Source organism: Anoplophora glabripennis, unplaced genomic scaffold (genome assembly GCF_000390285.2).
Source record: "Anoplophora glabripennis isolate ALB-LARVAE unplaced genomic scaffold, Agla_2.0 scaffold270, whole genome shotgun sequence".
Classification (NCBI taxonomy): domain Eukaryota; kingdom Metazoa; phylum Arthropoda; class Insecta; order Coleoptera; family Cerambycidae; genus Anoplophora; species Anoplophora glabripennis.
This window is the reverse complement of record NW_019416411.1, coordinates 245,062-366,873: the sequence shown is the minus strand read 5'-3', so window position 1 is coordinate 366,873 and position 121,812 is coordinate 245,062. Positions and strand designations below refer to the sequence as shown.

The 121,812-nt window shown below is 32.4% G+C and overlaps 2 protein-coding genes across 3 annotated transcripts in view; both read left to right on the top strand.

Moving 5' to 3' along the window:
• The first annotated feature begins 6,448 nt into the window (after positions 1 to 6,448).
• Positions 6,449 to 110,676, top strand: LOC108911219 (LIM domain only protein 3-like). 2 transcript variants are annotated; one of them, XM_018716094.1, is made up of 4 exons: positions 6,449 to 6,775; positions 85,527 to 85,912; positions 107,843 to 107,984; positions 109,228 to 110,676. In XM_018716094.1, the coding sequence occupies exons 2-4, from the start codon at positions 85,551 to 85,553 to the stop codon at positions 109,405 to 109,407; spliced, it is 684 nt and encodes a 227-aa protein (XP_018571610.1). In that variant the 5' UTR covers positions 6,449 to 6,775; positions 85,527 to 85,550; the 3' UTR covers positions 109,408 to 110,676. The 2 variants fall into 2 exon arrangements, with proteins under 2 accessions (XP_018571610.1, XP_018571609.1); XM_018716093.1 differs by lacking the exon at positions 6,449 to 6,775 and adding an exon at positions 37,598 to 37,657.
• Positions 110,677 to 120,986: 10,310 nt separating this feature from the next.
• Positions 120,987 to 121,812, top strand: part of LOC108911212 (vasodilator-stimulated phosphoprotein-like) — a 2,369-nt gene continuing 1,543 nt past the window's right edge. Inside the window, exons 1-2 of the mRNA XM_018716086.1 lie at positions 120,987 to 121,296; positions 121,654 to 121,812. The exon at positions 121,654 to 121,812 is cut by the window's right edge and continues 9 nt beyond it. Of these exons, the coding sequence (XP_018571602.1) occupies positions 121,052 to 121,296; positions 121,654 to 121,812 (404 nt within the window). The 5' untranslated portion in view covers positions 120,987 to 121,051. The remainder of the gene's footprint in view (positions 121,297 to 121,653) is intronic.

Sequence of the window (121,812 nt, the reverse complement as noted above, 5' to 3'; positions counted from 1 at the left end):
ATTCATTAAATTATACATAAATTTGATAAATCATGATGTAACACTACTGGCTTTCGAATATATTTGATGTACTTAGACTGATTGATTTTCTTCTTCAAAAGCTCTATATTATTATGATGTACGAAATCCGATCGCGCAACCACCATCGGAAAATGCTAATGCCGATACCAATTAAAGTTATAAAAAAACTAGATGAACTGGGTTCTATGGTGAATGGGATCAAAGTACAAGGCAATGAAGTTGTGGTTAGGTGGGGTGTTTTGAATTGTAGGGTCATGGGTTTTTTCTTGGTTTGAGTGCATAGGTTTTTAAGATATCCTCAACCACGTTAACCTTTAACCATAATACAGAATGCCTATGATTTACTAGTTATGGGGTTATGAAGTTACGGGGTTATGGGGTTATAGGGTTGTAGGAATTTTTTGGGTTTGAATACTTGGGTTTTTTGATGGAATCCTCAGCTATGTGATGTTTTGCAGTAATACAGATGATTTATTCTCTTGGTTATGGGGTTATGGGGTTATTGGGGTTTGGGTTCATGGACTTATTAAATTGGAATATCATTGGGTTAAATGTTTGTGGGATTTAGCGTTGAAAGCTTGAGTCTTAAGGTTATATGGTTTAATTGGTCGATAGCCGCACGGTTTAAGGCGTCAGTACTTAAATCGATGTGTCGNATATTAGTCAAAATTACTATATGTCTAACAAATGTTCGACAACTTAAAAAGTTAAGATAATTTATATTCCATGTATGTATAGGATGTTTTATATACAATGTCTTATCCTGATAATTTTATTCATTAAATTATACATAAATTTAATAAATCATGATGTAACACTACTGGCTTTCGAATATATTTGATGTACATGTAAAAATCCAGAGGTGATGGGGTTAAATGGACTTTGGATTCGGATTCAGCGGCCCAAAAAACGTATAATAAACATTAATTAATTCTTAGAGTGTAGATGAGACTTACTCAGTACCTAACTTATATCTTATCGTATAATGGTTCTATTCACGAATGATCTTAACAATCTACTAGATATTGTGGAGGTAATTTAATGCTTTACTTCACAGCAGTTGCTTTCTACAATCTACAATATTATTTGTTAACATTTCTAAGAAAAGATCTTTGTTCGAAGAACTAATCATTTTTAAATTATTTACTTTTTTCAATAAGCTTGTTACCAAGCCTATTGAATCTACAATGATTACACTAGTCCTTTATTTTCGACATGGATTAAAGAAACGTACTGTATAATTAAGAAAATCTTGTACGTATGAAAAATTAAAGTTTACACATGTGCCAAAAATGTATTCCAAAAAAAAAGAAGTTTATAATCTACGTTAGAACTGGTTTATCCCAATCTTATATGGCGAAAATTGAATATCACCTAGAAATCTTAGAAAGCTTTTGTTCATTTTAAACTAGCGCGTAATCCACAGTTAGCAGCCCTATAAAGGCTAATAACCCCCGTTCGAAATAAAACTCCAGCAGTCTACAGCAGAGGGATATAATAGAATCAATTGGTTTTATCAGGGCACTTGCAATTTTAAAATAGCCGTTCAATTATTTGACTAAACCTTATTTTCAACTACTATTCCTTACTTTTCGATTTCTCTCCCCCATACTGCCGTTGCACACTACAGTCCTAATGAAATAATGGAAACTATTCGCGCGTGATCGCTTTTTTAAGGGTGGACGGTAACTTTTAATCTGCGATAAGGGCTGAAGCGAACTAGGGGCACAGGAATTATAAGTGAGAGGTTTTTGATTTGAGGAGGTTGATGGATGGCTTCCCGTAGTCTTTTTTGAGCGATTGAATGACGACCAAAAATTGCTCAGAATTCAAAATTCGAAGGACATCATCAAGGAGGCCAAAAAGGACAAAAATTTCCTTTACATTACATACATTCCATACATGACTTTGTGTTTTCAATATGATCCAGAAAGCGCTAGATAAGCCAAAACCCAAAAAGTCTCGTTTGGAGAAGACAGCTTGTCACATTGTGAATAGGTGAGAGGCGGACAGGAAAGAAAAGAAAAGCGTCGCAGGCAAAATTTTTTAAATTTTCAAGGTCAAACGACTAAATGCATCTGGAAATTTTTAGTTACATTTACAATATTATAGAAAAACTGATGGATATTATTATTGGCTTTACGCGCTTCAGACACAAAAAGTTTCTTTCTACCGAGACACTTGTTGCAGGAGTTGTTAAAACTGGGCAAAACAATTTGTATGCTTCCGAAAATACCATTTTAAATTCCTTGTATAATATCTATGGTTTTTTGAACTTCTAAATTACGAAATTGTTCGTCTGTATAAAATATGAAGTCCTTTTTTCAACCTATCTATTTCAAAAACGTTTGGATACATTTGTAATAAACATTCAAACGATTTTTCGGGAAATTTTTGTTTGCATATTCGGGAAATTTTGAGGAATCTATTAAAGCAAAAAAATTTAAATCATGTACATTCCCAAAACGAGTAGGTACTGGGGAAATATACATATTTCGAAAATATTTCTAATATGTCGCAACTTTTCTCCCGTTTACTTGGTAGTCTAGTAACATTTTTGGCATAATTACAATATTTTTTAATTTTTCTTTGTTTCTTAGTTCAGAAATTCCTTAACTGGTGATTTTAATTTGTTTAGAGTAGTAGTTTACGTCATTACGTCTTGAAATAAGTGTTTCAAGAGATAAAACAATATTGTGAGATAGTTTTATTATTAGCTACCTATGTAGGTATTTGATGATATGAAGGGTATAGATGCAAAACTCACATTTATCCACATTTTAAAATTTTTCAGGAAAAGGAATAACTGATTTCTCACTTTTTAAGCGACTTAAGGCTCTGAATTTTTTTTGGTATTGTATTAGAACTAACTTTGAAATGACAGCACAATAATATTTTACTCAAAAAAAAAAAAATGTAAATTAAAGTTTGGATAATGTGAGTTTTGATACAACTTTTTGGATAATGGTAGTTTTGCTCCAAATTATTCTACATAATATTATTTTTTACACCAAAATTCATGAAGTTAAAGGAACTTTTTAAAAGAACAAACTCAACATCAATAAAACTTTGTAATTGTAATATGGTAGTTTATAATCAAAATAAAAAGCTGCACAAACTATTTATATTACTTACAATATAAAAGAAATGATTAAATTGAGACAAAAAGCTTATAAAAGGTATCTAAAACTTAAAACAACAGCATCGAGGTTGTACTATGTAAAGCTGAGAAATTATATTAAATCCGCTATCAAACGGGAAAAAAAAGCTTATGCAGAATTTTGTTTAAAAATACATAAGAAAAATGCAAGAATTCTTTGGAAACATTTTAGAGAATGGGGTCTCAAACAGAGCTGATTCAAATCCTTCTCTTTCTAACTATTTAAACGATTCTGACAGTATAAATGATTATTTTTTAAACGTTGCAGGGCAAGCAGAGATAAAACAAGATCTTATTAATTATTTTAATAGTAACAGATTGTACGAAAATTTACGTTTTAGTTTGAATCAGGTTAATGAATCAGATATTTATGAAAGCTTAAAGAGTATAAAATCGGAAGCTTATGGTGTGGATAATGTTAATATAAAAATGATAATTATAGTGATCCCTTTTTGTATTGATTTAATTAAGTCTATTTTTAATGAATGTATTGAATACGGCAAGTTCCCCGATATATGGAAATCAGCTAATATAATTCCACTTCCAAAGATTTCTGCTCCTACATCATTCAATGACTTGAGACCAATTAGTATTTTACCGGCATTTTCAAAGGTATTTGAACACATAATAGCTAAACAAGTAACTAATTTTCTGAACGCAAATAACATCCTTCCAGATATACAATCAGGATTTCGCTCTAAACATAGTACAACATCGGCATTGTTAAAAGTGGTCGATGATATAACAACAAACCTAGATAAATCGAGATGCACGGTACTACTTTTGTTGGATCAAAGTAAAGCTTTTGACCTAGTAAATTATGATCTTTTATTGAGCAAAATGAAATACATGGGTTTTGATCCTCGGGCTATCGACTGGATTTACTTCATGGACGTATGCAGAGTGAAAATTAATGACCAATATTCTCAATTTCAGACACCTGAGTGGGGTGTACCTCAAGGAAGTATTCTTGGGCCGCTATTGCTTTCAATGTTTACATTTGATTTGCCATTGATTACAAGACATTGTCAGGTGCACTTGTACGCTGATGATGTCCAATTGTATAAATAATTTTCTGCGTCTCAAAGTAATGAAGCTTTGTCTCTTTTCAATGAAGACACTACAAATTTTTATAATTGGTGCAGTGATAATGGTTTACGTGTGAATCCAATTAAGACAGTCGCTATGTGTATGGGAAATGAACGTCAGAGGGATAAAATATGTACTGATAACAATATTTTGGTGAATGGGGTTATTATCAACTGGGTGAAGTCAGCCAAAAATCTTGGTATTATAATCGATAATGATTTAAAATTTAACGAACATGTAAATCGATTATTCTCAAAATGTTTTTATAAATTAAAATCAATATATTATTTAAAAAACATACTTGATGAACAAACTAAATTAAAGATTATTAAGGCAATAATTTATCCTAATATATTTTATTGTAGTCAAGTTTATTACCATTTTTTACCATAGTATAATAATGGTGTCAATTTAAGAACTAACTTATACATTACCTATTCCTCAACATTCTACATCTAAATTTACAGGTTCATTTCCATATTTGGCACCGACATGTTTAAATAAGGTACTGAATTTTCTTGATTTGACACCGGGACTTTTTATAGAAAAAACTTTACTTTTAGGTAATCAACTGTATTGAATTGTACTAAATTATATAGGGGATAAATGTTATATTTCAATATTTATTCAACTGTCTGATGTTTGTTTGTTTGTTATTTTGTTGTTACATATGCTATTTGTTTTTGTTTTTTGGTTAGAGTGGAAGATTGGCTTACGCCAAAACTCTTACCTTTTGTGCAAACTACTTTTTTTTTGCTTTATCTTGCACAACAAATATTATTATTATTATAATACGGTTTTATTATCAGTGATTAAGTGAAATATTTTTATAATGAATCTAAAATTGCAAAGTACAAAACATGTTGACAGTAAAAAGTTCTAATATCCGATATTTAAATATGAAACTTCAGAACTAAACTTATCTTACATATAATTAGAAACTCATAGAAAAACACGGAATCAACCATCTAGGAAAGCAAAACAATACGAGAAGCAAAATTCACATTCTCTTTAGGCAGTCGGCCATATTGGTTTATCGCTTTAAGCTTTTTCATTGGTGGATATATGGATAATATTAATTTTGACAACTTCAGATCGTAGGAAAATGTGACTTTTGAAACAATTCACAGATTTCACAATTTAAAAATAAATACGAAAATGTGAGTTTGTACAACTTCTAAATTTTAAAATGGTGTAGTTCAACACAATGATCAAGAAAGCGCCACTAACTCTAATTCGAAACATTATGGATAATGTGAGTTTTGCATCTATATCTCTCATATAAGTATCTATTAAATTACGTTAAATAATTTAGTCTTACTTTGGACGATCGGCAAAATAACCGACAAAATTTTACACATGGTGAAATACAATTGTTGCCGTTGCCGGCAAGTTTGATGGTCGGCTGCCGATCGGTAAAATACCGCCCGTCTGCAAGAGCCGTCAGTTCTCTCGTAAATCACGTTATTTTAACCGCCTCGCGTGGAGGGGGAACTGTAGCATATCGTAGGCAAGTGTGACGCGCCTACAAGCAAACAATTTCTGGCCTCACTGTGGTGGGGACTAGTGGGAAGATATTCAATATTCAAATAATTATTTTATACCTATATTTATGTTAATAGTAGAATAGCAGGTATTAAAATATACGGTATGAGAGCCAAATTTTTAGTTGCTTCATACGACGAGCCGCCACTGTGGAGAAGTCAAAAGTGAAGACAATGTTGATTTGCTTTTACGATTGCAAGGACATTGTCCACAAAGAGTTTGTTCCACCGGACCAAGCCGTTTATTAATCCACAATAAATCGGTTTTCCAAAAAAAACTATTTGTAGTCCTTATTTTTAAAAAGTCCTGTTTACTTTGGAACGCACCGTGTATCTTCGTGTCATTAGAAAAATTCTTGAGGTAGATTCAAGGCTGAAAACATTTCAGGAAATTTTTGTGGCCCAAGAGCTCCTCCACCTCGCTGTAAATTGTAAATCAAAACCTATTTTCATATTACCCAAATATTTGACGTGACGTATCTGACAGTAACCACCTCTTCTATTATCCGGTGTTTCCCCCACCCCCTAGGCCGTCCGGAGCATTGGCGTGCGCGGACGTCACGCCGAAAGCTCGCCGCCAAAGCTCCGCGTCAGTTCGAGCGTCGGCGGATAAAGCTCGGTTCTGGCACTGTGCTTCTTCGGCTGCTGCTGCGTTCACTCACACACACACATTGCGAGTCGACAGTTTGCCGGGGTAGGCCGCGTTGCTGAGTACGAATTCTGCCGTGCACTCAACATCGCCACTCGCTTCCATGACGTTTAGCGCACTTATTTGTTGAGCTAGGTTGTCGTCTGATAAGCTATTGAGGCCGATAGTGGGACCGATCTTTTTGTTTGTTTTGTTTTCTCGGCTGTGCTTTGGATTTTTTCTTTTTGTGAATTTTTGGTGGTTTGAATTTTTATTTTGGGGGCTGAGAAGTTTCTTGGGGCGAGATAATCGAAAGGCTTCAAAATTAAAGCGGTAAGTGTTATTTTATTACTCAAGCGTTAATTATAAACACTGTTGTGCGTAGGTTAAACGTAAAAACTGCATACTGCTGTTTAATTAGATACGGTTTATAAAAATGCTGTTGCGAGGTGTTTATTTTGTTCTGCCGAGAATAAAATAAGTAATGTTATCTGTTTTATATGATTAGTAATTGAGTAGTAATTAGGTGTATCTAATAAAAAGTATGTTGCCTATTATAAGTAACTTTAAAATACCATTACTATTACTAGCATAATATTATCTCCTTGATAAGAAAAACAAACGAGTCATAGCAAAAAGTGAACGGGCCTGATGGATTTTCTTTCTTTGGGACTGCTAAAGCACCTATTTATTCCCTTGTGCTACTCGTATTTGCTCCATCTGTTTGACGTTTGGTTAGTATCAAAACATAACACGTGTTTATAAATGTTTCCCAAGTTTCAGAGTAAGTGTTTATTATGTTTTTGCTGATATAATGCATTGCATATATTGCATACCTGTTTCATATGGTTACTTATAAATTTGAAATATGCATGGTTTACAATTAATTGAGAAGGAATGACTGTTAAATTTCCAAATCGCGATTATTTCTACAGCACAGCATGTTCACTAAGTAAGTTGAAATAAAATTGCACCTTAAATAACTTAAGAATAATCAATTTGAATTTGTCCCTTCAAAAAATGAAATATTGAACCAGTCAATATTTTGTTCAGCGTTAGCTATTTTTAAACTTTGTTGATTGTAACTTTATTTATTACATGTACATACAGTGTGTTATATTTAATGCAACCTATACAGGTACCCAATATATCTATTTAAATGTTTGATCATAATGTTACAAATTATATATTAATTCCGTTTATTCTATACCTTTTCCCTATGTTTATGTTTTTCACATTCTATCTCAGGCTAGTCACTTCTATTTCAAAATTTCAAATTGGTCACATATACTTGGTGTGGTTCACTAAGAACCAAGTCAAAACTCCTCTATTTTTTCTGACTCACGATTTAAGTCACTTTTTTGCATGTAGTAACTTTCTCGATGTACCTGTTCGATTAATTATTATGATCAAGTTGGCAATCTATGGCTTGCTGCGATTTTTGGAACTTTAGGGATTTTTTTTAACCAAATTTAAAAGCTCAAGGCTCAAATTTCAACAAATTATATTGTAAAATATATGTTTTATAGGTTTTTCAGTTTAAAAATCCAGTAGGCATTGAAAATGCTTGAAGACGAAAACTTTAAAAATATGTAGATTCTGCTTTTGGGCCTAAAATTACGAAAATTTTGTCCTGTAAAAATTATAAATATGATTTATATACAGACTACTATTTATCAATTATAATCAGCAGGGTCAGCAATTGCTAATTCTTTATTTTCAGGCATTTCGAAAGTTTTTAACTAAACCGAAACTCCGTAAATTTAAAATCTGCATAAATAAATCGATGACATTTGATATTGGGATATTGTCACACTTACTAAGGACGTAGCCAGACTTTTAATAAAATATTCTCCAATATGGCATTCTCAAAAATCTCTTCCAAAAATTTTGTGGTAGGCCATGGATTGCCAACTGGTTCATCGTAATTTGACAAGTACATCTAGAGGGCTTTGACACAAAAAATCATTGGAATTTTGCATGTCAAAGACATTTTAGTAAACGTCGATTGTACTGTAGGATAGGTACAGTCCGTACGATATTTGTTGAGATAGAATTCCAGGAAACGAATAGGCCAATATAGTGCGGTTATCGAAATCACTGTAACAATTTACCGCGGCAGAGGCGTGCTTTGAGATTTTCATTTGGAAAAATTGTTTTAAAATAAAACACGATACTCTTCGACTGGAAATTAAATTCATTTCTTTTATATTTCACCTCCATTGATATATTTTAAAAAGAAATTACAGGAGGATACACTTATGAAGAAACACACCTTCGCAACTGCAAAACAGTATGCACTGCAAGCTGCTACGGGGAACGCCACGCCGCCAATGTCTTTCTACCTCGGGTGTCGAATGCGATTAATTCCAAGAAAGTGACGCAGGGGAATTCTATCTCAACAAATATCGTACTGAATGTAGTCAATTCTAATTCAGGAAATGCAAATTGTATTTCAGTTTATATCTCAAAATATGTTCTGTATTTCGAAAATATAAAATATATACTAGCATTCGTCAAAAGACTAAATATCAAATTAGTTATGTAATTGTCTGAAAATAGATACATCTGATGTTTTCTGAAACACAAATAATTTTTTCAGAAAAAGAATTTTCCCTTTGTGAAATATAATTGAAATTTTATGAAATTAAAACGAATTCTTAAATTTAAAAAGTTTAAATTATTAGTTTCTCGTAAGCAAAATTTATTATCCATGCTGCACGCAGAATATGTTATTTAAAAATACTAAATAAAATGGTAAAATGTTTATGAATGATTTTTTACGAGTTATTTAACAAGACAAATATTTATTTTGAGTGTAATAAATATTGAATCTGTAAATCACTGCCTTCTGTACATATTTAAATTAGTTATAAATATTTTTACAAGGTAATATTTTTGACACAGTACGGAAGTTTTACAGTTTGAGAGTATGTGTTCTAAATAACGTTTATTCACATCTAATTTTCCATAAAAATATAAAAAAAATTCTAGGAATTCATTAATAATAAAAGTTATAATTTGCTTTTGACAAATTAAGATTCAGATAATATTTTAGCAGTACAAAAAGGTTCTTCACCTCATTTTCTTTCTCAGATATCTATAAAATATCTTTCAATGGGTAAATATGAAAACGGGGAGCTGTAGAATGACCTGACCTTAACTAAATCGTATCCAAGTACATTGTGAGATCGAAGTGAGAAAGAACATTTAATTTTCTTTTGTGAATTGACTTCTGCATCAGTTCGAAAAATTTTCGATATTATTATCAATTTTAATTATGTCAATTTTATTATGGTACCTGTAAGCAGGAATAAGTTTCAATACAATACATCCTAGTTCAAATAATTATTTACCTCGGATTATAGTGAAGTAGTCAAGTAAATTGTGTGGTATTCCTCAAAATTTAATTTTTTTGTTTGGAAAGAAATCAACCTTAAGAAACTACTTTTTATTTAGAAATTCCTACCATGTTTCAATAGAAATAAGACAACTGTGGCAAGATAGTTTTGAAACGAAGTCGTAATAATAATTTTATCAGTGCCAATCAATAATAGATATAATTTCTAAAGTGCGTTTCGCTGTTATAGTGTTTGGCCATTTATTTCTTTATTCAATCAACCATTAAATTACAAAGTACGTGATATTTATTTTCTTTTAGATAAAATAAAAATTTTGTGTGCGTTAGCTTTTATTTGAAGGAAAAGAGAGATGAAGAAATATTAATAGGTAAGTGTAAAAACTGTGGTTTGTTGGTCAAATTAGACCTGCATATTTTCAGATAAAATAGATAAATATGTAATGAAAAATATTTATTTATTTGTGAACGGCAAATAAAAAAAAATAAACAGTACAAAGTATCAAAACATGATTTTTCTCTGCAGAGCTACTGACAATATGAAATTTTGCAACAGCTTTTTTGATCTCATTAAAAAATTGGTGATAAAAATTTAACTTTACTACTACCTCTAAAAATGTAATGGATCTGCCGAAATAGGATGTCATATTAATTAAAAATGTTTAGCCTTTTCAAACAGAGAAGAAGAATTTCAAACTGTTGTTAAAACTATATCTTGCAACGGGTGTATCAATTTTATTTCTATAGTATCTAGTACATATGTGGTAAAATTTTATCAAAACTGCATTTGTTAACAACTGTGATAAAACAAAAATCAATTTTTATAAGCCCGTATGACGAAATTTGAAGATATGTTCATATAGGAACTTTTTTTCTTATTTTGACTTACTATTGGCGTTTACATTATTATTTTGACATCCTGTGTTAACTTTTGAGCAATTAATAAAATTATAATAATTAAATTGTAATATAAATTATGTCAGCATAGTTTTAACAGGGTGTATATCAAGCTGAGAAACCTGAAATTGTGAGGCAATTTCATAGATCAGGGAAATATCAATCAATTTTTCAAATTTTCGTAGAATTCCCATTTAAATTTTTAATCCTTACTGAACTAAATCACAGAAATACAGGGATCTTGGAAACTATCAGATATACAGAGAATAGCTTAGATAGGCAAAGTAGTGTAGAATTTAATACTTATCTACATACCACTATGAAAACAATATTCTTATTCATTTGCGTTTTATTCAGAACAATTTGAAAATCACTTTTTAAAAGTCAGCAATAATTATCAACTTCTCTTTATATACATATCGTGTACATTTTAAAAAAATTTCACTAAATTTTACTGAATGTATCAATTTTTCTCCACATCTGATTGAGTGAAATTTTCACTCTCTTAGTCTGAATACAACTGAGTGAGAAACTATTGCATCAGAAATGAGTGAGTTTTACTCAAATCCGAGATACTGCTAACAGTCCAACTATCAATTGAGCGACTTTAGACTTTATTCTGAGTATATAAAACCAATTTAGAGTTGACTTTTTCTCTAATAGTCTATAATATGATTTAAATTTAACTATTATTGAGTCATTTTTTTATCCAGACTTGGTTTTTAGTTAACTAAATATAGAGTGCAAAAATAAATCACTCATAAATGATTAATTAGGATATACAGTGTTTAAATTAATTCACTTCGTAGGGGTCTCCTCCTGTCCTGGCCTGTTTTTTTTTTGGTTTCTGATATGATGTCCCTTTCCCCTAAACAAAAAATCTCCTTGTATATCTAGATTCAGTATTAACACAAGCAAAAATTAGAAGAACAGGTGATTTCTTAAATCGTAAATAAAAATGGCGAATAATGAAAAATTTAAAACCTGGATATATCAGCGATTTTTTATTTTAAATCACATTAGGTTTTTCCGTTTATGATGTCCGTATAGGCGTATGCTAACAGAATATTTATGTTCATCAAACATAAGTTTTAGCTTCTAGTTGGAAAATAATGGCGATGTTCTATTATTATGTGAATAGTTAATCAGCGCCACCTTCGTCCGGCGCTGAAATTAAATGTAAATAAAGAAAATTGTGGCGGGGCCTCCTGGCTGCAAAAAAATAACAATTTCCAATTTCCCCCAAACAAGTTTATTCAATCACGATCCACTCAAAATTATATTTCTACCCGGCACACACACGCACATAAACAAATCCAATTAAGGGCGCATTTATTCTGACAGGCATTCCCTCTTTTGACTGGTCTCATATGTTAAGGGTGGCGCAGGGCTAAGGGATGAATTACATATTATTTTCTCGCTATGCACAGCGATGCATGGCTTTGTCAATTCGAGGAACTTATACGTCGATTTATATCGCCCTTTATTAACCGGCTGTATTGTTCCCATTAAATGATAAAAGTTTTCTCCCTGTAAAGACATATAACCGGTACTTGTCCGGAAACGCCTTGATAAAAATAATTTTTTAGTTCAGAACGTAATCACCATCAATCTACGATTTTTATGAATATCATAAGGTGTAAACGATCTTTTCAAATCAATTTTGATCAAGTTCCACGAGATGCTGCTGATGCATTTTGTATTGCTTCCCCATAAATTAAAACTTGCAACGTAAATCTGCATTGCTGCAGAGGTAGACCATCTTGATCAATTGTAAGACTGAATAAATAGGCATTTGTCGAATAAAATCAGCTGAAGCTGCTTGGAGTCGTCCAGTTACGCATTCACATCATTTTTTTTGTTATCTTTTTTGGTGATACCGATACTATTTTTAATGGAGTGTACATCCCTAAAGTTTTTGAATAAATTGTGAATCAGTTTGTATAATATCTCACATGGATATAATGATTAATATATATTATGCCAGTTGCTTTTTATCTGAACTAGGTAGACAGTTTTTCCTGTTCCTTTATACGATATTATGCATCTTAAGAGCAACGAATCGACCATTAAGAAAGGAAGCACGTCGCAATGTAAACGAACTATTCATTAACTTCGATTTATCTAAAAATAAACTGGTCTAGTAGGATAATTAACTTAATAAGCATATAATTAAAACACAATTAATGCTGATTGAGGAATTTATGAGCTTTTAAAGTAAGCCATTATTCAAATGCGCTTCCTTAAAACTATTCGCTTGTTCAAAATAAAGTTGTTATTAACTGAAACGCCATTAACGCATCGTTATTTTAACTTATCTTTTAATTAGATACGTTAGAGTACAAAAAGAGGATTATATCGAAAACGGTGGCTGACTTGTAGGAGTAAAGTGGTCATAGTTATTTCAAAGATAGACATCCCGTGTAGTCGCTTCAGATATTAGCCGGACCGGTTTTCATTAACCGACTTCAATACTTCGGCTACTGCTTGTAAATATTTAATTATCAATTTATTTCCCCGGACATTTCATTTGAGGCAATCTAATTATGTGGATGTCGTTTCCTTAATGTTTTCAATTAGCCTACCGGTAACGCGGCGCATCTATCTAATCTGAAAATAAATGATCTTAAGGCTGAATAATTAAAAGTTGATAATAGGAGTGCTTTAAAATCGAGAGTTGTAACTATGTTAATAGAATACAGGGCAGCTTATCTCGCAACTTAATACATCCCCTGTTTATATTAAAAAAAACTGAAAAAGTAGTGGGGCTATTTCATATAACGTTTTTCTTATTAACATTGCGTTTCCGAGATACAGGGTGTTAAACTTGTTACTAGAAGAGGGTTTAAAATTGGCTAAAGATAAAAATGTCAAAATTTACTACTACACGAATAACAATCAATGATGTCTTAAGCAAAGCTCGTAAACCATTTTATTCTCATTAGCAATGACGTAGATCGGGATAGTTTGAGGGATGTAGATGTACCTAACTGAAGGAAAAATGTGTTAAATGTCAATATATCTTAAACAGCTTTGTAAACATCAAAGGGTAATACAAAAAAGGTATACTAGTTGAAAATTGTTGGATTGAATGCACATTTTTCGAAGAAAGCCTCTTATAAATACTGCAGGGAATGGCATAAAAGTTTTCCCAAATCGATGAATAGGCAGAAGAGGGCCGCTTGAATGGCCACCACGCTCCCCTGACTTAACCCCACTATATTTTTGTGTGGGGTTATCTAAAAAGCAAAGTGTATGTGATCAGACCAGACTATCGAAGGTTTGAAAAATTTTATCAGAGAAGACGTTCGAAACATAACACCAAATGGCATTCAAAATGTAATTGATAACTTTGAATCGATTCGTAACAATCCTGCAATGTTATTTCCAGGAAAATATTCGTAGAATAAAAAAGACACTGATTGAAATGATATTTACCTTCTTCTCATTTTGTAACATGTTTCTCTTATGCCGTGAACAATCTTTACAAAGATTTTTGCACTTTGACAAAATTAAATAAACTACGTACATGAAGCAATTAAAAAAAATAATTATAATCGTTGCCGCTACTTTCAAAAGTCGATTTATTTTGAAAAGCATTTATTTTATCGAAATAAATGAAGAGTATCAAAATAATTTTTTCAAATTGGGAGCATGATATGAAAAAAACATATATTGAGACCAATACTTTTATGGATATCTTTTAATAATAACAAACCGGTTTTAACACATTGTGGGGTCTTATCTATAATACACTGTGCCAAAATTTTATCAAACTGTAGTGTACATGGTGGCTTTTATTTTTTATAATACGAAATGATAACAACTGATAGTTTATTATAGAACCAACTAAATGCAGTTGTTTTTGCACAAAACCAAAAATTTGTTGTGGCTTGAAATCAATGGCATAGTCATAACTAGAGACACGATTGTAAATTAAGTAGTATACAGGGTGTTAATGAACTTGTGTCGAACATTTAAAGGGGTGGAAAAGGAGCAAAAACTGAACTTGTATAGGAAGTTTAAAGTCATAGAGAAAAAAGCTAATTAAAAAATGTGTTTAAAACTGTTTTGGAACTGCTGAAATACATGTATTTTATCGCGACGAGTACTTACAAAATATTCTGTAACACTTTTTACGAGTTTGTAGGTTTCTTATGAAGTCGGACTGTATTGTTGTAGTGATTGCTGTGCTGTTGAGAAACAAATGCACCAAGAACGTGATTGGTGCGGCTTTTGGGCTGCAGGCATCATCGGACTATTCTTCTTAGAAAATGTAAATGTGGCTGGTCAGGTAATAACAGTTAATGGTGCTCGCTATCGCGACATGATAACTCAATTTTTGTGCCCAAATTGTAAGATAAGGCTGTACACGACATGTGATTTCATCAAGACGGTGCCACATGCCATACAGACGAGAAACAAATCAATTACTGCATGAGTCATTTCCTGGTGGTGTAATTTCCCATTTTGGTGATCAGAATTGACCGCTCAGATCATGTGATTTAACGCCCTTGGACTTTTTTCTTTGGGTTTTTTGAAGTCTAAGGTTTATGCCAACAAGCCCACGACCACCTACGCCTTGAAGAAGAAAATTGAGCACTGTATCAATGAAATTCAGCCGCATTTATTAAAAAGAGTCATGGAAAATTTCCGCAAAAGAGTGCGTATGCTCCAGCAAAGCTGAGGAAGCCATTTACCCGATATGCTATTCCCCTACACCCATAACCTACACTATACTTTATGAATTAAAGAAATGTACAATTTTTAACTGAAGACCTGTGTTTTTTAACAAAGTTACTTTTTGCGTGAATTATGAGACACCATTTACGATTTCGAAAGACGATTTCGATTCGTTAATAAATATGTACTTTACAAATTATGTGTATTGTATTTAAGCGACTAGCCGCTACTATTGGCTACTACTGGCACTGCCGGTTTAATAACAAAATAAAACACGACAGAATTGTCAATGTAATTGTAATGTATGTTCTTAATTTATTCCTTGAGTATCAATAATAACACCCCATATAAACAGTTACATCTGCGACGATCGCGGATAATTCAATTCCATAAAAAATGTAAAATTCTATTTGTTCTGCAAAATATAAAGCAGTAAATAACGGTGTAGGTCTAAACGGATAAAAGTATGCATGATTGCGTCCAGAACAAAATGTAAAAACAACACGAGAGACTGGAGTGGACGAACCCGGTCTTATTACAGTTTCCTTTTCAATTTAGTTTCTCTATTTGAGCGTAAAAAACAAATTCGTTTTTTCTCAAGTCCATTATAGCCGGGGCTCAGGGCAGGCTATTTTTCGCCGGATCCCCTACTTATTGGCCGATTTAAATTGAAAAAGAATATTTGATATATCTGTCTAATTCACCTCCTGGCCCATGAGAAACAAACATGCAATAAATTTCTGGAAGGGGGAAGGGTCTTGTGGTGATTTTGAATTTAGGTTGGGTTTTAACAATTCTGTTTACAGCAGAAGCAAAAATGAAATATTTAAAACGTGTTATCACAAAATTCGATCAGATAATTATGCAGATGATTCGAAATAAACGAATTCGAGGTTGCAACATTTATTCCTCATCTCTGGCAACTCCCACCCAAAAAGTTTTAAATAGAAATATACACTGAAAAAAATCATCATTGATTTATTGCAACAACAGTTTCTGTCAAGTGACCACCAAGACTCACCCCCTTGGACTTTTTCCAGTGGTTTTTAAGGAGCAATTTTGTATTTTATTCACATAAGAGATGACATTTGTCCAGTGAATCATTTTATTGTAGTATTTTAAATAATTTTAGTTTAAACAAACTATGATTCAATGAAATTATAATAACTGATGTGGAGGTTTATGCAAATTCAGTTAGTTTGGCGTTTTTATTTAAGAAAATTATAAATTTGGCTTTCTTATTTTTATTTCTAGGGGTGAAAATATCTCTACATTAAAAAAATGTTACCTTTAGATGAGTAGAAAACTTTTTTATTTTACTGTAAACAACAGATAATTTATTATAGAAAAAAAATATTGTTACGTGTTGGATAAAAACGATTTTATTTTCTAACAAAATATTAAATACAAATTTAGTATAGTACATTGAAAAAATGGAAAACGACCCGATGGTATATTTTGAGTACCTCGTGGTATATAAAACGCGTCCCAACATGCGTATACCCTGCCGAACCGCATAGAAACCCAGGAGATATTCCAGTTAACTAGAACGAGAGCCGTAAATGAAAAATCAGTGTTTAAATTCCACCGAAAGCAACAGTGTTTGTTATTCAGTCTGTTGTAGCCTGTTTCAGCAAGTCTCTGATTAAATTTAGTAAGAGAGCCTTTCGAGGGTGAGTGGAGAGAATTGAGAGAAAGAAAACAAGGTAATCTCTTCCTAAAATCTGCGATATTTGATCGTAGTTTGCCGGCTCGCCGCAACGGCGCAATTCCAATAATTGAATCGCTCTCCAATAGCTGTAATGCGCTAATAATACGTCATAATGTGCGATGGTATCGGCTGATGAGATTGCTTTGTTTCGTACACAGCCTTGCTTCTTATTGGGGACCCCCGGATACGTGGCTGGATGCAATACAATCTACGAAGATATCAACTTCTGGGCTGATATAAAACTGATGAACTCCATTTAATCGTATTAAAATCTTTCGCCAGTTTTTTCAGGAATTCTTTTCCATTATTTTTATGGGAAATAAAATATCACATATACCACCGCTACAAGATTATAGCGGAGGTGTAGTCTTCCACTTCTGGAATGGTCCAAACTAAATAGTTTTATACTTCAATTAATAATAATTATTATTAAAAAAAAACAACTGTTTTGTGGTATTTTTTTTTGTATCTAAGAGGCCCCCTGAATAAAACAGAACATCCAATTAAATGGGCCTTTAAATCGCAATTTTGGTCAACTTGCCTGAGTTTGTGATATAAGTTAGATTAAGGTATACTGGGTACAACTCATCAAAAAAAAATTGGGAATAGATGCGGTATGAGACATAAAGTCAATATCTTAAAAAAAATTTAAATCCTTACCTATAATTTCCGAGAAAAAAATTATTAGAAAGTTGTAGTACATTCAACCATTACATAACAGGACAACTGCAGTCTCTAGCGTCATTCGAAATACGCGTGGAGAACCACGTGGCCTCAGCGTGTTGCATTAGTGTTTACCTGTTATCTATGGTGTTTACAATAGTTTTTTAGTAGTTAGTGTCAAATGGCTTGCGTGTATAACAACTCAGAGTTGATGGATATCGTTTTAATTCATGGTGAAGCAAGACATTTTGTATTATGGTGAAGCAAGACAACATTTGTGTTAGTTCGTAGAAACTGAGTAAGACGAACCCAAATGTGTTTACACAAACAGTTGTAAACACATTTTTANATTTGATATATCTGTCTAATTCACCTCCTGGCCCATGAGAAACAAACATGCAATAAATTTCTGGAAGGGGGAAGGGTCTTGTGGTGATTTTGAATTTAGGTTGGGTTTTAACAATTCTGTTTACAGCAGAAGCAAAAATGAAATATTTAAAACGTGTTATCACAAAATTCGATCAGATAATTATGCAGATGATTCGAAATAAACGAATTCGAGGTTGCAACATTTATTCCTCATCTCTGGCAACTCCCACCCAAAAAGTTTTAAATAGAAATATATACTGAAAAATATAGGGACACTTAGGTCATTTTTTTCTGCCATATCTAGTGAAAATTGATTTTAAAATGTGTTTATACCTAAATTACGCAAATTTACATTGTAATAATGTTAATTTCCGAAATATAATGTTTACATCGATATTGGAAAGGTGGATAATTTTCTTGTTTGTATACTTATTAAGTTACTGAAATCAAAGTTACAAATTATCTTATATGTTTTATTTTCCGGGCATTCAAGAAGATACATGGTTCTCTTTTGTGTACCTTGAAAATATCACATTAATGCAGACATCTATAAAGCAGTCAGCCATTCTTTTAAGGTTGCATATTTATTATTTTGGTAATGAACATCAAATACCCAAAAACAACTGAAAACAACACTGGAATTAATCCAAAGATTCTTCTTGACTGTCCGGATTAAAAACAAAAAAGATGTGTCTGGATCAGAAGGAAAAGTGATCAATTTCTTAAACAAATTTAAAGAAGCAGAAGAAGTTGAAAATATAGACATTTTCGTTTCTTTTTTAAGTATGTAGCGGGTAATATTCATAATCCAAAAATAAACGCCCATGTGTATTATGTAAATATTAGTAAAATAATAATAAAATAACGATCTTCAGTTAAAGCCGTATAGAATCTAAATTACTCGAGAACTGGAGCAGTTGGAATTCGATTGGATTGGAATGGGCTCATTCAGCAATTTTTTTTATTTGCTTAATGCAAAGATTTTGCAATTTTAAGGTTCTCTGCAAAAAATTAGAATTATATATCGCCTACAAGTCATCCAAAAAAAATCATAAACTGGCGCGCTGAGTATCCGCTGAACCGGCGGGTGTGACGTCACTGCATGGGAAACCGATGCCGCATGCTTGCGTGTGTTGTCAGTCAGTCGGGTAGTCGGGCTTTATTTGCCTGTTAAGTTACCATAACCATTAATAAACCTACTTCTGGCAAATTAGAAGAATCTGCTTTTACGAAATTTGCTCCCATTTTTTAAATATAATATGTACAAACGCTAAAACAACTTATAGATGCAGACTGTCCCATGCGGTGACGTCATTGCATTACGACGGCTGAGACAAATATTCGCATTTTAAAAATCATATAGTTTGAAAACCGCTCAACGGATTGAGTTGAAATTTTCAGGATCGCCTAATCATGAGCAATATTTTGTGTATACATATTAAAAACGTTTTTGAAAATTTACTAAATGACCTCAATATTTTGGTCTATTTCAGAATTTGTGGTTTTTGGACTCAAAGCGTAATCGGACATTATTGTTTTGAGGACGATGATGAAAGTCGTTTTACTGTTAATGGAGAGAAATACAGGGATAGGCTGTAAGAATATTTTCGACCTAAACTGATAGATGTTGACATTGACACTGTTCTATTTTTCAACAAGATGGTGCGACTTGTCACACATCATTGATTTATTGCAACAACAGTTTCTGTCAAGTGACCACCAAGACTCACCCCCTTGGACTTTTTCCAGTGGTTTTTAAGTAGCAATTTTGTATTTTATTCACATAAGAGATGACATTTGTCCAGTGAATCATTTTATTGTAGTATTTTAAATAATTTTAGTTTAAACAAACTATGATTCAATGAAATTATAATAACTGATGTGGAGGTTTATGCAAATTCAGTTAGTTTGGCGTTTTTATTTAAGAAAATTATAAATTTGGCTTTCTTATTTTTATTTCTAGGGGTGAAAATATCTCTACATTAAAAAAATGTTACCTTTAGATGAGTAGAAAACTTTTTTATTTTACTGTAAACAACAGATAATTTATTATAGAAAAAAAATATTGTTACGTGTTGGATAAAAACGATTTTATTTTCTAACAAAATATTAAATACAAATTTAGTATAGTACATTGAAAAAATGGAAAACGACCCGATGGTATATTTTGAGTACCTCGTGGTATATAAAACGCGTCCCAACATGCGTATACCCTGCCGAACCGCATAGAAACCCAGGAGATATTCCAGTTAACTAGAACGAGAGCCGTAAATGAAAAATCAGTGTTTAAATTCCACCGAAAGCAACAGTGTTTGTTATTCAGTCTGTTGTAGCCTGTTTCAGCAAGTCTCTGATTAAATTTAGTAAGAGAGCCTTTCGAGGGTGAGTGGAGAGAATTGAGAGAAAGAAAACAAGGTAATCTCTTCCTAAAATCTGCGATATTTGATCGTAGTTTGCCGGCTCGCCGCAACGGCGCAATTCCAATAATTGAATCGCTCTCCAATAGCTGTAATGCGCTAATAATACGTCATAATGTGCGATGGTATCGGCTGATGAGATTGCTTTGTTTCGTACACAGCCTTGCTTCTTATTGGGGACCCCCGGATACGTGGCTGGATGCAATACAATCTACGAAGATATCAACTTCTGGGCTGATATAAAACTGATGAACTCCATTTAATCGTATTAAAATCTTTCGCCAGTTTTTTCAGGAATTCTTTTCCATTATTTTTATGGGAAATAAAATATCACATATACCACCGCTACAAGATTATAGCGGAGGTGTAGTCTTCCACTTCTGGAATGGTCCAAACTAAATAGTTTTATACTTCAATTAATAATAATTATTATTAAAAAAAAACAACTGTTTTGTGGTATTTTTTTTTGTATCTAAGAGGCCCCCTGAATAAAACAGAACATCCAATTAAATGGGCCTTTAAATCGCAATTTTGGTCAACTTGCCTGAGTTTGTGATATAAGTTAGATTAAGGTATACTGGGTACAACTCATCAAAAAAAAATTGGGAATAGATGCGGTATGAGACATAAAGTCAATATCTTAAAAAAAATTTAAATCCTTACCTATAATTTCCGAGAAAAAAATTATTAGAAAGTTGTAGTACATTCAACCATTACATAACAGGACAACTGCAGTCTCTAGCGTCATTCGAAATACGCGTGGAGAACCACGTGGCCTCAGCGTGTTGCATTAGTGTTTACCTGTTATCTATGGTGTTTACAATAGTTTTTTAGTAGTTAGTGTCAAATGGCTTGCGTGTATAACAACTCAGAGTTGATGGATATCGTTTTAATTCATGGTGAAGCAAGACATTTTGTATTATGGTGAAGCAAGACAACATTTGTGTTAGTTCGTAGAAACTGAGTAAGACGAACCCAAATGTGTTTACACAAACAGTTGTAAACACATTTTTAGTTAGCTTTTTTCTCTATGACCTTAAACTCCGATACAAGTTTGTGATATCAGTTAACTCAGTTTTTGTTCCTTTTCCACCCCTTTAAATTTTGGACATAAGTCCATTGACACCCTGTATAAAAGCTAGATTAAATTTTATGTGAAGCTGGCCGACGTTTAGTCGCGAAAGCGTTTCATGATATAAAAAAATGTATAAAAGTTGATATAGCCGCATATCAATCTCAGCCTGGTGGACCTCTCAGATTGATTAAATTTTGTATGCAGATGAAAATAATTAATAAGAGCAAAAAATAGGAGAGCCTTCTAGATTATTGATATTTAAACAAGTGACAGGGGACTTGATTTATACCCTTAATATCCTGGTGGGAACTTTAATTCTCATCTTAAAGATTTTTAAAATTAAAAAAGATTGTAATATAAATGACAGTGTTATGACATGCCGAGTTTTTAACTTTCATTATTAAAAAATATTATTTCTAAATCTGCATTTCAATGCGCTGCAACTTTGACTTATGTGAAAAATTAAATTAGTGTTTGGCTTGTCATGAATTTCGCATAAAAGTAATGTAAATGTTTTATAACGAATTTAATTATGTTTGTTGAAACGTTTTTAATTAAACTTTTTATCAAATTCTTTCAGGAAATAAATTTAATTGTAATATAAATTAAATTGGATCTACTAAAAATATACCAGTTAAACGAGAAGCAGAGTTATAAACAGGGTTGGAATTGCTCGAATCGGCGAACGCATTTTATTTCGATATTAATTTATATAGACAACTTGCGGCGAAAAATTGTAACACTTTTATTTATTGCTTACAAATTGTACAAAATAATTTAATCATTGTACTGATTTTATACACTTTATTCAATATTTAGTAAAAATTTACAACTTAATGTTAATAAGATTATTTAGTAAAAACTATTTCAAAGTATACAATTTTTGAATAATTAATTAATTCAATGTTACTACAATAATTAATTAGCATAAATTAACTTTATTATTATTATTTCATAATTTGCTTTCTCCTAGATCTTTTGCTCTGCTTTGTGTGGGTAAATATGATTTTTATTTATATAAAAAACCGTGTAATATTGTATTGTATTAATATCAGCCATTGCGGGGATTAAAGCTAGACTTCCTTTTAGTGATAACAATTATATAAATAATGATATTCCTTCAATTACCCACAAATTAAAATGAAACTTTCCAGTGGATTTTAATTAATTTGCGTTATTAATTCCATTTTAATTGTGTAGCGTAAATATTAATTAGATATTGTTAATTGCAACTGTAGTTTTTTTTATTGTATAATGGAGTGTATTGTAACAATAACTTGCTTCATTTCATTGCAGGCCGTATACATTTTTAATTGATGAATAAAGCTCTTTTATTAAATGCAACTGGTTAGGCAATATTTCATTTTAATTTGCATGGCAAACATCACTTTAATTAAATAAAAATTCAATTTGCATGCTCACTGCAGAAGTACAGGTATCGGAAAAAATTCGGTATGGGGCGGCAAACGACAGTTGAAATGTTTATAAACAAGGGTACGGTTTTGTCGGTCGTAAAGTTGTGGTTTATATGTGGGTGCTTATCATCAGAATATGGAGAAATTGTGTAGTCATTTGTATAAGTGCATGGTGTACACATGCTCTTTAAATTTAAATGTTAATGTTAACTAATATTGTTGACTATTGTCCATTTTTATACAGGAAGTTTGTTCGTTCGGATAACTGCATCATTATCTGCTATTTTTGTGTATGTAATTTACAGTTTTTATCATTTTACATAGCAATAGTTAACTGTTAAAAGCTGCTTCACAGATACTTTTGTTGCAATTAAAATCAGAGAAAAAAATTGGGGTAACAATGTTTTAATAGAATTTTATTGAAATACAGGGTGATTCACAAATTATGACCAAAAATGAAACCTCGTATTCTTTGGTGAATTTTTCTTATAAAGTTTTTATCTAGGACACTTCATTAAAAAGTTTAACAAACTATTTTTAATTTTTAAAATAATTTAAAAATTAGTAAGTGAAATAATTTGAAATTGGGCACATGTATTTATGTAAACATTGTCCAAAATCTGAGGGCATTTCCTAAAATTTACATGCTCCAGTGGCGGAGATACAGGGTATCGGTGGCATATTTTTCTAAATACGCCCCTGCTTTAACACGGTAACAACCTTTTTCGGGTTCGTCTTTCAATTTTCTACAAATTACTATTCTCCTATGTTTTTCGAAAAAAGCCTGATTTTCGAGTACACTTAAAAACCGTAAAGCAGTGGCGTACTATTTTATTTAGAAAAATATGCCAAATAGGAGAAGCCCTTAGATTTTGGACAATGTTTACATGTGCCTAATGTCAAATTATTTCACTTAATAGTTTCTTAAGTATTTAAAAAAATTAAAAATATTTTTTGAAGTCTAACACCCAGTATCTTTTTAACGAAGCGTCCTATATAAAAACTTTATAGGAAAGACTCCCCTTAAAATTTACCAAAGAATACGAGGTTTCATTTTTGGTCACCATTTCTGAATCACCCTGTATATCAATGCCAAAATAAATTAATAAATAATTAATTAACATTTAATCTATATTATGAAATTTCTATTAAACAAATGTTTCATTAGCACAGTGTGTCAAAATAAACTACGTAAGCTTAGATAATTGTTGTTGTTTTCTAGACACCTTTTATTGTAATTATAAAAATTCGTTTTTTTATCTTAAACAACGAAGAGTTTTCGAACACATGCTCATAGAGATTTTTTTGGTTGATTTGTGACGTAGAATATACCGTCAATGTTTGGCCAAATATTTTAGTTACACTTTGTACATTGCTACATTTTAAAACTTATCTAACCAAATTTTCAGAATTTGTTCCCCGAAATTTTGTAAGTATTTGAGATTTGCAATATAATCTTGAAGTGAGACTGAAAAAATAGAAATATCGTCCATATAAACTAAGCAATTATTGTTACGTAAAACTTTTGAAAAAATAGAAGCGCATTTTTAAGACCAAAGGGTATTCTGAGAAATTCATAATGTCCAATTTCGACCTTGCAAAGCAATTTGGGATCATTTCGATTTGATGGTTACTATTAAAAATCGGAAAATGCAAGTAAAATTGAAATTTTGTTTCACGTTTTCTAAGCTCTTAGCAATAGTTTTTTGTTTATTTTGATGAAACTACGTGCATCGAAACTTCCTGTTACACACTGTATAAATTGGAATTATCCATTGTATGAATGAAAAGGAGCCGGTACTATGCGAAACCGCTGTGCTGTTACATTCTCTAAAATTTCAAACACCCTATACAAGCCGGCATATAACTGCTGAAATGGCGCAGGTATTCCGACAAAGTATGGCACGCTGGCTGCAGAGAGCGGTCGGCTTGCAGTCCGGCCCTCCTGCTGACGTTAATTGAATTCTGTGTTTGTGGATGCTTATTACCAAATTAGCAACGCTTAATTACCGATATGTTTTATTAGTAAACACAACTACTCGCTTACATTAGGCCGCATTAACGTTCAAAGCTTACACTTCTGCTAAACGCCGGCCGCTTTATTTAGTTTGCAGAACGAACATCCGAACAAAGCCGTCAAAATCTAAATATGTATTTTGCTCCATAGCTGAGCCTAATTAATATTACTTCAGTGTTAATTGTATTATTTAGCCAAATAAGGGTGTTGCACTAAGTTATTATTTGTAGTGATTACGGGATGAGGGATACAATCTGCTTTGTGAGCGCGCCAGTGGCGTGCTTATCGGCGCGACCTTTCGTTCTCGTAAATTTGAGATGATCAGAAGTATATTAAAATCTGTAATTATTTTTTAATGTCATGTTGAAAGTAATATAGGTCACTATACATATAGAGAAATAGTGTAATTATTTTCTTGTCTCAAATTTAAAAATTGCTACATCAAAACCTGCTATATAATGCTGTAAAAATTCAAATGAAACTTTCTAAAACTTTCACAAAAGTTTGGCTCCTGTATCCACCATTTTTATTCCAAGCACGGAAAATATGTGGGTTTCATATTTATATAATAATTGATAGACATCAGCTACACCTGCAATGAAACAAAATTGAATGTTCTGAAGTTGAATAGTAGAGTACCGCAGGGTTCGGTCGTGGGCCCTTTGCACTTTATGATATCTGTAAATGACTTACCAACAAATTTTGACAATATATTAAATGTATTGTTTGCTGACGGTACTAATATTTCGACGTCGTATGTAAACCTAAATATAGTTCTGTAAAGTATTCCCCAAATCAGAAAACTCACCAGGATTTGTTCATTAGCACGCATGATTTTCTCTCTTCATAAATTAGATAGCTACAGCAACCCTGGTAGTATTGTAGTACTTCTAGGAATTTATCTTGACCCAAAATTATATTTGAGTAATCATGTTGATCTGATTAATAGTGACCCTAAGTTATAACAAAAACTATCCACCATGGACTGATCTACTCAATCATGTCATATCCTATCTTAGAAACACGCTTCATCTAGTTTTTTTCACAGATTTGGGGAGCATTTTATTAAGTTAAATGTGTTGGTTGTTGATTGACTATCCGTTTTACTGTGCCTTACATAACATTTTATTAAGAAATTAGATAGCTTTCAATGGATTTCATAACTTCATAATTAATAGACTTCAGCTGGTAATCTACATAATAATAACAAAATTCAATATTCTGTAGTTAAATCTTGGAGTACCACAGGGTTCGGTCGTGGGCCCTTTACACTTTCTGATATATGTAAATGTCCTACCAACAATTTTAGACAATGTGTTAAATATATTGTTTGCTAATGGTACTAATATTTCGACGTCGTATCTAAAGTTAAATATACTACTGTAAAGTATTCCCCAAATCAGAACTACCCAGGATTGGTTCATTAAAATGCATGATTTTCTTTCTTCACAAATTAGATAGCTAAAGCAACCCTGGTAGTACTAAGGTACTTCTAGCAATTTATCTTGGCCCAGAATTATGTTGATAACTATGCAAAAATGACTTCATTTGCTGAGAAATCTGATTAATAGTGACCATAATTATAACAAAAACTACCCATCATGGACTGATCCACTCGATCATATCATATGCTATCTTAACTTGGGAACATGCACCCTCTACAGCTAGAGTTTTTTCACAGATTTGGGGAGCATTTTATTAAGTTAAATGTATTGGTTGTTAATTGACTATCTATTCTATTGCACCTTAAATGACATTTTATTAAGAAATTAGATACCTTTCAATGGATTTACAGTAGATCCCATATCTTCACAATGAATAGACTTCAGCTTGTAATCTACAATGTAACAAAATTCAATATTCTGTAGTTGAATCTTGGAGTACCATAGGGTTCGGTCGTGGGCCCTTTACACTTTCTGATATATGTAAATGACATACCAACAATTTTTGACAATATATTAAATGTATTGTTCGCTGATGGTACTAATATTTCGATGTCGTATGTAAACTTAAATATACTACTGTAAGGTATTCCCCAAATCAGAAAACTGCCCAGGATTGGTTCATTGGCATGCATGATTTTCTTTCTTCGTAAATAAGATAACTACAGTAACCCTGGTAGTACTATAGTACTTCTAGGAATTTATCTTGACCCAAAACTATATTCCAGTAATCATGTTGATAACTATGCAAAATGGCTTTATTCCACTCGGTATATCACTGTATGCAAAGTATAATGTACATATATTTGAAATTAGAAATCGTCAGATTTTACAAATAAATTCAGATTTCATGGATGGATAGAACTGTATAAGGGGTCTAAAAATATGACTAACATTTTTAAATACTTAATTATCTAACTGTTGACGACTTCTTGAAAGAACTGGTTGGGTATACTCGTATAGGAAGGTAATTAAAAACGTTATTAACTATAGCATATGGTTATAAACAGCATAAATATCTTTTAATTTGGTTTGCTGTGTAGTATGTATATAGATGTAATGAATTTTAAATAATTCAGAATTTTAATTAACATTATATTCGAAATTATCATTTAAATTACTTTGACCAAAACGGAAAATTTAATTATACATATAGTGGTACAATACCATTAGAAAAATTTCGCCAAATAGAATGTCCATTAGCGGTTTCAAAGATATGAATCATAATAATAACTTCAGTTAAAAACTAAAAAAATAATGACCGTAAGTTATGCTATGACTTACAATTAATATAGGTGCCTATAATTGACTATTGATTATTGAATTATAAAAATTAATGTGAAATGTCAAAAATTACATTTTACATATTTTAAATTTTTATATTGAGATTCGAGAGAAAGCAAAAATTTATATTTATTTATAATTTTCGTATTTATTACTACTCTGCTTTGCGCATTTAAAATTTTCATTTGGAATTTTTGCTGTGAGCTCCTTTATTTTTTTGCGGGAATGTATAACGTTTACTCAATTAGTTCCGATGTTTGAAAAATGACTGATCCTTTTTTTAAGTTATCACCATATATCGCGTAAAAGACTAGTGGTTTAGACCTTTTTTGACTTAAAGAACAATAATACTTAACAGGTTTTAGACCGTTATTTCCGAAATTTATTTTTCAGTGGACACTGGGCATACGCCATATATTTAAGTTTAGAAAATACGTAAATAACTGCCTTTTTTGACCTACGCCGCTCAAATTAGCTCCTTCCCCTCGTTTCCTGTCAACGTATAGCCATAATAATTATAAAGCCAGTAGGTGTGAAATAAATTTGTTAAATTTGTAACTATTAGGAACATCCTGTTGTAATTTTATGTCCCAGTTGGAGCTGTTTCTCACTTGAGACACGATAATCCCATAAAAACCGCTTTGAAAAAACAACTGCTAAACATGTGACGGGATAAAAACTGTTTGTTTACAATTTTTTTTTAAGTTGTGACGTTTTGGAGATAACTAGTTGGTAATGAACTGTGATGCAACTATTAATCTCAATTAGGGAAATGTTTGGAAATTCAAGAACATCACCTTGAAGATATTTAGGGAAAAGGTGTGGTTTTAATTTTAACACTAACTCGATGTACAGGGCGGAGCCAATAACCCTCTCACTATTATCTCGCTTTCTTGAGGGGATATCGAAAAAACTAAAAGATAACATCTCATTATTTTAATAAAAGTCGTTTATTTATGAAGAGAATCAATGAGGTTATAATTGGACATGTAACTTCCCATTGGCATCCCCACAAACCCTTTGGTACCTAATTTGAAGTTGGTATATCAATGTAAATGTTATTAGAAACTTTCGTAGAAAAATTACTTTAACATCACGTACTACGTAATATCAACTTTTGGAGGTACCTAAGGTAAGTTTGTACGAAACACCCTCAATAATAACTTGAGTGCCCTTCTGTTATTTACCTCATTATAAAGAAATATTACCTTTGGTCTTTTTTATAGATTTTTGTGCCCAAAGCAATAAATTAATCTCCTACCGAGCTTGATTATTTTGCAATGTGGAAAATCGTTTTTTTTTTTCAAGAACATTAAGTTTTGTCTCTTATTACTTCAAACAGCTTGTATATACACTTAATGTTTGTTACTGTGTATATCTAGTACTTTAACGTTGTGGGATAACGCGGGAAAATTAAAATCGAAGCTTGCTATTTCATGATTGTTTAGTGCAATTAAAAATCCAATTTAGCGTTAAGTTTTAAGGATGTATATTACTAATCCTATAGCATTTTCTTATCCCCGACCGTTCCGCCGTTCCGGAAAATACTAACAAATTAAACAAATTTAATTTGCTTAAAGAATGCCAGGAGTGGGCGTGCTTAAGCCGTTTTCAATTTATTTCTATGCAAATGAACACCGTAAGACATTTATTTTATTATGCATAGGATAGTTAAGAAATCTAGCAATCACTGAGTTTAATTAATCTTTTGCATTGCGATATTTTATTCATGGATTGCACAGTTGCGAAGAAGTAAACGTTTTCATTTAATTGTCGTTTGTATATGTCGATTTAATTAGAATTATCTGCCATTGTTCTAGGAAATTGTAAAGCGCATATGTTTATGCAAATGGTTCAATTAAGTGTACTATTTTTTATTTAATGGTGCTGCGGATATACAATACGATTTCTAATAAACTCGGTTTTATGAATATGTTAACACGCGTGTTGAAATAAAACAGCTCTAATAATAGCAGCAATAAAAACAAATGGATGTTTAAATAATATACACCGGGCCTGTGTAAAAATTGCCCGAGGAAGAGAAATATAAAATTGTCCGACAGGTTTCCTTTAATAGTTTTTTTTTTAATTTAGTATTGCAAAAAGCATCGCTATTGCATTTATTGAATTAATTGAACAATTTTTATTAATGAATGACAGGTTACAAAATATAGAAAAGTTTTGATTTTGTTACAGTTTCACTTATCTTATTAAGAAAATATAGTAGGTACCTATGCATGAAGGATATGTCCCATTTCTTTGGAATGTGTTATTGATGTTAACTTTATGCCATTCAAGAAAATCAATTAAATAATTAGAGGTATGGTTACCTTTCATAATATTTCGCATATCATTTTTCCTGTAATAGCATTAAAATTCATGTGTGTCACAAGACGTCATTACCACCAAACCACATTATTTGTAATCTACATTATTATTTTACAGGAAAAAGTATTTCCTCTCAAAACCGTCGATTTTTGTAATCAACCAACAACAAACCATCATTTTTAATGTCAGCATATCGGTTATAATATCTAGGAGCGGTTGGTGTAACGCTTATTAATATATACTGGAAATTAAATTAAAATTTATCATCCATAAGTAATAAGTTAGAAAAACTTTTGATTTATTTCATTATTTCGGCACCTCCCTTAAATTGACTTCACGAAAAAGGAAATTGAATACAATCTCAATCTTGCTGAAAATTAAAATGAGGTGCACTTCGTTAGACCTCCCCTTATTTATAATCAAAGATTACGTTACATACCAACGCGAAAGAAAATTGGAAACTTCTACATTGTTTCGAAGAATTCCTATTTTCTTTTAATACGGTTTTATAGATTATTTCTGGATTCTAAGTAAATTGAAGCAGCGTTACAAGCTACGGACATGATTTATATGAAAATGGAATTACGTTTGCTACGAAATTGTAGGTACCAAATAATTTCTACATGGTAAAATTTTACATCGACCTAACTGGTTTGTATTTACCAAAACACATGATTGTAATATGAGGCGGAAAGTAACTCTCATCAAATGAAATACCAATTCTTCTTTTCTATATTATTCTATTGTAGAAAATACAAGGATGTATATTAGAATAGTATACATTTGCAAATATGTTTACAAAAAACAAGTTATTGTTTTGTTTAATGTGTTGCCAGGAAAAATATTAACATATCTAACAGCGGAATGTGTCGTATTATCAGCGCAAATTATTCAAGTACATAATTTTATATACATATAGGTAGGTAATGCAGATATGCAAATTGAATGTTTATATTAATGCTGTCGTATTGTTTTTTAATCAGTTTGTATAAAATACACATTAACTGAGTGGGTATGTAGATCTCTATTGTGATTTAAAAAATTATAAAACGTTTCGAGTTTCGAGTGTAGAAAAATAGACAACGATTAAAGACTTGAATGGGCGAGCGGTGACCACACACGTCAATGATTTTTGTAAATTCTGTTCTGCTAATAATAACGATTGTTGTTCGCATTCAATATTTCTCAACGGTTACAATTTTAGGTAGTTATTTTTTACAATGTGTTTTTTAAGTCTAATTCAAAATTTCAGGAGTAAGTAAAAAGCACAGACGTATAATTTCTACTAAAATGGTTTACTTATATTTTTTGATAGGTACCTACATTGTATGTAATATTAATAATTATTACATTATTATTAATATGTAATTTTAATAATTTTAGAAACTTCGACAAACTTTTTTTTAACTCGAACGTATTTTTAAACTCTATTTCTAAATCTTCCAATTGTATATTTACAGTTAACCTTATCAATGTTATTTATATTTCTCTCATGTGGTCCACAGTTATTAGCGTATACAACTCTGGGTCGTATATATGTATTTCTTGTTGCAAAAACAAATAGATGACGTTACAATTTGTTACAATCTCTCTTTGAGTTTAAACTTAAAAACAAATTCCTGTCTATATAATTGTTTTGTTTACATTGTTTTAGTAGTGATCATTTAGAGAAATAAAACGGTTCATTTATTTTTTTTATCGATCGATGTTTGAATATTTATTTAATGTACTTTACTGTCAACAAGGAAAATAAAGCATATTAGTATGTTTTCGTAGTGTTGGGTTCTTGAAGAAAAAACAATTCAATTAGTTTCAAAGCCCTTAAATTTCGGATTGTTGTAATTTCTCCTGATACACGATTTTTCTCGTATAAGTGGTAATTTTCATAATACGAAACTCTAGACAGGTTGGATTTGATTAGTTTAGGGATATTTGGAGAAGAAAACAATGGGTCGAGGACAGCGATGGGGGGTGAGGGGAAGTATAAGAACTGCGGTCAAGACTTTGTAAACAGATCGAACAGTGATTGACAATATCCACCAAACTCACGAAATAGGTACTTCGCTTCTTCAAACTTATTCAAATAAAGATAATCATCCTTTGTCAACAACGTTCCAACTGGATTTATTTAAATAAGAAAATAAGGGGGACGCCAAGCTTTTGGAATAATAGATACTGTTTGTTGGAGGGTTTTCTAGCGATTTTTAATTTAATACTTCTTTCTATACAGGGTGCATAGAGAGAATCGTGCCAAACTCCAGAAATGGAGTCTACACGTTAAAATAATAAGAAAAAACTCAAATGTTGTTACGCAATTTTCATGTTTTCAAGCTATTTACGTACATTTCAAAAAAATATTGATATTCTATTAATCATAGCGTTCTTTGATTAAATGTTCAAAAACACCAACACTTTCTGTTTCGCCTATGAATAGCATCTGTAGCTCTGCAGATTGCTACATGTCTTTCTTTAATAAGTGCTCCAATGCATATTAACTAGTAATTGAATATTTCAACTTCATTTATACGTTTAATAAGGCAACGTGATACTAATTGAAATGATTTACATTATATTAAAATTGACAGATTGGTTAGTTAGTTTGCAGTTTTGTTCATTCTTTGTTTCATATGTTATTAATCAATCGTTGTCAAAAGGTTCAATCTAATCCTGTAAGGAAGTAGTATTTAATTTGCATTGATTCAAGATTGTAACGTCGGTGACCTTTTTTTAACAGCGAGGTGTCGGATATCTTTATAGGTTTTTTGTTGAATTGGCTTACTCATTTATTTTATTTATTCGATGGTTAATTAGATACCCTGAATATATTTATATAAAAAGTGTAGCTGTAACATGAAATAAAGTTAAACAATACAGTGTGTCCTATAATAATGGAACAAAATTCATATTTTTTTCCAGCTCAGATTTAAAAAAATCGCTACATTTTTGTCATAGTTCTCAAAATAATTTAAAAAATTGTCTTATGTCATATTGACGATTGTTTCAAACAATCATAGTTTCTTTTGTATTTTAAAAAACGTACCTACTCTTTATTAATCTTTCTCTACTTACTTTAAAGCTTTCTTTTTTCTCAAAAAAAAAACACATCGGTAAACACATAAAGTTCACCAGAGTACCTTAGGTATAACGTGAATCGTTTTAGTTTCAATTCATTCGTTGTTAAAATTATTTTGAAACGTGGTTGCCCGTTTAAGCGAAAAACAGAGAATTGAAATTTTAATTTTGACATATGATTGGATACGGACATAAAATCCGTAGTCAACAGGAGGTATGTGACTTATTTCACCATCCCTGGAATTAATTTTTCCTAACCCTAACGAGCACGATATGCTTGCTGGTGGTGTCTGGTTCCAACAATATGGTGCCCCTCCACATTTTCGCCGCGACGTAAGAAATTACCTTAATGAAGTTTCCTCAAATCGATGGATAGGCAGAAGAGGGCCGCTTGAATGGCCACTACGCTCCCCTGACTTAACCCCACTAGATTTTTTTTGTAGAGATCTAGAAAGCAAAGTGTATGTGAACACACCAGATACCTACTATCGAAGGATTGAAAAACCACAGAAGAAGTTCGAAACGTAACACCAAATATGTTAATCAAAATGTAATTGATAACTGTTGGAAATTAGGGCTAATAAATAAAACTAGAGACGTCTGCTCAGCTCAGCGTTTATTGAAGAAGTGCCTTTTAGTTGGGCTTATGATACATATTTCTAGAGTTATCAATATACCTCTGTGAGAAAAGCATGGACCAAGCTCAGTCTTAATAAATAAATAGAAAGATAAAGTAAACACACTTAGATCGGTCCTATGACTTTTAGTTTTTGTTACTGTATATTTCTCATAATATTCAACAATAACTTTGAACACGAATTGGGCCACTTTGAACATTTGCTGTAATTAAATAAAAAGTAGTACTAAATTATTGTTTTCATTTAATTTCTCCATTTTTTGACGACTTAAACTTAAAACATTATGCTGAGTTAACATGCAAAAAATTAACCTATGTATGTTGTCCTCTACCCACGATAATAGCACCCAGTACGTAACCATTGGTGTAAATTCACTTATAACGAGCGTTCAAATAAAAACGTGGTCAAGTTGGTTCTGAAAATTTGGACGTAGGGCGTAGCGTATAGCAAATAAACCTAAACGTCATCTGTCAAAGCGCTGTATCGCCGCTTTGTTATTGAAACTGACAGCTGCTATACAGCTCGTTGAGAAATGAGGTTAAGTTGGTCGCTATAAGCTACGCCCTACGTCCAATGTGTCAGAGCCAGCTTCGACCACGTTTTTATTTGAACGCTCGTTATTACGTAGATATGTTCATTTCATTGAGTTTTTATATAAAAAGCCATCTCAATATAAACTATACTGTTAAAAAAATTAAGATTTTGCTTGGTGTATATTCTATATAATATTTTTCACTTACAACTTAAGGTGGCACCAATTGCGGCAATAATACAAAAATAGGCTTAATATTATATAGTGATCTGGGTAGCAATTAGTCTGTTGTTAAACCGAGGTTGTAGATTTAAACTGCTGATCAAATTTATGGAATTCTCCCCTTCAGCTCGGATGACGTGTGTCTTGTTTAATTATAAGTGGGGGAATATTCAGGGAATATTCATATACGGAGTAGTGAATGGATGAAATTTAATTAAAATGGCTTGTTATAACAGAAGAACGCTATAAGCACATAACACATAAGTGAGCTTTAGTGTATTTAGCTATGAAGGTGTATAATTTATTAAAAAACTAATTATGTAGACTACTCGTAATATACATAATTGCAAAATTAATTTCCTTAATGGACCATATGACAATTACGCGGTAAGTAGTCAAATTTTACTGTGTAAGCCATTTGCGCCATTAACTTATTACATTTATTTTATCAACTGTACACCATATGTCACGGGAAGTGGAACATCTAGAAACAATTAAAATACATTTCTGGAAAAATAATTACTTTTCACAAACACTTTATCATTGCTGTTACAGCTAAGGCATTTTTAACTTGATATTTTTGTCATGTTATAGCTATTTTTGCTGTGGTCGGTATCGGACAACATTTGCATTGTAAAATTTAAATAAATGTTAGATCCGTTTTTTTAAATTGTAACAATGCGTCTTTCAATTTAAGAAAGACATTTTTCGCTCGAAAAAATGACAACATTTTACATTATAAAGAACCAACATTTCACGATCGGTATCGTCAACTAAAAATCCCTAAATCTTAGCGTTATCGATATTAATGATACGTTTACAACGAACAATGACAAACCGTTGCTTTTATGCTCGAGATAATGCGATCGCTATTGGTTGAATAAAATGTCGTAAAAAATTACACCAATACCAGCCGGCGAAATAGAACGTGTACTAAGATAATCACGACTTATTGTTTTACCAATATTCTATTTTATCAAAATCTAACTGCCAACACCAAAGAAACAAAATTACAATTGTAATCATTTATGAAGGTTGACATAAACATTTTTTTTATCTCCTTACGCAGATATAGGGTGTCATTTATCGAAAAAGTATAAAATATACAAACAAATGCTTTTACTCGATGGAGGAGGTTCAAACTAAGAAAAATGTATTCTTTGGTCAAAATTACACTAACTTTTTGTAACAAATTTACAATTTTTTATTCCTTTTGAAAAAGTCAAATTTCTCGTGAAACAACAACGGATATCAAATAGTCTTGAAGGATCGTTTTTGTTGACAACTGAAAGTGTGAAGGTATCTATAAAAATTTTAATTTTGAATTTTTCTATGGTGGCACAGTTTTTTTTATCAGACTATTGGTATTGATTACTCATGGTCCTTAGGCACTGATTGAACAGCTTTGACTAGATAAATGTAGCAGTTTATATTGCCACCAAGTCTGATCTGTCTTGAGAGAGTGTCGTTTAATTTTGAATCACCCTGTATAATGAGATATGTAGCTTTACAAAGAAGAAAACTGCAGATAATTTATGGGATATTAAAATCTACCGAATATTATCTTATTTGTCATAGATTGTATGACATCATTGTCATAGTTAATAACCGGATATTTTATTTTTAAATGTTTAGATAAAACGACACGTCCCTTCATGAATACAATAATGTGAATGTTGGTAGGTTTATCTCTATTAGTCTCTAGAGAGTGTCCAAAAGTCTGCAGTAAACAAATAGATTACATATACAATATGTTTGTTGCCAGGCTACAAGTTGTATACTCTTTGAGTAGTATTATTTGGCAAATGCTTTCATATCTTATATATGAAATATAACTTTGAAATTTTCGATTAGATTCTGGAGATCGAATTCAAAATCTAGATTATAGTCATTACCTCCTGTAGAAGCTTGATGTAAAAAACGGTACAGTGCAACACTGTTTAATTATCATGTTTATCATCCCAGTAAGAAACTTGTAATAAGATTTTTATTATTCTTTCAATTAGAATTTTATTTAACGAACGTTTACCTTTTGGTTAATGCGTATTTTACATAATTCTAGATATTTCACCAGCAAATGCTAAATTTGAAATTCGCTACCATACGTTAAATTTTACAGGTACCTACATAGGTATGTGAAATCTAATATGGTAACGTTGATTTATTAGTTTCGTAATTGTACTTCAACTGATGCTTTACGGGTTTCAAAATAATTAGCATAATTTATAACAGTTTTTCTTACTGCACCTTTAATTTTTACGGGGCGTATTTTTTCTGATAGAGATTCAACGTACCAAGATTGAGAAATGAACAAGCAATACACCTTAATTCAACTTCTTATCCATTTATTGCGTAATGTTGAGTCAGGTTTTAGTAACAAGGTACATAGTCGGTGAAACAATACAGTCCACTACTATTGGTCATTACTGGTAGTGCCAAGATAGCAGTATGCTAACATGAAATAATTGCCAATTTAAATGTAACGAAAGTCTAATTTTGAAGCTTCTAGTAAAAAATCATAATTCATTTACTTTAATATTATTTTGAACTAGTTTGATGAAATACAGTGACAGAAAAGTTATTTTTTTTAAGTAAACCAATATTTTTAGTTTATTGCAGAGCAATCATTTTCATCAAATTTCAAAATAAACAAAAGTATATATTTTAAGAATGACATAATTCCTTTAAGAAAATGGCCATTCGATACCTATTCTTTCCTTAAACTGACGACGAACCACAAAAATCAATAAAAGCGTTTAAAAACTCCTTAAGCGAGTTAACTATGTAGTAAAGGTGATGTATGCTCACGACTTAGGACTATAATTAATTTTAGTTGCATATTCAGTTAGCTAAATTACCTAATAAAAAAAACAAAATTCCTGTTGCATATCCATTACACGACCTTACCGGTTGAAAGTATACCTTTAATTGCATCATGTAAAGTTGTTTGTGTTACATTTAAGCCAGAAGTCGTGACACTTGTTTCTTTTATTGTAGACGGCGTTTCAAAAATAAATAACGAAAATCAGGAAATGACGTCGGGGGACCAAACTGAGTCCAACAGTTCTTCGCTACGGCGCTTCAGGCCATCGGTAAGCATTACAGAATGCGTTTCAGGTTAAAAGCCTCATTGGTCCATTTTAAGTGTCTTTTTTCTTACTATAAAATGAACTAGTAAATAAACATATGAAACCTCTGATTTAACTTTAATAAAAGAATATTGTAATATATCAGTTACACAGCTGGTGCATACCACATGTGCACGCTTTAGACTTGTCCTACGGAATAACAAAAATGTAAACAACTATTATTAATTAGATTTTGATAAATTTTTTCTCGGAAATGGTTGAATTTAGGTTTTTTGTTTATTTTAATGTATTCTATCGTCTATTAAAATTAAGGCAGTCAGACTTCTAACACCCAGTATTAGATAGAATCTAATCAACAAAAATAAATGAAAAAAATAAATTCTAACAAAAATAATTTTATAGAAATAAAATATCTAACTATTTTAAAAATTGAATTTCTTTTAGTTACGGATATTTATTACTTTTGTAAAATAACTACATAATATAGGTACTTTTAAAATACTCTTTCTACTTATATTTAATTCGGGAGTTCTTCCATACCAAAAAGAAAAAGAAAATTTAAATAAATAATATCTTACTTCAATATGTTGATAAAAATCTTGATTTTATAGACTTAATTTTGCAGAACAAGACAAATTGTTCGAGATTTCACTATTATATACACTGTAACATACAGCAAATTACCGTTTCGAAAATTTGTTCTATTTTCGTTTTCAAAATTTTTAACATCAAACTGATTGAAAGCTCGGTTTGTACGATACCATTCCAGTGGCTAAACAATTTTCGGGCTCTAGGTCATTAGTTTAGACGTTTCTAGAGAAATACCGCTCTCTTCTTCAGCAGAAACTTCGAAAATTTAACTGAAACTCAGTTTTCTTCGAGAGTCATATCGCTCTCTTCTTAATTTAACTGAAAGTCAGTTTTGACAGGTTTTTTTGTTTATGTAACTTCCATAAAGATATACGATGGTAAATATGCATCCAATTATTATCTGAATGTTGATAATAATTGTAATATGTATTATAGTACTCGTACATTGTATAATTAATAGTAATAAAAGAAATATTTTATCTCTTTAAAAATAAAAAAATAATAAAAGCCAAACTTTAAACTTGGTAATATGAAAGTCGACAGGCAGGTTCGGTGAACGTACTAAATGACAGTGGTATAGAAGGTAAAACTGTATTAGGATTTTTTCTATTTCATTGATTATTGTAATCTAGAAGATACAATATGTATAATAATAAAATAAAATGATTTTATGTACAGTATACATTAATCTGTTTCAAAAAACCGTATATTGCATACATTGAAAGTATGCAAAAAGGCAGAGTTCAGGTTATAACCTGCTCTTCCATATGTGGTGGTAATATAATGATGACGATGATAGTAAACTATAATTTGTCTTGTTTAAAATAGAAATATATTTGTCATAATAGTTTAATAATTTACGTACGCTTATCGGTAGTAGATTTATTAATTCCTAATTGGTTTTTGATACACTTTATGTGTAAAATATTTAGAAATATAAATACATGGAAAATATTTAGTTTTAAAATATTAAATATATGTTCTGAAGTGTAGCAACTTACTAAATTAGCATTGACCTAAAAGTGCTTAGAAAATCTATACTAATTATGTTATAACTATGGCTATTATTTTAATGGGCATAGCTTCACCTTTAATGTAATGACATTCTTGGTGTTAAGATTAAGATAGGGTCTGTTAACTTTAGAATTTAAACACAACCGAATAAGATGTAATCCACTATAGACCATTAGATCACATCACTGTCATTAATATTTCAACGCAACCACCTTCCTGCAGCTGTTGGTAATTTTGGCTGTTGTGTGCAAATGTGATAATTATTGACCTTTTTTAGTCCTGTGAGCCAGTGTTTGATGGTATCTGTTGTTTTTTACACCCCATGGACATTATAACATAATTATCCCATAGTTCTTGGAAACCATCACCCAAAAGACAGAGAAAAAAGTATTATATTTAGTTCAGTACCTAAATGTCAATTAATTATTTTTAAAATGTTACGTAATGATTGCATTTTTTTTTTTCTTCTAAGCCAAACTCGATGTATTTGTGCTTATTTTACCAGAGAAAGTTTGAACTTAAATTGATACATATATGTATGTATCATATGTCCGCAGAGCATCTGTGACGTCATTCCATTCAACTGGCATGTGAAGATTGTGAAAAATCATTACATGTTCGGAGAGTGTGTAGATGAGACTGTGCGCAAATTACGTGGAATTTTCAGTAGAAGGAACGCTTCGAATGAAATAACTGTGAAAAGATTAGATTTATAAGAAACTTACATTACATACATTTTTTATGTCTTAAATAATAAAAATATCTATCTATCTATCTTTACGGTTGATAGCCGCACGGTTTAAGGCGTCAGTACTTAAATCGATGTGTCGATCTGTCCGGGTTTCGAATCCCGCGGCCGGTAGACCGTAGATTAGCTATGCTTGTACGGAGGGTGCCACTCTGTGCAGGTATGGTAGGGTGGAAGAATGTTGGCTTGGGTCAATGTGAGGGATTGACACCGGTTGGCATTTGACCACCCCCCTAATTAATGAGGTTTTCCAGGTTTTCCTCATTCCTGCACTGAATGGTGGTTAGGGCCTACCAACATAAGTCGTTCCTGGGCGCAAATGCGGCCTGCGTAATAATAATATGCCGCCTCCTCTCCCGCACAAGTCTCCGACTTCTGGGCTAACTCTCGTAGTTAGAATGAGGAGTAGAAATATGATTATCTATCTTACTTGCTTACTTGCGTTAATTTTTATGAGTTTAACAGTTATTCTCGCCATTTGAGTATGAATACTTATAAAGAAATAATCTAAATAAGGCCATTATCTTTTTTATTAAATTTAGTATTTATTTATTTTTTTGGCCCTATATAATTATGTGCTTTGTCTTTCTTCAACTGATTGTAAAAGTACAAACATATGAGTCAAAACTCAAAAGTCAGCAATACAATTCCAGGTAGACTTTTAAAATAATTACTTCTTTATTGCTGCATAATTTTTTCGCCATATCACTAAACAACTGCTACCGTAATGGCGAAACAGTTAGTGTTTGTATTAAATATAATTATTTGCCGACTCGTTTCGTATTTCAAGTTCTGCGTTTAATTTATGATCATTAACCAGATATGTATAACATTGTTTTTCACTCTTCCTCAACGTAATTAATAAAAAAAGGGGATTAATTAAAATTTATTTAATAATGATAACGGCAATAACATTTTCATTTAATACGTTCTAATTAATTTGATTTTCTAATCACTTTTATCCGTACCAAACCATAATTGATAACGCTTGTAATAATGAGTTAACTCTGCTCTGACGCAATACACTAATCATTTCAGCTCATTAAATGTAACATTAATTGCTGCATAAGATACGGAGTTGTTAATTCTCAATGAGAACGACCTGTGGGTCGCACAATTATAATTCTTTTTTTTGTACTAATGTAGTAGGAAGTTATCGTTATTTACCATACCAACCAGTGGCGTCCAGGGGGAATCGGCACACTCACTTCTTTTTAGGATTAGCGACGTACTTCTTGCATCCGATGCACATTCATAAAAAGTGAAAGTACTTATACGTAAAAATAAGAGGAAGCCTCATTTCTCACTCTTTTAATGCAATCACATTTCAATTTTTAAATATTTATTTTTAGTTATTTTCATTTTTTTACACGCCTTTAGGGGAAGATTGGTACTAATGACCCTATTCACAGGTCAACTAGTCCAGACATTAGCTTTTTTCGAGAAAAAAATAAAAAAAAATAAAGTTTATCTGCGGGATATTGTTCGGAAACGTGTTATAAACAAAATATCAAAAAATCTACTCGATACTAGTTGGGAAACTTTATGTAAACAATGGTCAAAGTTATGGAAAAGTGGTTTTTTGACTCGCGTAAAAAAACTGTTATTCATAGTAAAACAAAGTTTATACAGAAAAGGTAGGTAGGTATTAAATAAACCTCTAAAATTAATAATAAGTCCGATTAAATTCTGATAATTTGTTTATGCGCGAGAGCTCAAAAATGATCGAAAATGGTCGTTTTTTTCGATTGCTAATAATTAATGCAATTTTCATCACAGACACTTGTAATTCAGAATTTTTGAAGCTCTTTGCACCCTTAATAAGTGGTAAAAATTTCAGCCCGAAAGCTTCATTGCTTTAGCGATGACAGAATTTGTTATCTAAAAAGTTGTAGATACCTAATAAAAAATAATACTTACGAATTTATGAAATGTTTTATTATTTCTAATTAGTATTGCTAATAGTAGTAGAAAAAGTGTTTGATATTTTGTGCTGTATTGACTTTTGTACTGTTATCACTTCCTTCAATAGATATTTTGAAAGCGTTCAGAGCCGTACTCAGGAAACATTTTAAATGATAGCTAAAATAAGCTAAAAACCTTTTTAGCGATTACAATAGTAATATCATCTAATTCAGAATTAAAAATGACTTTAGATTTTGTCATAAAAATAGCAGCGACGTATTGAAAAAAAAAAATGAACCTGATGATGGCCCCTCGAAGACGAAACGTCGGATTGCAAAAATGTTGACGCCATTAGATAGAGCGAAAAAAGTGGCAATGTAAATATGCAGTTTATTTTAAAATTCGTTAAAAATAAATAAAGGAACCATCAAATTTTAATCATGTCAGTAGAAAATATGAAAAACAATTGTTATTAAAAAAATAAATATCGCCTGATACAAATAAAAAAAAAAATATCCGCTTTGCCAGTATTACTGATTAATCAGTAACGCTAAAATTATAACAGTGAAGTAATATATTGTTTATGTTCGTTTTGTTGATAAGCTAAATCGTTTTCTAGTTATGTTAATATATTTTTTATTAGTTTAAAAAGAGGAAAAACTTCCATTTATTATGGGAAATAACGAGCGCTGTTGTTTTGGATTGTTAAGCTTTTAGAACAAAATAATTATACTATAAATAAAAATACACGTACTTGTAATTAACATAATTTTGTTCATAATTTCCTAGCTGTACTTTGGTACAGTAAGCCTATTGTTGTGATTTAAAAGGGAATTATTTCAACTGTTTCGTTTGTTATTCATTATCATTATAGTACTGAAATGTGTAAAATAACATATGAATAGATAATAATTGATAAATAATAATAATAAATAAATCAAAAAACACCATATGAATCAATGACTAACAAAATATGAAATTGTAATTTCTTAAGGTTTTCACTTCTATTTTATTAAATAACGAAAACGGATACTCTTCATTTAATTTTTTATACAGGGTGTTAATGAACTTATGTCAAATATTTTTGCCACATGTCTGTTAGGTCAAAATTAGGTAAATACACGGATTTGTGTTGAGTAAAATGTTATTTAAAACCTGACTTACCTCTACATCGCAATGAGCCACCTTTTGAGAACTGCTGATTTTCATAGAAGATGTTCGATGTACCCACCATTTACTTGCACACAAGCTTCAGCGCGATGTATTCAATTCGCTCGTACGCGTTGCAACATTGCCACGTCCTCTCGAATCGTATTCCAAGCTTCGGCAATACGATGTCGCAGTTGGTCGATGTCACGAACTTCCGTGGAATACACAACACAGTTTTTGCTCCTTTTTCACCCCTTTAAAATTTTGGCATAGGTTCATTAACACCCTGTATAAATAATCAAATTGTTTGAAAAATTATCAGCATTATTTACCTATTTTAAAAATTACTTTCCTTACAAACGCGAAAAGGTAAGGGGTAGAATAAAAAGCGAAAATTGTTCGCACAAAAATTAAAGAGAAGATAAATTAATTAATAAATAAAAATGTACTAGGGACATGTTATTCTTTTAAATATGTGAATTTAAAAATTAATTGATCTTTGTAGAAATTGATAAAGGTGCATTTTGAAGTTTGTCCTAATGTTGTGATAAGATTTCTAATAAAGAAATTCTAGTACAATTTTAGGAAAATTGGATAATCATTAACACCTTGTGTATTTTTCTCAATATTATGTTACTCGTTTGACGAGTACGGTAAATACTTATTTTACAATTAAATTCATTGAGTTGAAAATAATACGAAATCAGCTTTGTCTTTTTTTGTTGATTCTACGATTTATTGTCATCGACTGGAAAACGTAGGTATCCTGGTGATAATTCAGTGACATTATCTGCCTTAGTGGGTGGCTCATTGGCCGTAGTCGACATCTGCCAACTTGTGTATCCTTTTCTTGTCACCGAACGTTCCCAAGATAATCTTCTTAATTTGCTAAATTACTTTTACAGCTGTTTAAATAATATGCTACTAGGATACGCCCCCCAGAATAACACTGAAGCTTAAACACACATACACATCTTCTGGATATTTACGATTTATGATATTTTCATGGCGAAGACAAATATTTATGTGGGAGTTCCAGTAAAGCCGTAAAATATGGCCTGCACGCTCTATTAATTTGTGTCATATTTGTAGGTACTAAAAACGGCCCAAAAGTAAATTTACGTTGCACCTCTGCTCCTTAGGATCTATTTCTATATGCAGTCGAATTTAACCGGATATATAAGTATTATTTTAATGAAGCCCGCTAGGATTTACGTCAAGGGAATGCCAGACATGTCTGTTTTCTATGCGCTCGCGTTATTCCTCAACTTCTACTGGTAAAAATCGCATGGGTTCTAAACTGGCGACCTTGCAGGCCATGATATCGGCCCATTCTGGTTATCTGCCTGTTGAAAAATTCATTATTTAGATTATCCACACCTACAGACAAGGCATTGCCATAATGAAGAAAAGTATGTTATTATGGTTTTAAAGAATTATATTACGTTTAGTTTGTGGGGCATATTATTAATTACGCACATATTACCTTTTACAATAAATAAAACATATTGGTTTTTCTAAGAGATTCTGCTCTCTTCAACTACAACAAATATTGGTAATATTTTAACAAATTCATTGACTAATGACAAAATAAATTTTACTTGCTTTGCTTATAATTTTGAGACTTTATTTCCGGTCAAGCGTAAATAATAATCTTTAGAAAATGTTATTTCCACATATCCGTTGCGTAAGATGCTAGTTATAAATACCGTTTTCTGTTCTGTATTGTTTTCTTTGTTTTCCGCTTTTCCGCAGAGAAATCCACAGAATACAATGATCATATTTATGCAGTTGCAAGACATTCTCGACGGATTCAGGGCTAGCTAGTGGATCATACATCACATTTTATCTATTAGGGTATTTAAGGATTTGTAAATCAGCTGTTATTTTGTAGAATTACCTCTGTTTCATATGGTACTAAAATCACAGCATATTATTTACCTTAAAATAAAATTAGGTACGTTCTTACATTAGTTAAATTTAACTCTTCCCAAAGCTCTGGTTTTGTCTGTATAAAATGCCTTAAAATCTGTATGTATCCCTTTGTTTTTGTCTGAAAATCTCGAGGTATGTATATAATTGGGCATCAAAACTAAACTGTCACCCGGTAGGTACTCTTCAAACTTCTGTCTAAGCAATCAGTGATATTATTAGATATAACATTAAGGTGATCATATAAATATTTATAGCAAATTTCCCATATAATCGTATTTTAATCAAATATTCATTTTCATATCAAAAATAAATTTTCCAATGCTTGCAAGCTACTAATATGAATCAATCATAGTTGACATTGATTTACAGAAATAACGATCAAATACGGGGCTGTCATTGGAAATATAATAGCTATTTCTTTTCTATATAATTATGTTCTTAAATAAGTGATATTCATGGGTGAGGCATCGCATTGCACTTCTTTTTGTATTTATGAACTTCCATGTATTTTATTTTGCTCAATATTCAAATAAATCGTCATGTATTTGAGTAATTTTCGTATGCGAGCATCTAGCGTTGAACCAAGTAAGAACTTATAATTAATTATTACGTACAATTTTCAATATGCGTCTAACACATCTGCTCGCGATTATTAATTTGCCCAAACCCCTATTTGGTTAGTTTAGAAGAATAATATACGAAAGACGTTCCAGCAGATCACTTTTAGAGTGGTATTAGACCATATAATAACTAATATTTTAATTGAAAGAATATGCTCAGTTTGAAGTGAACAACTATCCTGTATCACTACGAGTGGGTATTATTAAATGCTGAAATGAATTAATTTATCGGGGGGTATCAAGTGCATCCGTTGTGTCAACTAATTTTTTTATCTAACGTTAATGACTCATCAACCAAGATTGTATATTAATTAATACAAGCACACATGTTAAATAAAAACATATTGTTTGATGTGTGTTGTACAAATCTCATTAAGCTATAAACATAAAATTATATATTAGCTGATTGTAAAATGAAGCCTACCCGGGAGTGTAGCAACGCTAATGTTTTATCTCGATAAGGTTTTCCCAATAATTAAATATTTGTGCAAACAGTAACGCCTAATGTATTTTCAATTAACGTAATTATTAAATATTTTTTGTCGTTAATTAAAACGGGACCTTTTATCTTTATTATTGTGTTTACATTTCCTTTGTCCAATTTCCATTTCATTAAATTAACAATAAAACTTGACGTTAACGCTTCCAGCTTGGTACGCATATTTACAGTGTTAGCTGAAAATGACGCATTTTTCTTTTTGTTTCAGGTAAGACTTCCCCTACACTCGCATTTAGCCAAGCCATCCTTGTATAATAGTAAGTACATTAGATAGTTCCATCTTCTTTTATAAAAAATGCTCAGTAAAAGGAGTTATAACTTTTCAATCTATAGAGATTGCACATGCCAAACCACGCGATAGAATTTTTCAAAGCAATAAAAAAGTTCCTACGAACATGGGTCGAGAAATGTTTATTTGTGATGTTTTAATATTTCGGGAAACAGCTACCTACTATGCAAGCTGATAGCTGAGATTTTCGGTGAAACGATACACTATACCGATTTTCAACACCCTTGGAAATTTTCTTAGTACAAAATTACTTAATAATATTTAAAATTTAAATCTTATTAGAGAAAAAGTCAACTCTTAGTTGGTTTTACATACTCAGAATAGAGTCAAAAGTCACTCACTTGATAGCAGAAACTCGGATTTTAGTAAAATTCACTCACTTCTGTTGCAATAGTTTCAATAATTGATGCATTATTGAGTAAAATTGAGTGAATTTGAGTGAAATTTTTCTACCGAGTATTTTTAATTAAGTCATTACAAATTTTGGCTTTAATTCATTATTTCTACACGACGCAGTGGTGTAACATTTATTTTTTATGGACGGATATCGAGAATGAAGTTTGTTTAGTTAGTACTCTCCATATCAAATTAGAAATAATTTCTTGTGATGGGATTAAGCTGTAAAATTTAAAAACAGAAACGTACGGACATGAACCATTAGAAAAATGGAAAACATAAAACAATAAGCGAGTTAATAAGCGAATATGAAAGCAGGGCGGTTTTTTAATTTAAGATATAGATTCATAACTTTGGAGTGGTAATCGAATAAAGTGTAATAATTTGGTCGTTATAAGTGTCGATTCTTATAAAGAATCGAAGTTAACAAAGTGGCCAGGCCTTTTAACTAAATTGGAAATATCCGTATAAGTTACAAGAGCGTCGATGAAGCACTCTCCTTAGACAACACAAAACAGGCACAGGACCTCTCAAATAAATTACTTTTATCGAAATTTACCGCTGTATGGAGGAGGCTCTTATAATATTGTGTTTTTATTACATCAATTTTATAATATACCAATTTAATCAAGGAGGCAATTTCGGTTATTGTATGTTTATTGCATATTTAAATGAAGTTGAACTAAACCGTACAGGATGATTTCAATCCCAAAGGGATTCCTAAGATTTCAGTATTTATTTATTTATGAACATATGCCTTATGGTATGGATGGTGCACATCGAACATTCGGAAGTATTTCTTCAACACCTTGTCTACGGTGAATGGAGACAAAGTGTTGTTCAAAGAGCTCGCTATACTGGTCGTTGCAACATCGACCATTGGTTGTGTCCCACCTATCCCTGCTTCTCAGCAGGCGTCGTTTAGTTATCTTGTAAAAAATCCACCTCAGACGCCCGAAAAAGGTTTCTCTGCTTTGTTGATATTAAATATATGCCATTGATAAGTAATACACTAGGCACAGGATATTTAAAAAATCCTAAAATTTTGGGTGATTTTCAAAGAGCTGTAACTTGGAGGGAAATGGTCGTAAAGAGAATCATAAAAAAGGGAATGGAAGCTTCAAGTGTCTAGTTTTCAGATCTGCAGTTTAAATTTTTTTAGCGTCAACAGTTTTTGAGTAATCATAAGAAAATCAACGGAAAAAAATGTGTAAATGTTTGCTTTTTTGTAAAAAGGCCTATGGACTTCAAAAGCGACAAATAATCGTACAAGGCTCCGGAACCGCTCAAATTGAAGAGAATTAAATTATCCAAAAAAAGCTGTATGATGAAATTACCAAAAAATTTTTTTTAAATCCGTAGGCCTTTTTAAAAAACGGAAAAACTTACAATTTTTTTTTCCGTTGATTTTCTTATGATTACTCAAAAACTGTTGACGCTAAAAAATTTTAAACTGCAGATCTGAAAACTAGACACTTGAAGTTTCAATATCCTTTATTTTTATTCTCTCTACGACCCTCCAAGTTACAGCTCTTTGAAAATCACCCAAAATTTTGTGATTTTTTTGATATCCCTTAATTTCTGTGCCTATTGTATAAAAAATCTGAAAGTAATTCGTGGCATTTTGGGACTTTTTTCGAATGTGCTTGAAATATTGCCAATTTACTTGAAAATAGCTGCTTTTTCGAAAATGGCTTTGTTCATTTCGGAGCTATTATTACAAAAATATAACAACAGCGGACATGACACGAATTTATTTGTTTTATGATATATTTCTGTGATTTGTACCACTTTGCGTAGGAAAAGAAAAACAAACTTCTGTCTAATATTTCTTTTTTAAGACGTGCTAAGTGAAGGAAATCTCTTATAATCTCAATAATTTTAGGATTTAATAAACCCAAGTAATATAGGAATATTTTCAAAAAAACTCCGTCCCAGGATCTCTATACCCGTCTATAAACATCCTGTGCACAATGATAATGAATTACAATCGAGTTTATTTAAGACCAGTGAAAGATTTTTACCTAGACGCTGTGTTTAATTCAGACGGTATAAACACTAAAAATGTTTGGGTAATAAATCTGTCAGTGGAAGGTGTTTGGTTTCTATATGTCTTAAAATCACTTTGAGAACGTTTGTGGCATCTGACATAATCATTAGTGGATTCTGTTTGGGGTATACATACGCTAACGTTTCTTCTTGGTGACTGATCCACGTTATCTAAATATATTCTGGCGTAAATTATGAGGCGATTTATCGCTCACAAATTATTTATTCCAAACCAATGAATACCAGTTTCTGTCGTTCACAAATCAGTGGAGTTTTGGCAGATTCTTATTTATTTTTATATGCAAACAAAATTGCTTGTTTTGAAAGTTATGTTGTTTAATTTAAGGTAGTTTTAGCTTTCAACTTTTCTAAAAGTTTGCAGTACAAAACAAAAAATCGCAGGCAGACTTTTTGGAAGTATGTTTTGAAATAGTCGTAGCCAGTCATTCCAAAATAAAATTCAGATACTGAAATGCATAAAAATTATATAAACAAATTCAGAAAAGCTTTATGTGCAGTTATTGTTAAGTGAATTCAATGCTTACAGTTTAGTAACACTAAAGTATTTTTATTTCCATTTTGTTGTAGTCGTAGAGATAAATGGAAACTTGAAACAAACACCGCATTTTTTCTGTTAATTTTCCCTTATTTTATTGTCCGAAGGTATTTAATTGTGATATGTCTTAAATAGTTTTTCTTTGGGTATTTTACCACACATAAATTTAAAAAAGTATATCAATCTAAACTGATGCTTGTGGCTTGGGATTTATTTAAAGTGATAAAACATCCAAAATGAGAAAAACTATTTAATGTACTTATTTAATAAAAATGTACCAAATTTTTAATAGATACAATAAATGTTATGTTTTACTTCCTTTTCTTTGTCCGGTTGTTTATCCTGTTAGGATTTCTATCGTTTTTTCCCGCCTTTCTATTGTTTCCGATACGTTTTTTAACTGCATAATATGTTGTTAATAAATCAGGTAACAATGAGTGATGTTGAAATTTTAAATTGAAATTGAAAAAGAATTAGAGTTTGAATAGCTTATAATTAATAAAGTGTTTTGTGGTTGTTATATAATTAACTTATTTCTGGAAAGTAAAAACTTGACAGCCAGTAGAAAATAGAATGTACTTAAAAAATAATTTATAGGCATACCACGCAAAATGTATGATAAAAAAATATTTTCGTATGTATTAATTAACGTTCCATTGCTATGCTGTTAAAAAATTTGCTTATTTAAACTTGGAGTTAGCTATGTAATTTTTTTTTCGTAGATTTATTAAGGAAAAATAGATACTACACTATATTTATTTTTATCGATAGTAATGATATTAGAATTTGTATTTGTTCAGAAATCGGCGTATTTTAATTGCTTTAAAATCTAAAATAAAAGACCGTTTAGTAAAATTAATTAAATGATGAGCAATTACGTCTATAATTCGTTCAAGACATCAAAAAAATCATTGGAAGTTTTTTAATTTGGTAAATTTTTACATCTAATACATTTTTAACTTTTTTTACATTTTAAAAATGTATCTTAATTTATAAAATGTTTACTTATTAAATTATATTTTTAAAAAGCTCTCCCTTTTGCTGAATGAAAACTTGTGCTCGTATGTCGATAACTGAAGTAGACAATTCTTATTTGAAGCTTGTTTCTTCTTAACTGTTGGTCAGTCTGCTGAATATGCTTCAATAATTCCTCTCAACTATTTGAAACTAGTGAGCATACTAAATTTCTCATTTACTCCCAGAAATAAAAAAATCTAGAGAATTATGGTCGGGTGATCAAGGTGGCCATGCCACGGAATCAACAGAATTTGCTATTCTAATTTTATGAAATAATTAAAACTATAGTTTTTGCGTTTTGCGTTGCATTTTCAAGACTTTTACAAAAAAATAGAAGAAAACGTGCAAAATACACACCAAATTATTTTACCAATTCCAGAATTTCATACGTCTGTAATTTTAGAACAAATGTATGTGATTCACAAATGGTGACCAAAAATGCAACCTCGTATTCTTTTGGTGATTTTTAAGGGGTCATTCCTATAAAGTTTTTATCTAGGACACTTCGTTAAAAAGATACAGATAATTTAAATTCTAGTAAATGAAATAATTTGAAATTGGGCACATGTATTTAAGTAAACATGTTCCAAAATCTGAAAACTTTTCTTAAAATTTATATACTCCAGTGGCGGAGATATAGGGTATCGATGGCGTATTTTTCTAAATAAAATAGTTCGCCACTGCTTTACGGTAACAACCATGATATTTTCGGATTCGTCTTTCAATTTTCTACAAATTACTGCTCTCTTATATTTTTCGAAAAAAGCCTGAATTTATACCCTGTATCTCCTCCACTGGAGCTTATACATTTTAGGAGCAGCCCTCAAATTATGGACAATGTTTACATAAATACATGTGCCCAATTTCAAATTATTTTACTTACTAGTTTTTAAATTATTTACAAAAATTAAAAATGTTTTTTAAAGTTTAACACCGTGTACCTTCTTAACGAAGCGTCCTAGATAAAAACTTTATAGGAGAGAATCCCCTTAAAAATCACCGAAGAATACGAGGTTTAATTTTTGGTCACCATTTGTGAATGACCCTGTATATCAACCTTCAACTTTTATGTTTTTTTAATCTTTAGAATTAACTATACTTTATTTCCAAAATTTGAACAAAACAGTACTGGACAACTTGTGTATTTACGCAAAAATATCTTGATACCAAATAATTTTAAGTGTGCCATGGATAATAAAAATATGCAAGGTATATTGAACTGTATCATAAAACAACTGTATTACAATAGTATATTATGTTACTAGGAGTAGAAGGCGATCATTATGTGTTGAGCCCAAAAGTTTGCTCGCCGAGGCGTTAGCGTTAGCCAAAATTAGTAATTAGCGAAATTACTAATTTTGAAAATTTATAGCGGATAACGCGATGTTCAATCTCAGCACAAAATAAAATCAGTAGGTAGGTAATACTATTTATTTTATACATTTTATACATTTTATTGATTAATTAAACATGACAGTTTTAACCACTTTATTCATGAATAAAAAACAAATGTAACAATTATTTTTCTTTAATTTGAATTAAACGAATAAACATCTAAATTACCTACATGTCTATCATCAAACTTTATTTATTAACATGAATATTAAATGTGCAATTTTGTATGGTACAGTTGTTGATATTTAAAGCGCTGCTGGCTGTCTTTTTTTCAAAGTTTACAGTTCTGTCGTTGAATACGTTACTTGTAATAAGGTTCTCAGTTTCAGTGTTAACAATTGTACCATTATTAACAGAAAAGTCTTCGATTAAATTATTTTCAGGATCAATATTTACAGTTTCGCTTGATGTACTTGGTTCATTATACTCTAATGGGTTTAATATTTTCATCGCTATCTGTTTCTTATTGTTTACAGAATCTTCAATGTATCCTTCAGCGACGCTGGTAGATTTCCATCCACCATGTCGCTTTAGGGTTGTAATGTCTCCACCATTATCAACTAAGATAGTTGCCGAGGTTCTTCTAAGGCAATGCCCCGTATATTCATGTGGATTTGGCAACCTTAAAAATGATGCAACATCTTTTGGCACTTTTGAAATTTTATGTATGCCCATTACAACACGATGACAATGGCCATTTTGATATTTAATAAAAAATCTATCAAAAGTTATGTCTTTTGGCCGAAGAGTAGCATATTTTCTGTATAAATTTAAATAAAACTCTCCAATTATGGTAAATGAACGATGTTTTTTAGTTTTTGTATTGGGAATATTTACTAATATTATATTTCCCAAATCTTTTACATCATTAACTTTTACTTGAATGAGTTCATCGCATCTACAAGCTCCTGTGACTCCAAATATTAGTGCAACCTAAAAAATATAGAATTATTAATTTTGTAACAATAAAAAAAGTTGGAAAATGCAAGGAAATTCTAAAACATGACGTAATTTTAAGACATCTATATTTATGAGTTTTTACAACATTCTTCCAATGAGCTATCTTTATTTCCGAAAATTGTTTATTATTCTCGTAATGGATACTATAAAATAACTTGAAGTTTACAAATTATAACAAAATTTTGTATTACAAATATAAAAAGGTTAAATATATATCTACCTATAATTTAAAAAGTACATACCTTGGTTGCTAAATATTTATCATCAGGTGCTTTATTCAGGAATTCGTCAAATTCTTTTTTAGACAAAACTTTCGACTTTTTTGGTTTATAATTTTCACCTTGTCGTTTCAAAAATGTAATTAATTTTGAATATTTCTCAATATTTACATTGTGTTCTATGTTTAATTTAGATTTTACCATTGAATATTGCGCCCATAAAGTTGAACTTTTCAGTGTTCTGGATAATCTTGTAAAATATGCTATCATCACATTTTCTGAATAAATATGTGCATTATTTTCTTTTGCCCAATTTATGAATTTATCATAAGCATTTTCATAAATTTTTCTCGACTTTGTTGGTATAAGTGTTGCCACTGATGTATTTGCAATTTCCAGTAATTCTGGTGGTGTGCACTGCATTTCTTCAGACATTTTAAAAACGACCCGACGCGACATCAAATTTCAACTGACACTTAATGAAACGTCAAAGCTTCTTGAATCTTTAATTCGTTGCTAGGATACTTACCTACACATTGTTACATTTTTTTACTAGTTAAAAAATGAAAAATATTTGTACTAGTTAAACAATAGGCTGCTTCTAAAGGAGGTGTTGCACTATATAATATAAGTATTATTATACGCTTGAAGAAAAACAAATATTTTATACTCTGGAAAAGAAATATAAATACGATTCATTAATCATTATAAAAAACTGATATTGACTGAGTACAGAAAGTAAAAGTGTCAATTTTGAATTTAACTGGGGAATTTATTAGTACCAGAAGGAGATATTTCTCGATCGCGAAAATTCCGTAGGAGCGGTGCGTGTAAGTATTTATAACGCTAAATAATAAATGTCACATCTCGGCATCCCGTAAATGGTTGCTTACATTTTATCCAGGGCTGGAGGTGGGTCTCGGCGAATCCGTAGCGAAGGCTCAGATGTTTGTAATTATTTTCCAAAGCACTTTGGCTGTTAATTGCATTTGCATCTTGACAGCTTCTTGTTGCTGGCATGTCACCACGGGTTAAGGTAAGAAAGCTGCTGGCATGAATTATTCAGAGTTGCTTATATACTCGCCGACACACTTAATTGGATATACGCCATCGTGATTTCGGATATAGATTATTTAACGTCTTAGGTCGATAGTCATTAAGAGTGCTCATCGGCGACGTGTTTTCAAATTTCAGTTTCGTTTAATATTCAAAGAGATAGATTAAGATATCGGTAGGAAGTGCGTGGGCGCAAATTGTCCTCATCTGAATTACAGATAGACTACAGGGTCACGCTCAGTAAATATCACTGGCGGATTTTTGCCACACCGCACCGTAGAACGAAATATAAACCGTGAATTATAAACGACGCTTTGGAAAACGTGATCTAGTTGAAGGTGCGCAATTCTTGTCTCACACTAACGAAGCAGTGGCGTAACTGACAGGAACAAGAATCATTAAATTATATAAATTATACAGGGTGATTCGCAACTTATCCAAAAGGATTTAGGAACAGATGCGTCATGAAAAATGTAGTTAATATCGTAAAAAAATGTGTTAAATCCTTTCCGAGAAAAAAATTATTGAAGTTGTAGTTTCAGCCCTTACATCGCTGGGCTATTGTAGTCTCTAGCGTCATTAGCGTTGTGCGCTGTACGCAATGCTCCTGATTTCAAATACTGAAATCCGATTTTAGTATTAACGTGATAGTGTTTACATTAGTTTTTTAAGTGTCAAAAATGGCTTACGTGTATAGCAACTCGGAGTAAAGCATTTGTGTTATGGTGAAGCAAGACAACATTTGTGATAGTTTATAGAATCTGTCTAAGACGGCCCCAAATGTGTTTACACGTGGAATTATCGAATGGTTGGATGAAAAAATAACTGTCTCTATTTAATTTAAGTTGAATTTTATTTTTAAGTTAAAAAGACGAGAAGACCCTACGGTGGACAAAATTTTGAACCGTTGTTGTAACATATCAGATATATCAAATTATTTTATCAATTAGAACCACAAATTAATTTTATTAATTAATAATAACAAAAGCAGTTGAATTTGCTGATGTAAAATAGCTATTATACAATTTTATTTTATTTCTTTCCTTGGAAAATAAATTCTTTACACTTTGCCGCCCTGCCTGTTGCCGACTGCATGATTTACCTTCCGCGACGTCCGATTTTACAGTGGACCAGTGTCCAGTGCCGTGCGAAAGTATATTTTTAAATCATTTTCGAACTGCTCTTTTTGATTTTTTGTACATTCCCCCTGCATATTCAAAAATTTTTTTTGGATAAGTTCTGAATCACCCTGTACATGTAAATGCGTTTTTTAAATATTTAGAAATCAAAATATATGTTTGTTGTAGAATTTTATCTCAGAACTTTTCTGCAACCGAAAACAATCTTTCCCAGGAAATTCTTAAAAAAATATTAATTTCGCAAATGTTTTTGAATAGTTTGAGTGTTTTTGGGTAAAAGAATTCGGTGTATGCATACTGAAGCGAGTTCTTTAAAAATGTTCTCATTTTGTGGTCAAAGTTTGTCAGAGGGTGTCAATTGGAGCAAAATAGGATAATTTTGTGGTCTGCAAAATATGCCCTTTTCGCAAACTTTTGAATAAAACGTTGTTAACATACTGTTAAAGTGATATCTTAATTTAACAGAGAAAAACAATTGAACTAAATTATTTTTACTCAAAGCAAATTTGTAATGAGTGAACTTTTTTAATTAAGGTTTTGCAGAATATATTTATAATAAGTACATATTTATTATAACTGCAAACAAGTCAAATGATGTTAATTCATTTTCTATGATTCGAGGTTTATTTTACTGTCATGGAAAAAAAATCATGAATTTCTAGTGCTGTAAGTACTTTCATAGAGTTTGTTGGATCACTTCTTATTTTTCTAAACTGGATATTTAGTAACATATCCAGATAACCAGAGAAAAAGTAAACTGAAACTATTAACAAAACGGCTTACTAAATAAATTTATTATTAAATTGAGATTTAGAATTGTTTTTAAAATGTCAGTCTATTTTATACTACCTAATTCTGTTGGATTGAATCGCTATAACGCTGCGACACGGTATTATATTCATTAAATTAATTACATGCTGTTCATATCAAAATTAGCTGAATTAGAGTTAAAATTATAGACAATTAACATTATTAGACTCTAATGGACATATAATGGATACTAACCAATAAATAATATGAAATATCATCAAAGCCCTATATTAAATTCTTACTAATGATGATTAATGACCATTTATTTGTGTAACTAAGTTCGAAGTTCAATGTAATTGCCTGTATGGATTGATTCCATTTGTTGATCGTAGGTAATAATGGACGAAATTAGGGATAGGTATACTGATAACAGGAGCAACTGTTTTGTTTTTCTATCAGCCCAAATATGCATTTGGAAATATAGTTTGGAATGAAGTAATTACTAAAAAAAAACAATTGTACAATTAAAAAGTTCAAAATCGAATGTTTTTTCTGTCAGGTTAAAAATGCCATATAGCGATATAAATGTATAACTAAAGTTTTTTATCCAGCAGAAAAACTTTTTCCTAAGATATATCTATCACCCTGTACATCTGGTTATCATAATTACACATACCTAAAGGGGAATATTATAACTTGAAACAAAGATTAAGAAACCACAATTTTCTCGTATGAGTATAGAACGCCCTAAGCCAAGAAAACGTGTGTATTGTCACTGGCTACACTTTTTGCTGCTTGGTTACTAATTACCTTAATGGAATAGTGTAAATAATACTTGTCTTAACTTGCTGCATTCACACTTGCCTTTTAATGGCAAACATCTGTTGTGGCGGAACCACCAACAGCGAGCCACTTGTGGTCTCGACAGTGTCAGCTTTGGAGTATAATTTGTTCCATTATTGTACGTTGTTAACTGAGGCAAACATTGTGATGGATTTTAGACCAATGGTTTTGTTGATTTTGGTTTAGGGGTCATTAACCATAACTACTTATAATGTTCTGTAGAGATTAATTTTTGGATGGCTGCAAAAATTCCTTTTTAGTCTAGGCATTATTCGAGTATGAATTTAAGATCTAAGTACTATAGGTAACTATTTTTATACTGCTAAAATTTGGAAGACCATAAGGTCCTTTACCAAATAAGGTCACGTCTTTAATAACGCCATTACCAATTAGATCAAAATCGTGATAAGAATGCAGATAATGAAATAGACGTACATCGAAGACGTGTCTGTACTTATATTTGTGGTTTTGTTTTTGATGTGATGATAACTATTTGATTAGCGATTCTAGGAAATAAACCAATTTCAGTAAATAAAATTAATTTAAACCCATTGGTAATATAATTACAAGTATAACATATAAAAGACACTGTTTTGAATACAAATTTGCAGTATCCATGTCTAGTGTACTTTATTATTTTTGCTCTTGTCATTTTTTTTGTATAACAGCAGTTTATTTCGAGTAATCCTTCATATTAACATTTTCATTTATATTCTGTGTATATTTTAATTGGAATTGTGAGTGACAGACTAAAGCTTTGTCGACTTCAGATTTACAAAATATGTTTGTCTCTTGGTCTTTTTGCATTAATTTTTCTTAATGTAGGAGATTAGATTATCGTATACCGTATTCTGATATCGATAATTTCGGTAAGAAATCGGACATAGCAAACGTGTAAGTATACAGGGTGTGGCGTGTATAATATATAAAAATTAAACTACAGCTGCTTCCTGAGGATATTTGCAACAGAAAGTCTTATACGAAAAAGTTCTATCTTCATATTTTTTTTTGTAAATCAAAGGAAATGTTTTATGCGACCCGAGATGCAACCTTATAATTTAAGTCGGTATAATCTAATACTAGTACCTATACTAAAAGAAGGTTAGGTTACATTGTCAAAAAATGTGTGCAGTCAACTGATTTGGTATTTGCATTAAGAGCCCCATATTCTTTAAATAGTGTTTCCCGCAAAAACAAATAATTTCAAACATTTAATAACTGAATAATCTAAAGCTTATCAAATAATAGGAATGTTATGTCATGCCATTTGGGTATTTTCAAAGACGCCGCAGTAAAACGAATAAACAGGTGCAAAAAACGATCAAACCATCAAGGTTTTAGGTACTGAAATATACGAAAATACTGACTATTTTATATATAACTCCACATGAAAATATTCTTATAACATTTACTTGCTTAGTCCTACATATAAAATTGTTTATTTTTATTTATAAGTAGGTACGTGAAATAATAATTCTTAAAATGTGGGGTTAGGATAACAGAAAACGCATGTTTTACAAACGCTTTTTTTTTAGTTATTATTAACAATGAATAAACAAAACATCAAGGATTTTATTTTTGTGCTTACTTTTGTTCTACACGTTTTACTTTTGTAGATTTCAGTACCTAAAAATGCCAGAAATTTCACCATTTCTCGGCCAGGGATATGGCCACCTTAAGTGAACATTTTACTAGATTTTTAATTACGATCAAATTTTATACCTTCTTTTCTTTAGGTTTTAGATTGTATTCCTTTAATCTCAAAGAATATTTTTAGTCCGTCGTTTCGCTCCAACTGTTTCTTTCTTAACAGACTTTAAAAACTGTTTACCAGTCCTAACCATTATTTAACTTAAGGCCAGTGCAGTAATATACTTCGAGTTTACGATGAAACAACTGAAAATATTATGGTTTTAGTACGAAGTTATAGCAATGACAAGTTTATTTTATTGTCTTCACTACTGATTCTCTTGTATTTTGATTCTACATAAAACATTAAACTCCGATTTATTACGTCGCGACAATTTGGCGATATTCATCTTTTATACGTCGGCAGTCATCTTCTTTCGTATTGCCCCTCTTAAGGGCAATGCCGACGCTTCCAATAATCTGTTGAAATCCATATTTGATTCCCTTATTCTCTAATACAGGTTTGTTATTTTCAAAAGCGCGTAGGCGGATAAACAAGTCGAAAATAGTCGACACTACTAAAAACTTGTAGTTACAAAAAATCATATATTTAGAATTTGGTTTGGTTAAATCCTAATATTTCGGCTGGTCATTATTTTCCTCGTCGTAGACAAAAGAAAAGCAAAACAAGTAGACCCTACGCTGTATTGCAATATTCGTTGTTAAAGAAACCCTAAAATAGTGCTCGGGCTACTCGTATAAACAAAATTCAAATATTTTTCATTAATATTTGAATTTCAATTTCAGTCTCCTTTTGAACAAACATTTACTTTAAAGAGTCCTGCCTTTCTAATATTACTGTATTAATATTAAATCTTTTCAAATATTCCTGTAATAATATTATATTGAGAACAAAATAAAGCCGGGGCGACCCCTGTCCCTTGCATTTTACCCAAGTGGAGAGACTTGACGTTTTTATTAAACTACCTAGACGAAGTGAGGTATGTTACTCTGGATTCTGGACTAGTCCTACAGAGTGAAGCGTCAAAATAGGAAAATAGACCAACATGAAAAATATATTGAGCATTATTTTACAGTAACTCTCACCGAAAGATTGTTTGAAGAATGTAAATACTAAAAAATAGTTGTTGAAGCCTGACAGATTCCAAAAAGATTTAATTTTTTATTTTAAATTTACCGTTAATGTTTGTGACAGTGGCAGATAATGGGTTATTTTGAATGAAAAGTAAAACCTGCGCTATGTTCATACCGTGATCTTGTTTTTGCAAACATGGCTATTACTAATTACGTGCTAGTTTGAAGGTAACAAAGAAATCAAATTATTATAAAGGTTATTACTGCACTGCAAACTACAAGAGGTTTCCCGTGAAAACGTATTTTATGTTGCATTTAAAAACTTTTTTAATAAGTAAAAAATTTACGAACATTTCACATTTATTTAATTAAAGTGCGCTTGCTCTACTGCAAATAGTTATGCTGAATGTCAAGCAGCTAAAGCTTTCACCCTACAAAAATTTATTGTTCTTATAGAGGTAATTTTGAAAAGAACATACCTTCAGTTTTTGTATGCAAATTAGTGCCTTGTCATTCTGGATTTTAGCATGACCATCCTATCCTATATTATCCTATTATCCTATCTAAATGTAATTGAATTTGAGGTTAGGTATTCGAACTTAAGATTTTTTATTAAGATTTTTTAATTTTGTGGCTCTATTTGGATATTTATTTTTTACTTCATTTGTGTATATTGAACTTAATTTGTGAAATATTTAGGAGCATATATTATACCTGGTGATTTCTTTGAATGTGGCAAATATAAAGACATTAAAATAAAAAATATATACAAGAGAAAACTCCAGAGAAGCGCTGCCCATGGTATAATTTAATAAAGATAGGTTTGTCAGTTATATTAGAGACAGTTCTTATCGACAAATGTATACGATCATACTAGTCTTGTTGCTCAGGAATTCTTGGTTTCCTTGTTCGATGCCATCGAATCCATTCAGTAGTTGATCAACATATTCCTTTCACCTTTCTTCTTCTTTTCCAAAAATGATTTTTCGTTCTTTATGGAAATTTGATTTTGGCTGATAACTCTATTTGAATTACTACATTCTTTATTATTTTCTAGTATCTGGTAATAGTATGCCAGTTTTGCTGCCACTATAAAATAATCTGCATTTACATTTACTCTCTTTGCATCTTATATCTAGTTTTCTATTGCCATGTGATTTATTTGATTGGTCTTACCATCCGGTAACTGCTAGGTTTTTTGTGGGTTCGTTTTCTTTGGAAACATGTATTCTTAATAATCATGTTTCTTGCTTTTCCAAAAGCCATCAGAAATTTTCTAGTTTATCTATTACCTATTTTTGCATTCGCATTTTTTCCTTAAAATCGCCACACCAGATGTTGGTATTCCTTTCGCATGTTCTACCTAACTAACTTTAATTTCTATGTCAGTTTCTTCGTGTGGGAGTACTAATGTACATTAGGAACATTTTTTGGTATTTTTCTTTTGGTCTTAATGTCCATACATTATTCGAAATTAGTTTAAATTGCGGTACCAGTAAGTTTTTAGATTTTTCTTTATTATGGAAATGGTACCTGTATCTTAAAATTTATCTTTTTCACCACTATTTCAGAATATGCACCCTTCAATTTCCATTACTATCTAGCTTGATTTTTTTGTATCTTGTAATGAACAAAAAATCATCGAAATCATATTTTTTTATTTCTCCTATCTTCCTCTTATATTCCAAGTTTCTATAAACACATTTTTATGTTGTTTCATTATTGCTTTACATCTTCTATATTCCTTCCCAATTCAATCTTTCACTAAATCACAAAATTTTTATGTTTTTATCTTTATTTTTCCTGTATTGACGTTCTTCCCATTTATAATTTATTGTACTCAACGTTTACTCGTTTCTTTTCATTTCCTATTCCTTCCTCATTTTCTAGTTCTACAGTATATGTTTTTACCTGCTTTTAAAATAGTGCCTATTCTCACAAATTGCAATACCTTATTTCTAAAAGTTTTTTTCAAAATATTAATCCAAAGCCTTTTTTTTAGTTAGCCCCATTGCTTTTGCCTTAAGTGAGAACTTGAAACAAGTAGTACGAGCATTAAAAAATGCCAATGGATTTTTTTAATTTAATTTCCCTTCAGATTTTATTGTAGTTCGTCCAAAGGTTAACAGAGGCCGAAGCGTTCCGTTAAAAACTTTTTCTCCGAGAAAATTACCACGCGATTGATTATTTGTCAACCGAGTCCAATTCCTCGCAGTTAATAACACATTTTATTATTTCACACACGATTTACTGACAGATTTTCACGTTGTGCGACAGGGAAACTTTCATAAAGACTCTTGTATATATTTCACGAGCAGGTGAGACGTGCCGTTATCAATCTCTCCTCTACTGGCCCATCCCGGTAAGTGAAATGGCGCAAGAACGTAGAGCAAGAGCGAGCAAAAGTTGAGACATATTGTATTCTAGCAGGTCCAGCATATAAAAGGATAAATAATGTAAGGCAATAATAAAATATGGCTAGTCCGGTGGAGGCAAGTACAGGGTGGGTAATCAACGTCTAACAATGTTTAAAAGATATTTTACATGCCAATCATTTACTTTATGTCAGTTTCACCGAACTTTATTAATGAGATTCAAAATGTTTTGAAGTGACCAATTACTCTCGGTCACAGCTGTCTTTAATCTGTTAATCTGTCTGTACAGTACACATTTTCGTGTCATCAACAGAGAACAAACAGTTGACATTCGGATCGTAGCTGCGTCATTTATAGACAATTAATAACAGCAGAGAAAATATCCACCACTTCTTATCTCAGAAACTACTAAATATATGATAAATCTGACAAAACGTTCTCGAGCTCGATTTTCATGGGAAACTCGACTGTCAAATCAGAAATTTGCTATCTTCATTTGTTTCTGACGTTTCTCGTTATTGTGACACTTTTGAACATGTCTGTATCTCAGCTGTTAAATAAAGTAGAGATAAAGTGAAAACTGCTCAAGACATATAATTGGCATATAATTGAATGCCGGTATTAGATTTTTAGTAGGTCTTAAGATTCCAGAGTTATGACCAAAAAGTTATATTTTTTAAATGAAAATCGTAGCTGGTCATGATCTAAAAAAATGGAATTTTTTTTGCTTTTCAGCAATATGCCACATGCTATAGTTATTTTTACAAACACAGGAGATACGGGGTGTTTTATATATAAATTCGATCCTTTTTTACATTTTAATATGGCTGGTTATGAAAAAATACATACAAAACTATAATTCTTACTTTTACAAAACTCATATCTGTTGTAAAAATATGACGTTTATTTAAAATATATATTACAGATAAGAAAAGGCAGTTTTCAAATTTTTATTCCACTTCAACTCAAGTTACAATATTAAACGTAAATTAAACAATAGTACCTACATCATCATCTAAATGTTCAAATTGCCGTCCCTCAACTGTCACACATTTCGCGTATCTTCTGGCAACGCTTTGGGTAAATATATATTTGAAATATTATTAAAATAATTTTCAACATTTCATCGAAGTTCCTCGATAGAGTAAAAACGAATTTTAAATATGATGAATATGAAAACCCCAAAGGAAAAAGTCCAACGGACTTAAATCAGGTAACCTTGCTGGCCATCTGATCGGTCCGTTTGTTCCTATACACCTATCTCCTAAAATTGCATTTAAAATAAACGTCATATTTTTACAACAGATATGAGTTTTGTGAAAGTCAGAATTATAGTTTTATATGTATTTTCATAGCCAGCCATATTAAAAAGGAAAAAAAATGTAATTTATATATAAAACACCCCATATCTCCTGTGTTAGTTAAAATAATTATAGGATGTGATATATTGTTAAAAAGCAAAAAAAAATTCTATTTTTTTAGGTCATGATCAACTACGATTTCCATTTAAAAAAATATAACTTCGAAATCTTAAGATCTACTAAAAATCTAATCTGGCATTCAATTCTACGCCAAAGAATTAGTCTTGATCCGTTTTTACTTTAACTCTGACTTATTTAACAGCTGAGATACAGACATGTTTGTTCAAAAATGTGACAATAACAAAAAACCTCACGTAACTCAGAAACAAATGAAGATAACAAATTTCTGATTTGACAGTCGAGTTTGCCGTGAAAATCGAGCTCGAGAACGTCGTGTCAGATTTATCATATCTTTAGTAGTTTCTGAAATACTCTGAATTCCCATCAAAAAGGGACCAGCCTGTACATATTAAAAGAATTGAAAAAATCGCAATCACGTGAATTAGAAAAAAATAGGAAACAAACATTTTTGTATCGTAGAAATTTGACTATTTTTTCCAAATCACAGATTATTGCTGGTATTGTTATGATTAAATAAAATTTATGTAACCTATTTCTTTATATGTATAGTCTTTGTCGACATATTAAAGATAATTTAGTGTTAATTTTTCATTTGGTTTGTACCTAATTTTGGTTTTTTGGAAATTTTCGTTGGGTGGCAAAGATAATATTAAAATTCTAACTACAATTGCTTAATAAAATAAATATCGATTATGTACAGATATAGAACATATTCTTATAGTTTTTTAATGTAATTCATCTACAGGGTGTTAGAACTTCGACTGCCTTAATACATACATACTATAGAAAATATATTGTATGTAATTATTTATATATGACATTTTTATTTAATTAACTCAAACTGAAGATTAAGTCTTGATATTTTTGGCTTTAGTGGTGTTGTTGGAGCCTCGTGTAATTCATCCTAGGCTAGGATCTGTTTGTACACCGAGTCGAGTTAAAGTATTGATAAATTGTAAACAAAGCAGCTACGCTTTACAAACTTGATTCTTACTTGCGAGAAATCTTCGAGTCAATTTTAATTAGGAAACTCTTTTGAATTGGTGGAAGTTCAGAGAAACAATTTAATTAGCTGAGAAAAATACAAATAAATTAACTTTTTATGGTTACGAAAAACATAATGAAGTATTACGATTACGATGGGGCAAATAAATGAAATAAGATTATAAAAGAGAGCCGGCAGAAAAAAGAATTTTTAATTTTTGAGGTAGTAAAACGAAATAGGTACTAATTTTAATTAAAAAGTTGGAAAGTATCTTTTGTTTTACTAGCAGAGAGAAGCAAATAAACTTTAAGAGTCGGCGTTTTGTTCACGTAATTAGAAGGAAATTAAACCGTTCCGATGGTCATCCGTAAGAACACTCCAATTTTAAGTTTACACAGATTTATTCGACTTTTAATTGGGGTAACTTTTTAGACCCCACGAATACAGAGGAAAGTAGAAACATTACGTCGATATTTCCATATAATCGGGGACCTGCACAATATAAAGTTATAGCCTACAAAAATTCTGAATGAAAATTAGAAAATTCCGATTCGCTGGCTTCGTATATAAACTTAAAAAGAAAGAAAAATGAAAGGACCCAATTTTGATGAAGCCGAACATACTTGCATGATTCCAAAGGTGTTTGGAAAAACGATGGTTCAATTCACGGTAAAAAAGGTAAAGGAAGCCAAATATACAGGGTGTAAGAAGTTTGACTGCCATTACTTCAGCATGAGATAGAGTAATCATAAATGAACAAAAAAGTTGTATACTACAGAGGCGTAAGATTAACAGTTTTCAAAATACAGCGAGTATTAATATTGGGGAGTTTCATCACAACGTGACAACAGCGCTTGACCTAACGCTATGTACAAATGTATTGATTTTGTCGTACGAAGATAGTGTTGTGCTTAAATTTTAGTAATTATAAATCGCTTAAAACAGGAACTTAACTTTTAATCAAATTATGAATTTGAAAAATATGTTATTAAAGTACCCAAAGATTCACGTCATCCAAATAATCATACGTATTAAAAATAATTTAGGTACTTACCAAAAAGCAAAATTCAGTAATTTTTAAACGCACAAGTACAAAACAAGCTACAACATATGCTCAAAATGTCCACCATCATTTTCGATGCACACATGACACTTTCGAATCCAATTTTCACTCGCTGTAAAACACCTCAAGAAATAGTAGTACGCAAGAAACACTCAGACACGGTCCCATTCCAGATACCAACTGAATTGCGTATTGCTTGACAGCTTAGTACCTCGTATTATCCGCCGCGCCGTTGTCACATTGCTCGATATGAATTTTATCGAATTTTAAATTTATTACAACGCTAATTATTTTTAAGAATTAAGCATAAAGATGTTCAAAAAAGTGATAAACATTGTATTTTATCATATTCTATGCACGCAGTTATGTCAGTAGTCCTTAATTAATCGAACTTTTGTACATCAAGTTGGAGATTTTGATCATATTTTTCTCGGAAATGATTTAGGAAAAAATACAAAAATATCAGCGGAAAGAGAATTTTTTCCCAACAAAATTTGCCTGATTTTTTATCAAGTTTATGCGTCACTTTGCGGACGTACTGTATCAAGTTATTCGGTTCCGATATTGCATTCATTTTTTTTACGCGAGCAATTAAAGCATCCCCGTACAGACGCCGATTTATTCGGGTTTTCGGAGGGTAACTTTGAGTGTTATAAATTGCTCCTGATTCGACGTGCTTCATAAAACAACAGAGATCTCATTTTGAGATAGCCGCTCGTCGGGAATCTTCTTACTTATCTGAATCCTCCCGCAAATTTAGATTATTAAATATTGCTCGGTGTCAGAATTTCAACTTTCAAAGAGGGAAATAACAAATCTCTACTATCCGTCACGAATGCTAAACCGGAGAGATAACAGCGCGCGCCCGAGCCACATCCACCCGAATAACATTCAAATATATTATGGTTAAACACCCCCGGTTTTTTTATTTTTAAATTGAAATTACCGACTCGTTTTTTAATTAAACCAGGTTGGACGTTCGGGCCGGAATAAATGAATAAATCTGTCGTTATGAACTGCTTTTTGCTTGTCCGCATCGACGAGAGCTTACCACATGTTCGATGTTCGCTTCTTCCGGACCAAATTCGATGTTACTTTTTTTTCATCTGGAACGAATCTTTAATAATCTTAATCTTCTACTAATGGAGCCCTGCTACTATGCTGAATAAAATAGTAGTTCATTCTGCAGGGTAAATACCAGTTTTTAAGTAAAATGCACTAAAAATGCTAGTTGTTTAAATATATTAGTTTTAGAATGACTTTTGAAACGTAAAGTTGTTCTTTCAGTTGTTTATCTAATTTTACATATACACTGAGTCCCAAAGTATTGGAACAAAATTCATATTTTTTTCCAATTCAGATTTTAAAAAATCGCTGAAACAGGTCAATTAGTATTTTCTATTTTTTTTGGGCCATCTTTGACAGATCCATAACATTACCACCATTTTTTTAATAGGATGCTCTATATTTTATAGTATAAATAGTCCTTCTAAAGACGAATTCAGCGATATAAGGTTATACCAACTTTTTTGTCATAGTTGTCAGAAAAATGTAAAAAATTGTCTTTTATGTCATACTGACGACTATTTAAAAAAAATCGTAGTCTTTTCTGTACTTTAAAAAACGTACCTACTCTTTATTAACCTTTCTACTTACTTTAAAGCTTTTTTTTCTAAAAAAAACACATCGATAAGCACATAAAATTCACCAGAGTATCTTAGGTATAACGTGAATTGTTTTAGTTCCAATTCATTCGTTGTTAAATTATTTTGAAAAATGGTTGCCAGCGAAAAACATAGAATTGATATTTTAATTATGACTGGCTGAGATAAAATCCGTAGTCAACAGGAGGTATGTGACTTATTTCACCATAAGTATCCAGACCAGAGAATTAGTCGAGCTGCAATAAGTAAAGTATCCAAAAAGTTTGAGGAATCGGAAGTATAAAAGATTTACCTGGATCAGGAAAATCCTCACTCATCCATTAGATCTATCTCAGCCAACTTCAACTTGTCGAAATCCTCAGTTCACAGAACTCTGAAGTGTTAAAAGTGTCATCCTTACAAAGTTAACGTCTTATAAGAACTATGAGCAGATGACACAGACAGAAGATTACAGTTTTGCGAAGAAATTAGAAATTTATTTGAAAGACAACCCAACTTAAAAAATCACATAATTTTCACTGACGAAGCAACTTTTTGCTTAAACGGAACTGTGAACAGGCAAAATACTAGATTTTGGAGCCCAGAAAATCCGTATTGGATACAAGAAAAACATACACAACGGCCGGAAAAAGTGAATGTTTGGGCTGGAGTAGTAGGAAATCACATACTGGGACCTTATTTCTTTGAGGGCAATTTAACAGACATTTATTTGGATTTTTTGCGTTTTCACCAGCACGACATGCCTGCTGGTGATATTTGGTTCCAATAAGATGCTGCCCCTCCACATTTTCGCATCGATGTAGGAAATTACCTTAATGAAGTTTTCCCAAATCGATGGATAGGCAGAAGAGAGCCTCTTGAATGGATACCGCGCTCCCCTGACTTAACTCCACTAGATTTTTTTTGTGAGGTTATGTGAACAGACCAGACACTATCGAAGGATTGAAAAGGCGTATCAGAGTAGAAACATAACACCAAATGTTATTCAAAATGTAACTGATAACTTTACTAGTAGTACTAAATTATTGTTTTCATTTAATTCCTCTATTTTTTGACAACTATAACAAATATTACTGAATTCGTCTTTAGAAGGGCTATCTATTTAAACTATAAAATATAGTGTCCCATTAAAAAAAATGTCGGTAATGTTATAGGTCTGTCAAACATGGCTCAAAAAATAGAAAATATTGCAGAAAAGTGACAATTTCTATTTTCTAATTGACCTGTTTCAGCGATTTTTTTAAATTTCAACTGGAAAAAGAATATGAATTTTGTTCCATCATTTTGAGAGATAGTGTATATTACAGATATAAATGTGATTAATGCAATATAATTCTCACTAATTGTAAACTGAAAATCATTATTTAATACCTGAACATGATAGGGGGTGTAATAATTGTTCCCATTGTAGACGGTACTGTTAAATACACCAACTTCTCGGCCAATGTAGCGAGTACTGCGCCTCCGATCTTCCTCAACGAGGTTTATGAAGTTTTCTTCGTTGTCGAAAACATATTGCGGCCTTTCCCGTCCACAGCCTTCATATATAAGGTGGACATTCCCGGTATCCCGTAACCTTTGAACTGCCTTTTGCACTGTTCTACTATTAAGTTGTCGTCTGTTACGGTAACGGACCGCATATAAATGACAAGCCTCATTTAAATTGTACTGACATTCTCCGTACGTTAACACCATATCTGCTGGTTCTTGTAACGGGATTTTTATTAATTTTGTTTAATTTATTTTAGTCACGCTGTATAAACTTTATTTTACATAAAGCCTCTACTTTACTCCCACAATTTACCCAACCTATCCTAACACGTAACAACACTGAACATACTCTAGGATACATGGATTAGAGAACGCCATATTTGAATTGCTGAAGCGCTTGGACGGCTAAGATCACACACTCTTCCGATCCAACCTTCGTGCCAAGCTGATCATATGCTAGCGTTTTCATTTTTACTTGTTCTTAGTTAATCGTGGAGGAATTCTAACAACCTTCAAATTGGTTTATAATTGTAACTGCAACCAATGACATCAAGGATCTTCTGACCTTCAAGTCTACGTTCGATTGGATCCAGGGCTTTATAACTTCTATAATCTTTGGAGATTGTCATAGAGTCTGTCGACTGATTATCGTTTGGCCATCTACCTTTGGCAGATGCCTAATACGCCAACACCCCCTTAGTCCAAATCTAGTCAGAAGTCATCACCATCACCATAGCATCAATTCATTGTTACAATCACTTTCAAAATTGTCAATCTCAATGACTCTAAGTTGTCGAAATTTTTAAACGTCGCAACTTATTACATGTTCTACTAATATCATTTATGTAATATTTATTAACCAACAATCAATTAATCTCACTGCAATCTGACTGTAGCTTTTGTCGGTTGGCGGTTTGTAGTTGCTACCATACAGGTATAGGAGTGAACTTGTTGTTAGTTAATGTATTTGGTAAATTTTTTATAAAATTATCAAATAACGTTACATTCTTGATCAGAAAAAAATTTATACGCCGGTTAAGTAATACTACAACACACAATTAAAGAACACCAGACATACTGATATACGATCATATTTGCTTGATCGTGGAAATCGCGTGGAACGTCAGCTAATTAGAAAGGCGCTTCACACATGTAGCGAGTCCGAAGCAATCTGTCACTGCACGTGCACAAGATGCACAGGGTCGGTTTACATTTATGGTTAATTATCTTAATTAATTTTCTCGAAAACAGAAGCATTTGGACCATCAATTGTTTAATAAAAGTTGCTCATTTTCGTTCCCTTTTCAAGGAACGCACTTTTTTCAGAAACACCCTGTATTTATCTTCAGCCAAAATAAATTTATTTATATCTTTTCGAGTAATTATTGATGTCGAATACAATTTTACGGATTCTCTTTAGTGTAATTGTAAATTTCTATTGGGAAGAGACGTATTTTTCTGTATATATTTGTTCTTCTGCAACAATATGCGTTGGCGTTGGGAAAACATTTGTTGTTTGCCTGTACTTCACCCTGTACGTCCCGGAGCGTAAATAGGTAATGAGATGATAAATTGAATGAGTCTAATCCGAAATAAATAAGCGGAAGGAGGAGAAAGCAAAACAGAATGAACTAAGTGGCACTAAACGAAGTAAGTGACGGATGGGGGTAAAACAAAGAGGCGAAAAGTCATAACGGGGAACGCGAGCGAGAGAGACGGAACGTAGACGGAACAATATAACCGTGAAATTGATCGCCTTCTTCGAGAGACCACTGAGCTATTTCGAACTGGCGATGTTAAGCAAATCCGAGTGATTGTATATGTCGATCAATTCTGTGTTTCTTTTCAGTTTTCGAATTGAAATTGCCGTTTTATGGCCGGGCGATATGAAAAAAAAATTGAAAGCTATCGGGCAGGGCGGGAGCCCGTGGGGGCGAGCGGGGCGACGGTGATATGTTGCTTATACCCGCCGGATGTAAACATCCTAATAAAATAGACGTTTGCGATACGTCCTCCGCGTCATGGACGAAGTTTGTGCACGGGAATTACTGGTTTTACTTGCAACTTAAACGTTATTTATGGTACTGAGTCTATAAAGAGGTGGGTGCATTTAACAAGTTACTTTATCATTGTAATGTACAGTATTCAATGAAATAAAATCTGTATGGTTCTTAAGGAGGTATATCGGGGTCCGAGGGAAGTGAGGAGCGCAGGGGGAGTCCTATGCTTTTCTTACGGGACTAAAGCCCGCTGCCAATTTGAAAAGAATAAATTCTTTTGAAATTATTTGCGATAAACATTATCTATATAGCAAAGAAATCTACTCATATGCACATATCATACATATTGACCAATTAACAACATAAAAATATCATATTTAAGTAGTTTTAAATTATATTTAATGAACGCATAAAGACTATATAGATCTGGCAACAGCGCTAATAATTGACTAGCAGTTGTACACACTTCGAACCTACAGACCTCGGTCATCGGAGATATTTCGCGTCAAATTCGGGTAAAGATGCGTACGCGTTCAAAAATGTATTGTGTGTAAACTATGTACAATATAATTATTATATATAGCAAATATATCGTATTATCCTCGCGGAGATTTGTATCCTTTATTTAAAATCCGTAAATCATGTGAACCGGTAAAACAACGAGAATTATGTTAATTTAGTTCTAAAGAAATGAAATGACACTCGCGCCCATCTCTCGTCCAAGTCAAAGAAAATGTTGGATGCAATTTTGAAGGTTCTGTGATAGAAATTACATTATTACTCACTGTTCGTGTTTTTAATCTCTATTTTAGTAATGTTACAAAAGTTTTGCAACTATAACTAATTTTTTAGATATAAAGTTTGCTGAGAAATATTTATGTTCCTTTGTTATTCCGTACAAATGCTTTTATCTCAAGTATTACTAATTATATTAATCAAGTAAAGAAAACTTTATGTAACCCTAAATATTGCTGGGTAATGATTACGATGTTTTTATAAACCATTAAATATATTAAAAGGATTTATCAACTGTATTTTTTATTCCAATAAATATATCACAGCTTCCTAGTCTTTTTTAATTAATCTAGTTTTTTAAAAACATTACAAAAAATCATCTGTTGTGGATAATTTATTGTTGATAACAATGTACATGGGATTTAGGAAAAATGTATATGTTTGAAATCAATTTCGTTTTTATCAAGTCTTTCAAATGTATTCCCTCCTTGCTGTCAGCTGATTGCGACGTTGCCACATTAATCCTCAAGTCAGACAGAAATGCAATTATTGGTTTCTGTTTCTAATTAATACAGCTGTACTATGTTCAAAACTTACATTAGTTTTACATCAAAAATAAGATAATACTGTGTACTATCTATGGAAAAGTTTTGTTTCACAATTTCTACATTTTTTTCTCAGTTATGGGCAAAAAAGAGACGCACCGTCCATCTTCGCCATATAAACCCATGTTAAAATGAACAAATTTCAACAATATCTCAAAATCTAGATTCAAAAAAAATTTCAAAAAAATATGACGCACACTGGGTAATACGCTATATAAATTTCAAGTACATCTGTGCATTTGAGTAAACCCGTTATACCTCCTTAAATGGTAATATTATGGGCTTATACAATGGGGTTTTTCTTAAGAATGTGAAATTTAAAATAATCGATGAAAGATGATTTTCATTAAGAATTCTCCTAAACTACATATTTTATGACAACCCCGAACCGATAGGCAGTTTCTCAAGAAATTTCAGAAGAATTTCTTGCAACAATTGTGGAACTTCCTCTCCAATTACAATATGATGTGGTGCTGCGTGTTAGTGTCCATGGATAGAAGAATACAAGTAGTAGTAGAGTACAAAAATTCTTTCACCAGTTTTTAAAACTATTTGTCGGTCACTTCACGTATATTTATACTCCTGTACACACTATTATACAGGGTGTTTCAAAAAGGTGTCAAAAAACCTAATGTTATCTCGTTGATACCAAAAGACTTTGATATTTAAGTATATATTAAGATAGCGCAAAAAATTATTTGAAACAAAGTATCTCTTCTGATAAGTGTTTACACACGATGTAGGTGAAAATTGATTTTGTCCACAACTGTGTGATAAAAGCTCTATTCCACGCATCTAACCTAGCCATGCAATGTCATCTGTGCCAGGCTGTGAAGAACAGTGAAACAAATGAACAGAGCTGTCACGTAAGAGATGATCGGATCTAATTGTCTTTTGACATTTGTTTTGTTTGCGACGAAATTTTGATTCAAGGTTGTTGAAATGGACCAATGTTCCAAGAATATGCAGACATACATCTTATTTATGGCGAAGCAAGAGAAGCTGAGTGCTTTCCGAATTGCCGACATCCTTGCCGAATAACATTTTCGTCAATTCATCGTCGGTTAAGAGAAAATCGCAACATCAAACCAGATGTAGGAAGTTGATATCCACGGACTGCGCGGACAGTGGTCATTGAGGAACAGGTTTTGCATCGAACTAAAGAACAACCTACCACAAACCGTTATGAACAATTACACAGCCACACAAAAAAGTCTGTACTTTTTATGCGACATATGTTATCCGCAGTATTTTTGCCTCCTGATCACGAATCCGGTGTAAGAATTGAGCTATCACATCAAAGGAATTTCCTAACCTCAAAAAACAAGTAAAAAATAGCAAAAAATCACGAAAAAGTGCTAGGAAAAATACAAAAATTTTTGTTTCTATATTCAAATGATCATTAGTATAGTTAAGACCCCGCCGAATGTGAATCCGCGGTTAGAATTGACGGTTCTTTTTCTAACTTCAAAAAAACGGGTCAATTCAGGTCAGATATCACGAATTTTCAAAAAATAATATTCGCGCCAAATTTGGTATCCGGGGGTTTTCAGGGTCGTTGATCACGGATCCGTGGTCAATTTTGCAAAATTCAAGATGGCAGATCCAAGATGGCCGACCAAATTTTGAAAAACAACACATTAGCGTCAAATTTGATATATGGGGGTTTACGGGGTCGCTGATAACCTTAACCATGACCTAGAAGTCAAGCTTGAAAGTTCTTTGAAGGTCAAATCAAGTTACGAAATAGGAGAACCTAGCTAGTCAAGGCAAGATCTCTGATCCGACCAGACAAGGCAAGATCTCTACGACCTGGTCACTCAAGGCAAGATCTCTATGACCTGGTAAGTCAAAGCAAGATCTCTATGACCCATTCTCACAAGGCAAGATCGGTATGACCGGTCCTGTCGAAGATATCTTGCCTCGACTGGTTGGGTTATAGCGATCTTACGTTGACTGGCCGGATCATAGTGATCTTGCCTTGACTGGCCGGTTCATAGAGATCTTGCNCGCCAAATTTGGTATCCGGGGGTTTTCAGGGTCGTTGATCACGGATCCGTGGTCAATTTTGCAAAATTCAAGATGGCAGATCCAAGATGGCCGACCAAATTTTGAAAAACAACACATTAGCGTCAAATTTGATATATGGGGGTTTACGGGGTCGCTGATAACCTTAACCATGACCTAGAAGTCAAGCTTGAAAGTTCTTTGAAGGTCAAATCAAGTACGAAATAGGAGAACCTAGCTAGTCAAGGCAAGATCTCTGATCCGACCAGACAAGGCAAGATCTCTACGACCTGGTCACTCAAGGCAAGATCTCTATGACCTGGTAAGTCAAAGCAAGATCTCTATGACCCATTCTCACAAGGCAAGATCGGTATGACCGGTCCTGTCGAAGATATCTTGCCTCGACTGGTTGGGTTATAGCGATCTTACCTTGACTGGCCGGATCATAGTGATCTTGCCTTGACTGGCCGGTTCATAGAGATCTTACCTTGACTAACCGGGTTGTAGCGATCTTGCCTTGATTGACTGGGTCATAACGATCTTGCCTTAATGGGGCTGCAAATAAAGTTAACTTGGTTTGACATTCAAAAAGCCTTCAAGCTTGACGTCTAGACTATGGTCAAGGTCATGATCGTATGATCTTATCAAACCATAAAACTTTGAACCAGAATCCTTCGTCGTAATTGCTTTCCCCAAAAACTGTACGGTTGACCTTTGAGTCAAGGTCAAGGCCCCCATCGAATGTCCCCCTCAGAACCCTACAAAGTTTTTCTGGAAAGTGCTTCCCTAAGAAGATATTGCAATGCGTTATTTAAAATAGGACACCCTGTATATCACATACTTAGGAATAGTATTTCATAGGCGTAATATGGGAAATTAGGACACGAAGAAATATAATTGACGAACTCCATATGCCCTGAAATTTTATTTTTAAAATATCCTAATAAATTACCTTGTATCTTTAAAGTGAAAAATTTATATAATTTTGTGAATAAAAAGTATATTTTACTCCATTTGCATAATAACCTTAATTAAGCGCTTCTTGTATAGTTCATATTTTAACAGTATCGTAATATCCACATTTTATTCTCTAAACGACTAAGCACTCTTGTGAAGGTTTAATTAATATAACTATGCAGAATATATCCAGTACTGCCACTTGGCGCATCTACTTTTTGAATAAAAAGGGGCGATAACTCCAATGATAAGGACCGAATCGTACTCGAAAGTAGCCGAAGAATAACCCTGTTAATTAAGATTGTCACTTTACTGTACAACGCCGGGGTAAATTTAGGTTTTTAATTATTTTTGTTGAGCATTTCCTCAGTTAGTTCATTATATAAAATTTAATTAAGTTTCGTCGGCCCTAATTTAACGCTCCTAATCAAGTATAAAGTTTTTTCGTTTAAAAGAGCTGCTCATTTCAAGGCAGAATTGACGTACGTGCTCGGAAAGTTAACTGATTAATTTTTTAATGGCATCCTTTATTTAGTCACTTCACTTCTGCATCTCTACCCGTTTTTTATTAATAACTTAATTAATGTTTTTTATTTGTGTGGCTCGTTTCAAAGAAGCTCAGTTTGCATCGAAGCGGAGGCTCGTGCAAAATTTAACGATTTCGAAGAGCACATTACCACTACACTGATGGAAGTATCGCTTGTCTAAATTTCTTATGGACTTATATACAGGGTGTTTTTAAATAAAGTAGCAAAAGTGGTACCAGTGAATGTAGAGCCACAAATAAGAGGATTGAAGTAAAAATACCTTATATGAAAGTTGCACCTCTGAGGCGATATACCCTCTTAAAGGAGGGGATTGAAATTCACATTTTAATTTTTCAACCACACTGCAATATTTTATTACAAATTTTTTATATGAAGCAAATTATTTATTTAAAAATATTTTTTGGGAAGACTGATTTATTGCGCAACTTTTTTACCTCTTGTAATTTTTCGATAAAACCGATAGTTTTCTAGTAAAAAAATTAGATGCGTCACAGTTCAGTAAAGGCGTAATTGCGAAAATTTGTAAAAATAAATTAGGCGGATGTCATAACAAATAAATTGTTATTTATCATATTAATAAATTGACACTTTCTGTCAATAAGCTGGTAATTTAATAACAACATTAAGAATAATTTGCTATTAATTAATGAAAAATGTTTGATAATTTATGACTATGGGACATGTATTAAGTAAAGTTATTTATCTGAAATAAAATTTAATACAAACGAAAAACAAGAAATGCAAAATTAAATTTAAAGAATATTCTTGAAATAATTTCCATTTTGCTGCAAGCCTAATACGTCTGTTGAAGTTATAACGCACTCGCACAAACAGTTCTTGGTTATTGCAAAGGTCATCTGCTGCCTGAAATATTCTTAAGCGTAATTCTTCTAAGGAGGCAACAGAAGTGACATAAACAATATTTTTTATGTGTCCCCACAAAAACAAATCCATAGGCGTTAGGTCAGGTGAACGTGCAGGGCAACAAACAGGGGCATCACGACCAATCCAGCGATTCGGGTAATTTAAATTTAACGGCAAGTGTATTATGTGCAGGCGCCCCATCGTGCATATACCACATCACCTGACGTGTAGCGAGGGGTACATCCTCAAGTAATTTTCGTTAAAAAATCTAAGGTACTCGGCCGCTCCAAGCCTGTGTCGAAGAATAAAAGGACCTACTGGAGTATTTCCTACAATTCCCATCCAAACGTTTAAACTGAAATTATGTTGACATCTTGAAACAAATGAGTATTTTTTTCCGACCATGAATGAACATTATGAAGGTTTACTGCACCTACTCTAGGAAAATTTGCTTCATCGGTGAAAAGTATATTCATTAGGAAATTTAAGCCATGCCTGGAAATATTAATGTATCATTGACAAAAATCAACGCGGTTAGGTAAATCAGGGTCATTCAATTCTTGCACGGATTGATGGTGAAAAGATTTTCATGAGCTACATTCCACACACCTGGACACTTGTCTTGTGCTTGTACCACAGTCTTGTTCTAGATGTTCCAGTATGGCTTCTTCAGTTTCAACAGTTCGGACATAACACCTTCATCCGGTAACCTCACGATTGGGTTGAATTTTACCAGTTTCGCGAAGCCTTCTTTCCACCGAGGCCAATGTTTGTCTATGAGGTAATCGGTCGGTTTGGATATATGTGGTGGTATAATCTTACTGCAGCGTTACTATTTTTTCTGGATTCGAAAAACACTTGGAGCATGTCGACATATTCGTCATTGGTATAAATATTATTGGCCATAATTATTCTGATAATAAATTAATCAATTGGTACTAATTATTGGTTGACAGAAAGTGTCAATTTATTAATATGATAAATAACAATTTATTTGTTTGCCATCCGCCTACTTCATTTTTACAAATTTTCGCAATTACCCCTTTAGTGAACGATGCCGCGTCTATTTTTTTTTACTAGAATACTATCGGTTTTATCGAAAAATTACTTATTAAGAGGTAAAAAAGTTGCACAATAAATTAGTAGTCCCAATAAATATTTTTAAATAAATAATTTGTTTCATATAAAAAATTTCTAATAAAATATTGCAATGAGTTTCACTCCTTTATAAAATACGCCAATGATCGAACAAATATTGAAAAGTTGTCTCTTTATTAGTAGGATGCTCATACCAAGTTTCGTGTCTAGCATTCCTCATGTTAAAGAAAAAAATTAAAATGTGAATTTCAATCTCCTCCTTTAAGAGGGTATATCGCCTCTTACTTTTGGTTCTACATTCACTGGTACCATTTTTTCTACTTCATTTAAAAACACCCTATATAATTCGAGGTTAGGTTTTTGCAGACTTCCGTGGCAGTTGTCATTGTTTGAACAATTTGGAATTTTGGGACTACTCATATAAAAGAAATCAAATATAAATATTGGTTCCGGAGTTCCTGGCAGAACGACGGATATGTTGCATGAAATGTTAAGAAGTATAAACCGACGATGTAGCAATCATCTCGCAAATTATTCAACCCTATTCCAACTGATTCAAGAACGTCCTAACTTTATTGACTTCCAAAAGACCACACGCTGAGCATACCTCTCCGACCATTAGTAAGGGCAGTTGGACCAGTTACCCGATACATGTTCACAAAAACGCTGGATATTTGATCGACAAGATCAAGAACTAGATCCAGATGGTTTCTTATTGAGCTTGATATGACCTTCTTCATAAAATAGCAATTTAAAGAAGCTCTAGAGCAAGCTCATCGCAACAAATAAAGATGAGAATTTAGTAGATGTGTTAAAAATATGCACCAGATGAGATTTCTTTTCCTTCAGGAATGAATTTTGTGAACAAATTGAAGGAGCATCTGTGGGTTTACTCTTGTCCCCAGCTCTGCTTTTCAGAAGCCAACCCTGAAGTCAGCACCTCGTAAAGTCGAAGTTTTGGTTCAGAAATGTTGGTGCATTTATCATCTAGCCTCATGGTTATAACAATATACAAGGAATTCTGGATGACAATAATTGAATACGTTCGAACATCCACTCCTCAGTGGAGTTGGAAGAAAATGTTTCGTTCATGGATGTTATTATCCAGAGGAAAACAGAAGATACCCTAATGCACAATGGTTACAGAAAATCAATCCTCATGGAACGCTGAGTCTCGTTATCATCTGCTTCAGAAACAAGGTATTTGCGTGCCCCGGAGCATTTGGACTTGTTTTTACTATATCAACACAATCACAATACTAATCAAGAAAGTTGCGCTCCAAGGTCTCGTATACATCATACTAAGACATAACAAAATTGCCAGTGTAAATGTATTTTTGAAGCTTCCAATAACGACTTTATCAATCCCCCACTTTAATATTACTGTGAGGAATTTGCATGAAACTAGATAAACAAAAAAGTGATTGTGCTTTTCACTTTTGAAGAATTTAATTTTATATAACATCTTATTGTTTCACTCTTTTGAATGAATTCATTTCTTAATAATATTTATTTATTTTTGCATTTACATATATTTAGAATAATGCAATAATATTCATTAATGCTAGTAAAATATCATAAACGTCGAAACGACCGATCAGTATGAGGATGCGGATGTTGAGAATAATGTTATCCTTAAGAATGGTGATCCAATAACAGAAAGTTGGTTTTGAAATATCCACGAGACTAATTCAGAAGATAGGATATAAGATACAGATCGATTGTTAATTTCGTTCGAATTTCCTCTTGGTAATTCTTTTTTCAATGAGATATCGCTGAAAAACCTAAAATAATTACTTGAAAACAATGGAGAAATAATGAAAAATAAAACTGAATCACATCAGACTTGAGGAGAATTTTCAATAAAAACAATATCACTAAAACCCAATAAAGTGAGTAATATCGTGAAACAATAAGATCCAGACCACAATCCACAATAATATAAAGTCAAATACTAAATTGAATCCAGAAAATTATTAATGAAACACAACAGACAACGGTTTTCAGAATTACTTTTACAGTGTGAAATGCGAAAAAACGTTGTAAGTGTTTACATAATTACTATTTTACTAAATAGTGATAAAAATATTAGAGATATATACTTATTAATGTTACATTAAACTATGTTGACTACAATCTTGTTTAAATTTGGATTATTCTGAATTAATATTGTTAGAAATGATATTATAATGCAATGACTAAATTCGTTTCGTTTATTTCTTTGAAGTCTAACCAAAACTTGAGAAAATATTATTATCAGAACAAAATCATGTTTATTCTTTAATAATTATTAATAAAAATAGTTTACAGTAAGAAATTTAAACTCGGCTAAAGAAACTAACGTATAGTTTTTCTAGTCCTATATTTCTTAAATGATATCAAACTTTTACTAAAAAAATTATTGGTTGCAATGAAAATATGACAAAAGGTAATGTCTTTTTTGTTTCTCAAAATTTATAGGCACAATTCACATTTTTTTTGTTACGCATAGATTTTTCATTTCATTGACCGTTTGCTGTTAATGATTCTGACACTATTTTCAAATTTCGTTGGTCATTTTGAAAAAATAAAAAATTATTTGTGTCAACATTGTAGTAAGATCCAGATTGACTTCTACGCATTAATATCTTAGATGAGTTTAAATGTATCTGTGGATGAAATAAATGAATCGAAGTTTCCGAACTATGCCGCGTTTTAAAATACCACGTTTTCTCATTCCACCGTGTAGGGTGGAGAGAGTGCTGCGTCCAGACAAGGAAAGAACTACGTATAAAAGGATTTCAGGGATCGTAGTAGGCTTTCAATTAGTTTTTTGATTGATTTTGTAGCCGCCAGTAGCGTTACTTAATTGGCAGCGTTGATTACAACCCAAGCCCCCTTTGATCTTCTCCAAATATAATTGGCATGTTAAGATTGATTATGAATTTCGTTAATCGATTCTGCAACTGCAGATATTGAATTTGTAATCAAGTACTTTACTTAATTGAACCTGTTTTCAATCCTAAGTCTTGAAAGTAAAATATAATTAACTAATTGCCGAAGTTGGTGGCGAAGTTGAACGGGCTCGCTGCGTCTTACAGGCCCGGATGTTTAGAAACTTTTTGTTTTGTTTACAAAATAAGAGAACGATTCGTTGCGGATATTTTGCAGCGGGCTCAAAAAAAAAACGTAATAATCGATAATGAGCGGATTAGCATCTGTATTATCTTAAGGAGCTTTACTATTTACACAAATAAATAAAAACAAGCGCAAAATAATTGCATGTACAGCATGTTCTTTAGGTACATATATTAACTTTAAGGAGGTATTCCTTGAATCATTTTAAATCTCAATGAATAAGAAACCTAAATCTACTGGTTTTCGAGATACAGGATGTTGAAATTAAAATTTTTTACAAATATGACTGATGATTTACGTAAATTGATAAAACTTGGAGTAGTAACCAGTGGTGGAATAACTTGCGTTGGTAAGCGTTAACGGTTAGGTATTAATAAGTGGAATATAGTTAAATGTCAGTTACTGTCAGTCTCCCTGGTCAACATCGCCAACTTTTATTTATTGCGCCGTCCTGTCAAGGTGGCTGCATACTTCCTTTCTATGAATATAGTTGTAATTCAGCTAGTCAGAGGAGTTGAACCTGCCCACTTATCCTTAAGGATTTAACGATAGACGCATTAAATTACATCAATTGAAATTAACTGGCAACTCCTTTAATCTGCTTACAGACTCGCAGTAACACGTTTATATTGAAGAATTCTTTGTTCAATTAAAATCATATAACTGATCAAATTAATTTTTTGATTAGTTTTGGTCCCATCATATCATTATTGACTGACAAAACTCGAGTGTTGCTAGTTTCATTTTGTCTCGTAAAAAGAAATAAAATTTTATCTTTGTGATAAAATCACAGTTCCTTGTACTATTGTATGGAATAAACTTTCTTTAACATAACCGTTTATTATATGGTGTTTCAGATACTATTTTGATGCAGAAAAAAAATATCTTAGGAAAGTATGTAAATCATAGCGAAAATTAGATTTTTGGAAGTATGTACTGCAAGATACGATCGTCTTGGTCCTGTTTAGAGGCCTCCTTGGCCGTTGTAAAGCACGACTTTAATCTTTTATTTATCACTGAATTAGTCGTTCACAATTTATTAAGTAAATTTCAATTTTCTTGGTACTTGCGACTACACCAGGTCTGGGTTAATGAGTATTATGGATAATTAATGTTGATTCTAAACCATTTTCTGTGATGCCTTTGAATATTCCAGTATCGGTAGAGGTAAATACGAGGCCCAGCGAGAGAATGAGCTTTTTGTCGATAATTTAACGTTTTCGAGATAATTAACTAGCAAACGGTAAAAAAGGCGACAAAAAACGAACTCGATTTTCTTCAGCCAAATCCAGAGAAATATGGTGATGATCCAAGAGATCATAGGAACTGAATTAAAAAAGAAATCCTTTTAGAAATTCAGCGGATACAATCCCTTTTACTATACTATCTCAGTTCGTTATAAAGATACCAAACCTCTTTGAGATTAATATAAAAAATAATTCTGCCCACAGTATCAATTAATTAAATTGTCGACACTCAGCTAATGGTGCACGATTTAAATTTCCATGGTACAATTTAAACAATTTATCCAACAAGCTTCGATTGACTTCTATTAAAATATATGTAGGTGCTGTTTGTTAGAAGCATCTGTGCTAAAAAGTTCGACCGCTTATTTATTACACGTCCATTTTCATTAAATCGATTACCGATTTTTATGTATCTGATTTGATGTAGATAAAATCTACATCTATTAAGGATAAACTTTCCTAATTCTAGTTTATGTGGGCAGCCCGAACAATTTAACTAATAAGAATTGGCTATTACTTTATTAGAAATAAGAATAACAGGAATTGTAATAACAAAATGGACTGGACAGACCAGTGCGGTACGGCGCTATTTCCGCAAGACACAAGCCACAAGCCACCTTCCGTTCCCAGTAAATCTCAGTAAATCTGAGGTTTAAGAACCTATTTTAATCGTTAGTTAAGTGTAAAGTTAGATTAAAATAATACCTAAAACTAATTTCTTCAAGAATTTATTAAGAAAAAGGACATAATGTGAAAATTGGAGTTAGATGACAATACATACAAATTTGTAGAGAAGACCAATTGTAACAAAAATGGTACTCGCTTACTTAAAATATTTTCTTGTAAATTTTATCGGATATACTCATCTAAATTTTCGCGATGGCTTCTCGGTCCACACGAATTCTCTAATTCTCTATTTAGCCTTGCTCTTTTGTAATAGTTGCGACATATTTTCTGTAAACATATTAATATTTTCATTCGTAATCTGACTACGGTCCTGTTAAACCCCGTGCCTCACTAAGCCTATTGATAACTATCACAATGGTAAATACAAAATAACACGCATTTAAAAGACTCAATTTTGAACAAAGATTTTCACTTAACGTGTGGTGGTCGCTTTCAATGTCCGTCCACTACCAATACAAATTCTCTAACATCGTTTATATTCTGGCTCAATTATTATACGAGTTGTCCACTTGCTCTGCGCAACATGATGTGGTATCAACACGATGGGGCTCCGTCACATGCTGCAAGAGATGTGGTAAAATGGTTAGACCACCATTTTAATGAAAGGGGGATAAGTGGACGCGGCCCAGTGGACTGCTAGAGCGCCAGATCTTAATCCACTGGATTATGAATGTTGGAGCAGAATTATGAATGCTGCATGTCAAATTCAAATTATTGAAGACCTTGCTGCAGTTGCTAATTGATTGATTCGACATCGAAGTATGCTCTGTGGCTGGCAGTGGATTATTTTTTATTTATATAACCCTTACGCTGATTAAATGATTTTGTGTACATAACCTAATGTAAAATTTGCAATGTATCTTTGAAGTCGGTCAACCGTGCGTCATTTTTGATTAAAATTGGATCAGACTCTTAATTTTTTCACCTCCTCGGATAAATCACCCTGTATACGTATATTCTATACTCACGTAGAATGAATATGAATATTGATCTACTTTTCGGACAACTGACGACTACCAAAGGCAAGTAAGCAAGTTATAACTTTTAAAGTAACATTCGTTTCAACCGACACCGACAAATATTATAAATTCCAGCTGATTATTACAAAAACAGATTATTTCGAAGGAAACCGTAAGTAGTTTAATATTAACATAATTATCGAAATCGATAGGGCCACTGTGCGTCGTTTGTGTCAAAACTACGGCTAGTTAGTTCACCTATATCGTCCCTTAAGACGCCGCCACTGAAACTGGACGTCGTCATCAATACTACTGCGTCCTATCACTATCTATTCTGTAATACACTTAAAACGCCCTGCATATATCAAACATCTGCCCATTATCCAAATTGACTGCTGTAATCAAGTAAAAAGAATTCAATCCACTTCCACATACATTCATATTTTTGTCCGAAATCGTTCTTTATGGTTTTCTCAATGTATTTCTTTTCCCTGAAACATTTAATTCTGTATCCAGGAAGAAATAATAACTCGTAAACATACTTATATTGATTGCGGTTTGTGGTGTCTCCGATTTACGTACTAATGCGAGGTCTAGATTGATACAATGGAAGGCATCATATAAGTTAAAAATAAAGTTATTTATACAGGGCGATTTAGTAAGAACGTACCGTAATCTTACATTGATAGTGTGATTGAATGTTAAAAAGTAAGTTGATTTTTCTTATGAATGCTGTCGTTTGTTTCCATGATGCAGTGTGTTAAATTTAATTATAGATATAAAAAAATTTTATTGCATATATCTTCAAAAGTATCGTATTGAAACAGATTTTTTTTTAAATGTACCACTGCACTGATTATCTACTATTTAGTTTATAAAAATTAAATACACATCTATTTAAACAAAAACAAAACATAGGTGAATAATGACTGGCGGGTCTACTTCGAATTATTGCGATTTTATACGAAAAAATAGTAATGTTACACTGTTTCAATATGCATGCAATATTTTAAGTCATATTGGAGAGACAGATAATCATTCCTCTACGCAGTCGTAATTTTTTTAGATGTACCTACCAACTAATCAATTAGCTCCAGTTAATGAACTTAGGAAAAGTCTGTCCTATATTTAAGAGAAGAATTATTTTTTCAGGCAGAAGTCAAATATTTATATGAATATGTTTTGATTTAAAATAAAAGTTGTAAATAGAAGTTAGAAAATTTATTGGGAAAATAAATAGCAAATGAAAATAAAATAAATGAGTTAAAATTTATTGATGTTATAAGAATTCTTATGATTCATTCGCTCAGACGGCGTGCGTATAATTAAAATAAAGTTAAAATATGATTGAAACAAGGACGGAATTGTCCAGCGTTCTTCCACATTAACAAAGCCCCTCCGTATCTTTATAATCGTTGAAAATATCGAAAAACTAACTCTAGCGTCGCACTAGCATTTCGTCCAAAGATAGCTAACCAAACTGCACCCTTCTAAGTTGAGAAATAAAGAAGTTACTGGGTGTTCGCCAATTTCAAAAGTCACGTGACATAAAACATGACCTAGCAAAGTCCCTTCATATCTTTTTAACCCTTGAAAATATCGAAAAATTAAGTCTGGCGTCCCTCTAGCTTTCGTCCGACAATTCCAACAAATCAAACCGCATCGCATCCTTCTAAGTCGAAAAATAAAAATTTTACGGACTTCGCCAATTTCAAAAGTCACGTGACTTAAAATGTGACCTAAAAAAGCCCCTCCATATCTTTTTAACCGTTGAAAATATCGAAAGATGTACGTTACATTTGAAAAGAAGGCACTATCTTCTCTTGGAAGTTTAGATATTTTTGAAAATCTGCAAATGCCAATTAAAAAAAAGAACATCAAATAACACCAAAGTACGTTCCAAATTCGACAAAAGTTTAAGAAAATTAAATAATATACAGGGAGTTTGAAGAATGAAGTCAGGTAATGTCCAGAACAAGACACCCTGTATAATAAAAAATAATTTAAAAATGCGATTTGTTGAAACTTTTATTTGAAACACTACACTGACACACCAGAGCTATGGAAGAACCCATCTTAAATGAGGCAATGTGTATTTTTCTGTGCAAATATTTCGTGTACTTTGAGGAGTTAGCTGGGAAATATGTTATACTTTATTTATCTTTTCCATTTCAGATAAAGTCGAGGCCTAACGGCCCTATGATGACGATGGACGTATCCAAGACAGAGGCTGCGAAGCCCACTCCAGGTCAGGCTCCCCAAGAATGCGCTGGCTGCTGCAAACCCATCACGGAGCGTTACCTCCTCAAGGCCCTGGACATGTTCTGGCACGAGGACTGTTTAAAATGCGGCTGCTGTGATTGTCGGTTAGGTGAAGTCGGTTCGACCCTGTATACTAAAGCTAATTTAATTCTGTGCAAAAGGGACTACTTAAGACTTTTCGGCAACACCGGTTACTGTGCAGCTTGCTCGAAAGTGATACCGGCCTTCGAAATGGTCATGAGGGCAAGAAGTAACGTGTACCACCTCGAATGCTTCGCCTGCCAACAGTGCAATCATAGGTGAGTTTTCAATTAAATATTAAATTATTTAATATTATTAAATATTGGCATTGAAAGGAAAAAATATTTAGAAGTTAATATACAGGGTGTTCTACAAGCTCTATAACAAACTTTGGCAGATGCTAGCTGGATTAATTTCGAACATTTTTTCTTATATCAACATATGTCCAATTCGTTTTTGTTTAGAAGTTACAAGCATTTAAAAAATATATAATTTCATATTTCAATCAAAGTAGTAGTAGTTTTGTATTGACGTGTTACATTCGTCTCACTGCTAAAATGTACAGGGTTAGTCACTATAACCTGACAACTTATTGTGAGTTTATTATTAAAATCACAAAAAAAATTTAATACAAAAGTTTTAGCTTTTTTATGAATTTTTATATTACAGTATTAGAAAAAACAATTGAATAATGGAAATCACTAAATTAAAGAAAATATATTTTTTTAATGGAATACCCTATATCTATATTAGTGCTTCGTTAAATTTTTCTCTTTTCAAAAATATAGAATATGTTACTTTTCGACATACCTATTTCAGTTTAAAACTATTTTTGGAAAAACAGGAGGGACGTTTATATCTGACGCATCGCAGTGGCTATGGAAAAATCTTTAATTTAGCGATTTCCAAGATTCATTTTTTCTTCTAATACTGTATTATAAAAAATCATGAAAAAAGCTAAACCTTCTGTAATAAAAACTTTTTTGTATTTTCAATAATAAACTCGCAATAAGTTGTCGGATTATAGTGACTACAAAATTCGCATGCAAATAGATCAAGACCATTTCAGCAACGTTTCAGTGTCAACGTTTGGGGTAGCATTTCCAACGATAATTTAGCAGCCTCTATACGATCGTTTAAATGCAGACCTGTATAGAACTGTCTTGGAAAATAACCTTTTTGATTTCATTGATAACGTAGGGCTTAATATTGTTCAAAATGTGGTATCAGCACGATGGTGCACCACCATGTGAAGGGAGACAAGTAACTGCTTGGTTAAATGATCATATCCCGAATAAATGGATAGATCAGCAAGGTCTAACAGTATGGTCGCCGCGTTCTCCAGATCTAAATCCTTCGGACTTTCACTCATGGGGACATATGGAGCAGCTTGTCTACCATGTTCAAGTCAGCAGTTACTTGAAAGAATTCAGAGCTTGGAGTTTAGTAATTCTTCAACAGTTTTCGGAGAACTACAAACAAAATAAACGCTACTNCTAGAGGGACGCCAGAGATAGTTTTTCGATATTTTCAACGATTAAAAAGATATGGAGGGGCTTTGTTAGGTCACGTTTTAAGTCACGTGACTTTTGAAATTGGCGAACAGCCCCTAAAATTTTTATTTTTCGACCTAGAAGGGTGCGGTTTGGTTTGCTGAAATTCTCGAACGATATGCTAGAGGGACGCCAGAGTTAGTTTTTCGATATTTTCAAGGATCAATAAGATACGGCGGGGCTTTGTTAGGTCACGTTTTAAGTCACGTGGCTTTTGAAATTGGCCAACAAACCGCAAAATTTTTATTTTTCGACTTAGAAGGGTGCGGTTTGGTTTGCTGGGATCCTCGAACGAAATGCTAGAGTGACGCCAGAGTTAGTTTTTCGATATTTTCAACGATTAAAAAGATATGGAGGGGCACTGTTTTTACCAATTGGATTTCCAATACAAACAGTTTTAAAGCCAGAGCTTCGAGTTTGGAGAAATTTCGTCAGTTTTCGAAGACCTTCAAACGAAATAAACGCTACTACAAACAACTACAAACGATTTTAAAGCCAGAGCTTGGAGGTTAGTGACTTTTCGTCAGTTTTCATGTAACTATAAACGAAATAGACGCTACTACAAACAACTGCAAACGATTTTAAAGCCAGAGCTTGGAGTTTGGTGACTTTTCGACTACTACAAACAACTACAAACGATTTTAAAGCCAGAGCTTGCAGTTTAGTGACTTTTAGTCAGATTTCATGTAACTACAAACGAAATAAACGTTACTACAAACAACTACAAACAATTTTAAACCCGGAACTTGGAGTTTAATAACTTTTCGTCAGTTTTTGAAGAACTACAAACGAAATAAACGCTTATACAAACGATTTTAAAGCCAGAGCTTGGAGTTTAGTGACTTCGTCAGTTTTCAAGCAACTACAAATGAAATAAACGCTAGTACAAAGAACTACAAACGATTTTGGAGCGACAGTTTGGAATGTAGTGACTTTTAGTTAGTTTTCGCCGAATTACAAACGAAATATGTGCAACTACAAACAACTTTAAACAAATTTAAAAACATAATTTGACGTATAGAAGTTATTATACACAAATAAACTTGAAATTAGAAGCGCTTTCTAAATTTACCCATGGCAAATTTTTAAAGTAGCTCTAACGTTTTTTCCTTGCTACTATAAACGAAAATTCGTTCACTACAATCTACTACAAACGATTTTCTATAGGAATCAACCATCAGATTTAAGTGCGGTTAAATTGGGGGGATGGGTTTTTTTATAGGCCATATAACTTTTTTCTTGAGCTACTACAAACGAAAATATTGTTACTACAAACAACTACAAACGAAAATCTATAAGAATTTTAAAAAAATTTTGAATTTTTAAAAGTCGGGTGCCAGGTTCACATAGACATAGGCTGGCCGTTCTCACGGAACAAAATATTACCTGAGTATTCTTAGTCAATTGCACATTGACTTTGTTTAGAGTACATGGTATTTCAAGTTGTTTGTGTTTAGCTTCCTCCCTTCCAAACGCCGCTACGGCTATAATTTTATGGATTTAAATGGTTAGATAAAGGATTTATAGTAGAGAAGCCGTATAGGTATACAAAAGCGACATGATCGCCCTCGCCCGTATATAGAAAATCCGTTTTCATATTGAGTTGATATGGCTGTAAATCATGCGACTACAAAAGCGATTTAACGGGCATAAAATGGCGATACTAGTATATAAATCACGGTGTTAAACATTACGAATGAAAAACTAACCGATGTACGTCATAACTCTACACTGAAAAGCTCTAATGTGTTACTGAAAACTACTTTTAAACACCTGCACGGTTGGGGCACTTCGCGTACCATCCGAACTTGCTGGTTTGCAGGTGCTTATTGGAATCAGTTTCCTATGCAACACTATATTTATTTAATCTTTATGCAGTTCTAATGCGCAATACAATTAATTTATGCCAAAGTATTAAAATGATGGAACTGGAACTGCGGTAAGACGCATTACACACTGGATATTCTGTTTTATAGTCTGTTTGGAAATGAAATAGAGTAATAAAACCCCGAGATAAGAACCGGCCATGGGCGTGGTAATATTTCGTTTCAGGTAATTATCGGGTAACACTAATGCTAACAAAAATGACAGGGATTGGAAAATCGACTATCTACAGACTTTTAAAGGAAACAAAAAATGAACAAGATACTGTAAATCCCCCAAAATCATCTACAGGGAGGTCAAAAGTCGTTATAGATGATTTCTTCAAAAATGTCATTCGCAGAAAAGTACACTCATTTTATTTTAAAAAAGAAATACCAACGCTAAACAAAATTTTAAGTGAACTTTCAGAGGACAACGATTTGCCAAAAATCAGTAGAAGCAAATTATGGGCCGTCTTACGAGAGTTGAATTTTTGCTGGGAAAAGCAGAACAGGAAGTCAGTTCTTATCGATAAAGATGAAATTATTTGTTGGCGAAGATCCTACTTAAGATCAATTAGAAAATTCCGTGACGAAGGGAGGAATATTTATTATCTAGACGAAACTTGGGTCAACGAGGGATATACTGTAACAAAAGTATGGCAAGATAAAAATGTAAAAAGTTTTCGACAAGCATTTTTGGATGGACTTTCAACAGGGTTCAAGGCACCTTCAGGTAAAGGGCGAAGATTAATAGTGACACATATAGGTAGTGCCAGTGGTTTTGTAGATGGCGGTTTACTTTTATTTGAATCTAAAAATACAGGTGACTATCACGAAGACATGAACGCAGATGTTTTCGAAGAGTATTTTACACAGATGTTGGATCTTATTCCTCCGGGGTCTGTAATTGTCATGGATAATGCCAGTTACCATTCACGGCAGACCGAGCGGACGCCTACGACTGCTTGGAGGAAAGCCGATATAATTCAATGGTTATCCGGAAAAAACATTTCTTTTGAAACAAATATGGTGAAAAAGGAACTTTTGACACTTGTCAATCTTAATAAAGATCAGAAAAAATATGTTATCGATGAAATGGCAACAAATCGCCAAATAACGGTACTACGGTTACCACCTTATCACTGTGAACTTAACCCAATCGAATTAGTCTGGGCGCAGGTAAAAGGAGATGTAGCGCGAAATAATACGACGTTTAAATTAAGTGACGTGAAAATTTTGTTAAAAAATTCCTTGGAACGAGTAACTGCAGATAACTGGCAAAGATGTATACATCATGTACAAAAAGAAGAGGAGAAAATGTGGGAACTCGATAATTTAATTGACGTTACTGTGGAACCTATCGTTATCAATCTAGGAGACGAAGATAATTCATCAGAATATTCAGAGGATGAATTTTAATATACCTACTTTTTTATTTTCTTTATTGTACATTTATACAACACTACATTTACTCACCATAATTTGAATTTTCAAAATACATATATTTTTGTGTGGAATAAAAGTCTATTCATTAAATTTAAATAAATATTTTGATAATAATATTGAATAATTTTATTTGAATTACTAAAAACCCTCTTAACCCGGTTATGATGCTTAAAGTAGCCTCATGTTTTGAAATGCTGTTTTTATATTGTTTACTTATAAGAGAAATGGACCGAGAAATTGAAGCGGCATAGACAAAGACGGATTGTCGGGGATTAAATTTTAGCTACCTGCTACAATTTAGTACAGTCCGATCGCACAAAGTTTTTTTAAAAGTACACCTCATCCTATACCGATAATACATAATATAAAAATATTGAATATAAGCACCAGTACTACATTTATTTACGATAATAAGCTTTTATTACTCTCTTTCATTTCTAAACAGACTATAGTGGATATTGTCAATGTTACAATAGTTAACCTATGCAGGTGTGATTCAGTAATATTGTCAAGCTTTTTATAAGATACACATTACCAAATCGCTCTTTTCTTTAGAAAAAATTCAGTTTCAAGAATTTATTCAACTAATGACAACTGCCACGAAGCTTACAACCCAAATTATTTGACTCTATTAACTCATCAACTCCATTTAAACTTCAGACATCTTCGGATTGAGAACTACCACTACTTCTTTATTCTTTAACTATAATAGAAAAACACAGCTACACGAATGTTAGAAACAGTATTCACTGATCTTTGAAATTGAGGTTCCTACGTGGCGAGCCAGTTGCATTGGTGGAATAAATGCGACCCAATCAAGTTCAATACAGCAGCGCACATTAAAGTGAGCAGAGAGTTAATCCGTATGCAATGACAAACGGCCCCAATATGCAATTACTCATTACTTACACGCTGTGCTGTACACGCTCGCTCATTATATTCAATTGACCTGTCACTCCTAACTTATTTCCCATACTTTACCGAAGGTTATACTTTATTTTTAGAGACGTGTGTGCATGCTGGACGACGGGCCGGTCACCTGTCATGCAGATTTTAATGCGTTTTAAAATGTCTCCCCGGAGATTGTTAAGAACATTGTAGTGGCGGTTCAAAAGCGGCAGTAGTTTTTCTCGGCTTTAATATTTTAATAGTTGTCAGTTGTTTATGAAACAAGTGCTAACAAAGCCGTATACTTTACACATCAGACTCGACTCATTGTAATAGCTCCGCGAATAAAGAGTACCTAATCGTTCCATTAATAAAAAATAACATTTTAAAAAATTCTGTAGAAACATGTTAATGATAGGTCGTCAACACTTTTCCCTTTTTAGTACACTCTTGGTGTAATATTTTCTTTTATACTGTCCAATATACCAACCATGCCACATTCATACCAACATATCCGACTCATATTTCCGATTTTACATGGCTTACTCTTTTAATAGTTTCTGTAGGTGTTTCTAAATGTATGTACAACAGTTACCCATATTGGGAGATTTTCTATCTCCCATATTAAACTTCTGAGTTTAAAGTCGTAATTCTGAGTTCAAAAGTGACATTTCTAGTTTAAAGACGGAATTCTTATTTTCTGGACGTCCCAAATTAAGAACTTTTATTATATTTGCATTAGTAATTGCATATATCGTTGCTAAATTGCTTGGGTGTAGGTAAAGTCACTGATATGAAAGAATGTTCTATTAATATTTTGTAAATGATCATTTGATTTTGTAGATAACTGTATCAAAACAAAATACAAAAAAACACAATATTTGTCAATGGCTTTACTTAAAATTGAAAGTTTGGCGCTTGTTTGGTGAACACGAAACATTCTACAGAGTTTGCCCAAATCTTTATCTGTAAACAACTTTAATGTAAAACAATTTTCGATTTGTCTAAAAATAGAGCCGCCAGAAACGAATCTGGGAACGGTGAATAACCTGTATAAACAACAATTTCGAGTACTAGTGAAATTAATTAAATCGAGTGTAATTACGATTCTGCTTCTGTTTTGTCTTTGGGGTATTTGGAACGTGTTCTACGTGTACATAAAAATTGATGTGTATAAATAAAGTAAAAACAAATTTAATTTTGTGATTTATGTTGATAATTATTTTCTTATGTTTGTTTAATTGCTTGTCTTCTATATAAAATACAGTACAGTTAAAGTTTGTTTTCAGCATCATGACTTAATCAACATATTTCGATATACAGGCTGTTTTCTAAATTATAATTATAGGAGATTATTCCAAAAATATCATAATGAACTAAAGACTAGGTAATTAATACAGGGTAAGTCAGGAAAATCGCGCCAAACGCCAGAAATGAATCCTACATGTCAAAATATGTAATAGGAGAAAACCTAGGAAAAAACTCAAATGTTATGCGATTTTCATTTGCTTTCAAGATATGACGTACATTTCAATAAAAAAACATTTATTGATATTCTATTAATCATAGCTGTATGTCTCTCTTTAATAAGCGCTTCAATATTGATGATATGTCGAATTGGTGCCTCCCGACTGTTCACTTTAACTTTGTACACCTCATTTTTAACCAGCCCGATAAACAGTAATCTAGTTCTGTGAGTAGGGTTACCTGATCTATTTCATGACAGACTTGGAGTTTTAGACAATTCTTGAAAAAAGTAAATGTGGCCTTTTCGAAAATCGTCTGTAACTTTTTTTATTAGAGGAATTTTTAAAATCTGAAAACACTTTTTCACAGCATTTTTTTTGAGGAATTTCACTGTACATTTAGATTTTTATTGCGACGTTTCGGTTGCGAGAAACCATCATCAACATTCTTTTTCTTATGGGCGCCATATTAAATTTTAAACTGAGTAAATAGAGCAATTTTCTGGCTTTTCAATGACATAATATAAGTAAGAAATTTCAAAAACATACTTAAAAATCAATATTTTAATATTTTTAATAAATCTGGCCGCCGTATAATTTTTCGAAAATATGGAATAGTGATGACAATAACTAGGGCAATCAAATAATAGATTATTTCAACAATCATCCAATATCATCAACAACACTATGCAACAGAGAAATAAACATTGGGATTATTATTCGAAATGTTGTCCAATTTTGGCTATGCAAGAAAGGCACCTTTGTAAAATATTGTCACTTGCCGAATGGATATTGCTATCATTTTTTCATTCAACGTCATGACATTAATGATAAGCTTTTACAAACATTTGACACTATTCTATAATAGTTTCGAAAAATTATGCGATGTTGCCAGATTTATTAAAAATAAGATTTTTGAGGTTGTTTTTGAAATTATTTCTTACCTATATTATATCATTGAGAAGCCAAATAAATGCGCTATTTGATTACCTTAAAATTTAATATAGCGGAAAGATGATCTCGCAGTCGAAACGTCGCAATGACGGGAAGCACTGGGAAGCTTTACCAGTTTCACACAGTTTGTTGAAGACTCCGATAAATACATTTTTATCAAGACATCTGTGATGTGGAAACCGTTGACAAATATCCTACTTTTGAACTTGGACCATGACATACCCTGATTTCAATTTTCTAAAATTTGTAATTACACTTGAAAACAAATGAAAATCGTATAACGACATGTGAGTCCTTTCTTATTATTTTGACGTATAGAATCCCCGGAGTTTGGTGCGATTTTCCCGACACACCCTGTATAATTATTTAAATATCTGTCAAGACGTTTGACAGTTGGCACTTATGCTAATAACGTAACTAACTAAAAGCAAAAATTCACTAAATTAGCATGTAAATTTGTCTAAAGACGAAGCTATTGAGAGATATTTGATCTAGGAACCCCAGAATTTCGCAATTATAACGTATTTTGGAGATTGGGCAATTAAAACGTTATTTTAAAAGACAAAACGTCTTTTCCTCTTGATTTGAAAATTGAGCCAATTGTAGATCCCGGTTTATATGTGTAATGTTCATTAATTTCATGTTACGAAGAAGAAATTTTTGGAATTTTTGTTTCCAGCTTGTTTTGTTCACGCCTGCAAACGACCGTCCAATAATTAATAGCAACATGCAAAAATCGAGAATCAAAGGCAGGTATGACATCCGATACATTTACATTTCTGTGTAGATTAGAGCGCACAATGCTAACAATAGTCGCCAACGGTATCAATTTACAGAGGTCTCTTTCAATTACATCAAAAATGACGAACATTGTGGTGCCATTAAATCTGCGGAATACAGATATAACTATAATGGCGCAGCCAACAATGCTCTTCCATATATTTTCGTTTATTAGCCTCGATTTCCACCTAACTGCCTCCCATAAAGTCAAAATCTGAACATCGCGATAAACCGGCCATTGTTTACTTGATTGTTAAATTTATGTTTGTACAAATTAAATCTGCTGCACTGCCGCTATCTGGCGGTAACAAAAGTTGACAATCAGGTGGAGCGCCTGCCATCATTCGCCGGGAGCGGCGAACAAGGGCTCTGGTGTAATAACGCGGCGGAGTCGAAACTTTCGAGATCGACTGAATTTAATTATCTCATAGCTGGAGGGATAATGGGATCGACCCTTACAGCATAAACAATCATCAATTATTTTGAAACGTGTCTAATTATTTAACTATACACATACAGGGTGACTTATTTCAAATGAACAGTAAAATAAACATATGTCTCGGAGATATTAATAATTGCAAAAATACATACGACCCTCAAGGGTCTTACTTGGGGCCATTGTTATTTCTAATTTTTATTAATGATTTATGTGGCGCACTTGTGTCCGCAAACACCGACAACGTGTGACTGCATATTCACGACGATAAATAAATACGATCTACGAAAAAAGTTAAATAAAAACATTTTGGTTTTTGAGTTACAAACATTGAATTTTGCTACCCGTTTTAAAAAAATACGACCACTGTAAAAGTTTTGACCGCTAAAAGGGAGAGGTAACCGGAGAAAACTATCACCCAGTATATCGATTTGACTAAAGCTTTAAGAAATAATACGCCATAGTAGTCCAAATAAATGTGTCAAATTTTAACGCGATCGGTAAAAGGGTTATGTAGTTATTAATTAAATTAGTTTTATTTTTGACAACTTTGAAGGCTTGGAACTCAAAAACCAAAAATTTTTTATTTAACTTTTTTTTTCGTAGATCGTATTTATTTATCGTCCGTGAATTGCATATCACGTCAAACGTTGTCGGTGAAATTTGCGACACCCTGTATAATAGGCTCGTGTTTGCAGATAATTACGTGTTTCCTATAACCTAACTTTCTGACGATACTTTTTCGACAAAATCTATGTATTTCTACACTTACATATCGACATAATAGCACCTTTGTATGAAAAACAGCTAATTTATTATCCAAATCACCAATTAATTTAATATGTTGGTATACATATGCAAATAAAGTTTTTGATATCTATAATAACTTTTGTATAGTATTTTTGAACTGATAGAAGAACTAATGAAAACGAGATTCATCAAATATATCAGTTATGTACTTTATAAATACAGGGTATATAACTCATCATTTTTGTTCGGTATTCCGTACCTATAAAATAACACTAATGGCCTATAAATTAAAGAAATATCTAAGTAACGGATGTGACTGATTTATGAAGTGATTCACTACCTTAAAATTTTTTGTGCTTCCTTTCATTAAATTTATTATTACCAAGAAAAATTTAAAATAACGTAACATTCGAAATTTGGATAAAAAAATAGAAATTGAAATGTTCAGGAGTCTTTTACATTCTAACCTTCCCTTAAAATACCGCGAGTTCCAATAAATTACCCTGTATAAATATACAGAGAAAGTGAGAACAGTTAGTTTATGCATTGTTGTGTTACTAGGCCAACAAATCTAAAAGTTTTAATAAAAAAACATATTATTAATAAAATATTATTTTTTTAAACTAAATTTCAAATGGGAAAGTTCTTATTATTAATGAAAATATACAAATAAATAATAACCACTAGACTCATTCTATCACAATGTTTTGAAAAAGTTTTTATGTAGATATATTTCTAACAACATTATGAAGCAAGTATCGCATTCTTGAAATGATAACTAAGACTAATTGGAGCAATCAATTGCCTAATTAAACCTACTTCTAGTTTTTCGACATCCTGGTTGACAATTTGAGCTGGTAGGTTAACTATCTTCTCATTGAATTATAGCAGTATGTAGTCCAAATTCAATTTAAAATTACTTTTAGAGAGGTAGCTACCTTATCCGCTGAAAGTTTCTAGTCTACTGAAACGGTTTTGTTGTAGTTAATTACTCGCGTAAGATTTAACCAAGTCTCCGTAATTAAATTTTAATGTTCCTGCTAGTAAATTCATGAGATTTCACTATAATACAATAAAGAAAATTTCGTCGCTTCTCTTGGTCCTGGGCAAAGGGCGAAATCTTATGTATTAACTCAAGCTCTTAATGAAAGATATGAGATTTTTGTTTATGCCTTTATAAACATAATTACGGTCTTCAACATAAAGTATCATTCAAGTATTTCTTGCAAAATTTGCTTATAAAAATATTAAGCTTTCTGGATTCAAAATTTATTTAAATTAATATTTTGCCATAACTTTCTTTTTATAAGCTGTTTGTTTTCAACGCTTTTGTTTGTAAGTTCAATGCAAAAGATGAGAAAGTGTTGCAGGAACTTGTACCATTATTTTTATTACACTAACTTCCTAAATCATTTGTTTATATTCTTTGCACACACTGTAGAATATCAATTAAGCAAGAGACGTATCTCCTTCTTCTAAAGCTACGAGTATATGCTTAGCTAAACATAGTTCAGAAATGACCTTAGGAAGATCTAATTGGTATAGAAATATTTTATCAGACTTCCAAGGAAAAATGATTGGTGCTAGTTTTTAGTTATGCTCTGAAATTTGACAACAAATTGCAGAAAAGCAAAAGAAGTAGGACTCCTATGTCATAGTTATAAGCTGGTTGTAAGTACCTTGGTATAGTCTTTCCGATCTCAATTGAAGGCCAAACAGCTAGGCAGTATGTATCATGTTCGGTCGCTACGCAGTAACTCGGCATTGGAAAATTTGAAAAACTTGTTCCCATATTTATTTAGCCATACCTATATACAGGTCTGGTCGAACTAAACGTGGTGGTAGAAATGTACAGCCCAGTTGAAGAATGCGCGCGCGGGCAAACAGCGCACAAACACAGCCGCACTGGGCGACTGAGCCATAAATTTCAGTTGTTGACAAATTGCTTAGCTGTGCAGTGCAGCAATGTTGAATTTGGTGTGATTCAAGTAATTTTTATTTATTTTAAATTGTAAACGAAACGACAATATGGAATTAATAGACTCGGTTGTTGATGAAACAGATTTAAAAATAAATATTTAGGGACGCTTATAGAACTCATTCAATTTTATTGCTAGGCGTTTTTATATATGTTCAACTGACTTCGGAAAGACTATACCACGAACCGTAGTAAATAGAGTGTTTCAACAATTAGAATATAGTCTCTGAAACAAGCAGTTTTTGTATCACTTGAAAAAAATTCGAAAAAGAACACAACTCTTTTGCCAGCTTCTGCGGTAATGTCAATGGTTGAATGGATTAGATTTATTGACGTAGCGAGAAACATATCGCGGTTTTTCAGAAAAAACTCTGAAACTGGAGATAAAGTCCTCAGGTCGGTTTTCACGTTCTTTGTGTATGCAGGTCCATGACATTCCGGTGTATGTTCCAATCCTTGATTTCTAAATATGAGTGGTTTCCAAATTGCAGGTAGCTCTAAGCTTTCGTCTTAGTTAGCTTATTTCGATTTTTCTTGATATTCTTTCATTAGAATTCTGGTAAAAATTAGGTCTATGGAGAATCATGTGTCTGCTCCATTCCACGCAGCTTCTGATTTCCCTGCGTTGTCGTTCTTTAGGTGGCATTATTTTTAGGTATTTTATTTAGGTACATGTTATTCAAAAATATTAATATAATTTTTGCTGTTTAGAACTTCGTACAATTTCAGTTTTTTCGACGAGCCGCGACACGACCGTAAAAAACCCTAATGATTTTACTCACCCTGCCTGCTTGATAATGCAAAGATATGCAGGCGCGTCCTCCAGGTAACGACTGCAGTAACGGCTCGCAGCCCGAACGCAACAAGCGGGTTGTAAACGAATTCGCTCGTAAGTAGTACAACCCTCAGTAGTGTAATACGATATGTCTCAGATACCGACGCGGAATATTCGAGTTTCGGAAGGACGAGGGCAGGAAGAAAAGCATAAGGACTAGGCGCTCCCCATCAGTGTCCTCTGTGAGGCGGCGGAAGAGCTTTAAGGGCTAAACTATGATGGGGGCTTCGCTAGATGGAGTGTAGTGATTGTTTCAGGCTTCAGGGCTTGGTTGTTATTGGCTTTAAATAATTCTCATAGTTATTCAGTGCGTTTACTTGAACGTATTTCTTTAAATGTATTTTAAGCTTGACGTTAATCATTTCTATGCGACATTATCGAATTTAAAAATTATTTAATTTTGTTGAATGTATCGAAATAAACTTACCAATTTTATTACAAGTGAAACGCAATCGTTTAATTTATGAGAAAATGTCAGTCTTTATAAAATTCCTCGCTTGTCGTCAAACTCCTTGATTTAATATACAGGATGTTATATTTTTTGGAAAATTTAAAAGTTACGAAATCTTATTGTAACATTTATTATAACATAAATTTTATTATAGCATTGGAAATATTGATATTGTTTTCTTGGTATTTCTTACAAGGTGTTGGGATTTTGAGAATATCCAGAATTTTACAGTTATAGAAATTCAGAATACAGAATAACTCAACAATACATCTATAATTCAGTAAGGGCATTGGAAAAATATGGTAACATTCTATGACCTCCCAGATGTCCCGATCTCAATTCAGGGAGTTTTAATTATCAGTAATTAATCAGTTTTTGGCTTACTTATTGGAATCATTGTACCTAAACTGTTTAATTGATACTTATGAAATGAATTCTAGACTCTACTCCCTAGTCTAGAAACTGTGTCATAAATTTGTATATTGAAATATGATTTTTTGAGAATTTTTCGAAGAAAGAAAAACGCCACTCTTTTTCAAAAAGCACTTTTTTGGTTTAAAAATCAAAAAACGCCTCAAAAAACTAAAAACGTAATATTTCTATATTTTTTTCATAAAACTACATCCCAAAATTAACAAAATGAAAAAAAGTTTATTATATCTTTAGTTTTTGCCAAGTTACAGGTATTTGAAAATTTTTTACCTAAAAATAAAAAAACCTAAAAAAATAAAAATGTATTGTTTATATACAGGGTGAGTCATTAATAATGGTACACAGCTTAATGGCAGATTGTTAACGTCAAAATATAGCGACTTAGCCAAACATGCCTTAGTCAATTGTAGCTCCTTTTCGTTCTACAGGGTGTTAAAGTTGAAAAAATTATTTTCGATTTTTTGCTATATTTCAAGTATATATCGACCGATTGTTTTGAAAATGTGTAGTTTTACGTTTTTTGAGGTGGTAAATACGTATAACGAAGAAGAAGCAACGATTGATTAAGGCATGTTTGGCTCAATTACTATATTTTGGCGTTAACGAAAGCTGAAGATACTACACGTGAAATGGTGACTATTGGCGCAAACATGCCTTATCCGAAAGTTGATAATTTCGGAAATACAGGGCGTTGAAAGTTAAAATTTTAAATCGCTTTTTTTGCGATTCTGAAAATATATAGTTTAGGAACTTGAAAATTTGTGAAACATATTTTTTTAAGCGACAAATAAGATGCGTACTGCAATTTTAGCGTTGCTCATAGAGGGCGCCACAGACGACCAATTTTACCAATAATTTAGTTGATAACTTTTTACCTTGTATGTCTAACGTGAAACTTGATTCAAAACCTGGAAGAGTAATAATTTTTCAATTAATTATGTACTCTTGTTTCATTTCCATATCCCGATCCGTTTTCGAGAAAAATCGATTTAACGAACACTATATTTTGATAATACGAGAAATTAAAAGCAAAACAAACTAAGTGTTTCTTCATGTTATTTCAACAATTAACAATAAAACAAATGAAATACGTAATAATGATTTAAGGTAATTGTTCGAAGAATCCACCGTTGATACTAATACACTTTACACAATGGTTTTTGAGAGATCTTCGGGTTTGAAACAACATATTGGGATTGCGTCTGCCTTCGTTGGCAGCGATTTGTATTCTTTGCCACAACTCTTCACACGAGCCAATAGATTCTTTGTAAACTATATCTTTCATTCGAGAGCAAAAAGAAACATCAAGAGGATTGAAGTCCGGACTTCTGGGTGGCCAAGCAAAAATGGTTGGTTGGTATTAGAATAACATTATTATTATTATCTAACTACAAAAAAAATATATAATAAATTAACTAGAAGCACTGATTTTTAAGATGAATTAATAAAATCAGTTTTAAAAAAATTCTAACAATATGCAATACCGAGTATTGTAAGTGGGCTTAGTGCAGCTGCAAAGTCTAAAGGCGGGTATCCACTTGTGGCAATGCTCCGTAACGTAACAACGAACATGTTACGGCCTGTTGCAAAAGGTTCGCTGCGAAAGTATGTGTAGTTTTGGTCGTATCATTCATTCCGTAACGTAACAAAATAAGGTTACGAGACGACACAGGAACATAAACTCGCAGTATGAACCTGACTGCAGTAATGGACTCGTCACTGCAATTGCAGTTAGCAGCAGTGTCATATATTTTCATTCATCATACAATTTTGAAGAATAAGAAACGGAAATCTCCGCGGTGGTGAATCTCAAAACTGTATCAGAGTAGGACGATATAAAGCGTTTTTCATTGATCCTGATTTTATTGGCAGGGCTATTTTGATAGTCTAAAGTCTAAATCATACTGAATTTTTAAAATGCATATATCTCGGGAACGGTAATTTCTAGCTACGTTAAGAAGGTATACCTTATTGATGTAAAGGGATATTGCTACTAGAAAATAAAATACAGCGTGTAGAAAAAATTTGTGAACTATAGAAGTTCTAAGAGGCGGCGTAAGTGGCGCTCTCTAGAATGTATGCCAAACTTATGATGAAATTTGAATTTTTCATGTCAAAAAACCACGGGATATCAAATTTCGTTTAAATAAATCAATTACTTCGAAGGTTATTTAAAAAAAATAAAAAAAATTTGATTTTGGTACCCTGTAGCTCGGTTACTATCAACTAAGATAAGTTTGGGCAGATCACATTATTATGACGTCACAAAACACATGTTGCTCTATGTACAATTCATTATGGGACACCCTGTATACCTTAAAAAATTCTACAAGACCTGTTTCCATTTTAGCAAAAATTCGAATAACAATTTTTTATGCGACCACTGGTATTTATTAGCTTTCCCTTTGATGTTACGACTGTCAAATATTACAAAGCATTCTGTATAGGGTGAACTTCATAGAGCTGTCAAGAATTCTTACATTGAATATTGAAAGGATGCAGAATTGAATTTTCTTTGGAATAAATATTAGAATTTGTCAACTGGCCAATGAAATATTCAGATGCGTCCTCGGGCCGCCTCCGTCCTCTTTTAAAATATCCGAAAAATGGAAAAGTCATACACATCCAATTTTAACGCGGAAAGGCGGCTAGACATTTGAAATTTTAATCTACCCTAGGTGGTTCCATAGAGACCGAGAGATATATGCAGTACATGTGTACCTCATAGCATTCGGCGTCAAGGAAATAAAGAAGGATTCCTCAGTGAGGAAATCGCGTGAGGAGCGCCTCAGGACTAGCAGGACAATCACGGAATGGGAACGCGAGGACCGTTAGAGAATAGGCCACATATCTATCACAATTCAAATAGTCCGCGAGACTGGGATGCACGAATGATTTCCCCCATGGCTTATAAACTGCTCTAAAGGACAAGGTGCCGGCCAATCTTCGTATACAAGGCGCCTGAAGTTTTAGTCCTTATGCTTCCGTCGCGCAGGGCCGTGCGAGGGGGCACTTGAAAGGGATCTGGACCTTCCAAAAATGTTAGGCGGCGGATAACAATAAATGCAACAATATTTTGAATCAAATATTTCAATATTGTGATTTAAAATATTTTCTTTTCGGTACAGCCTGGAACAGCCGGGAATACAAAAAAAATCCTTTCGTTTTACTTGTTAAAGTTTTAAAATTTACTTTTAATTATGTCACATGTATTTGTATATGTGGTATAGTAACTCTTCACTGTACCACATATACAGGGTGTTGCAGAATTAGTCTCCAGTAATTTACCACTTGATTCTATTGCCAAAAATAAGAATATTTTTTCATTTAAACATTGGTCGAGAAATGCTTTCTAATGGGGCCTCAAGAAATTCATTTTTTTTTAATATTTCTGAAATAGATTGAAGGAATATTATGAATTTTGACACCATGAACGCTCATTAAAAGTCGAAATAGATCATCATAAAATTTTGATTAGGGGCGTCTCAATTGGGTGGGGTGGGGGGTCGTCAGTTAAATTTGCCCCAATTTTTTTGCTTGTCGAAATTTTCAAATTCAGAGGAGAACATATGAAAGATCTTCATTTCCTCTACAAAAAAGGTACGCTTTATTTCTTTCGATAAAATACTCCATTTCCAAGAAAAACGGATTTAAGTGCTTAGAAAATCACACTTTCGGAAGTGTTATAACATATTTAAAGCGATTTTTCTGGAAAACGGATTACTATTCAAGAAATTTTTTTTTAATTTTAAGTAATGAAATGCTTAGATCCTTTTTTCTCGGAAATGGAACATTTTATCGAAAGAACTAGAGTACTTTTTTGTAGAGGAAATGAGGGTCTATCATAATATGTTGGCATCTGAATTTGAAAATTTCGACAAGCAAAAAAATTGAGACGTCCCTGACTAAAATGTTTGAAAAATTTTATGATCTATTTCGACTTTTAATGAGCGTTAATTAGTAGTTACGGATCGAATAAATTGATCGATGCGAAGCTTCAGAACAGAGGCAAACATGCACATGTTACTGAACGAGGCNAGGGCCGTGCGAGGGGGCACTTGAAAGGGATCTGGACCTTCCAAAAAATGTTAGGCGGCGGATAACAATAAATGCAACAATATTTTGAATCAAATATTTCAATATTGTGATTTAAAATATTTTCTTTTCGGTACAGCCTGGAACAGCCGGGAATACAAAAACGCAATTCTTAAAATGCTAAAAATCGACAAAAAAATTAATGAAAATCTTCTTCCAGAGTCGAGACTTAGTCCATCAATCAAAAACTGTATTTACTGAAATTGTATGTTAATGTAGAAAAAAGATTATAGGATAATTCCTGTACTTACCAAATTAAAAGTTATTTTTTAAATTTCATTTAATCCTATTTCCAGAAAAGACCTCTTCCTCAGATACAAAGCAAAACATTGAAATGAATTATTCTTAATATCAACTTTTAGATTGCAATAAGCATGGTAATATTTCAATTACTTTTTTGTTTAGTATTATTTTTTTAATAACGTACAACTACCAAAGACGTGTCATAAAATTATGGCAATATACTTCGTACATTTGTCAAATGTATTTGTATATGTGGTATAGTAACTTTTCACTGTACCACATATACAGGGTGTTGCAGAATTAGTCTCCAATAATTTACCACTTGATTCTATTGCCTAAAATAAGAATATATTTTTTCATTTAAACATTGGTAGACGAGGAATGCTTCCTAATGGGGCCTCAAGAAATTCATTTTTTTTAATATTTCTGAAATGGATAGAAGGAAAATTATGAATTTTGACACCATGAACGCTCATTAAAAGTCGAAATAGATCATCAAAAAATTTTTTTAAAATTTTGATCAGAGGCGTCTCAATTGGGTGGGGTGGGGGGTCGTCAGTAAAATTTCCCCCAAATTTTTTGCTTGTCGAAATTTTCAAATTCAGAGGAGAACATATGAAAGATCTTCATTTCCTCTACAAAACAGGTACTCTTTATTTCTCTCGACAAAATGCTCCATTACCAAGAAAAATTAAATTAATTTAAGTGCTTAGAAAACCGGATTACTATTCAAGACATTTTTTTTAATTTTATGTAATGAAATCCGTTTTTCTCGGAAATGGAGCATTTTATCGAAAGAACTAGAGTACCTTTTTTGTAGAGGAATTGAGGGTCTATCATATGTTATCAAAATTGGGGCAAATTTTAGCCGACAACCCCCCCCCCCCCCCCAATTGAGACGCCCTTGACTAAAATGTTTGAAAAATTTAATGATCTATTTCGACTTTTAATGAGCGTTCACGATGTCAAAATTCATAATTTTCCTTCAACCCATTTCGGAAATATTAAAAAAAATTAGGCCTCAATTAAAGGGGCGTAGCTCCCTTAAGAAGCATTTCTCGACCCAGTTTATATGAAAAAAAGTATTCTTATTTTTGGCAATAGAATTAAGTGGTAAATTATTGGGCAGTAATTATGAGACACCCTGTATAAGTTTTCTTCAAGGTATAAGACAACTGAAAATTAGTAGTTACGGATCGAATAAATTGATCGATGCGAAGCTTCAGAACAGAGGCAAACATGCACATGTTACTGAACGAGGCTGGTGGAATTACTAAAATGTGAAGTAGTTGGACCTGCTTGTTTTATAATTGTCTTATTAAAAGTGCTATTTCTTCTATAAAACGCCGGCCTACACACCTACAAAAAATGTAGATACCTATAGCGATTCTTTTCAATGTGATCTCAGTTTTTCTCGTTGTTCTATTTAGCAGCACAAATTATTATGAGTTGTTAACAAGTTTTTATTATAAGAAGTAAATGTAGTATTACACCGTCTAATCGATACGTTGTCTGTAAACAAGGCTTTAGAAGCTCCAGTCTATCAAGTATTTGTTTTTTGTTTGATTGGTTCCTCTTTTAAAATTAGTAAGTATCCTATGGACATGTTACGCAATACCGCCAAATCAGTTTACCATTTGGTAATAATTATTTAAAAAAACGCGGCATTTCAATGGTAATTATCAGAAAATAATGTGTGGTTAATGTTATTATTTGCAAATACAAAACGTTGTGTACGAAATAACGGTCGGCCGAAAAACAGGAAATATCGGTAGTGTTTATTTTATACAAGCCGGTTTATCATGAAAAATTCAAAACAAAAACAGTATTTCATGCGATACAGTTCCGCTTGAAAGGGACAATCATTTTATTGTCAAATTATCCGAAAAACGTAAAACAAATGCCGGCCGAAACAAAACAAAATCTAATATAAAAAGCACAATAGGCTAATAAAACACAATCGGAAACAAAAACTGCAATTATATACATGACAATATATCGCGCAGACCGCTTCGTAATGCAGTTAAATATATTAATAATTGCAAACAATAAAAGTGGATTATTTCGCATGGACGGCCACTGTAATATTTCAACAAACTGGAAAACGAAATGCAAAACAACGGCAGAAAGAGAGCACAATAGGACGCGCGCTGGGACGGCGGCCGCCTGGTCTGGACAATGTGTTTAATTTAAAAACATTACGAATGGAGTCCCGACTTCGCCAAATTATATTATTATTTTTAATGAGTCATTAATATCCGCATTAGCCCAATTTATGGCGGGCAGTTCTGCGGAAGTTACGCGAATTTTCTAAATGAATGAAGCGGTTTATTTTTCTAGGATTTATTGTTGTTTGCTAACTACATAAATGAGTCCCTCTCGAGAGTGAGACTAAGAGCAACACGATTAATTCGAGCCATAAAATTTATAATTAATTATACAGTCTCGCAAAGAAAAAGTGGTCTGTTGCACGGATGAGACCTATACACCTAAGCATTTAGCCCCCCCAAAAAAGAATCTGCTATGTGAAACGCTCTATCACCTTGCTCCAGAAAGCCACCCCTAAGGCCTAAAGACACTACCACACAATATGATCCACTTTCCCAATACTTCAGGCATTTCCTGGATATACGAAGAAAAAATCAATCCTATAATCAAGTATCCCCAATGGAAAATGGAAGGGACATCCTGCAACGCCACAAAACCTGCAACCACTTTACATTTATCGGGTTTGTATTGGATCCGATTCTGCAAAGGAATCCATCTGAAGGCGGTTGTGAATGAGTTGAAAAAAATGAGTCTTGGAGTGGAATCGCTCGCAGATATAAGTATCTGGTCCTTGGCGTCAATCTGCCGTGGACCTTTTCCTGGAACCCTGGTGCGTTCCGCGTCTGTTCTTTGTCGTTGCAACTGTTACCCACAAGCTAGTGATTTTTAGTGGTGCTTTTTTCCTTTGGTATCTGTCGTCTTTCATATTCGGACGGTCTTTGTAAAATACTTCTTTTTCTCCTACATTTCCACTAATTGTAAAGTTGTAGCATATTTTGAGGCTTCAGGGAGTAAGTGGTTCTGGTATCACGAATTGCAGGGTTAAAGCACTGATTTTGTCTTCGTATATGTGGCTGATTAAATCAGCTAGTGCCACTCGCCTTCTGCTGTGTAGGGTGAGTGGATCTCCCTGTCTCCGATCTGTAAATTTGTGATTAGAGTTTGTGATCTGAATTTGCCGAATATAAAATTGTATCTTTATTATTTTATTGAATGTGAAGGAAGACCCTGTGCATTTCACACAACAAACAATACCTTTTTAGGAATTTTTAGATACTACCAATGTAATAACATTCTCAAGATTCCCTTTTATATGCTCCTTAAATAATATTTCAAACTTCTAGATACCTCTTAAATATATTGTAATTAAATTGAATATGAACATGTTATAATAACAATAATATACAGACTTCTCGTTGTTACCTCGGATGTACCCTTTACTAAATTTCGTTATTTGTTCGGCGCAGCTTCACTCGTGAGCATTCAACATTGCGAGACAATGGCGATGCTGAATGCGTAATGGGTATGATTTAGAACAGCAATTAAAATGTCTATAAAAGACCCTTGCTCGTACATTTCCAAATGTACAGATAGATATTGTCGTGATCCACCATAATCTATTTTGTAATTTAGTAGCTGGAGCTAACGACCGAGTTGATAATTTTTTATCGACTAGTTGGTAAATGTTATATTTACAATTAGTTGCTTTCTCTAATCGTGTTGCTCGTATTTCTTTATGAAGAAAATGCAGGTTGTAACTTACAATTAGATTATATTTTGCGATAGTTCTAAAATTTGGGCACCCTGTATCTTCAAAACTAAGCCGTTTATTAACTACGTTGATATAAAATTTTCTTCCTAAAATAAATTAAAAATCATGACCTTAAACAGCTTAGTTTATATTATTTTTAATGGGACATTTATTTTTAATATCCTTTTAAAGAAATATGTCATTTGAAACAAATAAAGTTATTTTCTTTTGTTACAGATTTTGTGTTGGGGATAGATTTTATTTGTGTGAAAATAAAATCTTATGCGAATACGACTATGAGGAACGTCTGGTCTTTGCCAATATGGCGTATAATCCTCCACCACTGTCGCATCTCAAGAGACAAACAGCAATACCACCTGTAAGTTGAAAAATAGGACTAAAGAAATCACAAATTTTCGGTAAAATGAATGTACTGTCATTTAACCACACCTGACGGCGTGTTTCTTATTTCTTTAAAGGTGTGATTAAATAAATAATTGCGAAAAAATTAACTTTATATATTTTTTCTTAAAATGAAGAAAGTAACAAAAATTAAATTACGTACTTACTATTAGATAAGTTTTATTGTATAATTCCTTGATCCTCCCCTCCAGCTCCAGAGGATAGAAGAAACAGTGAAAGTTCATGTACAACAAAAGTAGAACAAAATTTAGCTAGTTTGGACTCTAAAAGTAATAATTGGTTTAAAGTTTTATTGCTTCACAAATATCTAAAAAAAAATTTCATAAGCTCACCTTCCTGAAGCTCTCTTTGGTCGAGTCTATGGTCAAATAAACTTTTTCTCTTATTTTTACTCTTAGAATCAGTCGGATAAATATTGAAATACCCTGTATAGTATTTCGAGACATATTTATTTCACATAAGAAATCAACTAAGCCTCTCGACTTATGTTCCAGTGGTGGACAACAAAAATTTTAAATGTTATTGTCAACTCCTGAATAATACTGTCAAAAATCCCCAATATAGCAACTAAATTAGAACCAGTTCTATTTCAACAATTTATTGATCTACAAAAATGGTAAATATAAAACAACTTTTAGCTGATTATATTGCAGGACACAGTTAAGATTATTCGTCAGCTGAACCACCAGGCAAATACGGGTTGCAAAGTTATTAGAGCTCATCTGTCATGAATGAGCGTACCAATTAATGATTCAGCTATTTTTGATTTTTTAACTACACACATGGAGTAACTATGGGTAAGATTTAAGATATAACAAAGTGCTTTCTGCCATATTGGCCATATTGATAGCCTATTAATAAATTTAGCGCTTTCTTATGTCTTATATCTCACCTATATCTACTAACTCCGTGTCTGGATTATTTGTCAGTCGACATACTGATGAGAACTAATAAGTTCGAAACCAGTATATGTCCGGTGGTTCTGCTGGTAAATGGTGTAATCCTGGTAGTAGATCCTCGCAATATCATCAGTAAAAAATTGTTTCACCTATGGGCTTGTTCTCATATTATCTGCGAAATAGCAGGTTGCTCTCTGCCAGTTTGGCCGCATTGAAAGCCTAGGCATTCCATACCATTCATAGATTGTATATCTCACCCAAATGTACAACAGAGTTCAACAAATTACATTTATTTTCCAGGTTTCCTTACCGAGCCATTTGTTGAACGGCCACCGACCTCCATTACCTCCATCTAACGGTGATTTGAACAACAACATGTCTGGGTCAGGCCAACCACCGCCAAGTTCCATGGCAAACCAGCCTTTCCAAGGGGCAAGCCACCTCAAGAACGGTCCGCTCTCGTTAGGGGCGACTAGCTGAAAATATTGAATGACTGTGATGAAACATTTTTTGTGTCCGGAGAGACAGACAGTTTCTTCCGCATGCATTAGGTTTGTTACAGGATGAAAAGTACTTGCAACTTTTCCTCTTTATTTACGATTATGGTGTACATATTTAGAGATTTTATTATCGTTTTCTACCAATGCTCAAGTTGTATACTATTAGTAATTTGTGCAATATTAGTATGGAGATAATGCAACCGCGTAAGGTCGCTTTTGAAGGAAGATAAATTTTATAATATATAAATAAGAAAATATAATTTTTTTCTCCATTTTTCCGAGACGAATTTGAAATTATTTATTAGGAAATAAATTAGTCTCACCAAATCCCACACTCACAAAAATCATGTGAACATAGGACGTCGTGAAACTGTTTCTTTCACAAGCGACTTTACGTAAAATGTATGGTATGTATATACAGAGTGTTTCTAAACTCTGTCAATTGAATACTAGGAAGCAGTATGACTCCAACAGTACAAATTACGGAAATATGAACAGTGCAATAAATGGTAATGTCAAGATACACGATACTAAAAATATATTTTCCATTAGTTCACATCTCAAAAATAGTACCAATTAATCAAATATTTTCTAGTTAAATGTGTGCCAAATTAATGATCCTATTTGAACATTTTATTTCAAGAATTTGGTTGTAGGAAAGTCATACTGTTTTCAAATGCGTTCCAATTAATTACATAGCTTGAAAATTCCGATGTAACTAACCTAATCATCCCTATATTTTGAAATGTCAATATAATGCACCTCGTAAGAACCATTCGGTCCTGTACATAGATTTGTTAGATATAGATAAGGAAAAGTTGATATTGTATACTATAGTCGGTACGTCACAGAAATAAGCTGAAAGCGCGAACACAATGTTTATAACGAAACTCCTATTTCTGTTACACTGTACTAACTAGTTGTTTTCAAAAATAAATGTTATTATTACAAGGTTAATCATAAATAATCTCAAGACGGGGATATCCACTGGCTTGCGCATCCCCCTTTAAAGTAATTATGTATCTTTTATTTATTAAGTATAAATATCTAACAGTTGCCATTTTTATGTTCAAGTTAATTGTTTCTATTATAGATGATTATTGTACATATTACGAGTAAGTATTGTTTTGTAATATATATTTAAAATAGGTGCCAATTTTTATTATTTTGTGTACAGTACAAATATGAATTGTCAAGATGTATTCAATTATTATACCAAATGATTTGACCAAAGACGTAATAAAACTTTTGAAACCGATACGTTTTTTTTTCTATCGACCCGTTAAGACATGAAACTAAGAGAAAAACAACAAAAATCTAGTATACATTTAACCTAGTGTCTCCACATTCAGTCTAGATATATTGCACGTTAGTGTAGATAAAGAGAAAAAATTAAGTTTACTCTACGTATCTTTTTTGTTAAAAATCGACAAAAAATGGAGCAAAAAAAAAGTCGAGGAGGAGGTGGAGGGGAAACTTTTTTAACAAAAAATTTTAACAGAAAATACTAATACTTTTATTTTTACTTAACAAAAAAGTGCTTGTCGGTCTGTAACAAAAGAGGGACAAACATGCATTTTCGCCAGGGAAAAATGAATTTGGTTGTAGCTACGTTGATTGAAGCATCATCAAAAATATACTCCTATCGGACGATTTTTTTTACAACGTTTAGGTACTAGGAACATACATCTTCGAATACTGCTCCTTTTATCTGTACAGATTTCTGCAGAAATCCTGAAAAAACAAAAACATGTTTATATCAGTTATTCATTCATATCATAAGTTATTAATGAAAATGTTGCAAAAATCACGGTGTTCTACGTACAAAAATGATACCTGTCACTTTAACTCGTCGTAATTATTTTGTTAATTGATAAAAAAATTCCAAATTTTTACTGACGATAAGTCGAACTATTATCTTTAGTACTGTGTAGGTCATTTGTCTCAAAAGCTCTTCTTTTTTTTTAATTTTTAAGCAAAACAGAATGAGGTGCTATCTCAGTAAATATTGCATTCCTTAAAAAAAGAGAAAAACTAACAACAAAAAAATTGTTAAAATAGTACAGTTATAAATATGATATTCTTAAAAACAGTATCGGAATGGTCAATTACGTTCACGATCCGATGCAGGGTATACAGTATAGCCTTTATAACTGTACCTACTATTTTAACACATTTTTTCCGATTGTTGTTTACAATGATTTGCTACTTGAGTCGGTTTGTTTTTTTTTTTAGAGAATGCAATATTTACGGAGATAGCACTCCCTTCTGTTTTGCTTAAAAATAAAAAAAGAAGAGCTTTTGAAGCAAATGACCTTCACAGTACTAAAGATAATAGTTCGACCTATCGTCTGTAAAAATTTGGAATTTTTTTATCAATTAACAAAAAAATTAAAGTTAAAGTGAGAGATAATTTTGTAGGTAGAAAACCGTGATTTTTTCAACATTGTCATTAATAACTAAAAAATTGAATAACGAAACTAATTGAAATTTTAACACACAATAGAGTAATAGTGAGGCTATATATGGTCCAAATTTCCTCTACGATTTCTTAATATCGATTTCCAAGCTTCATTTCATTTATTTCAATATTAGTTAAAGAGAATTTTTTCAGAATATTTCTAAAAAAAAACATTGCAGCCAATAATTTGAGTCCTCCATATAATTTGCTAGTAAATCTGTTTTGGCAGTATTTTTAATACAGCCTTGCTCTATTTTAAGCACCATATCGCATGTCTGGTCTAGGTCCGTTTAGTGGCAATTTAATTTAAAATTTAGGGGATGTTTGTAACCCTCCAAATAATTTGGGAGTAGATCTATTTCGGCAGTCGTTTTACTGCAGACTTACTCCATTTCATGCACCACGTCACATTTCTGGATCTGAGTCCGTTTGGTGGTAAATTTGACATTTAAGAGATGTTTCGGCAGCCGCTTTAGTACAACCTTGTGGTTTCATATAAATTCTATCCAGTATTAAATATTATATTTTGTTTTTATTTCATCTCTAATCCTGATTCATTCCCAAGCTGGGTTCAAATATTCTGTTAAAACCTATTTAATGATATTAAAGGACTCTCACAAAGGTATATCTGTCTTGTTTATTTTATAAATTAAATAGATAAATTTAAAGTCGAGAGAATTTAAAGTCCACCAAGGCAAGTCAATTTACGTTACATAACCAACCTTATTATATACAGCAATTTCAGATTTGCGGCATAAGAAAAATTGCACCTCTCCCCTTGTTCCTTTTCTTCTCTCTCTATCTCCCATTTCGACGATATTCCGGTCTTCTTCGTCCATGATGAAGCTGCTATCTGAACCATCTTTAATTTCAGAGCTTGTTAACTCAAACTTACAACAATAAACGAGTTATTGAGGGGATTTTGCTTTTGTACTAAAAATGGAATTTAAAATAATGAAATAAACCTTGTTAAATTTGTTTGTTTCTTATTTGAAAGTCTAAATTTTACAATTCTTTAAGGGAAACCTATTCAAACGGAAAAAGCGCCACAAATAAAAGTATAAAACTGCTTGTATTTGATATACTTACGTTAGCTACAAATATTGGCTCTCAGGATAGACATAAGACAAACTTTAAAGGAACTTCCTTCAGATAGTAATATGCAAAACAGTTTATATAAACTCTAGTCCGGAATAGTTTTCAGAATAAAATATAGCAAATGCTTGAATATTTTTACTTATCAATCAATTTCCGTTTATTTATCGTCCTCATCATGTATCATTATCGAAACTGAAACTAATAAGCGGTCTATAATGTGTTTTACGAGGTTAATTTCCTTAGCATGCCCTAAAAAATTTGTTTGAATAGTTGTTGATTAGATTTGCACGCCAACAATGGGCAACATATATATATATATATTTAAATGTCTAGAAATACTAATCTATAACCGTATATAATCAAAACCTAGTCAAAATATTAGAAATCTCTTAGAATAATATCAAAGTTTAATGCGCAAAATAAATGTTTTAAACGGGGCGCTAATTCGTGGCGTCATTTAGTGCGATCGTTAATCGAGAAGATGAATGACAGGGTAAGGACAGTCTGACTGTATAAGCATAGTAAGTAACAAGAGTCTAGTAACATCCAAATTTACTTTGTTTGGAGTCTCCCAATAAGCATTTCTTTAGATTAGGTTCCCTGTCGTCGACACGGGAATTGTAGATAGGCGACCAAGAAGCAGGTTATGTTCTCGGTAGCACTAAATTTTAAATTGTAAATAATTTTAAACGTCTATAATTCGTAGTAAAGAATTATTTCATTTTCACTTGTTAGCTGCTGTTGGTTGTGGATGACAGACAAATTTATGCAATTCTAAAAGAAATAAAATTTTCATGCAAGCTGCAATTGTCCCATTTCGAATATTTTCCGTTCCAGTTGCCACGTCATCAGTTTAGACTTGACGTTTTAAGAAACACCGAGAGGAAATTATGAACATGGCGCGGCGTTTCGGTGCAAGATTTGAGGTCACTACTTACATGTGATGTTCCGGTCTTTGATTTTTACATATGAGTTTGGGAATTCCATATAGTTAAGCCTACCCATACAAAGAGGTATCTGTTTGTCTGTATAGCAAACATTTGATTATTGGTTTCTCTTTGGCGTTGGAAGAAAAATAGTGCTCTTCTGTTTCTATATGTCATTAACCAGACCAAAACCCAATGACACCTTCGAGCAATGCGAATGCCAACCAATTTGGGTAGATATTTGATACTTATTAGCATTCAAACCAAAAACAAGGTACCATCAACCCAACTCAACCCATGTGTGAGCTAGAAAACTTGGATGGAGAACTACGTCAGAAGGGAGCAGCTCTCAGTAGCATACACAAAAATAAGGGAAGGTACTCCACCTATATGTAAATATGTACTGCTAAGATTGGCAGCTTTTTTAAAAACAAAATATTAATACCGTCTTCAAGAAAAATGGGACAGTCTTTCCCAAGACGAGCAGATAGATGTGCTCCAAGGCTTCGTTATACCCAGCATCCCATGAATCTGTAGCAAACTGTACATTGGACAAACAGGAAGACAAGCTAACACGAGGTTAAAGGAACAACAACCTACCTAAAGAATAACGACGGAAAAAAATCAGAGTTTGTTGAACAAGGTACTAGTAAATCTTAATAAATCTGAGAAACTAGTAAGAGGAAGAGGATTTTGGCAACAAGTTTATAAAGAAGTAATTGGGATCCAAAAAAGCCAAAATAATTTTGAAGGAGGCGAGGTCTTAGATATTCTTTTTTGGAAAGGAATTTGGAAACGACTCATACTTAAAATCAAGAACTGGAATTTCACAGGCTTGTGACTTGAAATCATGAACTAGAACACCATGGACCAGTAAAGTTCTCATCAAGACTTAACCTTCAATTCCTGAGTTTTTTTCTGAAGAAGAGAACAAAATGTCTCTCTAAATGTCAACGTGGCAACTAGTCCAATTGTTCAATACTACATTCCAATAGTCATCAATTTTTAACCTCAGAAATTTTTGTAAGTAGATTAGTGTATTAGATATAATATTGAAGACTATATGAATAGAAATGGAAAAACATTCTTATAGCACTGAATAGTATACAGGGTAAAAATTTAGCAATACTTTTTTATGCTTTGACTTTTTTGACTTTTCCAAAGTTTGGTATCATTTACATTAACAGTTAGTTTAATTATTTACTTTTTGCGAATTGTTATCAGTCGAAAATGCAACATTTTACGAATTTAGAGCTAGCAAATATTTATAATACCCATTTCCGAAATCCATGGACGATACGGCGCACAAATTTTCAAAATAGATTTGCAATAAATGTGTGGACAGGAATTTTAGGGGACCAACTACTTGGACCTACTCAGTTTCTCGTTTGTTTGAATGGCAGAAGAATACTTCTGCCATTCTGCGGGCAATTCGACGTTGAGTTGAAAAATGTATTCAGCAAAATGGAAATCTTTTAGAGCATTTGCTATAAAAATTACTATTGCGATAAAGATAAGTTTTATTAATAGTGTGATAATTCAATAATTCCAATTTTTTTTTACTTTGTCAAATAATAATTTACTAAAAATAATAAATTTCTTTGAAAATAACAATATGGCAAAAAGTAAATAACTGTACAATGTAAATGACACCAAACGCGTTTTTGTTCTTCACAACCCGCTACGATAGAAAATATTGGCAATTTCGATTCCCGGTGATTTAACATTATTTTCAAACGGATTTTACACAAAAATGGAACATTCTACGAATATGAACCAATAATACATTTTTTTACTAAAAAAAATCTGAAATTTCATACTTATCAGTCAAAAGTAAAAAAAGTCGAAGCATAAAAAAATTATGGTAAATATTACCCCTCTCTCCCCCAGTGTTGGAACGTATATGATGAAAATTTATAAATTTCGTTTTAGTAGCGGACTGAGCACGTAAGAGTGAAGCTAGTGATCAAGTTTCATAAATTTATCTCAACTTATTTCGGAGTTATTTTGAAAAAAACATTATCAGAGTGGCCCCTTTAAGTGGCTATAACTTTCTTAGGAAGAATTTTTGGACATTCGTTTATATAAAGAAAAAGTAATCTTTTTCGACATAGAAATAGTACATAACATGCATGACTAATTTCAGATACAGAACTAGATGAAATGAATAATGTAGTTGATTTTAAACATAACGCTGAAGATATGGTAGGAATATTTCAATCGTGTTAATGTCGAGTTAGGGTAAGTTTACGAATGAAAAAAAAAGCATTTAATCTGGGTAGCAAATTTTTGTACTCGTGAAAATTCAACATAATTCAAAACGAGAACTACTAATTCTTGTTTAATCGCTTTCAAACTAACACTTGTATTTTTTCAGACATCCCTTTATTGACGATGACATTTGTAAGTGAAATTGCTATTTTATTTGAACTTTTATTTAAACATTTTCAGGTTTGTGGTAATAAACTGTTGTTTTTAATTAAGGAAATAATAAATTTAATATGCTCACTTTCCTCTCTAGTGGCGAAAATATTTTTTACGCAATAAAATTCGTTTTATCGAGATTAAACTGTCAAAAAAGTTGTGGAAAGGACAAGTTTTGTATCTTACGCACATATCATTTCAATAAATAGTAGGTATCTTAAAACATTCTGGACAGTTTTAGTCCCTTTCTTTAACAAATCTAGTGCATTGTCCCTTAGCGGCGCTATTTGTCGAAATGGAATCTTGGCTATTCAAAATACGCACAGGCAAGTTATAGCGGCATTCTTACAGTGTAAATCGGAGGAAGTGCACTTTTATTCAAATTCCATCCCTTATTCCGTGATTCGCAGGATCAAGTCAGCCGTGTGTGATGTGATAGTTACATTTAAATACGACGTCGGTGTTCAATGGAGCAGAGCGCCGATTTATCCACCAAAACATGGCCGTTTGCTCTAAAATATGTATTTGTATTCAGCATCAACGCCGTGTTAACATTCTTAACATCGCATCGATACTACATTTCGACGATTCTACTTATTCCGAACCAACTTTATGTTCTGAAAAGATGATAACTGGGTGGCTTTTCATCGAGTCATAAATACGAACCGTGGAAGTATTGCTTTTTATATATTTTTCTTTTATGCCGCCAGATATTGATCTCGTAGAAGTTTCTTGTAGCCACACGGGCAGTATTACATATTAATACTTTTATTATACAGAAAAACCATAATACAGACGGTAATAAATAAATATGTTATTAAATAATAGTATTCCATTACTCAAACGTGACCAAAAGACGGCTTAAATACAGGGCGAAGCAAATTAATCTATTAATAATATTCATTACCTACAGTAATCACAATAAATGCCAAGAAAGTTCGATGGGAAAAAGAGTGTACATGTTGTCCCATTTTGAAGTAGTATTCAACAAATTTTAATCGAATGAGAAAAGGATGATTGTGCAACTTACTTTACTGTTGGCACAAATTCACGTTTACCTTTTTCGTTTAAAATGCGAAATAAGGAAAATTACAAGGTAGCTACAGTTAGGTCCATCCGGGGACACACTGTATATACCAGGTATCTCAGTTGTATTGTTCCAATGGCATATCTTCATTACTTAAAAAACCATAAGTTTGAAATTTGGGGCATCTGAATATACACCTAAACTTCTGTAAATTGAGCCTAATTTTACAATTCTTTTACTTCCGTTTTAACCAGAAACGACTGTAACTTTTTTATTTTAAATGATACCCTGTACCTATATTTTTCTTAAAATTCGAATTCTACAAGAAGTTCCCGTTTTCATGAAGTATTACACTTTGTTTTTAGACTTCAAAACACAAGTGGAACTGCTTTTGCATGTTTCCAAAATTGGGATAGGGATGGAACACATGTAATATAATAATACATATATCTACATGTATATAACCTAAACCTAACAAAAAACAACGGACAACAAAAAAAAGGTATGTGAACATATGCGGCATATGATTTCCTGTGTATTTTTGTCTCCTGAGCACGAATCCATAGTCTGTTTTGCTCCATCACCCTTCAGTCCAGTTTTCCGTAAATTGCTGAATACCTTCAGAAAATCGCGAAAAATCTTCAGTAAAATGGAGAAATTTAGGAAGTGACGAGGTCTTAACACGTGACACATGTTTTTCGACGTAATTTTACCTCCTGGATCCGAATCCGATGTCAGAATTACTCCATAACCCTCTAGTATTCGGAAAATCGCTGAAGATCTTCAGAAAAAGGGCTAAATTTGAGAAGTGACGGCTTGCTAGGCTACAAGAGGATGCTGAATAGAATACGTATGAAATGCTTTGGAGCAACCCTCAAAGCAGACTTGTGAACACAAACATTCCCGGATAGTCCATAGAACCCAGATATTCAGGGTTTTATGGGGTAGTGGAACGCCGGAAATATCAACGGCCATCCGAAAGAAGATACAAATGACATAAATGTGCTAATCCTTATTCTTATTCTTATCCTCATTCACTTTCATACTTTACTGAAGATTGGAGGGCAATGATTTAATTAACAGAAGACGAAAATACATCGAAAACCATGAGTCATATATGAAGATCTTTTAGATCTTCATCGATTTTTTTGAAGACTAGACGGTGATGGAGCAAATCTGACATTGGATTCAGATCAGAGGATAATAATACGTCCGAAAACATATGCCGCATGTCAAGATCTAGTCACTTCTCAAATTTCGTTTTTTTCTGAAGATCTTCTGCGATTTTGCGAATACTAGAGGGTTATGGAGTAAATCTGACAACGGATTCGGACCCAGGAGGTAAAATTACATCGAAAAACATGTGTCACGTGTTAAGATCTCGTCACCTCCTAAATTTTTTCATTTTGCTGAAGATTTTTAGCGATTTTCTATAAGTATTCAGCGATTTACAGAAAACTGAAGGGCGATAGAGCAAAACAGATTATGGATTCGTGCTCAGGAAACAAAAATACACAGGAAATCATATGCCTCATATAACTTTTTTTTTGTTGGCCGGTATAATTAATCAAATGTGTAGTAATGTGTTATATTATTACTTAAATGTAATATTTATGTATAGACATTGCAATACTTAATTCGTCTTATCTAGACACCACCTGAAGGGGATAGATGCGGACAGATCCGAAGCTGAATTAAATATTTAATTGATGGAAATGTGCATGACAGAAGTGGGCAATCCTCCCAGTTCCAAATTAGAATGAATTTTTTGTGAACGTCCATTGTGGTAGTTTGATACGGCCATTGTTATGGCTGGGCATGAATGGGTCCTGATTGACATGTTCGGTTTTCCACAATACTGTCGACTCGATCTAACACTTACTGCGTTTAAATACTTAATCACCTACTTTATCGGCTACTCAAAGAACCATCGGGAGCGATGTGTTGATAATTGATTAGGTTTTTTTGGTTTCAAGCCTGGTATTTGTGGAAAGAGGATTTCACAGTGATGTAAAAATACTGGGGCACAAGTTATAGACGTTTTCAGGACCTTTTGCTTCTAAGTTTAAGTTGTAATAAAACAAAATCCGATTTATCTTCTTCCAGAATAACGAGGATAAGCTTTGAGCATGTTTTTGGAAAATGAAGAATGTACTCATAACATTAATAATATCATATACAGAGTGTCCCTACACTAGACTGAAATGCTTTTAGAGGGCGATTTTCGATAAAAATAAAAATAAATAAAAACAAAAAAGAAAACAAAAACAAAAAACAAATAAAATAAAAACAAAATAAAAATTTACATGAATTAGGATTCTATTAATTAATTTTGACTCTTTAAGAAAATATAGTAGGTATTCGCTGGTAATATTTCTTTTTTTTAATCATTAAATATACCTACTTTATCGGAAACCCCAGTAAAAAATTCTTCAATACTGCGGTTTTTTTGCTTTGTATCCTCTCTATTCAGTCTTCAAATAAGCAGTAAATTTGTAATATTTTTTAATATCTATATTTTTGTAGACATTTATAGTAGCCTTCAACATGGAATATTTCGACCACATATATAGATGAAATTGCATAACTTTTTCTTCAAATTTAAAAAATACGATAACATGACTTCTTCATTTATTGTCATTGCTCTCTGTTTCTCCCTCCATTCGTTAAATTTGGCGAACACTTTTTCAAAATGTTCCCTGGATTTCGCTGCTAATAAATGGAAAATTGCTTCTTGAGCTTCTTCAAAAACAGCCACAGGAACACAATTATTTTCTTGCATTTTTACCAAATTCAGATAGAACTGTTTATTAAATAATTGATAATAAACAACGTACCAAATCAACCAGTAGTTATAACAAAACCTTCCATGTTTCATTGAGTAGGTACAAGTAAGAAATATCAAGCCGTGCGAATATTTTTTTATTAAATTCCAATAATTTCGATTCCACAAATATGATTGTTATGTGATTATGGATGAAACGTTGTATTGCATTCGTGTTTCAATTGCCTTTTATCCACTTGAGAATATTAAACGCTCAAACCACGTTCTCGCGGATATAATTCTACTTAAAACAATTATACAATAAATAACTATTATTTCTTCAACTATTTGCTTATAAAATGATAAAATTATGACAAATACATCTTTGGATTCGTAATAAAAAATTCTATCCAATGCAACCTAAATATACAAGGTTAATAAAAAAATAAGTTTTAAAGATACTAACTTTCCATCGAACCGAAAGTCGTACACAAATGACATACTATTAATTAAGGGTTTGTCATGTGATCTTTTAACACATTCGTCAAAAAATACATTATGTTTTTTTAACAGTTTTTCGGCTATGTTCTTAATTTGATGTTCAATTGTTTTTCTGATCCCATATTCTGATTCCTATCTACATGTTCACCCATGTCTGCATTTTTCCAATTCAAATATTTTGATACTACAAAAGTAAATCGTAATAAAAAGATCATTATGATTCACCCTGTACATTATAGTTTAACTGACATTCTGTCATTAGTTTACCATGACAAGTAATGACATTGATTTATCAGATCATCAGAAACATTTTAAATCAAGTTAGGACATTTCAAATCACGAAAGAATGACATATTAAATTCGAAGTACTAGTATAAATTTATTATTTAGGCCCTTTTATCAAAATTATTAATAGAACTCAAAATGGCCGAAGAACCTGATCCTACTGCACCTTCTGAGCCAGCAGAAGAGGCGGCACCTGACCCCACGCCTACCCCACCTCCTGAGCCAGCAGCTTCCCCTACGCCTACCCCACCTCCTGAGCCAGCAGCTTCCCCTACGCCTACCCCACCTCCTGAACCAGCAGGTACCCCTACGCCTACCCCACCTCCTGCGGCAACAGGTACCCCTACGCCTATCCCACCTTCTCCAACGGCAACAACTTCAAAGTAAGTAACAAATTACAGTACAGCAAAAAGAGATAGTAGGTACTCTAATTCCGGTAGAATGAAACACGATGGTCAAATCTCTAAAAACGCAGTCTGAGATAACTGACTGAAAAATAAATATTTATCAAAAAGAGTCTAGGGAGAACTTTATGTGATCGCATTTTTCTTCCTATAGAATATAAATTGGTAATTAGGGCATTTTTAACAAAAACCTGTTTTTATTGCATACTTCGTTTGACTCAAATGTAGTAAAGATAGATACACTTAGATACAAAATATAGTAGTGTTCATATTAAGAAAAAAATAAAACATTTTTAGTATTTTTGTGCAGCCAAATTTAAAGAAATGTATTTCTAGGGGCACGCCAGATCCTTTACATGCAGAATTTTTATATTACACTGCCGTTCTGAGAGTCCTTGGACCAACGATAACCTCAGAGTCAGATAGAAAAACGATAACACCATGGATAAGGAAATTATTCAGGCCAGAATACCATAGTTCTAAATTGAGGGGGAA

Bases quoted from the DNA above. Each gene is read 5' to 3' on its own strand.
- LOC108911219 (XM_018716093.1), top strand. From the start codon at position 37,598: ATGACGTCGGGGGACCAAACTGAGTCCAACAGTTCTTCGCTACGGCGC. The intron at 85,913-107,842 runs GTGAGTTTTCAA...CTTTTGTTACAG, and splicing joins TGCCAACAGTGCAATCATAG to ATTTTGTGTTGGGGATAGAT. The intron at 107,985-109,227 runs GTAAGTTGAAAA...TTTATTTTCCAG, and splicing joins GACAAACAGCAATACCACCT to GTTTCCTTACCGAGCCATTT.